At 37.6% G+C, this 144,179-nt stretch overlaps 1 protein-coding gene across 1 annotated transcript; it reads left to right on the plus strand.

Moving 5' to 3' along the window:
* The first annotated feature begins 2,901 nt into the window (after positions 1–2,901).
* On the plus strand, positions 2,902–83,001 carry COL21A1 (collagen type XXI alpha 1 chain). Its single transcript, XM_061354925.1, has 29 exons — positions 2,902–3,015; positions 4,329–4,880; positions 8,896–9,064; positions 9,193–9,409; positions 12,739–12,912; positions 15,389–15,466; positions 17,779–17,787; positions 19,228–19,311; positions 21,371–21,433; positions 30,234–30,287; positions 31,773–31,826; positions 34,884–34,937; positions 35,740–35,793; positions 36,939–36,992; positions 37,070–37,123; positions 40,788–40,841; positions 62,829–62,873; positions 63,248–63,301; positions 67,660–67,713; positions 69,035–69,088; positions 69,588–69,659; positions 70,538–70,573; positions 71,000–71,044; positions 73,063–73,095; positions 75,428–75,574; positions 75,663–75,717; positions 76,526–76,726; positions 79,655–79,732; positions 82,259–83,001. The coding sequence occupies exons 1-29, from the start codon at positions 2,928–2,930 to the stop codon at positions 82,444–82,446; spliced, it is 2,874 nt and encodes a 957-aa protein (XP_061210909.1). The 5' UTR covers positions 2,902–2,927; the 3' UTR covers positions 82,447–83,001.
* The last annotated feature ends 61,178 nt before the right edge of the window (positions 83,002–144,179 follow it).

Here is a 144,179-nt window from a genome sequence, read left to right on the forward strand (position 1 = left end):
CTGACCCGAATTGCCCTTGCTTGTGGCACGAAGCATGTACGAGTTTTGTGCTGTTCTTAAAATAATTTTATAGAGTCAGTGTGCTGCTTTATTTGCAAAAAAAAGCTGCAATATTAATGCTAGTAGTCCCTGTACTCTTCTAGGTGAAGACCGATGCTGTGAAGTCATTAAGTTGCTGTGGCTTTATTTTCCATTTACACAAATTCTATGAATGTTACATAAATAACCATTTAGACAGCCACAGAGATGTCAAACACCAACAATTAATTAATGTATTGTTGTGATATTTTCCACAGTCATCTTTTTCACAGCTACTCCTTACCAATTTGTTATCAATTTATTCTTTATCAGTGTGCGCTCGCAGCCCAGAAAGCCAACTGTATCCTGGGCTGCATTAAAAGGAGCGTGACCAGCAGGTCCAAGGAGGTGATCCTGCCCTTCTGCTCTGCTCTCATGAGACCTCACTTGGAGTATAGTGTGCAGTTCTGGTGTCCTCAACATAAGAAGGGCATGAAACTGTTGGAACAAGTCACGAGGATGATCAGGGGACTAGAGCACCTCCCATATGAAAACAGGCTGAGAAAGTTGGGGCTGTTCAGACTGGAGAAGAGAAGGCTGCGTGGAGACCTCATAGCATCCTTCCAGTATGTGAAGGTGGCCTATAGGGATGCTGGGGAGGGCCTCTTCATTAGGGACTGTGGTGATAGGACAAGGGGTAACAGGTTAAAACTTAAGCAGGGAAAGTTTAGATTGGATATAAGGAGGAAGTTCTTTACTGTGAGGGTGGTGAGGCACTGGAATGGGTTGCCCAGGGAAGTTGTGAATGCTCCATCCCTGTTGGTGTTCTAGGCCAGGTTGGACAGAGCCTTGGGTGACATGATTTAGTGTGAGGTGTCCCTGCCCATGGCAGGTGTGTGGGAACTTGATGATCTTAAGGTCCTTTCCAACCCTAACCATTCTATGATTCTATGATAATTCTTTCAGCCTTTTTGGAATCTTGTTGGTGGGAAGTATTTGTAGGTTTTCTAGTTTGTTTGGGCCAGAATTGTGGGTTTTTTGTTGTATGTCAGCTCTCTCTACAGTAGTCTGTCTTCTTTTTCTTTTGAGTTAGAGGCTGACATTTTTCTGAAATTCTCAAAAAATGCAGTTGTCCTTCATTAGTTGTCCTCTATTCAAATTCCCACATAGATTTAATTTCTTCCGTATTGCTCAATTTGGCATAGTGAGAGATGTGGTTTTTTTCTTCAGTAAACACTTGCCATAAAAAAGCCTGAAAGTGATTTTAAAATGATGACTCTTACAAACCATTAAGTTTGAAATAATCAATATAAATTTTCCACTTCTACTATGGTAAGTTTTTATCATGTATTACATGCCTATTACTCAATTTCATAGTTTAAACAGATCCTTTTTCAAGTAGCTGGGACAAGGAACTGTATCTTAATCACTTTAAATGAAGTTTAAAGTGCTTCATCTGGTTTCTCACCTGTTCAGATGCAAGGTATGTGAATAACGTAGTATCGTATTGCCTTGGTTACCTTGCAATTATCTGGAATCTGAAGGTGCTATTTAATAACATAATTATTATGATTTTGCCAGATTAATTTGGGGGATTACATTAGGTAGGAGTAGCATTTCCTGGAAATTGCGTTTTGTGAATTTCTTGAGGTTGTTTTAAGATCGAGTTTGTTTTTTTGGTGTTTTTTTTTTTTTTTTTTCTTAATGGAATGAGTGCTTTATAAATAGTGAAAAAAGCAAAGCAGCTGACTGAAAAGCTAGAGTAAATTAACTTCCTGGTTCTGTGGCACATTTTCTATTTGGCAAATACAGACCATGAACCTACCGGAAATGAACATGACATTGAAATTACTACCTCTCCTCTTGTTATTGTCTTGCCTCCACAAAAAAAAATCATGTCAGATATATACATCTTTAAAGAGAAAGGACTATATTTAATTGCTGTGGAATTTTGTTGCAGATAACAGCTTACTGCCTTCTTGATGGCTGCTCAGTATGTTATAGTGATTAAATGGCATTCTCTTCAGTTTGCTCACTTGACTAGTCCTGGAAAATAAATTCTTTACTGATTTCCATTTACCTATTTCTTCTCTTAGGTACTCACAATAGGCATGCTGAAATGTGTTTCGTTGTATTTTTAGAAGCTAACATTTTCCAGCACTACAAAATTTTCAGAACATCTGCCAGTGCCTCATCACTGTTAATGTGGTGAACACCTTTTCTACCATGAAGAGTTCAAAATTAAAGATTAGTGATATAAAAAGGAGAAACACACAGAGCTTTCCGTCACAGTTTAATTTGGTTGTGTGGTAAATATTTTCATTTGTATTTGACCTTTTTTAGGTGAGCATGTAAATCATTATGGTGCGGGCATAAGTAAAGTTTATGACTAGAAGAAAAAGATATGAAAAGGGAAGGAGTCTTGGCCTTATTCAAGGAAGGCATTTCAATTTTCAAGGACCTTAGTGATGTGTAGTAGCTGAAGACTAACATGACTGACAAAGCAAAGGTTGTAGAGAGAAGAGGAATATTTAGTCTTCTGGCTAAATGTAGAATACTTAAATTAGTGACCCTGACAGGTAGTTCTCTGTCCCTGGCTATATAACCTACTCATGTAAGTACCTCACAGGAGAAGTATGTAAATGTGCCCTGGTGAAAACTTACCTTCTGCAGAAAGATGAGTGTTGTTGAATTTGGAATCTCAGTTTTGGGCTTGCATGCCTGACTCACACTTTTTGGGGTCTTGGATCTATCGCAGGCTGGCCTTACATCTGGGCTTGCAGATTTGATGCGAAGTTGTTCGTCATGCACAGGTTTTAAAAACAGAAGGTTGGATTTGTTTTGCGATATGACAACACTGTATTTTCTTTTCCATCTAGTTTAATCTCAAGACTGAAGATACAGTACAAATGGCACAGATCGTGACATTTTTTCAGATGCTATTCATTCTGCTACTTCGTGATTACACCTCAGCTGAAGATGGGGAAACAAGAGCTAGTAAGTCTTGGTTTTTATATTTCACACGAGAGCAAATTCAAAGCATCCCTTAAAATGAGAGTTTCCATTTTCAGGCCCACATGTGCACTTCTGTTAATTGTGATTTCTTTTTTCCATTATAATTTTGCTGGTGAAAGTTGTGCAATATATGATAAGTAACTTAAGTATCTTATTTCTCCTTTACAAAGGAAATATCTTTATTTCACTATGTGTCTAGTAAATGCTCACAGGGGCAGATGGAACTGTAAAGCTCCAGTCTTGATTTAACCAGAAGTGTCTGTAGGCAGATGTCAGGGCAAGGCAAAGCTGTCCTTCCTGTGGTGGAGCTGCAGCCTTTCACAAAACAGAAAGCACAAATACACGGCAACCCTGATGATCCCGTGTGCCATGGGATCAAAATAGTCTCTCCTGGTTTCGGCCATCTCTTTGGCACCTCATGTAGTAGTTATCTAATCTCCTTCCGTATCTAATCTCCTTCCGTAGTCAATGGAAAGTGTTTCTTTCGCTTGAGAGTTATTCTCTCCATCTGACAATGTGTATGTTGAGATGGATAAGACTGTCTTATAGAAATGCTTGTGTCAGTCCATGGCCTGTAGTTGGCAATTTAGTCTAAAAGTTCCATTTATAAGTGACTGCATCTAGCAGAGCTGAATCCATGTCTGAATCATCATGCAGTTACATTATATTTGTTAAATTCTTGCATGATTTTATATTCTGGAGGTTGAGCTTTTTCACTGATCATTTTTCTTCTACTAAAATCAGAATATGCTAATAGCAACATTCTATCAAGACTCAGGATTTTATAATAGCTACTTCTGTAAGTGCCATGTGGCAGTGTCAGAAGTCAATTAAAATATATTTGTAAAAAGATTGGATATTACTGCTGAATTCTGGAGCATTCAGACTATAGTCTTCCTCTGCAGTGTACTTGGTTTGCTGACAAAAATGAGTTTTAATGTTTATCATCTCTGCAGACAAAGGGGTATGGAAAAAACCAAAAATGTATTCCCCTCTGCTGATTGCATGAAATACAATTGCCAGTTAAGGAACTGAATTCCAGAATTTTTCGTCACCATTTCTGGTGATAATGTAAAACCAGAAAATGGCTTGATTTTCAGATAACAAGTTGGATTTGTGTGGCTTGCAGAAGCAATCTTGTTTTCTTTGTTAAACTCTGCTGATTTTTTTTTTAATTGAATGTATTTGACAATTTTGATTCTAATCCAGACAATAATTGATATGAAAAATATTTCCTGTGGAAGAAGAAGGTGGAAGAATTCATTAAAGTATTTGTTTTGTTTCTTTTTTTAAAGGTTGCAGAACTGCTCCAGCAGATTTAGTTTTTATCTTAGATGGCTCTTACAGTGTTGGCCCAGAAAACTTTGAAATAATCAAAAGCTGGCTTGTCAATATTACAAGAAATTTTGACATAGGGCCAAAGTTTATTCAAGTTGGAGTCGTCCAGTACAGCGATTACCCTGTACTTGAAATTCCCCTTGGAACTCATGAATCCAATGAGAACCTTATCAGGGAAATGGAGTCAATACACTACTTGGGAGGAAATACAAGAACAGGAAGAGCTATTCAGTTTGCCTTTGACCATCTTTTTGCAAAATCTTCAAGATTTTTAACAAAAATAGCAGTTGTTCTCACTGATGGAAAGTCTCAAGACGAAGTCAAGGATGTAGCAGCAGAAGCAAGGAAAAATAAAATCACTTTGTTTGCTATTGGCGTTGGCTCAGAAATTGAGGAGGATGAACTTAAAGCTATTGCCAACAAGCCTTCATCGACTTATGTATTTTATGTTGAAGATTATATTGCAATATCAAGAATTAAAGAAGTTATAAAGCAGAAACTCTGTGAAGGTAAGTAATGGCTTATAAAATATTTTAGGTGTTCAGAATGTAGTCCTATACTCATATTTACTTATTTCATAAGCAGAATGTGTTATTAATGTAACCTAAGACACCTGTTAATCTTTGCTCCCATCTTTAATTTTGATCTTGTTTGCAGAAATCACTCCAAAATATTGTTTTATCCATGAAATCAAGAAGTATAGTTGGGAAAGATATGGTGCTTTAACACAGTGTGCATTCAATTACAGCATGTAGGTTTATGTTCTAAACCCCCAATCTTTTTGCATTGATAAAATTTAGAAACCCTAAAATAGTTGAGCAATTCTCGTAGTGCTGAGAATATAGGGCTTACGTTAGCCTTTTCCTGGGTGTGATTGATACTGATCCACAATCTAGCATTTCTTCTTGACAGTAGAGAGGACAGCCTATCATTACAAACAGGAGTTCTTCAGCTAGTATTTGTAAAAAAAAAATAAAATAAAAAAAGCTCTTGGCAAAAGTACTTGGATTTGTAACAATCTGTTATGATCTATTTTTAGAAGGATTTTATTGAAGAATTAGCCAAGACCAACATTGTAAAATTACTTTTTAGCTTCAGAATGCTAGCAGCATTACAGCATGGAGTTTTCTGATAACTTTGTGAAACAATGGCTTTCCATATATATGAAAAAGGTAGCAAATTGCTTCTAAAATATATCACTCAGAAGGACTCTGTGATACAGTGAATCTTTATTAGTGCTATTTTGTACATGTTTTATCACCAAGAATTGCTGCAAGTCATATTTCAGTCGTACCATATTTCTGCACTTAGTAAGAATGAAAAACAATTTTTGTTTTCTGTCACCTCGAGAATTGAGTTAATTGAAACAATATGGTGAAACTTAGGCTGAGGATAATAGTGTTTATTTCTTGCTACAATTAAGAAAATCATAATAATTCCTTGTGGCTGATGTAGCAAGGTGGTCAGTCCAAAAATTAAATCAGCTTGGTGCAGCTAAATTCCTTAACAGAACCACATGCAGGGAGAAACTTCCCAAGTACAATATTTTCTTTAAATAAAGTTTAGAAGAAGTGACATTACATTTCATCAAAATGGATTTTCTGCTTTCAGAATTAACTAATATCCTTTGAAATTCAGCTGTGGTATTTGACATGACTCTCACATCAGTAATCTGCAAATGTTGACTACATACACAAAAGTGTACTTACTGTTTAAGTGACCCTTTGCTTCCACTCTCTTCTGTTGTGCTCTTTACTCGTGTTGGCATTAAGGTGCCTCTCTCAAAGGGTGATCAAAGCCAGCTGACAGCTTCATTTCTATCCACAGTGTCTTTAGCAGGTGAACTGAAAAACTAGTAAACTGGAAATTTTATATTTGAGAGGTGTTTTATTCATGATGGTCTTAAGGTCCTTTCCAACCCTAATTATTCTATGATTCTATGATTCTATGTTGTTAAGATTCATATTGACTCTGGAAGAGGAAGTTCCATGAGGGCAAGGCACCAATGACTTGGCTGTGATCAACAACATGAAACTGCCTGAATATTTTGTAATTCTCTCTTGATTGTCTTTATTTTAATGTCTAAAAACTGCTAACCTTTACTCTGTGGTGTTTTTAACTTTTTTATTATATGAATATGGATATAAGAGCATAGGGGTGGTATTTCCTTTATGAAAAAATGATGCTGAGGTTTGGTGGATCGTGTAGTGAGTAGTGCTATTACAGCCTTGTAGATGGAGGGCGCTGTTATGCCTTTTGGGAGCTCTGGTGTTGGTTTTAAAGTATGGCAGGGGGAAAAATCCTGCTGAATCTGTCATCCAGAAAGGACAATATGAGTAAAGGAATTATTAAACATTCTGGAAGTCTAATGTTCCTGTGGTTTTAATATTCTCTAGAAAAAAAATATAGAAAGATTGTGTGTCAGGCATTTAAGAACATTACTCAATTCAGTCCTCAGAAGTATGTCTGGAGAATTCTAAGAAGAGTTCCTTTGTGCTAGATAATGGGAATTAACATGAAAAGGTTATTTCATGCTTCATGAAGGAAAAGTAAAGCATCTGAAAACTAGATAAAAAACACTAAAAGGGGAAAAAAATCAATGAACGCTAGAGAGCTGCTGTGACTGATATTTTTCATGGGAAACACATTTCTTACGAAAAATAGTTCTTAATTTTGCCATTGACTTCTGCATCGTGTATAATGGGTATGTATCAAAATAATCCAGCCTGAAGATGATCCAGAAGATCCCCAAAATATCTGTCTTACTGGGAATGTTTTAATTTTTCAGCGTGCCATTAGAAATAAAGAATAGTTTTTTAATATATAATTTTACACATGCTTAATTTGTAATGTATTGGTTTAGAATAGTTACTTTGTTGCTGATCCAAAGTAATGGCCCTCTCATATAAACTAATCCTAGTTCTGCAATTATTTTCTGCTTTTTGCATCAAATTTCTAATACTGCAACTGGTAGTAGGTCCTTCCATTAATTTTCTTGCCAGTGTATGTGATTATCTGTAATCTGTATTAATACTGGTAGTGTGACCATTGTTCAGCTTTCAAATAAATGAGTTTAGAAAATGTTTCCATGACAACAATTTGGGAGTCAGGTAGCATTTTGCTGTGAGGAGAAAAAGAAAACTAAGGGGAATGTATGGAGCTTCTTACTGCTGCCCCAAGTACATGTGGCATCTTCCCTTAGGATGAATTGTCCTTTCCTACCACAGGTACTTTATGCAGACACTTAGCTGGATTTTCTTAGAGTTTATATATCCTGCCTCCCCCACCAGAATGGGGTAGCTTCTGAGTGCCCTTGGATTGGTTAGGAAGGGAAGTCATGCAGTGTTGCTCATAGTGTAAAGAGAAGCCAGTACAGACCTGTTGAGATTATAATTCCCTGAAAAATGAGTTTTCCAGCCCATGGCTGGTAAGGATGGAGATGAGAGCACTCTTCACCCCTTTTTTGGAATGTATTCTTAACCTCTTCCCTTTCTATGAACTGATGCTCTTCTGAAGAAACAATGGGAAATGAATTAAGAAATTGTATTTATAGTAAACAGTTTAGCATAATTTTAATAAAAAGTTCTTCTTTTCATTGATTCATTACTCTAATACAGTGTTGGCTTTAGCATTAAATTTCACTCTGTTCTCACTTTTTGTTTTTAGAAAAATTACGTTCACTGTCTAGTATTGTTTGTGTAAAGAGAATTAAACGAAGATAACATTCAGCTAACTTTAGTTTTCAAAGAAAATACTTCACAAAATATTTGTCCAGTTAGAACAGCTTCAAGCAGATTTCAGTGTAACAGACAAAATAGATCAGAGTCCATTTTGAGCAAAATAAAATTAAAAAGGTAGTTGTAGATATGTCTACCTTTGTCTGTTTTCAACCCTGTTTTTTAATTTGGGGGGGATTTTGGATGAATTCAAATTGTTAGCGCATTGTGGAAAGTAAGTTCACAGAATCACAGAATCCCAAGGGTTGGAAGGGACCTCAAGAGATCATCTAGTCCAACCCCCCTGCAAGAGCAGGGTAACCTAGAGTACATCACACAGGAACTTGTCCAGGCGGGCCTTGAATATCTCCAATGTGGGAGACTCCACAACCCCTCTGGGCAACCTGTTCCAGTGCTCTGTCACTCTCACAGTAAAGAAGTTCTTCCTGATGTTAACGTGGAACCTTCTATGCTCCAGTTTACACCCATTGCCCCTTGTCCAAGTTCTGTAACTTTCTAGCTTAGAATTTTAGAAATTAAGTTCAATTTTTTATTAGTCAGATACAGTAATACCTTTTAACTACACTGAGTAACAATTCAAAGTAGTATGTGAACATAATTGCAGGAAAATATGACAACTCAGTGTTATTGTTTCATGTCTCAGAGGATTCTGCATGTCACTTCTCTCACACTTGAGAGAACTGGCAGTTCTCAATTCTCATTTTTTAAAAGGAAAAATATCGGTAAATGGGAGGTTACTTCTCTAAAGTAATATTTTTGTACTGTATTTGCATTTGTTACTTTGCAGAATCTGTTTGTCCGACAAGAATTCCAGTGGCAGCTCGAGATGAAAAAGGATTTGACATTCTTGTAGGATTAGGTGTGAAGAAAAAGGTTAAAAAGAGAATTCAAATACCAAGCACTAATGCAAAAGCTTTTGAAGTAACCTCACGTGTTGATCTGTCGGAATTGACAAGGTATTTATAAATACACTTGTAAATTTAGTATGATTTTTTCTTTTCGTTTACTTAAAGTGAGACTTATTTTAAGATTTATACTTATATTCAAGTGCTGTCTTTTTTTTTTCCCCTTCATCCTTATTTAGGAATGTGTTTCCAGAAGGTCTGCCTCCGTCCTATGTGTTTGTATCCACTCAACGATTTAAAGTAAAAAAGACATGGGATTTGTGGAGAATTCTCAGTCTGGATAAGAGACCACAAATAGCAGTCACTGTTAATGGCGAAGAGAAAACATTATCATTCACTACAACAAGTTTAATAAATGGCACACAAGTTATTACTTTTGCTGCTCCTCCTGTAAAGGTAAGGAGTAAGTCATTGTGCTGGAATACTCAAGTACACATTAGTCCTTTGCCCTTTATGTTTTTTTGAAAATGCATGGTCTTATTTTTGGCTGCTTAGGCATTTAAAAATAGATGGGAGGTGCTTTATCCATATTTCCAGAGTGTCCATGGTGATCATGACTGTAAATGCTTTGCAGGTGCTTTTTACTCAGTAGTTTCCGGCGGGTAACTATCAGAAGATCACAGAGTCGTTTTTTGACACAGCTCTTTGCTTACCATAGAAAACACTGGAAAGTGTTTTCTGCCTTTGATATGGAGACTAGGAAATGCCAATGAAAATAGTTCATTTATAGAGAGAAATTTCGTTAAGTGTCTAGATTTCTTGATAATTCACAATGACCAAAGTTACTTTCTTCTCCAGAAGAGTAAATGCACGTTTACAAAAAGACAGTTCAATCTGGATTTGTCTAGTTCTCCTGATAAAAAATTCCTTTTGTCTCTTATTTTTCTCATTCAAAGGATTCCCTTCTTTGTGCAAACCAATTTTATTGTCTTCTAGTGTAATCTGAAGGTTCTCGTTCAATCTTTCTTCAGTAAGAGTGGTGTCCCTCAGGGATTGGTGTTGGGACCAGTTTTGTTCAGCATCTCTGTTGTTGGCATGGACAGTGGGATTGAGTGCACCCTCAGCAAGTTTGCTGATGACACCAAGCTGTGGGGTTTGGTTGATACGCTGGAGGGAAGGAAGCCATCCAGAGGGACCTTGACACGCTTGTGAGGTGGGCTGATGCCAACCTCATGAAATTTAACCATGACAAGTGCAAGTTCCTACAGCTGGGTTGGAGCAATCCCAGACACAGCTACAGGTTGGGCAGAGAAGAGATTCAGAGCAGCCCTGCAGAGAAGGACTTGGGGGTGTTGGCTGATGAGAAAACAAACATGAGTCAGCTTCAATGTGTGCTCGCATCCCAGAAAGCCAACCATATCCTGGCTGCAGCAAAAGGAGAGTGACCAGCAGGTTGAAGGAGGTGATCCTGCCTCTTTATTCTGCTCTCGTGAGACCTCACTTGGAGTATTGTGTACAGTTCCGGTGTCCTCAACATAAAAAGGACGTGGAACTGTTGGAACAAGTCCAGAGAAGGGCTACAAGGATGATCAGGGGACTGGAGCACCTCCTGTATGAAGACAGGCTGAGAAAGTTGGGGCTGTTCAGCCTGGAGAAGAGAAGGCTGCGTGGAGACCTCATAGCAGCCGTCCAGTATCTGAAGGGGGCCTATAGGGATGGTGAGGAGGGACTCTTTGTTAGGGACTGTAGTGATAGGATAAGGGGTAATGGGTTCAAACTTAAACAGGGGAAGTTTGGATATAAGCAGGAAGTTATTTCCTGTGAGGGTGGTGAGGCACTGGAATGGGTTGCCCAGGGAAGTTGTGAATGCTCCATCCCTGTTGGTGTTCTAGGCCAGGTTGGACAGAGCCTTGGGTGACATGATTTAGTGTGAGGTGTCCCTGCCCATGGCAGGTGTGTGGGAACTTGATGATCTTAAGGTCCTTTCCAACCCTAAGTGTTCTATGATTCTATGTTTTTCCAGGGAAGCGTTCAGCTCTTGTAAGGAAGTGTCTCAGTTGCAGGTCAGACAGAAGGAAAGAGATTGAATGTCTCTACTCCTGCATTTGTAGCAGTATAGTTATGTGCAGTCCAGAAATTCCCATTCCTACTGCAGATAGTGTTGTTTAAGTGAACAGAGAGAGATGCTTCAGCAGACAAAAGAGTGGGAAAGATCTACCACTGGTGCGCTTCATAGCTAAGTGGGTTCAGTTTTTCTGAGAAGTGGTGGCCTGCATTTGAATCCCTACTCCAAATCAGGCTGAAGGATTTGAAATATAAATCCTCAGAGAAGGAAGGACTACTCTCCAAGAGAATGTCCTAACTGCTAAGCTTTTACTTAGGGAGAGCTATTTCACTGTGTTATTAGATGGAAAATCTTACTTTTTCTTCAAAATTTTCTCTGCCTTTTTATACTTTTTAGTAGATTATTATTTATTTATTTAACTAATTTTTAAGAAAGCACCATTAGCATTTTTGATTTACTGGAACTTGTTAGGAAATTCAGAAAATTTCAAATAAATTCAAAAATTTGTATTTGTCTGTTTCTTGCAGCTCCAGTGACAAATCAATCTTATTCTTGCAGTCCCATGTGCCCACTTCATTCACCATGAGAAGAAGACTTTTTCTTTCTCCCTTTCTTTCTGTTTTTGTTTTTGTGCTTCTCCATGCTTGCATTGTGGTTATGGATAACAATAATTTTATGCCCTTTTTAGAGCTGTGTGTCTGCAAGCACATTATAAATGTCACTATGCTTTTAATGAAACTTTTTATTTAATAAAGCTCCATGATAATTTATCTGTTTTAATCAGGAAAATTTGAAACGTTATCTGTTCTGACCAGTTGTTTATTTTATCTTGTAATGAGAGCCGTTGTAAATAAATAAACCCCCCATCTACAAATGAAAATAAAATAGGAACAGAGGTGCTATCTAAGGGTGTATGCTATTAAGTGATGTAATCTTTGTTTATGTCTGCAAAAGGTAACAAAGATATATAACACTGAAAGATGTATGTTTTAGTTTAATCTTATGTGTACCAGTTTAGTTTGGGATTAATCCCTATTAAATTTAGCCATATAAAAGACAAGCATCTAGTCTAGTCTAAGCTAAAGAGCTAGGTTGTATTTGAAATTAATAGATCAGCTCAAGAAGAAGGCATGTTGAATTTAATTTATAAGGTAGGTTGAGATATCTTTCATTTTCTAACACTTTTAGAACTATGCTATTTGTTTAAATCTTGAGCTGTAAAAATTTGTTGTTCGTGAGATGATGAATGTAATATTTAGTTTATTCATTTCAGTACTGTGATTCTTTCTGCCAATATCATGTCTGTCATCTCATTTTTTTCCATAAGAGATTAAGTAGAAAGACTTTTAAGTAACAATTTGTTTCACCATGATTTAAGATCTGAAGTGTTAAAGACATTATACCATTGCTGAAAAAAATTCCTGTAGCTTCTTTTTTTTAGCAAATACATGTTTGTGCATGTTCAAGATCATAAACTGAAAAAAATCTATGTGAGTTTAATTCCTATTTCAGAATTATTTTTTATGATTGCCAAATATTGTCTACTCAATTATGATATTACTTGGCAACTACTTTTTGCCTATACAGTTTACAAATTTTTGTATGATAAAACCTGGAACATTGATCATCTCAGCCACTAACAGTAGTTTAAGTGCTGAAATGCAGTTTTATCCTTCTTTAAATTGAAGATGTTTTAAACAATTCTGTTTTCTTTTCTTAGATATTGTTTGATGAAGGCTGGCACCAACTTCGTCTCTTAGTAACAGAAGACTCTGTAACTTTGTATATAGATGGCCAAGAAATTGAAACAAAGCCATTGCATCCTGTTTTAGGTATTTACATCAGTGGCCTAACCCAAATAGGAAAGTATTTGGGAAAGGAGGAAACTGTACAGGTAAGCATATCCTAAATTCTCAATAATAAAGAAATTCTACTGTAGGTTAACATTGCATTAGTGCCTTCTGTGTTCTTGAACTGAATTTGGGAAATACTGTCTCAAAGCAAGGATTTCTTCTGTGCTTGGCATTGCGTATTATTTCCTTCCATCAGGATATGGATTATGATGGAAAAGAGGGAGAGAACAAAATTTTGATGTTTTCATTCTCATCATTAGCTGTCAGAAAAGTACTATCAACTCTGTTTCTGTCACACTGCAAATATTTGATACTCAAACTGTCACTGATTCGGCTGTGCTGGAAACTCCCCCTGAAAACCCTTCACCAAGGATCTCCTCTATTCTGAGAAACATTAAAGTTCTTTTGCCTTCAGCTTTTTGCAGACACCAAAAAGCTGGTTAAAACTTCAGGCTGTATTGGTAAAGGCTGCATAGACCAGTAGTGAAAGCTGCATAGACCAGTAGTGAAGACTTCTATGTTGACAGTGTTCTAGATGTTGGTGAAATAGGTAATTTTCTTGTATTTATAGCAATGCAGTAATGACTAATTAAACTGATAGTAATAACTAATTAGACTGATAGTAATGGAAACAATACTAAGAAATACTGAATTACGTAAGTAGGTATCATTTTTAGTTATTTTGAAAGTATGCTTTTTTTTGTACACTCATTTCATGATCTTTACTGCTACTATTAAAATATATTAATGTTCTTTGTATCATCTTGAGCTCTCTTGAGATGTCTTTACTTAGTTACTCCTGAATTTTATGTATTTGTTGCCAGGCTTCAGTTTTATTATCATATTCTCAAAGTGTGCATGGTAACTTGAATGATGCACTGTGTGTGTGACTCAGCATTTCTGGTGGTGACATTGTCTGTATACTGAAGTACCCCTTTGTGAAAACTACTGAATGTTGGTCACAGATTTCTAATGGGACTTCAAGCACTTACTGCAAGAAAAGTAGAGATTTCAGAATTGTACTAGATTGTCTCATGAATTTTCTCTGTGCAGGGTAATCCCATTTTCATAGTTTTGTGCATTCCATGTGTATTTTCGCTTAAGTCACTGCAGAAATGGGACTTTTATAGATTCCCAGTAATATGGTTACTGAGTTGAAGAATGCTAGGAGCTAGACATGTTATCTAAAATAAAAGCATTTTAGGAATGTGGAATTGTATGAGAGGCGCATCTGATAGTGGCCTAGAAGAAAAGGAGAAAATCTGCCTCAGGTTGCAATTTTGTGTTTCCAGATGACTTTTATAATCTAAAAAACATATTTCTCCACTTTCTCAGTCTGTGATGTATTCTGCAAAGCATTAACATTTAAACATTGCCAGGATACTTCTATTCAAACTATGATTATAGAGAAATATTTTAATGAACCTGCATACCATTTTCATATGAAAATGCATACATACTTTCAATGAAAAGGTATTTGGAAACCCTTAAGGAAAGAAATACCTTGAAATTGGATGCAAAGTATGATACAAGAATGTATTTCAGAGATTCTTTGGTGAACATTCATTCTCCTTCTGTGCTCTGATTCAGATGTTTTCTGGTGATATTTTGCAAGTGTTCTTGATTTAATTAGGATCTTATTGGCTGCAGTGCTTGCCAGTATAGCAGTGATGAACTTGTGTACATACTGAAGTATTGTGGATTGTAAACAGTTTAAATTTGAAAACACATATCAGTAGGCATGGTATTAACAACTCCATTTTCTGTGCTTTCCCTGCTTCAGCTTGTAGCTATGATTTCATATGAGTGTCATGGCTTTTTTCTCTTTGGATTAAGGATATTTTATTCTAGAAAAGCTGTCTTCAGTGGTATATTTTTTTTAATATAGCTCTAGAGCACCATGGCACAAACTATTGCTTACCTGGTGCCAGTGTTTTTACTGGTTGCCTTTTAAAGCTTTGCATTATACAGCTGAACTCCAAATGAAACTCTTTCAAGCATCAGGGATGCCTTCTGATGCTTCACCAAAACATACTAATCTTACATCTAATAGAGACAGCTCAGTGTAGAAACATCTTCCAAGGACTCTTAAGGTAAAATGGGAAAGGTTGGTTTCGCCTGTGCTGTTGTAACTTGTTTCCCTGTTATATTGGCAGCCAGTGTAATTTGTGCTGTGTGTGTTTGGATTTATTGCCAAGGATTAGGGGGTGATTTCTATTATTTTAGAAACAAAAATCTTGGATTGACTGTACTTCTTTAAATAATGCTGTTACAGAACGTTCAATTGGTTGCATGTATTAATCATTGTAAGTAGTCTGACAAAAAAATATTTCTGCATTTTTGATTTTTAACTGTAGGGGGGACACAGAGCTTCCAATTTATCTTTCTTTTTAATGTTTTGCTCATTTGTTTTATACTTGTGGAAGATACAGTTTAAGAAGAGTATAGTTTAAACTAACTTAATGTCAGAAAATGTATGCTTTATCTAAAAAAAGTCTTTTATGTTTTGAATTATAGTTTGATATACAAAAACTGCGAATCTACTGTGACCCAGAGCAAAATAATCGCGAAACAATTTGTGAGATCCCAGGATTTGTGAGTATGATAAATGAACTTTTGAGGACTACTTGGCATTTTCTAGAAATCGGTTTAATGCTGACTCAGGGAATTCTTAAAATAAGTAATAGTACATTGATTCTGCTCATGCAAACAAATGCTTGTTGCATGTGCAATATCAACTGATGCGGAACTTGTGTGCTTTCAGCATTATTTTTGCACAAATATGTTTTAGAAGTTTTTTTAACTTAGATATTTGATGGTAGGAATTTGACTGCAGTATAGAAGAATCTTGGAATCTTCTGTTACAGTTTAAGATTTGAAACACTTTACATTAAGAAAACTGCTAGGTTACAGCAGGGTAAAAAACTTTAAATATTACTTTTTAACTTACCTGATACAGTTCTTGCTACTTGTCAGCTAATTTAATACCTGAATTTTTTTAATATAATTGACAAACCTATATTTTTGTCACTTTTTCCTATCAGAAGTATCTGTAAATATCCCATTAAAGTTGCCAGAATTTCGTGAAGTATATTGCAGATAGGACGAAAATAAAATCAGGATTTTATGATTCATGTACACAGTTAGGAGGCTTATGGGGATCCATTGACCCTTTGGTTGCCCTCTTATTTGCATTTAATTGTACAGTGAAATACATAACACATCTAAGCAGATTTGGAAACCATTCATGACACAGGATTTGGGCCAGATTTTCAAAAGTATTCAGCTCCCATCTCAAAATATAATCAAGAGGTTATTTTCTATATACAGTTTCATTCAAAATGTCCTCCTTTGTTCGGTATCTAAAACGTACTAGGCTAAAGATAATCAGACACCAGTGTCTTACTTTGTAAATCCGTATTCTTCATGTTGTGATTTGATTTATCCTTAGGTCCATTTAGCCAGTTTGACAGTAGAACCTGTAAATCTTCAACATCCACATGCATTTTTTTTTTTGGTCAGATTTGCCCAGATGCCCAGCTAGTCTGGTTTTCTTCTATTTATTTTGTCTGTTGCAGTCAGCACCCTTATTAGGGCTTTTCAAAAATTGCTGCTTTCATTTAAGTAACAAGTGGTTACTTGGCTGAATTATTAGCTGTTCTGAAATCTAACTGTGTGTGTCAAGAACTAATGGGTTCTGGAATGCTTTTGTGAAGTTAGCTTTAAATCCTGAAGTAAATTTAGTATTTGGCTATTTAACTGCACCACGTATCTTTTTATTCTTTACAAAATAAATGTAGGCTATAAAAGCAAACAGATGAAAGAAATTTTTGCACAAAGAAAGTAAACACTAAAAAGTCCATCCTGCCTTGCATTCTCTCTGATTTGGCAAGAAGTCCAAGCTTCATTTCACTTGCTGTTGTTGTGAATTAAGTTTGGACTTTACCCATGAAATTCTGGACTTCTTCAGAAAATAAAAATGTTGAACGATCTCTTAAAGAGGAATATGTGGTTTGTGCGTGTATTCTGTCAAAGTGCAGTTGTGTCAAAGCTTCTGAACTAAGCAGGGGCTTTATGTACTAAATACAGCCTGAATTCATCCCCTTTCCTGAAGATACATGGCTCCACATTAATTTTAAACTCCCTATATGATCTGTGGAGGAAGATAACCTTCTCTAGAGGTTGCCCAAGTTGAAAATTGAATACAGAGGAAGCTGTCTCTCTCCATAGGACTATGTATGAATTCTGTGGTGACTGTGAATTAGAAAGCTCCTGTACACGGTGCAGCTAATGGTGCCTACTAAACCATTAGGACAGACAATTTCATGGTTGGTATGCTGAAATATTTGGGGATGGATCGTTCAATGGCATTGCAGATACTGGAAAACTCAATTAGGCTAATAGCAGAGTCTAACACAGTCACACAGGAACGTGAGAAAAAGCCGGCCTTGCCTCTGTGCTGCTCTGTGGTTTCCCAGATGCTGATCAGAGATTTTAGAAATATTTTGGTACGTTCTCTGACATGAATGAGTAAGCAGAGGACATTATCTTTTTTATTTTTTATTTTTTTATGAGGTTACTCCTGGCAGAAAGTTTGACCCAAATCTAAGCATGTTGTGTGTAAATATTTACATGGTTCAGTATTCATTCTAGTTTTGTCATTGCCTTTTAAAAATTGCTACTGGTAGCTTCTGTTGAAAGACCCTTAAATTAAATGAAATAGAAATTCATATATATTGATAGCAGCTGCACTTAAGTCTGAGTCTAAAGTTATGAATTACAATTCCTTGACTGTTACAGCCCTAAATTTATGATTGGTTTTCTGCTTACAGCCCTAAATTGATGATTGGTTTTCTGCTTATTACAAATACTGCCATACTCTTAAACTGTGTTTCTTTTTGTTTCAGAATGGAGAGGTAGGCTCAATCATTAACTGCTCAAACTCAATTTAAGGTAGTATTTGACTTTATATAAACTTATTCTAGCGAATTTACACTTTGTTTTGAAAAGAGGACAGAGGTTTGCTAAGCTTCAAAGAGCTGGATTTTCATTAGTTGAACTCTAGTCAATAGACAAATTAAAAATCAGTTTTCTGAGGAAACCCACGTTTATTAGAATAAATGATCTAATCTTTTTTTCCAGTTCAATTCCGTTTCTCTAATTTGCAATGGTGGGTGTAGTTGCAAAATGAATGGGGATATGCACAGTCAGGCAGCTGCTACCTGCATCATGCTAAAGGGAGCTCTCTGAAGGGGAGATTGTTTGGAGGCTTGATATGATAGCTTCCCTAAACATCTTCTTGGTCCCCTAGCATCCACTTGGTTCAGTTTGCAAAGGAAACTTAGATTTGTGTTTTGATCTATCATTTGACCCTGAGAAAGAGCTACATTCAGAGAGCATTATAAAAAAATCTGCATTATTTCAGAAAATACGATTAAAATGTTCCAGAAAGTGCTTAGATAATACATAAAAAGTCTGCTTTTTGTATCTTGTGTCCTCAAATTTTGCCTTTCCATAGCTCTAAGAATTTGCTGGTGAAAAAAAAATTCATTTAGTACAGTTGCATGTAAATTTGGGTGCTTGACCTGGGGCTGATGGGATTTGATCTAATAGTTCTCCACTCACCTGCCTTGGCAAAACACTGAAGTTTCATGTGGTCTTAGTGGTGAGAAGTAAATACCTAAAAAAGTCATAAAAAGTATCTCTAGAGGGTGATTTGGTCTGCCAAGGTTTAAAGTTTACTGCTGTTTGTGTAGGGAGCATAGTTTGGAGAGGGTCATCTAGTGGTGGCTTGCAGGAGCTGGACATAGCAGCCATGCCCCACCTTTCCTTTGGTAGCTTCCTAGCTGGGACACATGCCCAGGAGGTAGGAGACTGGCTTTTAAGATATTTTCAAGCTTGCTACACATTATAGCATGCCCATCAGTTGTGATCATTATGCTCTACATAGTATTTATTTGATTCTTTTTACAAACTTCAATTAAATAGTTATATTTGATAACTGATCACACTTTAAGTGATTAATATCAATTACTTTAGGAGGAGAAGAGTCTTGCATGTTACCAGATTTAAAATTATCAAACTGTGTGACAAAATACTTGTGGAAAAGCAAATAGGGTTTCCGATATCAGCCCAGTATCAGTACTTAATTTTCTATTTGTTTTTCTTCTGGATAAAATGATGAATTCATGCATGCAAATGCAGGGCAATATTCAGGTAAGCAGAAGTTCCACTGGAACAATGGAGACAGAGGCAAGACCTGCGCAACTGAATTAAAATCAGCTTCATATAATGTTATGATACATTTGTCGAATGCTTTTGCCATGTGTATTGATGGCTGGTTTCACTCTTCGTAGTGCATGAATGGTCCTAGTGATGTAGGCTCAACGCCTGCCCCCTGCATATGCCCGCCAGGAAAACAAGGACCTCCAGGCCCCAAAGTAAGTTTCCATTCTGTCTAGTTGAGCATACATCGTTTGGGTTTTTTTTTAATCTCTTCTTTTCCAATCTATCTTGGCCAGTCACAGTCAGATTAAAAAAGTAGTGGACAAATTCTACTGCTTCTGGTTTCCAGGGCATGAATACAGTGATTAGAATCCTCAAGGCCGCACTGTAGTGCCATAAATCATAGTAACACAAATGTGTCTTTTTTTTTAAGCAAAATGGTCATGGATTTAAAATCTTTTGTTTCCATATACTTCAGCATGAAATGGTTTGCTAGTGAAAGTTTTAATGGAGTGGGGTCTTTTACTTCTTTAACAAAGAGTGGACTAGATGCTTACTGGGTGAGCTCCGCCTTAGCTTTCTGATGACTGCCTCGAATGTTGGTGGAGGACTGAGAAACAGACTTGAGTGTCTGATGTCTAATGTGGCAAACTGAAATCCCTAGGACTTTGCTGTATTATCTTTCTCAATACTGTACCAAGCAGTGCTTCCAGAGTGACTAGCTTGCCTTACAAGGGTGGACAAGAAATTGCCAAACTCATTAAACAAATTATTAAAAACCTCTACTCTCATTATCTAAAGGGTTAGCAGTCTGCTGCAGCAACATCCTCAGAGGGCATTTTGCTACAATGGTAAGGGTAACTATAACCAGGGAATTGGAATCTGCAAGATGGAGATTATTTCATATGATGGAATTTTTGTGTTTTTTTACCTTTTTTTCAAGAGAAGCATACTGGAAAAAAAAGAGAGAGAAGCAAGTACTTATCATTTAAAAAAAACCTTAAAGCCACATCCTGTAAAGTATAAAGTAGCATAAAATTTCAGAAAATTGTATAGGTTATTTTAACAGTATGTCTTAACTTCTGAATACCTGGCTTTGGAGCTGTATAAATTTCAACTTAATACTGTTTGTGTCACTCCATTGTGATTGTATCACTCCATTGTGATACTAATGGAGTACAATAAAATTAAATTAAAAAAAAACCCTGATATTTTAACATTTTCAAGTTAAAAGCATAATATTTCATAGTTTAGATAGTATATTTGAAAGCAATTTTATTTCTACTCTAATTTCAAACCTGGACTTCTTAATTTGGACAGTAATAATTCTGGATAACCTGTTATGCTTTTCTAAAGAGACATTATTCTATATCCCTTTTTCATTTAGTTCAGCATTACATTGCTGTGGTTTATAGGTGAAAGCATGTTTTTTCATAGTCACATTGAAAGCTAGTTTTGTATCTTGTTTATAACAATTCTGCAGCTCTAACTGACCTGCAGGTCTGTTGATGGTTCAGATTGAAGAACATAGCACCTGCTTAATGCTCCTGTAGAAGTAAAATGTTTCCATAGATCAACTCTTACTGGATTGTGCTGGGCTTAAATCAAGTCTGTTAGTAAAATAAACAGAGAACATTAATACATTCAGAGAATATATTGAGGTGGAAGTTAAGTTCCTGCTTTTTTACCATAAATACGAAGCCTGGGGAACTGATTTTTCTTTTCATTTAACATGGTCATAACAGAGGTTATCAAAATAATTGCAAATGGCTTATAAGAAGAAACCTAATGGATTATCTCTCTCTATATATATTTAGAGAGAAATAAGTATGTGGAGAGGAGTTTAGTATTTAGCAGGTTTTGGTCCTGGTTCCTGCCTTTCCAGTGCTTTTGCTTTAAGAGCCAAAGCAGATGAGAGTTTTCTTCAGAGTAGAACTACAAGATTAACAAGGGTTTAACAACTATTTTTTCATCTGTCTGGTCAAAAGTGATTTTATTTCCGTTCAGATGTTAAAAAGCTTGAAAGCATTTGAGGTGCTGGGCCATACTTGTGCTGTGACTGAGGGTGAGCTCATTTCTCCAAGTCCTGAGAAATTTTCCCAGGGAGGGGGTTACAAGATCAGTTCTTTTTGCTATAGGAAGTACTCCTCAATACCAGGTATCAGGGCGTGCAGCTACTGTTTTGTGGAATTTATCAGGGCAAAGGTCACTCTATGCTAATTTAAAAATGCTCTTTCATATATGTTGTGTGTTAACATATTTGCTTCTCCATAGGGTGAGCCTGGGCAGCCTGGGAATCATGGTTATCCTGGGCAGCCTGGTCCAGATGGTAAGCCTGTGAGTACTAAAACTTAGTCATATATTGTTAATGCAAAACTAACAGGAGAAAATACATGATACCTGATTTTCAAATTTAGATGATTTTGTCTCCGTTCTTTGAAACTGTGAATATCACTTGAGCACTATCTGAATGTAACAATTCTATGAAAATATTATTCATAGTGTTTTTGTTTCAAGCTAATATTGTAAATGTGACAGCATGAGTTAGGCACTGTTGTATAGCAGAGAACAGGCTATGAGTGCTCCTGTTAGTCTTTGCATCAGTTTGCAGCAGTTATCACCTGACCTTCAGTCTTTACTACTGAAGAATTTTTGCATTAGAAGGCACTTCTGTCTATTCCTGTCTGTTTTAGGGATTGCTTCTCATGTTTAGTATGGGTTTATTTAGTTTCTCTTTAGGCTGCCACAAGTAGTCCATCAAAGTATGTATATATGTATATACAATGTTAAAAACAAAAACATATTGCAGTTCTAGACATTATATGTTAAAACATACATAATAACAATACCTGTATTTTTCTCTTATTCTACGTTTTACTTTTTAACCTGGTATTTCATTATTAGGGATGGTAAAGACTGGAAGAAAGTAGATGAATAACCTATGTCCCTAAAATAAAAACTGCACATTTGGCAGTGGCTCACTGGTCTTCATGGTTACCATTTTTTATTGTAATAAAATTTTAATAAAAGCAAAGAAGTATATAAAAATAGCCTAAGTTTTCATTAAAAAGTATATTAGATCTCTGAATCTAATTGGAAGCCTCTAAGATATTGACAGCCAAGCTTCCCTGTTGAGTAAGGTTTTGTTAACAGGCTGCAGTTTGTATCACCAGTGGTGGTGTGTAGCTGTGTTAAGAGAAGGCAGGCCAAATGTTGTGAGACTTCACCACCCATATTTCTGAGAATGTCGCTTCTGATGTTGCTTAGTGTTCTTTAGAACCTATTTTAATTATATTAATTTATGTATATTTACTAAAAAAAAAAAAAAGGAAAATTTAAAAGACAATTGGGAGCGTTAACTTGCTTCTGAAAAGAGGATAATTTCTCTGCTTGGATACCAAAAGCAGGAAAACAGAAGTGCATGCATGTACTAGAAATTGGTAATTCATTGTAGCTTTTCATTCTCATTGTGAGGATTGAATTTTATGCTTGAGTCCTTAGGTTGTAGTGTTATTTTGAGATCTCCATGGTGAAGTAGAAGGGAAGGTAAGCATCATGTCCTGAAAACCACAGAAAATACAATTAGGAATGAGTCCCAAATACTGTCGAGAATGAAAACATAAGATGTTCCAAAACATTAGAAAATACAAGTGGATGAGTGCAGAGAAGACAAAGTAATTTATGAAAGAAACATTGTATTATAGACAGGGGAACTAAAGGTCTAAGGGTTTGGTTGAGACTTAGAAGGGATATTAAGTTTTTTTGGGGCATTTTGGTCCACACTTGAGAAACTAGAGAGACTTCAGAGAATGGCAAAACAGGCCTGGACTGGACATTTCAACTTCACTTTTAGTGATTTTTCTGTCCTGTGGAAAGATTCATGATGATACTGTAACTAATCACAAGTCTTTTCCAAATCTGCCCTTGCTTATCAATTTTAGTACCTCTAGCATGTTTTTCCTACTAGATATCTAACTAAGTTATTCTACTATGGTATTTTGAAAAATAAAGTGATACTGTAAAGCCAAGATGGGATGGATTTTGGTAAGGAACCATCAGTTTCTGTTCTGTCTTAAAAAGATTAAGGCTTTATTTCTGAAGTGTCCAGTCGGCTGCAACAGTATTGTTTTAGAAACAATTTATTATGACTTTTATTAACAGGTTCCTACTTCAATGCTATATATCTTCTTATAAGCACTTGTATTTTTAACAGTGTGAATCATGAAGGAGAAATAAGTTAGCCTTTCTGTAAATTTGTTATCTGGCAATTTTTTTTTAAATGATTTTTTGCCTGTGAGTGAGTCATAATGTGCATAGATGGGCATTCAGTGAACATAAAGGTTAACAAAAGCATCTCAGACAATTTGCAGAGAATCAGAAAGCCCCACTAATGGAGAAATGTTACTATTTTGCTGAAGTTCGTATGTTATTTGAAGTGCTTACAGTTCAATCGTATAGCTTTATTAACTAATTTCTTTGAAATATCAGCTGTAGCTTTTTGCACTTGTTCTTTTAAGGACATAATTGCAAACCTATTAGATCATGTGCAGCTCTGGCCAGTACATTACCGTTCCTTATAGTAGATTTTTGAGCGCTTTCCCAGCTAGCTTTTAGCCATGAACAACAGGACACCCTTTAGATTCACTGTGCAGGAAAACAGATTACTCTGTCTTCTTTCTGTTTTACTTATTTATTTGCTAATACAAACTTTCACATTTTATGTGCTATCAGTGATTTTCCTTCTTAGAGATAACTTTGCTTATATAAATCTTTTTAGCTGTGTCACCTGGGAACTCTGAAAAGCAAGATCTTCATTCAGACAGCACAATAGGCTTACAGGTAGTCATGTAGTCAGTGTTTAATCGAATGACTTTTGCATGAAAAGCTTTTCTTAGAAAGTCAGTCTTCTCTGGCCCCAAACACATTTTTATGTTCTCTAAAGTTATTCCAGTTTGCCTATCTGGTATTCATTTTCTTGGAACAGTATAACTGGTCAACAAAATGTTTCTTCCTCTGAGAAAGGTTTTAGGCATGCATTTATATTACTATATGTAACTGACTTTTAAAGTAAAACAGCAAAGACAATTTACTTTATTGTTTGTGGGCTGGCTAGATTGTTGTAAAACTTTGTTTCAGTCCAGAAAAAAATCAAAACAATTCCCATGAATATCTTCAATATTCCCAGAAAGCAATTGTTCACCTGCTGTTAGTAAAAGTGTTTGCTCTAATATTTGGGAAGGTGAACATAAACATGACTCATTTTCAATCATTCTTTAATTATTTTTCTTTTAATAGTTCTGTTTATAGATTCTTTGTTTTTTCTCATTAATTGCCAGCTGTTTATTTTCCATACTTTGATATATACAGAGAAGATTGATTGAAGTAACTGGAGAAAAGCATAAAAGTGAGAAGCTTTATGAGTAACTAAAATTTTTTTTTTTTTAATCAAAAATGTAATTCGGGATCTGAAATGATTACATTGTCATGTCAGGAGAAATCCTACTGGTAAATAAACACAGGGCTAAAAATAGTAAAATGGAACCGATTTTAATTGGCATTATTCAACAGAAAGAAGCAGCTGGAGTGATTGCTGGCCCTGGGAATGCTCAGCAGCCTGACTGCAGTCACAAAGCCATTTTTTTATTTCAAAGGATACTTTATATGTACTGGGGAAAAACTCAAGTTAAGGGGAAAAATAGATGAGCAGAGTCTATGCAGTGATCACTTGTGGTTTATAGAGGAGATAGGTTATTGGTCTGCTGAAAGCAGTTAAACAATACACTTATTTGACAATTTTGAACTTTGAAGCATGTGGCTAGCATATCTGGACAATTTTCCAGCATTCCAACTAGCTTCATTCAGGAAAGTTTGGAACCATTTGTTTTGTCTTTACAGTGTCCACAAACAATGAGTACTTTAAAAATAATCTGGTGAGACTGACTTTACTGATATACCCACGTACGTAGTTCATAAGGTTTCAAAACCCTCACATAATAAGTAATTTCCAATCAGTCCAATTATTCTTTTTTTAAAAAGCCCTATAGAACATTATTGCAGCTGTACTACCTAGAGTATACTAATACTTGGCGACCAACTGAAGACCGAATCTTTTATGATGGACTTAGTGTACTGGCAATAGCTGAGTATTTCAGAAGTACTTTTGGAATAAAAACGGGTAATATTTTAATGTATATATAGGATTACCTGTCCTATTGGATGGTTTGCCTGGGGATTTAAGTCCATATAAACTCTGCAGCTACTTTTCTCAGGAAACTTTTACAGACTTAGTTGCTAATTCAGTTGCTCTCAATTTCAGAAAAATAAATATTCCTCAGTAGCACACTGTGACATTGTTCCTCTGAAAGGAAATATGTTTACTCCAACCTAATTCAATCATGTAATGGCTTTACCAAGACCTCCTACTTTGAAATCAGGGTGAAGCCTGGTACTGACTTGAGTTGCATATAGCTATACATTTCAGACAAAAGACCATGGTTATCTTCATAAGATAATTATACGTAAGAAGCCAAAGGTAGATGGCAGGAAGTTATACTCCCTTGGTACATCATCACATCTTCCAGAAGTTTGAAGTTCAGGAACTTTTAAAGCTTGATTTATGACTTTTTATTTAATAAACTTGATAATTTTTTTTTCTTCCCTCTTGTGGTATTTGAGCCCAGAACATCATTCTCAGGTAAAGTATACTGCTAAGAGCTCTGAGCTATGAAAGCCTTGGCAGATGACAGAGTAGCCAATGGAAGGAAGTGCAAGCAAATGAATTAAACAGGCCCAAACAAAACAAAGCAAAAACAATTTTAAAATAAGGCAACATCCAAGGCAACAAAAACCGCTTTCTGTACTTCTCCCATAATAATGTTTATGTGATTTACAAATCTTTAAGTCACCCCTAAATTTGTGTTGGAAGGTAAATGTGGCATTTAGTTATCTTTGTGATCCAATACTAGGTCTACTCTTCATTTTCATATTTTGATATGTGTAGACAGAGGGGCTTCACTGCAGAGGCAGTTCTCATAGCTTGCAGAAGCACATGCCACAGGAAGCCCTTCTACAGGGCCATGCTGTTTAATGGAGGGATGAGAGAGGAGATGACACTTGTTCTGAGCTCCTGAGTTACCACTGCTTAAGAGAAAGGAGTAAGGTACAGGGTCTAAACAGACCTACTGGAGAGGGGTGCTCAACTGATCCACATGTTCAAAGAGGTGGGAAAAAAAAGGCAGTAGGAACATGAGTACAGGCATAGTGAGGTGTTAGAGAAGATTGTTTGGGGGTGAGAATGGAAAAAAGCACCTTGAGAAAAGGAGGAGGAAGGACCTGAGGCAAAAACATTAGATGATAAACAACTTCTCAGACAAAGGCTGAAACAAATCAAATACAGAAAGCCCATTTGAACATTTCTGTTGTATTGCAGGATTTTAATTACTGATATTGACTATGATGACTGCAAATTTGAGTGTAGGTGAGGATACATGTCTGAATAACAATAAGAATTTCTGTCCTTTAAGATGTAATGTATTTTTTAAAGGGGTTTGCAAACTTCTCTTTAATGCTTTAGATAATTGTGCTTCAAATTGACTTTAAAGAGGCTTCCACAAGAGGTCCACAGACCTCTCTGTCAGAATGTTTTCCTACCATCAAGTAAAATCTTTTCCAGTTGAATTCCATTATGCTTAGTTACATCACGCTAAATAGGTCTATTTACTCAGTGTTTAGAGTCCTTAAATATCTTTAGACCATTACAGTTGATCCCTGGTTACTTCCTAGCCAAGCTGAGCTTGTTTACTTCTCCCTTGGCTTTCCTGTTGTCATCCCTTTGTCATTTATGTTGTTCAGTGACTCCAAAAGCTTTTCAGTAAGGCAGCATGCAGTGCAGTTGTCATTGCCTTATCAATATGACCTCTATTTTTATTTGTATTTTATATTTTTCTGATATGATTCACCTGTGAATGCTGCCTGGGCTTTTTCTTTAGGTGTGTGCATTGAAGATACACCTGTAAGATTTACTCTGCTATTGCACCTAACAGTTCTTTGGAATTAATAATTGTCATATGTCCTTCTTGCTCAGCTCTTTCCTTTACAGCTAAACAAACTTTTGTTTTCCAGCAAGGCTCTTATTCACTGATGATAACAGCATTGCTAATTTGACTATGTCCTTTATGTAAGTTCTTTGGCCTAAGAAGTCTGTTCAACTTTTTACCTTATAATTACTTGTAAATTATCTCCATTTTCTTTAACATTCCAAAGTTACATTTTATCTGTGGTTTTTGGTTTTGTTTTTGTTTCTTGTTTTAAATAGCCAGTCATTTGGTACAAAACTAAAGTGTCTCAGTATCTTGCTGCTTATCACTTCACCTTTACAGATTTTTCAGGCACTAGAAATTTATCAGTATTGTTCCACCCACATCAAATTGAGAGGGAGATTTTATATAATCCTGATTTCAGTTGCATGGATGTGAAATAACGAATAAGAATATAAACAAAGCGCTGTGGAGTAATGCTGATTGACAACATTGATGAGACATTATAGCTGAGGTTGAGTTTGACACCTACATTTAGTGTTTATGTGTATACAGAGTTACTGGGTGTCTAAATTCCTGTATTAGTTAATGGATATTTAACTAATTTACACCGTGAGGTGTGGAATTCTGTAAAGTATTTTATCTTCCCACACTGCTGCTTCAAAAAGATGAATGCCCCCAAATATTTTGTGCCACTATCTGCTAACACTGGGTGTGTGTCTAAGGAACCTCAAAAGGCAGGAGCTGTCTGTGTTTAGGCAACTAGATTCAAAACTGAATGTCAAATTCAGGGTTACCTAGAATACTTTTCACACCATTTGTGTGTCTTCCAAAGAGTTCATGAGAAAAGACAAAGTCCCAATAAAAAGAATTCTTTCTTATTGGTGGTGAATTTAATGCTTTCACCTTACTTGAAAGTTTACCTTCAGTCCTGAACTCATCTGTGACAATTGAAAAGGCAGTTTTCACTTATGTCCCTTTTATGTAAAATGTCAGCTATGGCACAACTGTTCCCAAAGCGTATGTATGTACATCACATACATACTGCTATTGACAGCTTCGAGGTTAAGGGAAGAGGACTTGAGCTAACTGAACTGCAAAAAAATTGTAGGAGTTAGTATGTAGACTGATGGTCCCTGCTGGAGAAGGAGTAGTGAAGCAAAAGCGTGCTCAGTTTTTATGAAAGCTGATTTTCATAATTTATAGGGTTTTTAACTTGTCCAAGCAATTGCTGTGTTATTTGTACTGGACGGTGATTCTTGTTTTTGTGACTTTCTGCGGATTTCCTTTTGAACGTAGGCTGTTCCAGCTTTCCAGTAAACAGATACAGGGACAATGAGTTTGGTTTGCTTTAAAATTGCATTGCAAGATCTAGCTCTGAGCTAAATATGCAGTTTTGTAAGCCAGAAGTTCTTCCATCCTTCATTCATCTTGTGAATTTTGAAATTCAGTTCAGCCAGGAAACTGTCCTTCTCTACTTCTTCCCTTACTCAGGTAAAATGAAGGGAAATTGCATTTCAGAAATCTAGAATGTGAAATAAAGTTTTATTTATGTAGAATTACGTCCTACAGGAAGTCATACAAACTTTTTTACTTTCAATAAGTAAAAGGATAAACTTTTAAAAGTAATTTTTTGGCTTGGTGAATTGTTTCAGCTGCTGGGAAGGCCTGTTAATCAACCTGGGAATGCTGCACCATTTACAGTTAAAGCTGATTTCTCTAGAACTGCCTTGAGCACTAAAAATGAAATGCTTGATAAAGTATCTATGTATGACAGAGACCTAGAATTCTGTTTACTTCTATACTAACCATTACCAGCTGGCTCATTGGGCATCTGATCAAATGTGTTTTGGGAAGAGGGCACAGCAAATACTCTTATATCTAACCAAGCAAATAATTTTAGCTCTGTTTATTATCTCAGGAAGCTTTGACTGATTTAGAGAAGAGATGAGAGATATGCATTGCCTTCTTTGTACTAAAAAGGTTCTATTAACTCCTTTTTACCAGTTTGGAAATCCCCCATTAAGTTTTGTGCTACATTTTAAGACTGAAACACATTTAGAAATAGGATTATTATTTCTTCCAGTTCAAATCAAGATCAGATTCAGGGTATTTGAAATTGGATAGTCCATCTTATGGGATTTATCAAACTCAGTTTGGGCTCTCTGTTGAAAAGTCTGAGCCAAATAGTCTCAGAGATTTATAGGACAAGTTCCCCTCTTGTTCTCAAAAATATCCCTCTTTGTAGCTCATTTTGTCCATTGGAAAGACATGTTTTTTACAGAGCTCAGTAAAACTCCTATTCTTAAGTTACTTTCCTCTGTTAAAAGATTCTTCTAAAGCACTTGTTAATTTTGCATAAAAACTGGCTGTCTTAGCTGTGCTCATTGAAATCAGTCTACCAAACAGCTTAGCCATATATTTTGGGTTCTGTAAAGGTTCCCTTGTTCTGACAAAGTTGGTTTCTAGTAAAGCATTCCTGAAATTCTCTTTTCAAGTCACGAATTATTTGGTATTTCTTTCTGTAGGCCCAGTTATCACATTATGTTTTTTTTTTTTTTAACTTGCATAGCCTGTTGTATATCTTGAAGTTCATAGCTAAGTGCTTAGTACTGAGAATGGACTATTTTATTTAGAGGTATTATAAAACTAGCTGCATAATGTATTAGAACATGCATTATTTGTTAACACTTATGCCTGTAACTGGAAATAAGCCTTTAAAAGTCCTGTCATTTTTCAGCTGTGTTTCTTGAGAGACAGAGAGAGAGAAAAAAAGTGTCTACGTATGTGAGTCTTTTTTTTTTTTTTCCCCCAATTGGACATAAACCAGTCTGTTTGTCACATTCTCAGGTAGCAGTTCTAAAATAACAGGTTTTAGCATAAAGTTTGGAGTCTGCAGACTTCAGATGAAGAGATAAAAGCTGAAATCTGAATCTCAAATTTATAATTAGGATAGCATTTACTAAAATTCGTGACCCAAAATGACAGGGTTGTGCCAACAGTTCTTTAGTAACCAGGAAGATTTTTTTCCTTAAATAGGTGTTTGGAAATTTGTAAATATAACTTCCAAAAAGTTACAAGTCTTGGTTTCTTTTCCATAGGGATATCAAGGATCAGCAGGAACTCCAGGTATCCCAGGGACTCCAGGAGTTCAAGTAAGTTTTAGTTTCATGCTGTGAGTTTGGAAATCTGAGACAAATCCCACCAGCTCTTTCCCACTATCCTTTGCTTGTCATTGAGAGTTGAGAACGAAAAGGGCTCAAGGGATGACCTGAAATCAGGGGCTGTCCTTGAGGGAATTGCTTTGGAATTTGCATGGCTTGGGGGTTTGTAGGTAGAATGACAATTAGACTGTAGATCTAATCAGTGCTAGGTAAGGCCTGTAGGAGCAGGATTCAGCTGGAGCGTAGATGATCCTGAAGCCAAATCATAGAATCATAGAATAGTTAGGGTTAGAAAGGACCTTAAGATCATCTAGTTCCAACCCCCCTGCCATAGTAGTTCCTTCAATTTTTCTGAGAATCAGTAACAGTAATCTGAAGCCTTCTCAGTGTGATTGATTACCCACAGTTCAAACGAAGGTTTCAGATAATGCCCAGACTGATGGAGGAGAATTCTTTTTCATTCTTCAATGTATTAATTTAGTAGTCCTTACTGAGACAGTTATTGGATAATACTGTGCTGTATTTTACTTGTGGCATAATGCAGTCTGGCTGTGTAGTCTAGGATATATTACTTTGTTGAATTAAACATCTGAGAACATGCTGGAGCCAAGAACAAGCCTGTAACATGACATATGTGAAAGCTGTCCAATGGACATTTCAAAGGAAGGGGACATGCATCAAAAAAAGTGTGACCAGCAGGTTGAAGGAGGTGATTCTTCACCTCTATGCCACTGTCGTGAGACCCCACTTGCAGTACAGCATCCAGCTCTGGGGCCACCAAAATAAAGAAGGATGTAGACCTGTTGGAGTGAGTCCTGAGGAGGGCCATGAAGAAGATCAGAGGGCTGGGACACCTCTCCTGTGAAGAAAGGCTGAGAGAGTTAGAATGTTCAGCCTGGAGAAGAGAAGGCTCAGGGAAGAGCTTAGAGCAACATTCCAGTACCTAAAGGGGCCCTGCAAGAAAGCTGGAGAGGGACTTTTTACAAGTGACAGGACAAAGGGAAATGGATTTAAACTAAAAGAGGGTAGATTTGGATTCGATATTAAGAAGAAATTCTTTACTAAGAGATTGGTGAGACATTGGAACAGATTGCCACAAAAAGTTGTAGATGTTCCATCCCAGGCAGTGTTCAAGGCCAGGTTGAATGGGAAACATAGATCAGAACCCTGACCTAGTGGAAGGTGTCTGCTCGTGGCAGGGGGATGGAACTAGTTGAGCATTACAGTCCCTTCCAACCCAAACCATTCTATGATTCTATGACATCTCTGAACTAGTACAGGCTGTGTTTCCCTGCAGTGGGTTATGATAGTGTGCTGGATATATTTGGTGCTTGGTTCTGCTTTCATATCTGGTTACTGAAATGATGTGATCAACCTGTTGACACATCATTCTGGAGGTCATGCTGTATTACATTTCTGTGTCTCATTCTCTGTCTGAGTTAGTATTTGCGCTGGTTCTAATTTTTTCTCTCTTAGGGACCACGTGGCTTACCAGGTATCAAGGGAGAGCCAGGGAAAGATGGGGCTAAGGTAAAAAAAAAAAAAAAAAGGTGATAAATAAAAAATTAAATTTTACTCTTACCATTTATCATTTTTGGTTATACTGCTGAATATTGTTGGCTGAACAGTCTGAACAGTATCAATATTTTCACATGAGGCTTCTGTGAGAATTGTTTATTAAAAAAGCAATAAAGAAGGTATAAGAATTCTAAATTTAGAATGTGTCTTCAGTTCTGAACCTGGCCTGCTCCATTTATTAGAGTTTATATAGGCTTTAGCACTGCCAGTAACATCTTTATTCTACTGAATAATTTATGTTTAGAAACCGTATCTTAATATGGATACCTGTAAGCATGATACAGACACCTGTCAGAACAGTTTCTTTCTATCTCTTTGGACCCTTTTTCTCTTTAAGTGAACATCCAGATGAACTGGGTAGGAATTTTTGGATTGCACTTTTTATGAGAAAACACAGACTAATTGAAACCAAACCTTTTTATGGAAAATGCTACCTGAGGTGTGCCCAGTAGCTTGTGGCTGCAGACAGATGTGGAAGCTTATATATAACTCTCTTCTGGTAATCATGATGAAGTTGAATCTGGACCTCCTATATACACAGTGAATAAACTAGCCACTGGCTATAGGCAAGTCTCATTGCTGTGTAAATAGTTGTGTCCACCCTTCTCTCACACTTTTGCCCTGTGTTTAGAAATGTTCTAATTTCCCTATGATAAAAACATATTTTGTTTTTGGTTTATTAAAAAATAAAGCCTTTTTTGTAAAATACACACTTGTTTTCCAAACAGATTTTACTGTAAAATTTTCTTCTTCTAAAGTTCCTAATATTAAAAGCATATCCTTAAATTCTTCACCATGCAGCAGAGTTCTCAAATGTATAATTAGAGCTGAAAAATGTGCTTTTGTGATCTTTGATTTAGGCATCTTAATCTAATTGATCTTAGATGTTAATCTAATCAGTCATTCAGTATTGGGCCATGTGCAGAAAATAAGATACTGATGACGAAAAACTCTATTCTCATGGCAGTGCAGGTGTCGTGGTTTAAACCCAGGCACACAGCTTGTTCGCTCACTCCCCCCCTTCCTCCCTCTTTCTTTCCTTCCCCGCCCTCCCTCCCCATTCCCAGAGGGATGGGGAGGAGAATCGAAAGAATGTAACTCCCACGGATTGAGATAAGAACAGTCCAGTAACTAAGGTATAACGCAAACCACTGCTGCTACCACCAATAATAGTAATGATAAGAGAAAATAACAAGGGAAGAGGATACGATACCACCCGCCGAAAGGAATCTGACCCCAAAAGAGAGCCCGTGCCCTTCCGGGTAACTCCCAGTTACCTCCCCGGGCATGACGTGCTGTGGTATGGAATACCTCTTTGGTCAGTTTGGGTCAGGAGTCCTGTCTCTGCTTCCTCCTGGCTTCCCCTCCTCCCTGGCAGAGCATGAGACTCGCAAAGTCCTTGGTCAGAGTAAACATGATTGAGCAACAACTGAAAGCATCGGTGTTATCAGCTCTATTCCCAGACTGAAAGTCAAAAACACAGTGCTGCACCAGCTACTAGGAAGGAGAAAAAATTGACTGCTACTGCTGAACCCAGGACAGCAGGGTTGTGACAGATAGAATATTTCCTAATGCTCAGTGCAGCCTTGTTTAAAATGTGCCAAGAAATAGGGTTCCCACCACTGTTTTAGAAAACTTCTTCCACTGTAAAATATGTCCTGCCATTAGAATTTTTTTCCTGATGATTCATCCCAAATTTTCATCTTTTAATTTTATCCCATTACTTGTAAAGTTTCTGTAACAACTAATTTAAAACTTTCCAGTTTTGGTTTATCCAGTAATTGAATCACCACTTCTGAGCAGAAATTGAGGCTTCATTCTTCTTCATTAAGAAGCAACAGAAGCATGAAGTGTTTATTTTATAAGCTTTGCTGATTTTTTTGAACTCAATTCCATTGCCTGTTTTCAGTACTTTTTTATTGAGTGATATTTTGATACTAACACACGAGCTGTCATTCCTGTGGTCATGTTCCTGTCTTCTGTGGATATGTGACTTATACATGAATGGTTTTGATAAAACAGAGACATGATTTCTCTTATCCTTTGTATTAGAAGTTGAAATATTATACAATGTAACTTTCCGAGCATAATTTACTATTACTCCTTTATGATTGAAATATATTAAACAAATTGAAATCTGTTACTCCGTATAAAGTTAGGTATTAACAGAGATAAAACATTGTGATTATCCAAAAATGATTTGGTGATTGGGTCTTTGTTATGAGTGAAGCAAATCCTGTTTACTGAAACAAGTAACTAAGCTTGTTTTTATTATTTCAAGTCAAGTAGTGACAAATTATTATCAATTATTATAAAACCTGTGAGAACAATAAGAAGAACTGATGTTTTGGCTTGTATTTTCAATTACCAGCTGCTTTTACCAAGTGGATTCTTACCTGCACTGGAATGAGAACTCATTTGTCAAAGTGCCAAAGTTGTTTTCTCAGTGTATTTTGTTTTAGTGTTATTTTTTAGGAAGTATGTAATACCTTATTTTTTAATACTTGCTCGTCTCGAGTAAGTGCTGAGAAATTTGGTAAGGTCAATAGGACTTTAATATTTTCAGTAAGAGGTAAGAGCAAACCCATCTCAGATTTAGGGAATTTCCTTATTATTTGGGAATTAGGATTGGGTGGTGCAATTATCTCTACAAAATTGGATGGTACAATTATCTCTACAAAAAAATCTCTACAGAGATTTTTCAAAGCTCTTTTCAAGCTTTTTTTCCTTTTTGTCAGAGTTAAATTGCGGTTTTTGAACCTCCATAAATCTCATTGAAAGGTTATCGTAAAATTTATTCTAATAAATTCAGTGATTTTTTTTTTTCTTGTATGTATTGAATCTTGTTTAAAGATCAACAAACTCTCATCAGTGAGCATACCAGTGTTATGTAGTTGATATGGTGAAATATAACATCTTCTATTTGTTGATCATTGAGAATATGAGTGTTATTGTAGTATATTACTACTGTTTTAGATATAAGGATTCAAAGTGTGTTTACTCTTCTAGGGTGACCGTGGACTACCTGGTTTTCCTGGATTACATGGGATGCCAGCACCAAAGGTTGAAATTAAATATTTCTTGTTACAATATTCATGTATTTTAACTTACTCTATAGTTGAACATAAAGGAAAAATAAGTTTATATACAATACTAGGTAGGTGCATTTGATGACCTACATAAAATAATGTGATGCTGAAACTGAAGGAAGATACATGCCATGAGGCTTCATTATGTACATATCAAGCAATGGAAATTGCGTGGTGTTTTTTAATTTCTGTTCTGTTCCATGGGACTCTTTAGTAATCATTTTGGAGTTTGATTTGGTACTACTTAGAATCATTTTCATGACAAATGAAAGCCTTGAAGTCATTGAATTTGAGTGATAGCATTTTGAAGGATAGTTCTGGTCTAACACAGTGAGTTAATGAGTTCCCATCATCAACCGTATCTTTTGCTCTTCTGTGTTTGTACTCAACTGAATTTGCTAGTTTTCCCAAATTTGTGTTTTAAACTTTTCATACAAGGTTTTCAGAAGATTGCAGTGCTTTTAAAGAACTGAATTCTCACTTAGGTGTCTACCTATACTGAAGCAACCAAAAACTCAAAAGTGCCTTCTACTGAAAATGGAAGCATAGAGCCTGGGAGCTGTCAATAGTCTCACCAGCAGCACTGGACATTCTGGGCTTCTCCCTTAGGAGAGCTTGGAGAATTCAAAATTTGCATTTACTGTCTTGAGTACATTTTTTATATCAGATGGAGTTCTTTTCCTGCTTCATTTTACATATATGCATACTTTGGGTATATACGTATCTGTATATAACTACTTCTATTTTAAAAATTAACTTACACGCATTTCATCTAGGGAGAAAGGGGTCCTAAAGGAGATCAAGGAGTCCCGGGAATATATGGAAAAAAGGCAAGTAAGCAAAATGTTATTGGTATTTATGGTGGAGTGACGTTGGCTGGCTGCCTAGCGCTCCCCTAGCCACTCTCTCATTCCCCCTCCTCAACAGTACAGGGGGAGAAAATAAGATATAAGAGCTTGTGGGCTCAGATAAGAACAGGGAAATCACATACCAGTTACTGTCGTGGGCAAAACAGACTTGTCTTGGGGAAACTTAATTTAATTTATTGACAAGTAAGATAGGTTTGGATAGTGAGAAACAGAAACAAAAATTAAAACACCTTGCTTATGTCTAGTAATATTAAACTCATGTTCTGCTTGAGTATTTTGAGAACTCTCTAACTTCTGTTAGTGGATTGATATAATTTATTTTAATATAACTCAAAATGGAACAGGTTCCCCAGAGAAGCTGTGGCTGCACCATCCCTGGCAGTGTTCAAGGCCAGGTTGGACGGGGCTTTGAGCAACCTGGTCTAATGGAAGGTGTCCCTGCCCATGGCAGGGTGTTTGGAACTAGATTATCTTGAAGGTCCCTTCCAACCCAAAACATTTTGTGATTCTGTGATTTTATGATGAAAATGCTTATAAATATGTTTTAAATATATATGTCTTCAATATGGGGTATAAGTAATAATTATATCTTAAAGAAGGCTGTGCTTTTTAATACACAGAAATGAACATTAACAATACAATCAAACAGGGGAGAGGGAGAGGAGTAAGGAGAGAGAAGAACACATGAACGGAATGAGGCTGATAGTGGCCTGGAAGAGAGATATTGGTTTAATCCATAATTCATATAAAACAGTGTGTGCTTGTATATAAATATTTATAATTCAGAGAGCATATTTTTGTCATCCAGTTAGATTTTCACCTGTCCCTATATTTTCTTCATGTATTAATTTAGAGATTTAAGCAATTTGAAAGAGGCTTCTTATTCACATTTCTGTATTTTAGATCATATGTATGTTTCTGTAATGGAGGTTAGTTATTAATTGACCACTGGCTGTTAAGAAAGAAACAGATCTTCCATACATTTTCAAAATTAGAAATAACGTACATGAATGATAGGTTAAATATACTGAGTTTACAGCAGTAGTTACTTTGTTGTTGTTGTTTTTTTTTTTTTTTTTTCTGTTTTTATTTTTTTTGATTCTCAGGGTTCAAAAGGAGAGAAAGGTGATACGGGGTTTCCAGGAATGCCTGGGCGATCTGTAAGTTATGTGAAGACAGTTTGCCTTTACTTTTGCTTGTTAAGTCACCTGCTGATGACTGTTAACTGTTTCCACAGGGAGATCCTGGCAGAAGTGGGAAAGATGGGTTACCAGGAAGTCCCGGTTTCAAGGTATGTACAAATGCATATTTGTACCTTGCCAAAGTCTTCAATTGCTTTGCTGTTGGTCTAAATACACCCAGGTTATTCTGTGGAGAATTACTGGAAATTAAGATAATGTGAGTTACTGGGAAATGTCAAAATTTACTGCGGTCAGTGGGCAGACTTCATTAATTTCAGTTGGCTTGTGAGCAGGGGCAAAGCTTTTATTAAGAGTGTATTAATGATCATCAGAGATCGTTTATACTTTGTCTCCCTTACCCTGTTTGTGTTTCTCTAACTCTGTAAATCTGTTAATGAGATTTATATATAAGCATTCCCTTCAGAACATAACTGTTGTGTACAGTTAAGAAGGAAGTAATCAAATATTATTATTACTTTTAAAGGGAGCTGGGTGAAAGCTAGGAGAAAATACCTTCAGGATTGGATTCGTGTTTATGTTTGTATTCTCTTCAGTGTGCAGTGCCTTTTGTATTTAATTTAGAACAGTTTTGCAAGTGAACTAAGTATATGTCTACTGCAAAAAAGACTACAGTATCTATTATTTGCATTATGTATTGCAGTCTGTGAGCTCACTGGATGTTTTGTTTACCCAGTTGTTGTGTGCACTGTTTTAATTGGTGAAAAGATGGATTTTAGCAGTACCAGTTTAAGTTCACAGGAAAAAGATTATTAATATGTGATGCAAATGTTAGGTTGAATTGATCTAAAGAAGCTTTTGAACAGCTGCTTTGTTCCTGTAATATTTTTCTTAATAATAAAAATGTAGTGATCTGGGGCTGCTCAAGAGTAATGTTCCTTTGATGTATAAAACTGCAAGTGCATTTGTCTAAATTCCTATTTATTGTAGTTGGAGATCTGGGTCTTCCATTTTGTGACCATGCTCATCTAGAGCAGTTGGGAATACAATGGGTTATCTGTGACACCTGCTGCAGCAGGGAGATGTGACACAAGACCTGTGAGAGACCTAAACCCTTCCAGGCAGCAGCTGCCAACAAGGTGGATCTAGCAGGATCCCAGACTTGCTCAGGCTGGAGGGGATCTTGTCTGGGACATCTCCTGCACCAGCCTCGTGCTCACAAACGGGACAGTGCTGAATCCATACGAGGTTGCTCAGCTGTTTCTGGAGAACGTCCAAGGATGAAGACTAAACAGCTGGGCAGTCCTTGACTGTCTTCATGGTGAAAAATATTTCATCCTTATTTGCAGCAGGAAATGGATGTACATGTCTGTGTTGACAACTGAATCAAGCTCTTAGAAATACAATAAAAAGAGCCTCTGAAGTAAATTATAGAATTAGTAAGATCATTAGTAAAAGTAATTCAGCTACTGATTGTTACCTGTTATAACTTTTATGAGATCAACTCAGAAGTTTGCAGTCCTATTCGCTGGTTTTGGGTACCCCAGGTGACCTGTAAGTTTTATTTCAGGAAGACACATGTCTCCTGTAGGTGGCACCTACAGACCAGATGTAGAAGCCTTGGCTGCCTTAGAGCACCTACACAGGACCAGGTATTTGTGATTAGGTAACTAGATCAAGCCCCTGTTCACTGTAGTAGGTTCTTAGATCCCTAATGTATCTCTAAACAACTTCAGGTAGAAAAGTACGTGTAGTCTTCTTAATTTTAAGTTAAATGGGGGAGTTGTCACACACAACGCTACAGCACTGTTATCCTAAAAGTTGCCTAACTTCAATGTATAGCTAAGCATCCTGCAATTCAAAAATGTATTATTTAGGAGAATATATCTAAAATAATAGATTTTTAAAAGAGCATATGAAACAACTTTAATGGTAGGTAAACTCAGTATTTCCTATTTGTTCTCTTTGGAAGGCCTAATGACACTGTAATAATAGATAATGGAATAAATCTATTTTATGACAAGTTTTAGATACTTCTACATTTGTTTCATTTTGATCTTCAAATCCCATTAATACATGCCTACAATTTGTCATTATTAATACATATCTGCAAAAGCATGTATCTCTGCTACTTGCAGATATGTCAGGCAAATACAATTTAACAGACATTCTTAAAACACTCATCTAAGTTTATGTCTGTGGTTGTAGTAGTCACCTGTGTTGCCACTAAAGTCAATGCTGGCCTAACCAGTAATGCCAGTGGAGTCTTGAGAGCAATTCAGCTCAAAGAAGGCAGACTTGTAGGTACCAGTTTAGTTGCCTACAGAAAAGCATTCAGTGCATTTGAGATGCATCAGTATCCAAAGCATTGTAAAGGTGCTGACAAATGCAGTGTAAGTCCCATGGAAGTCCAGTGCCTCACACTCACACAAGACAACCTTATGTATCTCAAATGTGGTCAAATGCCTATGTCCAGGCAATGAAACTGAGCTCCTGCTGGCTGGTCAGCTGAAAAGTTTCCATCAATTGTCTTAACTAGACTTGTCTCTGATAGGAACTTAGTTATCTATCTGAATTTATTTTAGATGAATGCAGCCTTATTTAAAAAAAAAATATATATATATAAATACACACAGATATCTCTGTGAAGTTCACAGAGAAATTCATTTTCTGGTGTTATAGAAAGTATAAAATAATAGTTACACATTACATTTCTTTCCTCTCTGGTGTTTGGTAACATGGATAGGTAATAGTTGCAGTTGTTTAACATCATTTTTTATCTGTCACTGGTGGCCCTTTAGAGTGAAGTATTATATTGACAAAGCATGAATTCAGAAAATATTTTGATTTGGTTTTTATGTTTGTAAAGAATATGCAGATAATTCAGTATATTAGTTGTGTGAACCCATGTACATTTAAACTGAAAGATATTTTCTTGACTATTCCCTTAATTACTGTATTACAAAAATATGACATACTCATTAGTTTTTATTCGTTTTATAATACAATAGTTAACAAAAGCCATATTCTTTATTCAAACATTTTGTCAGCTTGACTTCAACATCTGCTTGCTATAAAACATTGCTTCATACTGGGTCTGTAATCAAATTCAAAGCAGTAACAAACAGGCTCTCTTTGAAGGAAATTTCTGCTGGAGCTTTCCTGTTTCTTACAATATTCATTCTGGGAAAGAATATGGGAAAAAAGCATGGCTTGAAACCCAGATGCTACCCATTGTTACGTCAAGTCCGTTTTTTGTAATTTTAAGTTAATTATTACCAGATTGTATTTTATTTGCATTTGTTTTATGTTATTTTATTACTGAAATTATTCTTCAATTTTTCAAGGTATTTTTGATGTCATACATCTTTTGTATCATACGTATTTTGAGTAAGGGCATAAAGATTTGATCATATCTGGTACTGCTGGATTCTGAAGTGCTTTGAAATAATTTTCAAACCATTAGTTCTACTAACAATTAGAAATAACAGTTTATTACTATTTTATATGCTTCTTCAACCAGTAGTTGCTGCTCTGGTTAAAAAAACAATTAATTGTCTAATTTCTTTTTGCAAACTGTTTGAGAGCTGTCTGGACACAGCATGAGGGAATATGAGATTGACACTTCTTACTGTGTTTGAAACTGTTTTTAAGAGATGTTTGTTGATGAAGCCTTCATCATGTGTATTGCTTTTGCATTTTACTAATATTGAAAATAATAATTTGCTATTTGAAATAATTATTTTTGTTATGCAAATTAAGCGTGATGTTGTTTTGTTGTTTTTATTGTATTTAATAGTCTCTTTTATTTCAAAGGGAGAAGTTGGACAGCCTGGATCTCCAGGCCTAGAAGGACATCGGGGAGAGCCCGTAAGTGATTAAATTGCTGTCATGTCCTGATGTACTGATTGGTTTGGTTTGGGTTTTTTTTAGTTAATGGATGTTATACTTCATGTTTTATCCATGTTGATTTGAACTGTTTGGTATGTCCATTTTTGTAAACCTGTTTTTTTGTTTTCTGGAGCTCATCTTTAAATTTGGATTTAATAAAAGAAATAAACAAGCTTTAAAGTAAAAAATGCCTTAAAAGAAAAGATATTTCACTATATTGCTATTATGTACCTCTTGCAGTTTAAGCCCAGCTGGTAACTTAGAACCATGCAGCCGCTCACTCCCTCCCTCTATTCTTCCCCCCTGCTCCCAGAGGGATGGTGAGGAGAATCAAAAGAAGTTGTGTATATGTTATAAGATTGTCTCATTATTGACTTCTTTCCTATTGACAGGATTTTATGGTAGGATATTGATAGTTACACAAGGAAAGATTCTGGGTGTTTGCAGCTTTCATTTCTGCAACACTATATGTGCTTTCATATAATTGTTAATTGCAGTTTTAAAGTTTATTTTTTTCCCTGTCTACATTCCCCTCTCCATTGTCCAGTTTTATTGGCTTTTTACTTCTTGGCATCTTGTTACACTGTTCATGTTATCTGTATCTCTGTTCTTGCTTAGCTGGGGGAACATGCTGATGCATTTTAGTTTTGCTTGTTTCCAAAGACATTGTTCCCCTACTGGTTTGGGCAACTCCTCAGGGCAGCTCATTTTTCCTCCTGTTTATATGTGATAACTAGACTTTGTCCTCCTTACCTCCTTGTTTGGCTCTGTAAGACCACCAGACTACTTGAAGCAGGAGACCCAAGGTATCTGTAGAAATAGCTGGGGAATCCAAATATCTGTAGAAATAGCTGAAAGATTTGAGTGTTGAAGGAGAGCCAGCTGTCTTCAAACCATCAGTAATTCTTCTGTGGGCCAAGAGCAGTAAATGAAGCTCAGTTAGTAGAACACTGCCTTGCAGATGAATTATGTTCTGAATTACGTTTTAATTTGGAAGATAAGGAGATACAGCTTTATACATTCAGATTTTTTTGTGGTATTGAATGTAAAGAGAGGCAGTATGTGTTATATGGTACTGAAATCCAGTAGAGACTTTTGATAACTAAGAGATGGAAATAACACTTCCAGCGAAAAATTCCCAAGCTCTTTAATTTAATTTTTTTGTGTATTCCCCAAAATCTCATAAAGCACTCTGAGTAGACTGCAAAACACTGGGCAATCATTCCCAAGAGACTTTCTTTCCACTTGGCTGGCTTAAGTGAAGAACACACATAATTGCTCAGTTAGCTTTGTTTTTTCTTCTTTTGCTGCCACAAATGAGAGATGTATTAACCTTTTACAGTCTATGGTATCTTCAGATGTAAGACAAACTGAAAATGAATTTTCCTTAAGCCCCATGAAATACAAGGCAATAGGATTTTGTATATCAGTCAGCTGATCGGAGCTAGCCCAGCTAGAGCTGCAGCTGGCATGCTTCAGCAACCGTGAAGTTCAACAGAGATTAGGAAAATCAAAGGAGATAGTGCAGAGGCATCATGATTCCCGACATCTCCCAATCCCCGAAGTCCCAGCAGCCCTTGCGAGAGAGCGGCTGACGTGAGGGGGGGTGTTCCCATGGTGACGGCGACCACCCCCCTGCCCCTTGCCTTGAGAGAGCCTCTAAGAGGGCAGCAGCGTGTGGCTGCCCACTAGGCGCAGGGAGGAACAAGCAGGTCGTGTTGCTGACTTAAGGAGGAGGTTGAGACGCTGAGGACCATCAGGGAGTGTGAAAGGGAGATCAACTGGTGGAGTAACTCCCTGGCAGGCCAGTTGGAACGGTTCCAGGGAGATACCCCCCAAAAGGGGATGGACCCCCTGCCCTCTCAGACAGAGGGGGATGGCCTGAGACTGCCCCTGCCCTGGAGCTGTCGCGCGGAGGTAGGGGACCAAAAAGATGATGAGGGTTGAAAGCGAGTTCCAGTTCGGCATCGTGGGCAACCCTTCTCCCTTCCTGCCCTGCTTCCCCAGGTGTCCCTCCGTAATAGGGTTGAGGCCCTGGATCTTGAAGGAGAGGTAGGTGAGGATGTGGTGCAGGGCCCGCCTACAAGGCCACATAGGAAAAGGCGGTCGACTTCGCACATCAAGACTGCCTCTGGTAAGAAAGAAAGAAAGAAGGGGCATTGTAGTAGGTGATTCCCTTCTGAGAGGAACAGAGGGCCCAATATGCAGAGTTGACCCTCATCATAGGGAAGTGTGTAGTCTGCCTGGAGCCCGGATCAGGGATATTACCGGGGCGCTCCCCAACCTGGTGCACCCAACAGACTACTACCCGCTGCTGGTCTTCCAGATAGGTGAGGGGGAAGATGCTTTCTGTAGTCTGAGGGGGATGAAGAAAGGCTACAGGGCCTTGGGGTGGATGGTGAAAGAGTCTGGTGCTCAAGTGATCTTCTACTCACTCCTTCCATCTTCCATTTATGATGTGGGACGGAATGGGAAAATTCAGTCCATAAACGATTGGCTTCGAGGCTGGTGCTGCAGGCAGGGCTTTGGATTCTTTGATAACAGCTGGTTTTATAGGGCACCAGTCTGGACATTGGCATGTGGGAAAGTTTTATCTCACAGAGGCAAAAGGATGCTGGGGCACGAATTAGCAGGGCTCATTTGGAGAGCTTTAAACTAGATTTGAAGGGGGGTGGGGTTGTAGCTGGGCTTGCCTCAGTGGGGCAGCACTCCAGAACTGATGAAGACTGGGAGGCCTCCTGTAATCCTAGGGTGAAATCGGTGTGCTCGGCTCGCTCCCTGAAATGTCTGTACGCCAATGCGTGCAGCATGGGAAATAAGCAGGAGGAGTTAGAAACCTGTGTTAAGTCAGGAGATTATGATCTGGTGGCAATTACAGAGACGTGGTGGGACAGCTCACATGACTGGAATATAGTCATGGAGGGCTGTGTCCTTTTCAGGAAAGACAGGCCAGCCAGGCAGGGTGGTGGGGTTGCTCTTTATGTGCGAGAGCAGCTACAATGCGTTGAGTTCTGTCCAGGGACAGATGACGAGCGAGTTGAGAGTCTGTGGGTGAGAATTAAGGGGCAGGCTGGCAGGGGCGATACTGTTGTGGGGGTCTGTTACAGGCCACCGGATCAGGGTGAGGAAGTTGACGAGGCCTTCTACAGGCAGCTGAGAGCGGCCTCACAGTCACAGGCCGTGGTCGTCGTGGGGGATTTTAACTTCCCTGATTTTGCTGGAAGGACTACTCGGCAACCCAGCCACAGTCCAGGAGGTTCCTCCAGTGTATGGATGATAACTTCCTCATGCAAATGGTGGATGAGCCAACCAGGAGAGGTGCGCTGCTGGATCTCATCCTCACTAACAAGGAGGGTCTGGTTGAAGCAGTGAAGGTTGAGGGCTGCCTTGGTTGCAGCGACCACGAGATGGTAGAATTCAGGATCTTGTGTGGTAGGGTCAGTAGAATAGCAAGTAGAATTGCAACACTGGACTTTAGCAGGGCAAACTTTGGCCTTTTCAAGGAATTGCTAGGGGAAATCCCATGGGCTAGGCTGCTTGAAGGTAAAGGGGCCCAAGATAGTTTGTTGACGTTCAAGGACTGCTTTTTCCCAGCTCAAGATCAGAGCATCCCGACACGTAGGAAATCAAGGAAGAGGGCCAGGAGACCTGAGTGGCTAAATAGGGAATTGCTGGGTATGCTCAAGTGGAAGAGAAGAGTTTACAGGTCATGGAAGGAGGGGCTTGCCACTTGGGAGGATTATAAGGCTGCTGCTAGAGGATGTAGGAAGGCAGCTAGGAAGACTAAAGCCTCCTAGGAATGAGCCAACACTGTGCCCTTATGGCCAAGAAGGCCAATGGCATCCTGGGGTGTATTAGAAGGGGGGTAGTTAGTAGGTCAAGAGAGGGCCTCCTTCCCCTCTACTCTGCCCTGGTGACACCTCATCTGGAATATTGTGTCCAGTTCTGGGCCCCTCAGTTCAAGAAGGACAGGGACCTGCTGGAGAGAGTCCAGCGCAGGGCAACTAAGATGATTAAGGGAGTGGAGCATCTCCCTTATGAGGAAAGACTGAGGGAGCTGGGTCTCTATAGTTTGGAGAAGAGGAGATTGAGGGGTGACCTTATTAGGGTATATAAATATATAAAGGGGAGTGTCACGAGGATGGAGCCAGGCTCTTCTCAGTGGCAAACAATGATAGGACAAGGGGTAATGGGTACAAACTGGAGCACAAGAGGTTCCCCTTAAACTTGAGAAGAAACTTCTTCTCAGTGAGGGTGACAGAACACTGGAACAGGCTGCCCAGGGAGGTTGTGGAGTCTCCTTCTCTGGAGACATTCAAAACCCGTCTGGACACGTTCCTGTGTAACCTTATCTAGGTGTTCCTGCTCCGGCAGGGGGATTGGACTAGATGATCTTTTGAGGTCCCTTCCAATCTCTAGTATACTATGATACTGTGATATAGTTAGGTAGTACACCAAAGAAATGTGTTGAGATAATAACAGGACTTCTGTTATTATCCCTAGCCTTGTTTTGTCTGTTTTCATTTTTTAGAAAAAAATGTTATCTAGTCACAGTGATTTTAATTTTTTAATTTTTTATTTTTCCTAGAAAACAGAAAGAAGTAATTCCTGACGTAGGCAATGCTAAGTATTTGATACTTTAAAAGCTCTCTTTCTGATGTAGAAGCTTTGGTGAAGTCTGACCTATAGCTACTAAAGAAATATATTTTTATTTAAAATTAGTATAAATGCTTCACAATATGACATTTGTAACAGCAAAGTAAACTCATCACTTAAGTCCCATACTTTTGCTTTAGAGCCAAATGAAGTGGCAGACTTAAGACATTAAAATCAGTAAGAAGTCTTTTAAAATAACCATAAAATAATATAGAGGAAAACTTCCAATATGTAATATAGCACCAAACAATTTACATAATCCTAACATGGCAAACCATATGGCACTATATGATTCATTTGTAATCAGTGGAATTTCTTTTGAAGAGAAGGAAGTCTACACGTGCTGATCAGGACATTGCATTAAGGTAACCAGTAGGAAATGTAAGAAATCTAGTTAGACCTGCTCATCTGCCTGTCTTGCTGGTGTCGCGCTAGACTGTATGTGCAAAAGTGGTGCTTCCATCTATTTAGGACCTGGAGGAGGAGCAAAGGGCATTTCTGTGCAGCAGTTGTGTTAAAGTGTGTGCTTGGGTTGTGTATAATCAAAGCTGTCCTCAGCCATGGGATAAGTGGGTACCCTGTTCAAGTAGAGGGTAGTTCACTTTCATCCAGTGGAAAGTGAGCTGGATGTGGGGGCTTTGAGGGAATCTCTTGTGCACTTTATTGCTGTTGTTGTTTCTGTTGTTCCTCCAATGTTTATTTGATGTAGGGCACCCTCTCTGCTCCTCCTCTGTGCAGTTCAGTGTGATTTTCTCTGCTGCCATACCCGAGTAGTCAGGGCACTGATTTGGGAAAGAAGGGCTAAACTCTGCTGAGCCCTACCTGTGATAGCCAAATAGGTTGCCTAAGCCCAAGAAAGGCCTTGAACTGTATGATTCCATATAGTTAACCAGCCAGATGCAGCTGTGTCCCTAGGACAGCTCAGCAGGTTGCATGGATACCCCACCTAGACAAACGTATGTGCAAACAGTTTTTATTTCTTCCATTCAGCCACATTAGTGTTAATAAATTAGACTATGTCTAACTTGGTCTTTATAAAACTAGCCATCTTACAATCGCTCTTGCGTTAGCAAATAAAAAGAGTGTGCTTGCAAAATGAATGCATCTTGAGACAACATCTAAGAGGCAACTGCCTAGGCTGGAGAGTGCAGCTGAGCTGAACCCCCGTTGCCTTTGGCCTCTTGAGAGGTGTGGTTATTTTCTGGACAACATACTTGCTGGTATATTATTACTCTTATTAATCCCCAGATTTATGAACAGGAAAAAGTAGGTTGTAAAGCTTAAGTAAATAATTCCAAGTGATGTGGTTATTTTCCCTCAATAGTTCTATTTGGAACTGAAGTTAGCCAGACCATCCCAATCCTACCCACTCTGTGTAAGAATAATGTTTGACAGCATGGGCAGAATAATTTAGATAGTATTTAGTATAACTAGTAATCAAGCTCATTTTAGTGATGGCAAAAATAGGTGATGCTGTTACTTGAGTAGTTTAATGGCTAATCATCTATCTTACTGATGACAGGCTGCTTTGATAAAGACTTTTTTTTTGAGGGGACAACTATCTAAATGATAGAATCAGTCAAGATTTATTTAGCTTAATTTTAGACTGGCTGTCCTTTTTAATGTAATTAGAATTTTGTCAGTGGTTGGTTTCACTGAAAGCTGTGTTTGACTTCTTGTGTTTACAATCATGCAGATGGGAACTTTGCAGTCAGTGCTTGTGGGTGAAGCTGGCAGGACATTAATAGCACTCTTCTAGGCCTAGCAGATGCTGTCTTGCCACAAGTAATATATATGAACATTTGCAACTGCTCGTGTTCTCTCTCCAGGAATCATATTTTTTAGAAACACAGCTGTAAACATTTTACATGGTAGAGTTTGCCCTTAGTATTTAGGTCACATCACAAGACCTCATGTGGCCTTGTTTCTGCCAGTGATAGCAGCATAGCATGGCTTCCGGCTTCTGACCTGACTCCTGCTGTTATACCTGTACTCCTGGTTTGTCTTTTGATATTATATAACTACATAACGAATGCTAGATCTAGATCAATGCATTCTGTAAAATATATGTGTTTTATGCTAGGTTAATATGGCAGAATTATTTTTGAAATGTGTTCAAAGTATGCTAAGGGTATAGAAATCTCAGCAGAAGTTGCTGTGTTTTTCTTCATAAAGCGGAAATCTTTAGAATAGAACATAAAACTGGTATAGCCAGGAACCCTGTATGTTTGGAAAGCAAACCTAAAGCTAATGTAATTCTACCATACCCAAGGCCATGCTGAGATTAATAGAAACAGAAACCAAGGAAAGAACATTCTTGACTTAGTTATATGGTAATATACAGAGCAAAATTTTTTGTTTGGTTGGTATTTTTTCCCTATGAGCCATGTAGTATTCCTCTCTCTTCATTATTATACAGTTTCCCAGAACTCTTCTCTATGAAAAAAAATGGCTTTAGTGGAACCCTTAGAGTGCAACATGTTGAGGCAAGATGGCTTGTTAAATAGTCTGGAGTTCACTGTTGCCCTCTTGTCTTTCTCTGTATAGACAGACAATGAAAAAACCAGACACAAAACACAGAGCTACTAGCAACTCTGTTATCTGTATAATGGCAACGTTCCTTAGAGATGTTCTCAGAACAAATGCCTGGCAGCCAGTCATAATAATGATATAGGAAAGAATTATTAAAATGAAAGTGTAGCTAATTCTAATGAACTTTCTTCTTCTTCACTGCAGCTTTATACATATCACTGTCATTTCATAAACTGATATGTAAATGAGAAAATATTTTGAGAATGAAAGAAATTTTGAAAAATTCTACTTTGCCTCTATTTACCTGCTGCAAAACCATTTCTGTCACATTAGTTACCTCCTTTCATGCCTCTAGGCATGTGTATATTCTCATGAAAATCGCCAAGGAGAGAAATAACACCACAACCACTCATATTTGAGTGAAAAATTTGAAATGAATGAATGGTGTGGAAGATTAACATCTTTGATAAGATTATCTAATACAGTTAGATGAGATGAGCAAATTTTAAGGTGTTTTAAGTACCACTTAGAGTCTACAGCAGAATGGGAAAGTAATTTTAACATAACTTCTGTATATTTAACTTGGTTAAGTAGGCCATATGAGAGGAAAAGTAGTCAGCTACCTGTGGAATAGGGTGGGACTGTAAATAAGGGAAAAATTCATAACTGTTTTGAACAATTCATGAAAGGAAAGTCACAGTCAAAATCTTTGCAATAGACTGTGGAGTGTCAGAGCTGTGCTAGCCTGTTTAGGAGGAAAGCTGCTATTCAGCTTTAAAAAAAATCATGCTTTTCCACTAATCTGAGATGCCTCAGTAGTAGCAGCTGAACTGGGAACTCTGATGGCCTGCTTTTCAAAGGTGTCAACGTTACAATCATAAGAGAAGTAAGAGATAGTATTTGCTTTGCAAGTAATGTCTTGTGGGTCTCAAAAGAATACCTTATTTCTTTGTTGAAAAGTCAGACTTCGACTTTTAAATACATTTATGTGTAAAGTAAAATGGTTGTTCAGATGAGGTGTTTTTCCCTACCTAAGCACACGATGCAGTAAGACTTTGATAGGCATATGCCATACATCATTATTTCTTTACAAATAGGTTAGCTTAGTTGAATTAGTTTTTTAGTGATAGTTTCTCTATTTCTCATTCTAATTATTGAGTTGTTGGAATAGACAGGGCAGAGTCTTGTTAATGACTTTCTAATTGCCAGAGATACTGTAACAGATGTTGTTAGTCTTGTTCCCACTTGAGGAAGGGGGAGATGACAGTTTTGACAACACAATGCTTTCAATAATTTTTACACAGTACTTCCTTTAAGCTCAACCACATTTTTTTAGACTGAATCCAGGTTTTCCTGTGAATTATAACTTTTAGGTCCACTTTAGGTGCATGCATTTTTAACAGACTTTGCTTGCAACCTAGGTTATCTTCTTTGTTCTGACAAGTTATTTCAGCTAAATTCATTCTGTACTACATTTTCAGCAGTTAATTGCTATTAAGAAGAAAAATATGAGAATGGTGCTGTAAAAGAACAAGTAATTACAACTTCTGAAACTTCAGGCAGACTAGTCTGAACTACTTGGTTATTCCCAGTTGACAAAAATGATATAAGACATGACAGCATAGTTGTTGATCCAAAGTGTATTGAAGTCAATGGAAAGATTCCCATAGAGCTCAGTCTGGACTGGGGCCACAATAAATGCTGTAATAAACTTGGACCCACTGACCTAAAGGAACTTGGAAAATAATGCTTGCTTTTCTAAGTTGTAAAACTAACAGCTCTCTCCCACCTAGTTCTTATTTTCTGCCTGTTCCTCATGATTTTTGATTTTTAAATTTTTGTCTTCACACACTATGCAATTTAATTAATTTTCTATTATTATGTATCTTTGTGTCTTGTATCTTTGTCTTCTATGTATAATTCTGTACATCTTTATTTTGTCTACAGAGACTTAAGAAACTTAGTTTTGCTTTTTTTTCAGTTAGTGCTAATTCAAATCTGTTAACTTTGGAAAATCAAGTGGAGAAAAGATGGCATACCTTGCTGCCATTTCTTTAAGACTATTTTATAGATGCAGTGTTAACAGAGGCAATTTCTTAAAAAATGTAAGGAAGAACTAAAGGAGCTGTAGTTGTAAGCCGATTATGAATGAATGGCATGTGCCATAGAATCATAAACAGTACTCAGTCTCTTTTATGCTTGTATGCTGCAGTGACCTTTTTATATGGCTATGCTGGCAGTTCTCTCACTAAATCATGCGCTGATAAAAGTTACATACCAGCATTCCTCCTCCATTATACCTTGTTTGAAAACATAGTGGTAGAAATACCTCTGACCAATACGTTGTAGAACTTAAAGCCTCCCTGCTGACTACCTCAGCTGTGTTACAATAAACAGATGCTTGTTGTTTGTTAAAATGTCTCTCAGTAGTTTTTAAATCTTGTATAAATTAAAAAATACATGAAATCAGTGTGATTCTGAAAGAATTCGCCTGCCACAAACATTTGATGGTGCAGCTTTTTAAAAGAGTGCAGTAACTAAGAACAAAATTAGTGGCAGTGCTTATTTAATCAGATTCCATTAGTGATTCCAATAAACTAGTCGTGTTTCTATACAAAACCACAAACTCTTCTGAAGAGTGTAATTTCTTCTGTGCATTCAAATAATTGGGACTTTTATCGGAAATTTTAATGAAGAGACTTTAAACTTGATATTATAGTTATTAGTTATATGTACTAGAAAGTGAGCTTTAATTCCCAGAATAAGTGCTTTGGCATAAGTTTATACTGTCTGCAGAGCAAGAGCAGTAACACACATTGTTCCACCTCTGTTTTTTCCAATTGAGAAACTTATTATATTCACTTCAAACTGCAGCTTCAACCTTCAGCTGTCATGTCCTCAGCTTGCCTAAGATGGAGTCTACACAACCAGCATGAAGCTGAGTGAATTAAGTTAGCAGTACGGATGTATACAGTACACATCAGATAGCCCCTCTTGTGCTAATGTTAAGCAAAAATGCATGAAAATGTTTGTTCATTTAAATGCTGTTGCATTTGGGAAACTGGAGACCTTCACATCAGTTGCAGAGAGCACAATATGCATATGCTTACAAATATCACTACCTTTTTTTCTAGCAAAACCTGAGATTTTCTTACTATTAATATGGCAGTGGACCTTTCTGTAGAGATGTTTTATTAGTATTTTAACATTATAGCTACACAATTTGACTTTTAATGTATTTTTAAGTGGGAAAAAAATCAGTTTACTGTAACTCATTATCATCCAAATGCATTTCCAATGAATTTTGTATTATTTTGAGCAAATGATGTACAGATACATTTCAAGCGTATTAACTAATATGCTACTGCTTGGATGAAAAAAAAAATGTTCTAAAAAATCACTGGACTTTCTGAGGTGGTTATTTTTGAGGAGCTGAGTGGACAAATCCACACAACTGTGTTCTTTATCAGGAATTTCTTTACTCCCAAGGCACTTGATCTTGAAAGTTACGTAGTAAAACTGGTATGAAGTAGGTATGCCTTAACTGATTAACATTCACTTCCTTTAACATGTGATATTTGAAAAAAGGACTCATTTGCATTCTTTTGGATCCACCTGATGTCAGTAATAACCTAAAGGCATTCCTGAACTCATGTTCTGACTTCATACATGCAGAAAAGGCTTTTCTGAAGTAGGAGGTTCTTGAAGAGAATGTTCTGACTGCTATATGTTGTGTTGGGCTGAAATCTGCCATTTTAGTGCCAGGAAAGTTGGTGTTCATACTTTCAGTAAACAAATGTTTCACATGTGCTGATAAATCTTGAAACAGCGACATCTCTCCATTATTCTTACAGTTTTCTTCTTAACTCCCACAATTTTCAAGGAACACTTCAAGACACTGTCAAATCCTTCAGTAATATAAATAACACATTGGAAATAAGATTTAATAAAATGGATTTTGTATATTCCTCAGCAGAAACATTATGTATAGGATCACTATGCATAATGAAATACTTGTGAATTTAAATTAAGTTCTGGAAGCCAAAGTACCCGCCCAATAGTACTGCCAACTCTTGGGTGGTGGTATCATCATTTCGCCTGATTTAGTCATATATGCATCACTTTTTAACCGAAGTATGATATAACAGAGTATTTGAAATCATTGGAGTACCATCTTTGTAGTCTATTGGGAAGAGAGACCAAAAAATTGAAAAAAAGTTCTTTTGTAAAAAAAGAAAATATTTGACAACCAGTGGAGTAAACTTCAAATCTGTGCCTGTAGCAGAGGAGTTACAAGTAAGTAATATGCAAGATATTTTTATCTCTCTGTGTTTAAATATCTTCTCAGCAATACCAGCTTTATTAGTTGTGTATTTGGCTATGCTAGTATCTCCTTTCACACATATTAGAGGTAGGATATAAAATATATATAAAATATAAATAAAATAGTTTCTACTATCTCTACTGATAGAATTAAAATTATTTTTATTAATTATAAGTAACCAGGCAGTAGATTTTATGCAAAAATACAATGCATAGAATATATAATTTAGTTTACAAGATTATAGGTATGTAATTTTTGTATTGCTTTCATCTGTAATTCACAGCGATTGTATTCAAGGTTATTGCTCAGCAGCTGTGTTCAATCACACAAAAAGTGTCATTTATGTTGGAGTGTGTTAGACTAAAAAAAAGAATGAATATGTAATTAATATGTGCCGGTCCTAAGGGGCAAGTCCCTAAACACTGTGCTTGCTGTGGTCTTTCATTATGTCAGGTCTCAGAAGCAAGCTATGAAAAATCAAGTTAGATTTTTTTGGTGTTGTTTAGCATATGATGCAAAATGGAAATGTTTTCAATCTGTAAATATTTGACAGACAATAAAGTTTCAGATCTAAAATTATCATTTGTGGTAAATAGAAGCAGAGTGTGTGTAGGGTTTCTCTCCCCTCATTTATGGTGTACAAGTACAAAAGTCAGACTAAGCTTTTTGAAACTGTACATTGGTAACTGCACGTAGTCATGGGCTATGCTATAGGATCTAATGCTTCACAGTGTGATTTCTGTTTAGATACACACATTATTGATTGTCACAAATTTGTATCTTTACATTTTAACAGTAATACGAAGTGTTTGATTTGTATCTTAGTAGTATGGCTCAAAGCAAAATTCCTAGGTGCATTTAATTGTTGCTCCATAGAATCATAGAATAGTTAGGGTCAGAAAGGACCTTAAGATCATCTAGTTCCAACCCCCCTGACATGGGCAGGGACACCTCACACTAAACCATGTCACCCAAGGCTTTGTCCAACCTAGCCTTAAACACCAACAGGGATGGAGCATTCACAACCTCCCTGGGCAATCCATTCCAGTGCCTCACCACCCTCACAGTAAAGAATTTCCTCCTTATACCCAATCTAAACTTCCCCTGTTTAAGTTTGAACCTGTTACCCCTTGTCCTGTCACTACAGTCCCCAATGAAGAGTCCCTCCCCAGCATCCCTGTAGCCCCCCTTCAGATACTGAAAGGCTTCTATGGGGTCTCCATGCAGCCTTCTCCAGCCCCAACTTTCTTAGCCTGTCTTCATACAGGAGGTGCTCCAGTCCCCTATCATTCTTGTGGCCCTCCTCTGGAGCACAGGTACATGGTATTTCAGGTTCTTAGGGAAAGTGCCCTCTTTTTGGTATGAATTGTGTCTCTATTAGTGTTCATGCTTGAAAATAATAAAAAGAAGAGACATCTGAATGCCTTTAACACATCGTTTCCTAATACACTATTAAGTGTAGGATTTTGATTTACAGCTTAGGTAAATATCCGCTGGAGTTTCCAGTGTCAATGGAGACCGAACAGAAACTTTGCTCAGCTGATTGATATACTTAGAAACCAAACATACGCAGTAGGCTATGACACTCAGTTAAAACGTAGCAACCATAAATATTTATTGGTTTAGTTGATTCATTTACATTGCTGTTCTATTCTGTGCTTCTCAACACAGTTATGGTGAGTTACTTAACTACAAATAGAGGATTACCAAAAGGATGTTTGACTTTCCTTCTTCTGATACAATTTCAAGAGGGTAGTAATAGGGTAGTCAGTTTTCTTGCTTTTCATGATTCTTCTTCAACATATGGAACAACCCAGGGAAAAAATTTACCTGTGTAACATATGGTTATTCTCTGATATGAAACTAATACCTGGATAGGATTATTCATCTGATCCTGAAATACTTGTCTCAAATAGAAGAGGTCATTTCCTTCTGAAGTTGCCTGTTTATTTTAACTGGCTAAGACAGTTTAGATTTTCAGATCAGTTAAAGATAGTTGAATTTGAACCCTTCCAGAAAATGAGGAAGAGAAAAACAAGCAAACAACTTAAAGCAGGGCTTCTATGTTGTTTTGTGTTCAAGTGCTAGCTGGGCTTTCAAAGTAACTACCTTCTTGTCATGCTTCTTCCATGTGCTCTTCACAATCAGTAGCATTGCATTATTCTTGTGCTATATACTCAGGGTTATGTCAATTAGTCAAGATAGACTGTCACATACTAGGTAGTGTAAAAATGGGAAAAGTGAAGATAAGTGAGGGAGATCTGCAGTATTTGTGAGCCTTAAAAATCCTTTCATCAGAGAAAACACATTAGCATTGCTTATACTCAATATTCTTGCTGTAAAGATGATAGATAGTTTTGTAACTGAGATCAACTGGTTCACCTCTGTTCAGGAAGCAATGAGACAGTTCCTGCCCACAAAGATCTTTAAGACTGAAATTGAGAAGTTAAAGTCTCAGGCACTCAAGTAGATACAGTGCTAGCAAATTTGGGGAAATTTGGTGCAGTTAATGTTTTCATTTTAGTAATCTTTATGTATTTAAAATAGAGTTAATCAAATTTTTGTCTGAATGCAAGCTGGCTTCCCATCTAGAAGGAAACAAGCAGTCTTTTATCAGAGTGAGTTTAAATCTGTTTGCAAGGTTTAATTGATGTTCCTGCTAAAATTAAAATGTCATGATGATGTAAGACCTCTCCTCCTCAAACTGAGCTCCCCCCACCATGAAAAAAATACATGTTTTTTCATTTGTAGTGCATGTTGCTGTATTGGAAATCTTCATGATTCTGTATGTTCTGACAAGCTTTTTTTTTTTTTTTCCCCCTTTTTTTTTTTTAAGGTAGATAATTAAAAAAAGGAATTGTATAATTTTTGTACAGCCATTGTTCTAAAAAGCTTACATATCACAAAAGAAATAGTACCCTGGGCTAATGAAGCTCAAGCAATACAGTGCTTATGGGATCTTGTTCTTAGATGAAGCTCAAAAAAATTGACTTTAGGATTTTGACACAGTCACGTTGGACCATTATGGAATTACTACAGGACCAGAAAAATTAATGTTATTAGATCCACTAAGACCAAGAATAAAGACATGGACTACAAAAATATTAATTAAAGAAACAACCTTTGACTTTTATTGTGCAAATTAATTTCTGCTTTAGTAATTAGTGTTAGTAATTAAATTTAGTCTTAGTGATTCTTATGTGACTCAAGGTGTGATTTTCCTCTTTGTCCTCTGGAAGGTTTTGATCTCAGTCTCTGCACAACTTTTCTCATCTATTTTTTAAATAGATAAGAACTACCAAGCAGACTTGGACTAAGGGAATGATCACAGAACTTCTTCTCTGACAAGGATAGGAGTATGTAGAAAATGTTTTGAATTTTTTTCATCTGTTACTTACTGACAGATTCTGTCAGAGCTTCTGGGATTTCCTTAGACAAAAATGCGTGCTGGCCATCGTACTTTATAGGCAGCAGTGGAACAATTTTCTAGCAATTTTACAGTCCTTTCTGGAACACATTTTTACCATTTTCATTTGCTACAATCCGTGACAAATTTCACAGTATGCACCACATGGAAAAAAATGCGTGATTTGTTGTTAAACATGCTCACTGCTAATATAACTGAGTGGCTTCTTACTACAGGAAGTGGAGATGGATGAAAACCATGTTCTTCCACATCCGTGTGACCTGTGTGAATAGAACTCTGACTCTTGCAGTGTCAGACAGCCCTGTGTTTTGTGTGCAAGTTGTAGGGCAGCAGTCAGTGCCTTTTGAGGAGGCCCTGCCATCCTCAGCCTGACCTCTCTTCTGTGTTGAAGGTGCTGGAATTGTGTGACCCATCATGAGCTTTTCTTCATAATTTAAGTAGCAGAGAACTTATAAAACATTTTGAAGGCATGTAACTGCTTGAATATCAGTGTTTATGTGTGAGTGTTAAATATGGGTCAGTTTGTCAGCTGTTAGAAATCAGTGCAAACTTTTTTAGACAGGTTGGATCTTGGTTTCCAGTGTCTGTATGGCTAATGCCTGGTATGGCAGTCAGAGACAGGGCATTGTGGTGTCACTTCCAGGACTAGGGGCTCCAGTTTTTGTCTGGATCCACAAAGACTTAACAAGTACGATACTCATATTATTTTGCAGGATATTTACAAGAAACAGTGACACCAGTTTCAGCCTGTGACAGGATATGCACACTCTTCATTTTCTATTAGTATTTCCAGCTTTCAAATTGCAGTTTTCCCAAGGTCTGTGTTGTTGGCAATGCAACAGGGGTCACTGTGTTCCACATTTAACTTGTGTGAGTTTTATTTTTAATAACTGATTTGCCAGAAAATATGTTTGCAAACTCTGGTCTTGTGACTGTAAAGATCTTGGTAATGCTTTTTCCTTTTCTGCATTGAATTTAAAGCTGCTATGCTAGTCCGATGGATGCTTGTTATGTCTGTGGGAATGCTTCTTTGTGTTTAGCCCATTGTTCTTTGTTATCAGTTCCAACTACTCAGTAGTAGGAGATGCAGCTTCATTGAATTTCTTTTACATATATTTTGCTACTTTCTCCCATAGAATGTTTTATGCATTATCAAAATCAGGGTTGTTTCTTTCATTCTGTTAGGATTACCAAGTATTTGCTGTAATCTTTTAAGAAGTATCTTGACTCGTACTTTCATCCAAATTATGGCTTGACTTGTACTTTCATACATACCTTCAGTAAATCTCTCATGTATCATCAAGTATGCTTTTTCAAGTAAGAATCAGTAATACGTAAACAGTCATATTTTTCAGGCATTTAAAGGGATCATGGGAGCATCTAGATATCTTCTGTGAGTCTTGTTCTGTTGCTGTTGGTCATGTAACATGCTGTAGTGTCTTCCAAGAGTCAAAATTGCAGATTATTCAGAATGGAAGGAGCTGTTTGAAACATAATTCAAAGAACGTGTATACACTAGAAAAAAAAACATATTTTTATCAGTAATCTTGACTTTTATTTGTTTTAAACCTGATCCTTCAGCTGACCCTGATTAATAGCTGTACTGTTGAAGGAAAGAGTAGGATCAAAATTAGCACCTGTGGAGTTTTTAAGACTAAAACTCTGATTGCAGTTTCTCAGTGCGTTATTTAGAAGTCTTTTGTAAGGGTTGGGTTACTGCCTGAATTATGAATGATCATTAGGGAAACAGTTTGAAGTTTTGTTGTGTACATGGACAGCAGCCTAGAATGTGACCATCTTTTAATGAAAGCTTCTAAATGTTAACCAATGGATCCACTTTTTTAAAAAGAATATAACTTAAATGAGATAATCCTCAAAATGACCTCACTGACCATGCTCAAAAAAAAGATACTATTTTAAGCATAAAATAAATAATAATATTTACCCATATTCAACAGTAACAGTAGAGAAGATTGTAGATTTTTTCTCCCAGGTAATGACCTCTGAAATAAAGGGTCTGTGCATACCTTGCATTTTATTGCTGTTGCATTGTTTTGAGAGGGTGTCACTGTTTAAACAGGAAGTATTGTTTTATTATAAATTTTTAAATCATGATAATTTTTAATAAAGAAAACCTATATAATTTCAGTTATTTTTATCTTAATGTTGAAATAATGGATAGTTTGAAAAACTGTTCCATAGTGATTTGTCCTAGACAGTATTTATCAAATGTTTGACATGTTACAAAATAAGTCCAGATGTACTGTTTTCAGTGAGGAGTTTAAAGCAGTATGTTGAAAGAGTACAGTTTTGTATGCCTACTCCAAGAAAATAAAGCATTAGTAAGATAATTATGCTTATGTTCTCTCCATATTTTGGGGGAATTGATTGTAAAACAGTTTGTTCATAGCAAAGAAGCTTTTGTGGATACTCTATAATTTTGCATCTTCCAGAGATAGAATTTTTATGATAATGAGTATGTTATCTTTAGTCTAGAAACTTGTATTTGCCATATAGGGCTATCTGCCAGTACGGAAGAATGAAGTCCTACCAGGCACCATTCCAGAGAAGGGTAATATTATAGACAGTAGCAGAAATCATAGAATAGGGCAATAAATATTCTTTTTAGGAGTAAAATAATTTTTGTTTTGTTTCTGGAAAAGGTTTTTATGCATGGTTTCCTCTGCTGCTTGCAGGCATAAAGTTAAGCATGAGGGAGATACAAATAATCCATAACACTAGAAAAATTGGAAAAATTTTTGAGGAAAGTAGCTTATGTCTCAAGTAAAAATGCTTATACCTAGTTGATCTGTATATAAGACCTCAGGCAATTTACTTAATGGATTTATTGTGGGGCTGCATGGAAAAAAATCCAGCTGTTTAATATTATCCAAAACAAAAATAGACATTTCACGATTAATGAAAGCTACAAGAAAAATTTTCCAGGGATTGTGAAACCATGTTCCTTTTACAGTTAAATCCATTGTATCTGCCAGGTATTATCAAAGAATGGAAGATTTATTTAAATTGCTAAAACTGGGATAAAATAGAATATTTATACAGAGTTGTATAAATATATAAATGTTTAAGTGTCGCTAGTGAAGCTCATCATCGCAATAGAAACAAATTCATGGCTTTGGGTGTTCTGAAGTCCTAGCTGTGGGGCCTGCCGTTGAGGAAGACTCTGTCAGGGGACTTTATTGCCTACTCAGATGAGCTTCATTCTGCAGTGAAGCTGTGAGACCCATGGCTAAGCGTTGCAATTTCTTGCAAGTAAAGCATACCTATAGCTCCTTTAACCTTTAGATATTCTTGTTTACATTTATATGCCTTGTGACTCCTAGCCAATGTAAAGACTTTGTCAGAAGCTTTTGCTGTCTCAGCCTATAGAGACCTATCACAGCAGGCATATACAAACAAGCAAAGAAAAAGAAAGGTGGGAGTGAAAGAGGTAAATTTTGCTTCAGAGAATAAATTATCAAGGTGTGTGGGATTTGGTCACCTAGGCATTGCCACTGAGAGCCATTTGAGATGTATGAGGGAGACTGCAGCATCTGTTTCAGAGGGTAAGAAGTTAGATCGGGTATCCCACAGCACATTCAGTAACACCAGAGGTGGTTTCAGTTACCTACTTAGCATTCAAGTGTCACTTTTAGGTGTTGGGGCTCCCCTGCAAAAGCCTTCCCAGGTCTGTAACGAGTTTAGAAAGCTGATGGGCTTCTAGGTGCACACAGGATGGAAGACAGAAGATTAAACAGGCAAAGAGACTGAATAAAGACAGCAGTGTCTCAATAAATGAAAAATCTTGGTTAATTGCCAGACTGATACATGATCACATCAGTTCTTAGGCACAAACTCAGCTGTGTGTGATAAAACTGCAATTGATAGTCTTTAGAATCCACACATTTTTTTAACCAACAAATTAGGCTCACTTGCTCATCTTGCTGGCTCTAAATTTCATCTGGTTATAGTACTTGCTGATTAAAGATAAAATAATGAATAATGTTACATGCTTCTGCAGGGTAAGGGAAGACTTTCCATTTAAGGGAAAAATTGAAAGAAAGGAGAAAGGCATTTGAATTAGATGAAGATAATTGAGAAAGATGCCGAAAGAACCAAGGCAGTGTTAAGGCTTGCAATAAAAAAGGGGAACAAATTAACTGATTCAGAAGTATAAGATGGCCCAACTCATATAAGGACAGAAATCACTACAGTGCAGCAGATGCTTTGATTTTTAGCTGTTCTGTCTAGAAATGTAATGCTGTGCTTTATTGGTATTATAACCAATATGCATATGTGATAAATACAAACAATTTAAAATAAGTTTTCTGGAAAGACAAAGGAAAGAAGATTTCAAATCACAAGCCCTTTTTCTTATTTTGTATGGACAAAATGTTGCTTGATAGTTTTGCAGAGGACATCCCCATAGGCAATTTTTTTTCCATAGGCCAGTGAATCATGAATTATTCCACAGCATTGATTCTGTTACTCCCAGTGGGTGGCAGTTTTCCCATCTGTAGTAGTTCCAAACATTGTGTTTCCCTTAGTGGCAGAAACCTTGCATGATGAATCTGTTTCATATTAAGTTTTGATTAAACACAGGCGTTTGTGATAATATTAGTTGCAATATACTCTTCACAAAATGGAGTAAAACTAGTTGTTTTGCCTCATGCTTTAAAGTAAGAATACATTTTTTGATAGAGTAAGGTTTCCTTGACAGTATAGGTGGTGTTATGTCACCAGTTAAATATAACTTCATAATAAAAGTGCCTTAGTACTTATGATAGAGAAAAAAATACTCAGATTCTGAGGATTTGTACTACACGTGAAGTCCCTGTTTAGGAACAAGACACATTTCCAAAGCTTGGTTTGGCTTTTGAACTACAAGCTAGGAAAGAAACTCAGGATATCTAAACTACTTTTTAACCTTGTCTTATGGGAAAGTACAAATAATTCCAATTGTTGTAACCAAATTATCCATGTAAAAGGAAATAATAGATTGGGAATAGATAATAAGAAGGAAACCAAATTTAATTTTTTAGGCATGCTGGAGCTAATCCTACAGACTTTGTAATTTCTGAACCATAGAAGCTATAGAGAAAAATAACTCTCATGGGAAAAAGTCATTCTTTATGACCAAATTAGCCACTTCATTCTCCTCCTTTTGTGCCAATTGACATGTGGAGAATAACTGAAAATCTCCACCCCATGTACTCTGGGAATCACTCACATTAACGTAAGTGATAGATTCATTCTTAGCTCAGTGAATGTCACTGAGCCGTAAGAGAATTTTAAGGGTCTGGACCAGCTCCCAGTGAAATAAGAGCAGACGTTCCATGTGCTTCAATAGTGCAGAGTCAGTCAGAAGGGCACAAAGGGAAAAAAAAGCCCACACAGGAAATACGATGTAGGTTTATAGTTGTTCTTTGAGCGTTATGCTTTGCTGCTGATAAAAAGGTGAAGTTAAATGTCTTTTCTCAGCAATTTCTTATAGCCAAGGAAGTTCAACACAGCTCAGCAGAACATTGTGTTTCTTCTTTTAGGTATGCTTATATAGTGGTAAATTGTTCACTGCGTTGGATAAGTATGTGGAACCGTCTTGTCTGAGTCCTGCAAATAGGATAGAAATGTAACCATGGAAAGCTTTGGTAGATCCTTCCAGTATGAGAAGGTTGCTGCCTAGTGGGAGTTTTTTCCAGGATATCTGAAATTGTGTTTTGTGTTACAGGTACAGATATTTGTAATTTAGTTTTATGTTTTACAGCTCCAGAAATTCACTGTTAAATAATTATACTGAGAACTTGGGGACAGGTCTTGAATTTCCTAAAGGGAGTGATAAATATGTCCTATTTTCCATCTCTTTATTTGTGCAAAAGATCTAAGGTGTTTTTGGACAAATGTTTAGCAAGAAGTTATGATGTACAATATGAGTAGAAGTCTCAGAATGAGGCATTGTTTTCCAAATCTTTTTATTATATTCTTTGATCTCTTGATGATAGGTACATTGGAATTTTGATGACCTGTAAGTGCTCAGGATGTCTTTATTAACTCATATGCCATTAACCAATGAACTATTTCTGCTTGATATGGTCATTATTAACTAGAAGCTGTGTGTAAACTGCAAAACAGTTAACTGTCTTTTCCAATCCAGCACTACACAGATGTAATCCATATGGAAACTATCAGATTATTCCTGGTTGTTACAATCATTTTTTCTATTTCTCCACACAATGCATTTATTTTGGTGGTGTCTTTTTCACCACCAGTGTATTCATTTCAATATTAGATTAAATTGTAAAGTCTGTAAGCCAAATTCTTGTGGTACAAATAGCAATATCTGTCCAATAAATTTGAATAATGCTACTTGAGAGAAAAAAATAATTGAATGTAGACTACAGTTTTAAATAAAAATGGAGTTTTGTTTTCAATCTGAATTATGTTCAAGTAAATGAACCCTGTGAGAAAACTGTGAGAGCTAAATGAGCAGTGATGTGAAGAAATGGCAGAATATTTATGTTCAAGTATTTATGGAGGTGGAAGCTAGCTTACATCTTTTGTTGTTTTGTGAAAATCATGTATGTTCTATAGGAAAATTGGATTTCTTTTACTTGTGGTTCTGTTGACCAGAACTTTTGCTCTGTCTTGTGTGGGAAATCTCATGGATAATGAAAAGTGTTCTCTTTCCTTGTGCCAGTCAAGGATTTCACTAAAGCATTGCAGCTTTGATGGGCAGCCAAGAACATGCGAGCCTGCCCAGGGGCAGATATGGACTCCTGGCATGACAGAACTGGGAAATGACTGAACTATTAGTGTTTCATGGTATCCCCAGATGAAATAGTTAGCACGTTGCTAACTGAAGCTCTTCTTTCTTATGTGTTTTCTGAATTTTCTATTTCCTGCCTGAATTTTGAACCTCAATCATATGACAGTGTTACACTTATGAAGACATGAAGGGGTAGTGGTGTTAAATATTATTTTCTGGATAAACTATTCTATATATTGAAAAGGTTTTATTTTGTCCCCTCAGGGAATTCCCGGAATTCCTGGAAATCAAGGAGCAAAAGGACAAAAGGTATTATTAATAGTTCAAAACACAGTTAAAACCTGTGCATACATGTACCATTTCCAAAGTAAGGGTTTAGTCTGTGCTCAGAGGAGGGTTTTCCTAGTGGAGATTCAGGACATCAAATCAAGCTGCAAATGAATGGAGACATGTTCCAAATTCTTTGTGGCATGTTTGAAGATCTCTCATTAGGTTTTATTTCAACTGTTGCAGAAAGAATGAATAATTCAGAAACAAAGAATGAATAATTTAAAAGTAAGTTTATAATACTTTGAGAAATAATCCTAAGTAAATAAATCTTCATAATTAAGGAGTATTAAAGAAACTTGTCAACTATACATATATTAATCACAGAATTCTCCTCCTTATGTGAAAACATTTAGGGTGAAATTGGACCACCAGGTCAACCAGGATCAAAAGGGTCACCAGGAGATACTGTAAGTATGTATGTGTGTATATATGGCATGTAAAATGGTGTTATGAACAAATTATTTTGATGCTGTCATTATCTATTTTTCATATGCAAACAAGCAATGACAAGTACAGTAGCAACCCATTATTTTCAGGTTGGCAAATATGATCAGACTAAATCTAATCTCTGAATTCCCCCCCAAGTGTTATATACCTACTTTTCTTTTAAAATTGATGATTTTCTGACTCCACATTTGATAAACAAGTTCAGCAAACACGTTAGCCTGAATTTAGTCTCTTAATTAGCTAACTTTTAATTGACTTTGAAAGTACTCAGTCTATCTTATTTGAAAGGTAAGACTGACTTAAATGTTGTCACAGTATGCAATAGATTTCTGAAGATGAATTTCAGGATACTTTAGTGATAGTGCTATTTTGACAAAGACTGTGAGAATGTCAAAGCCCACTGAATTTTCAAACCGCTTAAAGAGAGATTTTGATTTTGGAAGGTAGGAAACAGAAAATAAACATTCTTTTTAGCCATTCCAGCTTACTGCATCTTTGTTACTGTCTGAGTAGGGTGATTTCTGTGTCCTTTAGAAAGCATAGTAGTAAAATAATTGTTCTGGAGGTTGGTGCAAGTACACATAGACTTTGCAAAATCGAAATTTTAAAGGCAAAAGGGACAGCTGCATAAAACTAGTTAGAGATCTTGCATTAATTAGCAGGAACATCCTAATTGTTTGAACATATGGTGCCTTCAAAATAATTATCTTTTTCAATATGGAAGTTCAACAATGCTTACATGGTTCCTTTATTAAGCATCCTCACTCTTAACATGACTTTTTTCTTCTTTTCTGGGAAGATATTTCAATTGTTTTGTCAGATACTTGAGCCGCATATAAGTCCCGAACATGTTGTCATTCTCTTTCACTTTAAAATATTGAATCAGTAATAGCAAACTTGTTCTTGACGTACTTTTAAGGAATGGGGTTTTCAAAACATTTTTCTTGTTTTCTTTAACTGTAAATACGGTCTGCTCTCTGTTAGAGTTCTACACTTCTGGAGCTGAAGTCACAGTAAGAAAGTGGTCTTTTGGTTTCAGTTGTGTGTTTTTCAGAATGATGCTGAGATGGATTCTACAAAGGACTCTTAAATTTTTAGCGTGCTCTGATTGTGCTGAGTACTGCTTAGTCATGTGTAATCCAAATGCATGTGTGGATTATCACTTGAAGAAGCTGGGGAAGTTGTTAAAGTGTAAATAGACTTTTCAGAGTTGTACAGTCCACATATCTGATAATTTTTCCTGTTTATTTTCTTGATTTTCACTTTGCTTTATTGTTTTTTATTTAAAAACATTCAGAACTAAAATATGGTTTGTGCTTTCTCCTCCATCTCTGAAGATAACCACAAAGGAGAGACCCCTAAACTTGCTCTCTAAATAATGCTAGGTTATACAAAGACCATAAACAGGCATATGAATGTCTGTACATGTATTGAAGAGCTCTCTTTTGCAATGCTCAAAGTTCCTTAATAAAATATAAGATCAATTAAAACCAGTGCAGCCCTGGTTGGAGAGAAAGATTTAAACCAGTTTGGACTTTGCAAATTCTGGGCTACTCTCACTCTGGGTTACCTTGCATCCATGCAGCAGCTGTTGGTTTCCTGACTGCACCGGGCATGACCACTACGTTATGGCTGTCAGAAGCCCTTTTGTATAAAGTTGAGTACATTGGTTAATTTTTCTTTCATGAACTTAAAGGACTTTTCAGCCACCTAAGGATCTTCTCTGGAAAGAATAAATTTCCTTGACAACCAGTAATTGCAGTTGTTTAAACCAAATTTGAACAAAAGATTCCCTGAACTAGAAGTTCAAATTTCCATGCTTCTAAGTAACATATGCACATTTAATCTCTCACCTGTGCCTCTAACCATTTTTATTTCCTATTGCTGGAAAATTTTTCTCCATTTCTTTCTGAGCAAAGTTAAACAAAATGCCTGAGGCATCAGCTATAATAAAGCCTTGTGGGATTCCAAAGTGTATGTATTTATTCAAGTAACTCCTCTAACATGTTTTCTTCAAATTCTATTTAGAGAAATAACATCTGGTTCTTGAAAATAATTTATTCATGCTTCCTGTCAACTCATTTAATGTATCTTTTGTCACCTGATAAAATAAGTAGGAAATTGATGCATGGAATATTTGAACATGTTTTATGACATTGGGGAATTTCAACCAGAAAAGATAGTAGGATTTTCCTTGTATTAGTCAGGCTGAATATGTTTGTTCCAGAAAAAACAGATGGAAAGCTTGTGGATGGTCTATTAATACCTTGGGAAAATTCTTGAGTAACAAGTTCTTCTTCTGTAATAATTGCCAACATCGATAATTTATTCATCTGCCACATAAATAGTATCAGCTCTGGAAAATGGGGGTGTACTGCTACATTTTATGTCCCTGAATTGTTATTTATTTTTATTCAGAACATGTTTTCTTTTAATTTTACATGTCTTAATGTTCAGATAAAGTTCTCAAGCTTTTTCTGTATTGCATCTCAGAGTTTTCTTCTTGCAGTGTATTGATTTCATGTAGTTGTCTTCCTGTAGTCTTAAAAGTTAAATATGGCCTAGTAATGAAAGGGCAGGAAAGGAAGCCAGGACAACCGGCGTTTATTTCTCCCATTTCTGCAGGTGTATGCCCGATGCTTAATTATACTAAGTATATTTTCTGATTTGCCATCTCCAGCGTGTATTTGCAGGTTAATGTGGATGTAAAAAAAAGGTATTTCTACTTTATATAAGTGAATGAGGGACATTTGTGATGAACATTTATCACTTTTGTAATCCAAGGGCTGGTGTGTGCATAAAGTGAAAGTGATCTAGTGTGGAGCTGTTAGAGGGTGGGCTCTCAGTGTATTACATAGCTTGAAACACAAAGCAACACTGACATGGCAATGAGAAAGGAACCAGAAATCCCCTAATTGCATTTCTCATCCCTTCCCACTGTCCCTCCCCAAACTTGTGCTTGTCACAATGGTTTTTGCAAAAGGAAGGTAGCATTCAAGGAATGCAGAAAAGACCACACAATGAAGACATCTGTATTTCAGAAGTGAGGAGGTCAATAGATAACTTGAGAATTGATTTAAAACAGCCAAATTGAATTAAGCCTTACAGAGAAATGAAAATTAATAAAACATTATTTTGTTATGCAAATAAAAAGAGAACAAGCGAAGAAGCAGGTCTGATGTGCAAGTGCATTCAGACATTCTTAATATAATCAAGGTTTGGTTCCAAACAAAATAAATATTTTCTTATGCTTGCTGTAACAAAGCTGGTGCTGAACGTAGGCCACATGCAAATGATTCATGGAAATATGCTGTCTCTTAGGGCATGAGTGGAAGCAGACCTCAGAAACTTCATGGAACTGAATAGTTCCTAACATTTAGTACTATACAGAAGGTGATTGGTTTTCTCTGTATGAAAGCAAAGAGTAAATAACACTAAGAACAGTAGGTTTTGAAAATACTATCAATTAGAATCATTACCAAAATTCTCCGAGAAGTTAGATTTCCAGGGCTTATTTACTTGTTTGACTTTCTGTGTTATTATGCTTTTCTTTTATGCTGTGTCTTAAGTACATTCTTATAGCTGATTATTTTTTGGAGTGTACCTCTTATATTATGCGTGGAACAAAGACAACTAAATATGCCTTTATCACCATGTTTCCATGAGAAGAGTTCAAGGGACTGTTGTGGCAGTGCACTAGCTTTTTGCGTGTGTCAAAGTGTCAAGCTATTGGGTTCTTGAATGAACAATTCAATCCTGAAGATTCTGCAGAAGTTACAAAGGTGTGGCCCCCAAGTGAACTGCTCCAATAAATCTCTATGAAGTTTGCTAAAGCAGTCAAAGCATGGCAGCCTTTGAGGCACACGCAGTCGGAAAAAAGGAAGAGAATTACGGAATGCCACATATACTTTTGCTGGTTGTGGGAACCCTAAATGGAAACTAAGGAACTCTTCTGTCACTTTCAATTATAGCTAAGGACATATTAAGGATATGTTAAAGATTAGATCACACAGACAGGGTTTTGAGTTTCAGAATTCTTTCTCTCAGGAGTATTTCACGGCAGTGCTGTGCTTTTCTCCTGCATGGTTTTTTTCCATTACACAGTAGCCCTTCCTTAGGCCATAGAAGGTCTAAATAATCCACTGTGCTGTATCAGCTACAGCCTGCATTGCGATATGATGAGACATTATGTTTCCTGGTCTACTTATTTCACTATGGTAATATAATGCTAATATGAATTGTACTAATACACTATACTGAAGACATTATTCCTCTAGATTAGTACAGAAATGTCATTGTCTTTTTCACAAATACATAGGGTTTGATGGGACCAGAAGGCTCATTTGGTCTACCTGGAGCTCCTGGGCCTAAGGTAAATGTTTGCATTAATTTGCTTGTGATTTGATGAATGACTGCTTTAGACTGCTTTACAGATGACAAAACACCAGGATTTTGCAGCCCATTTTTTTGCATATTAAATATTGGTGACTTGCTGTATGATTTTCCCTTTATTACCTTATATGATAGTTCAGTCCCAAGACAGCTTAATATAGCTCAATATATGGTGCCTGTCATCCCATGAGGTTTGGAACAATTGCAGAAATGGTCATGAGACATCGTTTCAGTTTTGAGTCCTGGAAAATGTTCTGTAATATTGGGAGCCAGATAATTCTCAGTATACATCAGAACTTTCTGCCTATGTTACATTTATTTATATTTTAATTGTGCAAAAAAATATTACGTGCTGCTTTTTCCACCCAAGGAGCCAAATTTATTTCAGATGTAACTTTTCTGATTGCACTGCAGCTACAGCAAGAATTAATTTGACCCATGTTCTCAGAAACCAAAAGAGATACTATAAATCCAGACCTGTTAGTGTAACCTTTTAATTTGCTCCAAGATGAGTTTTGGTTAGTAAACACCAAATTTTATGTCCTAGAGAAAATTTAGGAATCTAGAATCCATTTCCTGAATTTTATATTTACATTTAGCTCAACTTCCACACATGCATAATGTTATATCCAAAAGTACGTATGTATTTAAAATTGTGTATTGAAGCTAACATTTCTGAAAGTGGTCAGTGTTTGCTATGCTAAAGAAGATTGAATACCTATGAAACGACTAAAATTAATTAGCTTTATTTTCATTTGTGAAGAATGTTTTTGCTTTGTATCTCTCATTCAGAATACAGGCTGATTCTCTCTGAATCATTCTTAATAACCTCATTCTTATGCAACAGCATTGTGAAGTAACCAATAATTCTTAGATTTTAATGAAAATTCTTGTACTGAGTATGTTCCTAATTCCATAGACTATAATAAAAAAAGAAACTTAAATAGATATTTTGGCTCAGACAGGTCTGAGGATTCTCAGAGTTTTATTAAATAAGATGGTGGAAATATGAAGTCAATACACAAACATGGTATGACCAAGCAAAGGAAATTAGGCAAGTAGAGAAGGGACAGGTAAGCGGAGGCTGGCAGATTACATGTTGTCATCTGCATCTCATCTTTCCTGTGAGAAAGTTGAAACTTCAGTTTTCATGTAAGAGAGTAGAACTTTAGCCTTTCAGTCACTACTTGTGCCTATTTTTAAATGCAAATATCCCAGCAGTGTCTCGTTTTGTTTGCTAGTCATACCACATGTGACAAAACATACCAATGTATCAGCCACACTCTTATATTGTTATATAGGGTGACAAAGGAGAACCTGGAATGCAGGGGAAACCAGGATCACCAGGAGCCAAGGTAAATATGAATCTGTAAGTACTGTAGTTAAAGAAGGGATTAATTTACTTCTCCATGATATACCGATTTTCCATGATTTTCCATGATTTTATTTCAATATAAAACAGTATTTAAAATAAAATTGCATCAGAATGCATTTGATTCTTACGAATTTTATACTAGATTTTAGGCAATGTAAGTCAGCTATTTGTGAAGTTCAAACCTGCAAACATTGCCATTACTTCAGATAGTTTTATTTGTGTAATTTTGAAAAACCAATATTAACTGTGCTAAAAGGCAATTAAAAAAGACAGATGCTGGAAACTGAAGCTTAGAGTTAAGGGTCCTTTTTGTGGCTTCTCTGTATTCAACTTCCCTTCATGAATTCTTCAGACATTTCAATCGGCTTCAGTTACAAAATTTCAAAATATCATAGCCAAAGTATGTAGTGTAATGAGAATACATGAAATACATGTTTTTACAGAGCGCATCACTGACACAGAGTTATTGTATTATTCAGGGAGAACTAGGAATACCAGGGGCTCCAGGTGAACCAGGCTACCCAGGTATTCCTGGTACCCAGGGTATAAAGGTAAGGTTTCTTTGCAGTTTTACAATAATTTCATCTTTTCTTGGAAGTGTTTTTCTTACAAGTGATCATTATTAAGGGAACTCCTTTTCCTAAACATGCCGTTATTATTAGAGAATAGTTGGTGTATTTTGGAAAGCCCATTCTGTGGGAAAACAGTTATTTTTCATAGAGAGTGGCCTAAGTGAAGAATCTGTTCACATGAAATGCCATGACATGGGTATTAATGAAATTTCCATTATGAATTGTAGTACATAATTGTATGATCCATGGTTCTATATTTACTTTTATATCTTCTATCAAGTGCAACATCTCTAAAGTCTATTGTACAGTCTTTTGTGGAGGCTTCCATCAGACCTGGAGCAAAATATAATTTCATTTTTTTTTCTGATGAAAAAGATATTTTTCCTTTGGCATGTCATGTGTAACTTCTGCATTCAATGGGCTTATAATAAGTATTACAGAAATTATTTATACTCAGTTCTGTATGGGTGAAGGGAAGCATACTGAGTGTTATCTTTCAGATGAAATTTAATCCCTCAGCAATACTGCTCCTCTTCCATGCCTACATCCTTTCCATTCCCATACACTGAGTGGATAAAATCATGTTGGATTTTCAACCTCATTCTGTTGTATTTTTTTAATTTGAACCTGGTATATGAGTATCCACTTTTTTGTTTGATAGTTCTGTGACAGATTCCCTTCTTAGTATAACTTTCTGTACTTTTGTCAGTGTTTGAGTACATGGGGACAAACTGATTTATTTTCACTTGTATAAATAAAAGCTATTAGATGCTTCTCTTGTATTTACTATGTTAAAATACGGACAACATGTCTCTGAGGTGGATCAAGTTACAATGGAGACTTCTAATATTTTACAGGGGGACAAAGGAAACCAAGGTGAAAATGGTGTGCAGGTACTCAAATTTGTTTCTAATGAAACCATCTGGCAATACTTGTATTACAAGTCTGAGGTGTTCATTCAGGAGCTTTTTCTTTTTTAAGATTAAGGTCCACAGCAGGTTTGCTTGAGCAGTAACAGCTGCCTACCTGCTATATTCTCGCGAGTTACGTTGTTATCTAAAAGTCATGGAAATACCTGAAACAAACACAAAAAAATCATGTTACAACCCAGATCCTAATTTGGCTCCTCTGTGTTCAGAGCAGAAATCTTATCCTTCTGCAATTTCTGGTCTGAACTCTTAAAGAGTAACTTTACACATTGATTTGGCCTGGTTTAGGATGAGATTTTAGAGATTTTACCTTTTTGTGTTATTTTTGATAGTTTAATTATGTCTCCCAGATAAATATGTATTTTAAGAACATGTGCTTCTTTCATGAAGGGACTGAAAGGAGAAAAGGGAAGACAAGGAAATCCAGGCTTACAGGTACTGTTCTAATAGCAATCCTCATTCAAGAGAGCCATGATTCATATTTGTTTCTTAAGGTTATTTCCATTAACAAGGATACATCTTTGCATCAGGTGATATATAGTTATGCATAAAGTGATTACATAGTTATATAAATTTCTTCTTAAATAACCTTAATATGTTTAAAATAAACACAGAGAAGATAGAGCCATACTTTTTTCAGCTGTGCACAGTGGAAGGACGAGAGGAAATGGGCACGAGTTGGAAAGCAGGAAATCCCAGCCTGATATACAGGTGGAGCATTTTGCTTTTGGAGAAGGCTGCTTACAGCGGCTGGGACAAAACCTGTCTGGACAGGGTGTTGAGCAGCCTGCTGTAGCTGGATCTTTTCTGAAAAAGAAGTTGAACTCATGGAGGTCTCCCTTCCAGCCTGCATGTTTCTGTGGTTCTGGGATATATATTGAGAAACAGACCAGAAGTACATTTTTCTGGATTATTTTATGAAGTCCTTAAACATTAAAAATTTTCATGAAACAACTATAAATATAAAATGCAGATAATAGCATGAAGTGGCTTCTGTGTAAAGGCTGTAAGAGTGATGTTTGAGTTGTTAAGATTTTGCATGTACCATGCTATACTTTCATGTAGTTTATTACCTCCTAGACTATACTGGGAGCATTATTGACATCTTCTGCACTCATAAATTACAGATGTTTCCTGTTTCAGCTGAAAATCAGTGAGATCCAGTTGTTTCTCTTTAACTCTGGGCCAATGTATTCTAATTGTGTCATAGTTGGCTATCTTGTTACACCACAGCAAATAACTGTTAATATTTATAAATAGTTGTTAACTCCATCGTCTATGTCACGTCTAAACAGAGAAGTATTTGTCAGAGGTACATATCTAAAATGAGACTTGGAAGGAAGTCATGGTTGCTTTTTTCAGAATTACAACATGGATACAGCTTCCTGTCTAGCCAGAAGGAGCTGGTTCCACTGAGGCACGGGCAGGAGATCCACACAGTATGTGGATTAGTTTTATCACTCTCAGGGGTATGTAAGTTGACAGGAATCCAGTAGTAAAGCTGAGCAGATATTTTTTTAAAGAAATAGCTTAAACTAAAAGGCTGATCACTGATTTTAACCAAATGTAGTGTCCAGCTCTAACATTTTAGAAATTACACTTTGTTTTATCATTTTTGCAAATAATGGAGAAATTTTTCATATATTTATTATTTTAATCATAGCATAAAACAAAATGAAAGAAAACATTAAATATTTTTTTCAGATAGAATGGTGAAACTGAATTGCTTTCCTTTTTTTTTTTTTTCTGGAGAAAGCTGAAAAAATAATACATGCTCGGTCTAATTTGTTTCCCATGCTTATCTGGTTTGGTTGGCAACCAGAAAAACAGTCATTCAGATACTTCTGGTAGACAGCATTAGGTTTTTCCAAGGTTTCTCAGACCTTCAGGACTTCTCAAAGGTGCATTCCCTTGTCCATAACATTATATCAGAAAAGTGAAAAAGCCTGCGCTGAACTACCATCTTACCTTGGAACTTAATCAATAACAACAGTGAACCATGTGGCAGAAATGACACTAAAATAATTTGCCAACATGCAAAATCTGGCTTTCAAACTGAGTTTGCATTTCAAATAAACTGAATTTGATTTCTGCCAAATGAGATGGTATTAAACAGGTAAACTCAAGTGTTTCCTTTTGCTAGAACACAATTTTATTTATTTTGTCTATATGCCTATATTATGTCTATTTGTTTATAATATGTATGATATATTCCCAAATTATCCTTTTGATATATGATATTGAAAGTATTATTAAAGTGTTAAATCACCGTGATATAGATTTTCCATCCTTCTATACAGTTTGGGTTTTTTTGTATAAATAGTAATCACAGAATCTTTAAAAATTGACAATGGTGATTACTTCTTGAAAACAAAAACCAAAAATACTAACTTTTTAATTTCAAGTAATTTGGCTCAACTTTGTTTTTTTTTTCTTCCTGTTAATTCCTAAAGGGACTAGAAGGATTGAGTGGAGAACGAGGAGAGGTAAGTGTTTTGTATTAACAAATATAGTATTACAAAATTATTCCATTTCTTTGCAGATTATGTGTAAATCTGTAAAATGTATGTTTGCAATCCTATTTCCATACTATAGAACTAGCCTTTTTAAGCATCAGAAATCATAGTAATAATAATTGCTTCTGAAAAGTCCTTTTAACACTACTAATTTCTATAATAAATAAATAAATAATAAATAATTCTTACTCTACACTAAGATACAATGATGCCGTGGTATTTACTTATCAGACCTATAAAACAAGTTTATACTTTTATAAAATATGTTGTCTTCTGTCGGACTCTTGACTCCTCAATAAAACATTTCTTCAGTCTGTAATTCTCAGCACTTACTGAGCGTTTTTCCTTTTTTTTTTTTTTTTTTTTTTTTGCTAATAACAATGGTCAAAAAACAGTGCCACACATGTGATGTGGCTGAGTGTTACAAGACCAAGGTATACTGCAGAAAACATTCCTCAACAGTTTAATTCGCTTTCTGGCAAGTTCTGCAGGCAGTTGTGCTGAGGATTCCAGCATTTTGCCCTGCTGATTCTATACTGGTTTCTTGCCCATAATGTTTTTACACGATTGGTGCTACTTTTACAATATTTCACTGGTTCTTAATGCTTTCTAGGCCTTTTAACATTTAGTCCAAATAAATCAGCTTGCAAGTCAGATGTCTTTTATGTAAACATAGTCCATAGCTGTAAAAGTAATTAAAATTAAAACAAACAACTTCTAACTACAAGAACAGCATGATTTTCAGATCCCAGCACATTCAGTCTCTAGTATAGCTCTAGGCATCTGCATCTGCTCCATATGTTTATCTCTGAGCCTTGCTGACCTTGTTAAATGAAAAAAACATTTCTAATTATGTAATAGAAACTAACAAGTACAAATCTGCATGGTGTAACTAAGAGTATAAATTCTGTGACTACAACATTCAGATGGACTGTATCCAGGAAATAAACTACATATACATCTTTGGAAAAAGTCAGTTCTGAATTAGTGTAGAACTTCTGAAGTGGGAAGAGGGTATGGATTGCTGTTGAGTTCATGCATGCCATCTTACTGATAGAACATCTTTCCAGCACTACTCTTAGTCACTTGACTGACATCTGTCACATTTTGTATAACTTCTCTTTTTTCTCAAGAGGAAAAAATACCTGCCTTACTTTAGTGGCTGGCTGTCTGCATAAGACTGAGTAATCCAATAGTGAATTTGAAGCTTGCAACCCTGTCATGTGGACAGCCCTGGGCATGGCTACTCATTCAGATCAAGCCAGAAAGCTTCAAATTTTTCCTGATGTAAATAATTTTGATAAGTACTATATAGAATAATACAAAATAATATAAATACCATAACTTAAAATTCAGTGTAAGTTTATGGAGACTTCCTGAGTGCTTAAATTTGTATTATTTGCTCCAGTAAGTTTTGCCATATTGCTGCCTTATTTCCGTAATTCCATCTTTGATGGTTGGAAAGGGTGAAAGAAAAGCAACTGCTAACATTATGCAGAAGCTGTGCAAAAATGGAAAGAAAAAACTCAACAGGGAGCAAACATAGTATGCTAACTTTAGTCTTGATCCTGTATCGGATTACATTGTACTGATGGTTTGTTGGCTTCAGCACAGGAAGGAGTTCCACTTGACCTATTGCAATAGCTAATTCCATGCATAGAAAAACCATTACTTTGATGAAGATAATAAAAATATTTTCCAATAGTATTTTAACCTTTACCAGTGAAGCAAATGATCTACAGTTGCTATTAGTCTTGTGTATATATAAGTACTCTAACTAAAATAAAAACTGCTTCTTTCCTTTGTCTTATATGCTAATAACATGGGGTAAAAATCTTGATTATTACAGGAAGTCTGCCAAGAACTTCAGTGATGCCAGAATTTCAATTCTAATTTTCCAACCTTCTAAGGATGTTAATGTACTGTAACAAATGATCTAATTCTCATGAAAAAATGAGTAAAGCCTTTCTTTCTATATGTTAATTAGGAAGACTATTTTAGTTTGTATTATTTACTAAGTAAAATGGGTCCTTAAAGTAAAAAACAAACAAACAAAAACTAGTTTGTTTCTAGTTATATTTGGTAAATAATTGTATCAGACACAGTTATTAAAGAAGCTGAAAACTTCCATAAATTTAAGTTAAATAATCTCAGCAGTATCAAGTTAATTTTCAGTGACAACTTATATTAATTTTATGAGGATAATCAGTGAAGATTTCCTCAGAATTTGTGTGCTTGGTGCTACCTAGCTTCCCAATGGTCTGTGAAGATATGATTGGCTTTTCATTGGTTTGCATTCTAGAAGGGTGAGAAAGGAGATCCAGGCATTCGAGGCATCAATGGTCAAAAAGGAGAATCTGGTCTGCCAGGTTTGGTTGGACCTCCTGGTCTCAGAGGTCAGCCAGGAGATAGAGGACCCCCAGGACCACCTGGATCAGATGGAAAACCTGTATGTATAGGACCTCAGACTCGTCATTTTAAAGCCCCCTAACAAATGCATATTGTCTGTTTTTTTAACTGTTCTCTGTTCAATTCAGGCACGAGAATTTTCAGAAGAATTTATTCGACAGGTGTGCTCAGATGTGCTGAGAAGTAAGTTTGAAAGCCTCTTTATTCTTCTTCCCTTGTTTAAAGTGCTAAAGAAGTTTTCTGATGATTATAATACAAATATAATTATAATAAATAAATATACATTTAGGGCCACGAGGATGATCAGGGGGCTGGAGCATCTCCCATATGAAGACAAGCCAAGAAAATTGGGGCTGTTCAGCCTGGAGAAGAGAAGGCTGCATGGAGACCTCACAGCAGCCTGCCAGTATCAAAAGGGGCCTACAAGGATGATGGAGAGGGCCTCTTCATTAGGGACTGTAGTGATAGGACAAAGGGCAGTGGGTTAAAACTTAAACAGGAGAAGATTAGATTAAAGGAAGAATTTCTTTACTGTGAGGATGATGAGGCACTGGAACAGGTTGCCCAAGGAAGTTGCGAATCATAGAATCGTAGAATAGTTAGGGTTGGAAATGACCTTAAGATCATCTAATGCTTAATCCCTGGAGGTGTTCAAGGCCAGGTTGGACAGAGCCTCGGGCAACATGGTCTAGTGTGAGGCATTCCTGCCCATGGCAGGTGTGTTGGAAGTTGATGATCATAAGATCCTGTCCAACCCTAACCATTCTATGATTCTATAGATACTTTCTTGAAAGCAAAATTGACATTGCTGATTGATAGTTTTCCTACAGGTGTGGAAATGTATTCCACAGGTTCCATACTTTACCATCTTGTTCCCTAAGGATATCATATTCTCTAAAGAGAAGCTGGTCTTGTAGGAGTGACTAGGGGGAAATATTTTTATATCTTATTGTTCCAACACTCTTAGCAATTTTTTTTTTAATTCTTCCAGCCCAGTTGCCTGCCATCCTCCAGAGTGGAAGGGTGCCAAACTGTAACCACTGTCAGTCCCAAAGCACTTCCCAAGGACTTCCAGGACCACCAGGTCCAAGAGGACCTGAAGGTCCTAGAGGGTTTCCCGGTTTACCAGGAAATGATGGCATTCCAGGGCTGATGGGCATCCCGGGTCGCCCTGGAGCTCGTGGGACAAGAGGTACTGTGTGCATGTGTCATGGTGCTAATGGACTTCATGACTTTGTTTTCTGCTTTGAGTTTTGCATGGCATTAGTGCAGCGTGAACTAAGGGAAGAGGTAAGTTGGTATCACAAAGTGTAACTGAGGACATGGTGCAGTGTGAATGTTTCACCGCTTACAAAGAATGCAAGTCAGAAGAAGATAAAATACAAGAATGCAACGAGATAGCTGGTGTTCAGTTCTGCTATAGTCAAACTTTGTTTTGGTCATTTTAGAGAGTTCTTAGTCTCACATAAATATTTTTAACTGTATTTAGATTATTTTCTATAGATCAAATGGATTTCAACATTTCCACTTTTTCTGGTTTCTTCTAAATGTCTGTTTCTGCTGTTTTAATATTTATTCACTGGCTATTCACTATCTGCTACGCTATAGGCTTGTTTTTGGCATGCAACAAACTTTATGCTCACTCTGGTTTCCTGGGGTTTTCTACTTTTGCTCTTTTTATTTGACAAAGATTTTTACTCCTTCCTTTGTGCTCTTCTTAAATATTCTGATTTCTTTTTAGGAAAGCTAACATTTACACTTTCAGGTAAATCATCCACCTGAGCATTCCAGCTGATTTCTGTGATGTGTTTGCAGACTTTAAGCATGCATATATAGTCTGCAACTAGACCAAGAGACTTCGTGAAGACCATAACTTGGTAACTGGTCTCAGCATCACTTCTGTTTCCTACGTTATCAAAATAATCAGGAAAACTGTATGAAATACAGTTAACTAGTAATGTGCCAAGGGTAAGCAGGCAAATGCTTAAATGTTTGGTTTCTTTGTGGCTTATTAACTATGACCTAGCACATCAAATTAATTTTGGATGTAATGATTTTTCTGCAGTGCTTTTATAATTTCATCTGCAATAGGAGAATGTGCAGATTTCCTCTGGAGCTGGCACTTACAGTTCTGGCTATTCTGTTAGAGTTGGGAAACGAGATATCTGTTTCTACGAAGAAACTGATTTTTTTTTTGCTATTGTAAGAGAGTACATATTTTGCCCCTCTCAGTGTTTCTTTAGTGGAGATTGAATTCTGCCATATGTCGTAGGAGATGATTGTCTATATATTCCGCATTCTACAGGAACTGTGGTGAATACCTTAAACTTCCTTCATAGAACTTCTTAAAAACTTTCCCAATGGACAGGCAATAACAGCAAATTTCTTAATTGCCCTTCATCTATTCCTTCAAATCACAGAGGCTGTGTGTGTAACAGGTGCTACATCACCTCTTAATTCAGTAGAAATGAAGATAATTTAGAACCCAGTTACGCTGTGCAGGTTAACAAAGAAATGCTTATTTTACATCCCACATTTTGCTTTTGAATTATTACCTCTTTTTATTTAAGAGGTATTATCAAATGCTGACTTCCAAATTCATTGGGTGAAAATATTCTTAGTGTGCAAAGAATCATAGAATAGTTAGAGTTGGAAAGGACCTTAAGATCATCTAGTTCCAAACCCCTGACATAGGCAGGGACACCTCACACTAAACCATGCCACCCAAGGCTTCACCGAACCTGCCCTTGAACACCAACAGGGCTGAAGCATTTACAATTTCCCTGGGCAACCCATTCCAGTGCCTCACCACCCTCACAGTAAAAACTTTCTTCTTCATCTCCAATCTAAACTTCCCCTGTTTAAGTTGGAACCCGTTACCCCTTGTCCTGTCACTACAGTCCCTAATGAAGAGTCCATCCCCAGAATCCCTATAAGCCCCCTTCAGATACTGAAAGGCTTCTACGAGGTCTCCATGCAGCCTTCTCTTCTCTAGGCTGAACAGCCGCAACTTTCTCAGCCTATCTTCATACGGGAGGTGCTCCAGTCCCCTGATCATCCTCGTGGCCCTCCTCTGGACTTGTTCCAACAGTTCCATGTCCTTTTTATGTTGAGGACACAGGAACTGCACACAATACTCCAAGTGAGGTCTCCCCAGTGCAGAGTAGAGGGGGAGGATCACCTCTTTGGACCTGCTGGTCACGCCCCTTTTGATGCAGCCCAGGATATGGCTGGCTTTCTGGGCTGCAAGCGCATTCTGAAGCCGACTCATGTTCATTTTCTCATTGACCAGCACCCCCAAGTCCTTCTCTGCAGGGCTGCTCTGAATCTCTTCTCTGCCCAACCTGTAGCTGTGCCTGTGATTGCTCCGACCCAGCAGTAGGACCTTGCACTTGGCATGGTTAAACTTCATGAGCTTGGCATCAGCCCACCTCACGAGCGTGTCAGGGTCCCTCTGGATGAGATTCCTTCCCTCCAGCGTATCAACCGAACCACACAGCTTGGTGTCATCAGCAAACTTGCTGAGGGCGCACTCAATCCCACTGTCCATGTCAGTGTCAAAGATGTTGAGCAAGACCAGTCCCAACACCAATCCCTGAGGGACACCACTCGTTACTGGTCTCCAGCTGGACATTGAGCGATTGACCACAGTTGTTTGTGTGCGGCCATCCAGCCAATTCTTTATCCACCAAGTGGTCCATCTATCCAATTGATGTCTTTCCAGTTTAGAGACAAGGATGTCATGTGGGCCAGTGTTGAATGCTTTGCACAAGTCCAGGTAGATGATGTCAACTGCTCTACCCCTCTCCATCAGTTCCTTAGCCCCATCATAGAAGGCCACCAAATTGGTCAGGCAGGCTTTCCCCTTAGTAAAACCATGCTGGCTGTCACCAAGCACCTTGTTGATTTTCATGTGCCTTAGCATGCCTTCCAGGAGAATCTGCTCCAAGATTTTGCCAGGCACAGAGGTGAGACTGACTGGTCTGTAGTTCCCGGGTCATCCATTTTCCCGTTCTTGAAAATTTGGGTTATATTTCCCTTTTTCCAGTTGTCAGGAACTTCACCTGACTGTCATGATTTTTCAAATATGATGGATACACATGTGTTTGCTAATTCACAGGACTGCCAGGGAAAAATGGTGCAAAAGGAAATCAAGGAATTGGGGCTCCTGGGATCCAAGGCCCCCCAGGACCTCCAGGTGAGGGATGGTTCATATGTGCAGATTCAGTGCATGTTAATAATAATAAAAAAAAAGGTTTTGAAAAAGTGTTATGTTTTTTTAAAAAATGTAGATAATTATTGCACATCTTAATTACCATATATGTTTTATGGCTAATTTCTGTCTCTTACATGCCCTTTAAACTGTCATAAAACACATTATTTAATATAAGATAGGTCTCGTAGAGATTGGTATCCAAGACTGCTGTTTCTTCATCTTGAAGCCAGCCATTGTCTGAAAACTGAGCCCTGATATAATCATGTGACTTGTAAACATTGCTTAGTGAAGGAAAATGTTCTTTCTAACAACAGCATACTCATGCAAAATGCAAAGTTGAGCTTTTTGAATATATATTAGGGCCTGATCCAAAGCCAGAGAAATGAATAGAAATAGAAAGACTCTGCTTAATGCCATGGTGGTTCCCAATTGTATGATAAAATATAAGAGTGTGCTAAAGTAGATGTTTATATCACAGTATCACAGTATGTTAGAGATTGGAAGGGACCTCAAAAGATCATCTAGTCCAATCCCCCTGCCGGAGCAGGAACACCTAGATAAGGTTACACAGGAACGTGTCCAGGCGGGTTTTGAATGTCTCCAAAGAAGGAGATTCCACAACCTCCCTGGGCAGCCTGTTCCAGTGTTCCGTCACCCTCACTGAGAAGAAGTTTCTTCTCAGGTTTAAGTGGAACCTCTTGTGCTCCAATTTGTACCCATTACCCCTTGTCCTTTCATTGTTTGCCACTGAGAAGAGCCTGGCTCCATCCTCGTGACACTCCCCCTTTATATATTTATATACACTAATAAGGTCACCCCTTAATCTCCTCTTCTCCAAACTATAGAGACCCAGCTCCCTCAGTCTTTCCTCATAAGGGAGATGCTCCACTCCCTTAATCATCTTAGTTGCCCTGCGCTGGACTCTCTCCAGCAGGTCCCTGTCCTTTTTAAACTGAGGGGCCCAGAACTGGACACAATATTCCAGATGAGGTCTCACCAGGGCAGAGTAGAGGGGAAGGAGGACCTCTCTTGACCTACTAACCACCCCCCTTCTAATACACCCCAGGATGCCATTGGCCTTCTTGGCCACAAGGGCACAGTGTCGGCTCATGGTCACCCTGTCATCCACCAGGACCCCCAGGTCCCTCTCCCCTACACTGCTCTCTAACAGGTCGTTCCCCAGCCTATACTGGAACCTGGGGTTGTTCCTGCCCAGATGCAGGACTCTACACTTTCCCTTGTTATATTTCATCAAGTTATTCCCCGCCCAGCTCTCCAGCCTGTCCAGGTCTCTCTGGATGGCAGCACAGCCTTCTGGCGTGTCAGCCACCCCTCCCAGCTTAGTGTCATCAGCAAACTTGCTGATAGTACACTCAATTCCCTCATCTAAGTCGTTGATGAATATATTAAATAATACTGGTCCCAGTACCGACCCTTGAGGCACTCCACTAGATACAGGCCTCCAGCTAGACTCCGCCCCATAGACTACAACTCTCTGGCTTCTCTCCTTCAGCCAGTTCACAGTCCACCTCACTACCCGATCATCCAGACCACACTTCCTCAATTTAGCCGCAAGGATGCTGTGGGAGACTGTGTCAAACGCTTTGCTGAAGTCAAGGTAGACCACATCCACCGCTCTGCCATCATCCATCCACCGTGTTATTTCCTCATAAAAGGCTACGAGATTGGTCAAGCACGACTTCCCCTTGGTGAAGCCATGTTGACTGCCCCTCATAACCCTCTTATCCTTGATATGCCTTAAGATGGCACCAAGGATAAGGTGTTCCATCACTTTCCCAGGAATGGAGGTGAGGCTGACCGGTCTATAGTTACCCGGGTCCTCCTTCTTGCCCTTTTTGAAGACAGGAGTGACATTTGCTTTCCTCCAGTCCTCAGGCACCTCTCCCGTTTCCCAAGACTTGGTAAAGATGATGGAGAGCGGTCTAGCAATGACCTCAGCCAGTTCCCTCAGCACCCGCGGGTGCATCCCATCTGGACCCATGGATTTATGGATGTCCAGATTGCTCAACTGGTCTTTAACCCATTCCTCATCAACTAAGGCAGACTGCTCCGTTGACCTATCTTCATCCGAGGTCTCAGGGGTACAGGGCTCTTCAGGACTGCCTCCGGCAGAGTAGACAGAGACAAAGAAGTCATTCAGTAACTCTGCCATCTCTGTATCTTCTGTCACCAGGGCACCCGTCCCGTTCATCAGTGGGCCTACATTGCCTCTGGTGTTGGTTTAGGGTTATTATTTCCTTTTAAAAGCTATTTTTATTTAAAATATTTTCCATGTGCTTTAAGTAAAAAAGTCTTAATAAGGTATCATGTTGTTTATGTAAATATATAAGCAATTTGTGACAAGAATTATCTTTTTTAGAACATGAAGCTTTCTTTATCTACATACTTTGCAAAGTGCTGGGGGGGGTTGGGTCCATGGTTGCTCTTGTTTTCATTTTAATATAAATACTGTATAATGTATTTGTTTATTGCATGTGTGTCATTAAGGTCCTGAAGGTCCACCAGGTATGAGTAAAGAAGGACGTCCTGGAGAGCGTGGGCAACCTGGTAAAGATGGAGATCATGGCAGTCCGGGAATTCCAGGACCAGTTGGACCCCCTGGAATGTGTGACCCATCACTGTGTTTTAGTGTAATTGTGGGGAGAGATCCATTCAGAAAGGGACCAAATTATTAATTTGTGATACAATGATTTAGAGGAATAGGTATGGTGCTTGTCTTTTATGGTCTTTCAAGTCTCAGGAAGGTGACCAGCAATAATCCCATAAGCCAGAACAAAAGTACCTCTGACATTCTAAACATTAAAAATGAAGATCCCAAAGGTTATACATTCCTTTAGAAAAGGAACTCCAGGAATTTTTTACAACTTGCATCAACTGTATGTCTATTGGTTTTAAAGAGATCCGTAGTTTTAATAGGAGTAAAATTAACTATAGTATTTGATATTTACTATTTAAGTGTCCTATTGTACTCCTTTTACCACTGAAGTCCTTTGCAAAATTGCTGGAGACACCACTGGGAGCAGGATTAGGCCTTGATTGGTATTGGTCAGGTATAAATTACTGTGAATTTTTTTCACATGCAGCCAACATAAACAGTATTTGAAAGAATGTGGCTGGCTTTGACTTCATGTGTGTGTGAATCTTATTGGCTTGTGTACAGTTCCTATGTGATAGCTCAGAGTGTTCTGTGAGCAAAAGCATATATCACAGTTTTATAAATTAAGATAAATATTTGGGAAGCAATATCACCTGCTTGCCATGCAACTCTGCTTTAAAACCAAGGTGAAATGCAAGGGTAGAACTACTGGTTCAGTAGGGCCAAGTTTTGATTGAAAATGGTACTGTCAGCTGCAAAAGGTCAAAACGGTTTCATGTGGGTGATTCAATTTATATGAAAACAGCATTAAAACATGATAATCCCCCCAAAACCTGTTATAGCTGGCTTGTAGCTATGAATTGACCAAGATAAATATTTAAAAATGTTTGCATAACCCCGATGTAATGGTTCTGTGTAATTAAGTTATACACCCTTTGCTGTTTCTCCCCAAGGACTGCAGTTGCCAGACTGGGGAAGCAGGTTTACAAGAAAGGCCTAACTGCTGCCTGATGCAGTGTTTGTTATGCTGATTCCTTTTGCATTTTAAACGAGCTATGTGTAATTTTCATTGTATGCTTTGCTAATGAGGCGTATTGCTTGCTTTTACATAAAGAGCAAAGGCACAATTCCCATGAGAATTTAAAATATGTTTCTTAAATTAAGGCAGAGTTTTGTATTGATCTTAACAGATGCTTTATAAGTGGCTTTTTCTAATGAGTTGTTTTTCTGTTGTCCTGCTATCAGAGATTGGTAATATGCTTGACATTCAAGGTAAAATAAAATTTTATAAAGAACTGATGGTAGATTGATAAGCGATTGCAAGAGTTGCTTGTGTCCTGTGTCACAGAAAAGAGTGTTGTCTTGCATCCCTCCACTATGCATCTTTCTACCTTACAGCTGTGGGGTTTTTTCTCCAGTGTTCTTCCATTTCCTCTGGAGAAAACACCCTGGGAGCAGCACCTTTCTGCTTCGTTCATGTGACCAAGAATTGATTGAATTTGTGGAAGAAAAAATCTAGGAACCTCTTATTTTGTTGTGTTCAGTCTCACACTGTTTTTTTTTTTTTTTGGGGAGCTGGAAGTGAAACACGTTGCTAGATCAGGAAAGTATAAGGATTCCAACATGTTTGTAGAACTTTTCGAAGCTGTTCACACTGCATGCTAATTTGAATCCACATTAAGATGCCTTTTCCAGTAAGATGTATCATGTGACTGGCAAGCCTGGGAGGCAAGTTTTGTTTTTTTTGCCCTGAAAAAAAAGAGCAAGTCAGAAGTGCAGTAAATAAAAACAGAAAACCAGGACTCCTTCATGTAGAAAATAACAGATTTTTTTTTTTTTTTACTGTTCTGATTCCAAACTAATTCCTGTGTTCTGATCTTGCTTTCTTTTGATTCAGTCTTTGTTAGCATGGGCAAGGTAGCATGGGCAAGGTCACTACAGAAGAGAATGCTGTCGATCTAAAAACCTATTCTCAAACCAATCCACTTTTAACCTGTGCCAGTATTTCCCTTTGAATACCTTTCATCTACCTTTTTTTTTTTAATTAATTTTATTGTTCCCTTAGTTGGAAACCTGTATCTTCATGGAATCACAGAATTGTAGAATACCAGTTTGGAAGGGACCTCAATGATCTTGTGGTTCAAACTATTTTGGCAAAACTGTGGTCTAGACAAAATGGCCCAGCACCCTGTCCAGCTGAATCTTAAATGCGTAGGGGATTCCATCATGTCCCTGGGGAGATTACTCCACAGGCTGATTGTTCTCATTGTGAAAAATTTTCCTCTTCTGTCCAACTGGAATCTCCGTAGGAGTAATGTGCCCATTACACCTCATCTTTTCCATGTGATTCCTTGTAAAATGGAGTCTTCATCTTTGTCGCCATCCTTAAATACTGGAATGTGGTGTACACTTGATCCTACCTTCCAGATCACCTATTAAGGTAGTAATTAGTGTTGGGCCCATTATTGATCCTTGGGGGACCCCACTAGTGACAGGTTGCCAGTTTGAAAAGGAGCTGGAACCTGTGATTTAGATTATTGCTCCTTATTAGATTTTATCAATTCAGAATTTAGCTGATTTCTCAATCATTTAATTTTTTGACTTCATTTGATATAGTGGGATTATAGAGTAAATGCACATGATGAGACCATGTCTTAATTGGATTCTTTAATTGAGCATATGAGTATTTTTCCCAGATACTCAACTAATTCTAAAAAGGTTAAGCAAATGGTATAAATTTCAGTATTATCTGAGTAATGATCCACAGGAGAAAAACCCTTATTTACTATTCATGAAAACTATATCAAGTTATTGTGGGTGTTGATCAGAAGCTGTCAATAAAAATCCCCAAAACAACACTGTGAAACATGTCACCATCTAATTACCAGATATTGTCTGGAAACAGTTATGACAAACTCTGTTATTTTAAATTAAAATTAAATGTTAACTCACATTTACTTACTCATCTGATGATAAGGCTTTAAAATTAGATCTTGGGCTTGTTTTTAAGCAGAGGGCAAAATGCAAAAAGAATTTCTGGACTTATTTTTAGTAGCATCTTGCTGTCCAATCTTCAGTTAAAAAATACACTGCCTGGTTGGTCTGGTGCCTGTTGGTGTCAGTCGAGTACATGTTGGTGTTAGTACACTAAATTTTAATATGGCTTCAACTCATAGTATCTGTGTGTTTGTTAAATGGATTTAAAATTTACCATTTAACTATGCTTATTGATTACTATTGCCTCTTAGATACTGAGGCATGTACTTGGACATAAAGGTACAGCATTGCAAACTACTACTGTAGGAACTGAAATTCTTAATGAAAGGTTACTGATGTATGGAGCTCAGACATTTGCACCTCTGAGAATCATGATCTTCTTAAGGAATTTTGAAGTAAATACATAGGGAGTGGTGTGTCTTTATACATATATATGTATAATTTAGTAAAGGCCAGATGTCACAGATGGCTTCCACATGTGAAGTTTTATTTGGTGAATATATATATATACATGCATATATGGTTCGTATGTGTGTATATGTGTATATGTATGCACATATACACAGGTACATATATTGTTCTCAGTTCTTCATCAGTTTAACTGAAAGATACAATAGTCTTCCAATTAAAAAAGAAAAAGTTAAATAAAATTTAGTCGTCTTGTAAGAAGAACTGAATTATCACAGCCCTACTACTGCTTCAGAGCCAAGGTGTCAGTGTCAGCTTCAGGTGTAGACAGTGTATTTCAAGGTTGGTTGGCCTCTTAGAGATGGAGCTGAATCAGTGGCTATGCACCTTTCAGAACTAGAGAATCTCATTTCACAGAAAACTCAAGGTATGTTAATTCCCCAAGGAGTGTGAAATTCCTTATCAGTACATCTGACTGTCCGTTTTTACAATGGGAAGATCATTACTATGTGATTCCTGATTTTTTTTTAATGAGCATCTTCCCCCTCCCAGTATTTGCATGTTTTACATAATGTGCTTTTTTGGTAACAAAGAAATATTTTGGTGATGTTCCAATATACTGTATTATTCTGTGTTATCCTTTACTTTTTTAGCAAAAGACACAAGCATTAAATGATGGTCTCCCAGAAATGGTGTCTGGCCAGTCAGCTAGCCCTCCGGAAGGTATACTGGACAGGTTGGAGGCTCCTTGGTTATCTGCTGTAGAGTTGAAGAACTATTTAAGTGTTCTGTATTGGTTTTATGACACTTTTTTGACAAATTTCCTCTTGTCCCTGGTAAAAGTACATAGTATTCATCCACTTAAGAAAAAGAAGGTGAGAATTCATCAAAAAATTTAGCCATGTGAGTGTTATGGCATCATATGTCCATATTGCCTGCAAAAAGTATCTTTCCAATGTTGTAACCTTGTAAACTCGATAGAGTATTCCATTTGTTGTTTTCAGTTTTTCCTTTTTTTTTTTTTAAGCATGAAAAAAAATGAATGGTATCTCTATGACATTCAAATTACATATGAACTGTCAGGTAAAAAAGGCAATAATGCCTAGAAACTCTCAAAAAAACTCGAGCTGTTGAAAAATATAATGATAGCTGAGAGAGGAAGGGGACAATAAAAAGCTCTCTTCTAACTGGAGCATGACTCTTCAAGGTATGTGAAGCTCTTATTGACATGGGAGTGTATGCTACCTTTAATATAGACAAGAGAGAGCCTGAAGAAAAACTGGCTTAAGCAGTACAGTGGCCTGGGTAGTAAATCAAGAAGAAAGAAAAGGTCATTCACTTTATTCCTACATTCTAATATAATAAATTTTGAATGAACTGTGTTTCTCCCTGTCCTCAGAGAAAATTATGAGAAAGTACCCTGTGGGTATAACACCCCCCTTGATATGAAGTGATAGACCTCCCAGAAGTGAAAGCTCAAGGCAAATGTGTCGGTTCCAAGCACCAGGGATCTTGGGCAGCTGGGACCAAAGTTCTGGATGAAAATTCAAAAGATCATAACAATTGTTCCGTCTAACTCCTACTTTGGAAATTGATAGGCAAATGAAAGCACTTAACTAAATCTTTGTGTTATGGAAGTTTAAAGAGATATTTTTTATATACACAGTAAGTGCTTTTACAATGCTTCTTAGAAAAAAAACTCCAAACCTAGAACTTAGGAAAAAGAATCTGGCTTTGTGTTTTGTGGTCACATAAATCTTGTACTGAATATCCAAAGCCATCTGTGCTGGGTTAGTTTGCCTTCAAAAGGAAGGGGCTGAACTGGCATTCATAAAATCCTCAATGCTTTCTTTTTTGCCCCTACACCAGAGCATTTCTTATACCCAGGAATCCAGCAGCCAAGAGCATTCTCAAGGGCAGTTCATTCTTACTCAAGCTAAAGGAAGCACACAGAATTCAATATTCATTTACAGTATTCACTGAAACAGATTGCTGCAAAACTGTGAATCAAACCTTTGCCACACGAGTGTTTGTTGAAATGGCTGCCATATACCAGATAAGCTGATACACTGGCAGTTACCGGTGGTACCCCTAAAGTACTGAAAGTAAATAGCTATTAGAAGTTACTATTAATGCTCCTTTGACAGGTAGATATAGTAGGTAATAAGTAGGAAAACTCACTTGTTTGGTGGTTAAACTCAAGCAGGGTCTGCCATGGGAAGGTAAATTTTATAAAGCTCACCATAGAAGTAGATCACTATCATACAATAGAATCATAGAATAGTTAGGGTTGGAAAGGACCTTAAGATCATCAAGTTCCAACCCCCTGCCATGGGCAGGGACACCTCAAACTAAACCATGCCACCCAAGACTTCGTCCAACCTGGCCTTGAACACCACCAGGGCTGAAGCATTCACAACCTCTCTGGGCAACCCATTCCAGTGCCTCATCACCCTCACAGTGAAAACTTTCTTCCTCATCTCCAATCTAAACTTCCCCCATTTAAGTTTGAACCCATTACCCCTTGTCCTATCACTACAGTCCCTAACAAAGAGTCCATCCTCACCATCCCTATAGGCCCCCTTCAGATACTGGAAGGCTGCTATGAGGTCTCCATGCAGCCTTCTCTTCTCCAGGCTGAACAGCCCCAACTTTCTCAGCCTATCTTCATACGGCAGGTACTCCAGTTCCCTGATCATCCTCGTGGCCCTCCTCTGGACTTGTTTCAACAGATCCATGTCCTTTTCATGTTGAGGACACCAGAACTGCACACAGTACTCCAGGTGAGGTCCTACAAGAGCAGAGTAGAGGGGCAGGATCACCTCCTTCGACCTGCTGGTCACACTCCTTTTGATGCAGCCCAGGATATGGCTGGCTTTCTGGGCTGCAAGCACACACTGAAGCTGGCTCATGTTCATTTTCTCATCAACCAACACCCCCAAGTCCTTCTCCACAGGGCTGCTCTTCCCTGCCCAACCTGTAGCTGTGCCTGGGATTGCTCCGACCCAGGTGTAGGACCTCACACTTGTCATGGTTTAACTTCATAAGGTTGACATCAGCCCACCTCACAAGCGTGTCAAGGTCCCTCTGGATGACATTCCTTCCCTCCAGCGTGTCAACCGAACCACACAGCTTGGTGTCATCGGCAAACTTGCTGAGGGCGTGCTTAATCCCACTGTCCATGTCAGTGTCAAAGATGTTGAACAAGACCAGTCCCAACATCGATACCTGAGGGGCACCAGTGGTCTCCAGCTGGACATTGAGCGATTGACCACAGTTGTTTGTGTGAGGCCATCCAGCCAGTTCTTTATCCACCAAGTGGTCCATCTATCCAATTGATGTCTCTCCAATTTAGAGACAAGGATGTCATGAGAGACAGTGTCGAATGCTTTGCACAAGTCCAGGTAGATGATGTCAGCTGCTCTACGCCTGTCCATCAATTCTGTAGCCCCATCATAGAAGGCCACCAAATCGGTGAAGCAGGATTTCCCCATAGTGAAGCCATGCTGGCTGTCACCAAGCACCTTGTTGTTTTTCATGTGCCTTAGCATGCCTTCCAGGAGACTCTGCTCCAAGATTTTGCCAGGCACAGAGGTGAGACTGACTGGTCTGTAATTCCCCAGGTCATCCATTTTCTCCTTCTTGAAAATGGGGGTTATATTTCCCTTTTTCCAGTCATCGGGAACTTCACCTGAGTGCCATGATTTTTCAAATATGATGGCCAGCGGCTTAGCAACTTCATTCACCAGCTCCTTCAGGACGCGGGGATTGATTTCATCAGGTCACATGGACTTGTGTACATTCAGATTTTTAAGATGGTCTCAAACCAGTTCCTCTGCTACAGTGGGCCCAAGGTCTTCATTCTCACAGTCCCTGAGTGTGCCTTCCAAGACTTGGGTGTTGTGGGTCAGAGCCTTTGCCAATGAAGACCAAGGCAAATAAGTCTTTCAGACCCTCAGCCTTCTCCAAATCCTGTGTAGCTAGTTCTCCCGATAGCTTCCGGAGGGGGCCTACATTGCCCCTAGTCTGTTTTTTATTCGCTATATACCTATGGAATCATATTTCCTTACAATGACACCGTTGCCTTAAGTGTGCCTTCACATTATGTGAATATTGACAAAGGCTTGAGAAGCCTTGAAATAATACTTTGATAATAACTTATTAGTGTATCATTATGATAGGTCGAGAAGTTGGTAGCATGGTCCTGACCACTGTAACATCAGTAATTAAAAATTGGAAAAAGAGTGAGTACCCCAATAGTTAATGTATATATTCTCAAAAAGGGAGTGTGATAATGGCTGTGGACATTCTGGTGACTCCTAGAGGGGAGATTTCAGCTCCTGACTGTCATGAGCTGGAGCTCTTGCTGAGCCTGCACATGATAAGAAGCATGAGAAAATAATTCCCAGCAGGCTTGGGGGTGTTGCTGCTGAATGTACTACAGCTGAACTAAGTTCCCAGTTATAATGGAAAACAGTGAAAGCAGTAAAGTGGAAAACAGGAATTAGAACTAAGCGTTTTGGGATGCTAAAAGTTTCTGACAACAAAGAATGGCTCTGTGGCAAGACTACATGTGGAGAATTTTGGTGCATATTCGGCTTATGGCAGGTTTGCCTTCAATAAGTGTTCCATTTTTGGAAGAGTTAGTTTTCTACTAAGTTGATAGCAAACTAGTTGGCCTTACAGATCACTTGAGAAAATGGATAACAGCTAATAAATAGTGGCTATCTTTCTGCCCGTGGACTCTGTATGAATATTTTATATTCATATATTACATATGTAGCTGGAACAGTGTAGGCTGTCTATCTCTGGGAGTGCTGTGCAGCCATCTAGCCAGGAACAAAATACCTGCTGTAGAAATGTATGTTCTGCTGCCCAAAGTCAGCTGGAGAAAAACATAACTGAAACCTTCTTGTCTCCTCTTCTAGTTATATGTGGCATAGGAAGGTGATTAGAGAGGCAACATTCATGTTATTAAAGAGAAAAGAACTGCTACCTAGCTAATTTCTTTTGGAGATTAACTCTTAGCCTTTAAGTAGAGTAGAAGACAATAAGGACAACGTTAATATGAGGCAAATTCCACCAAAAAGATGAATTTTATGCAGTTAATACTGTTACAGTATGAAGTCCAAGAAAATGGATATACGGTTTTGCATTTTGGGATGGATTTTTTTTTTTTTCATTTTACCATTTAAAGGCTAGGTTATATCTATCTGGTGATCTCCTGCAAAGTGCAGCCTATGGAAGTTTCATGATTTTATTGGCTTCTTCTCTCTTTCCTTCTGCTCTCCTCTCCCACATCACCCATGGCCTATCTACTTTGGCACACAGATGTAAATTGTCCATTCACATTGCCCCTACAGTATATTCTTTAATTTCACATGATAGATACTTTATTTGTTCTGTGTTTTTTTCCCTCTTCATGTAAATTACTTTTTTTTTTAATTTCACTTTAATTTTCTTTTTTTTTAAAATTACATTTCAGCTTTCTTTAACCTGTGTCACAATGTACTGAGTGTGTGTGTCTATCCACGTCTTCCTTCTACTTCGGTCTCTCCTGCCATTGTTACAATGCTCTTGTAAATAGGAGGTGCAAAAGCCAAGTATTTCCTTGGGTTTTGAGGTATAAAGCAAGTTACTGGAAGAGGCACAGGCTGTGGCCTGGCTGTCGAGAGCATTGCACATATACCATTACCACTATGTTATCATCCTCCCATGACTTACCTGGTTGCTGAGCTGTGTGACAGGGAGAGGAATGCTTGCAAGAAGTGCAGATAACTCAACAGATCTGCTCCAGTGTCGCTCTGAGATATCAACAGGGGAAACCTTCACCTTTCTGGGAGCACTGCTCTTTTCTACTTTGCAGAATGTAGAAAAGTTACCAGAGCTGGGAGAATCTGGTAGTAAAAAGAGTTACTCTCAGGAATAAACTTCTTGCCTGTTTGAATTCTGTTTTTTACAATGTGGATATAGAAAATACAGCTCAAAACCTTTATTTATATCCCTTCCTGCTTAAAAATTGAAGCTGAATTTTTTTTTTTTTTATTAAACGAGCTAGAGTTGGATAGAGCTGTAACTAGATGCACATTAATGAATTGCAATATATTTGTGCAATATAAGTTATATTGTGCAATATAATACAGTTACGATAAATGTGCAGTAGAAGTCCTGAGGCACTGGAACAGGTTGCCCAATGTAGAATTTCTTCTACTATTTGTTACCTGAGCTGTACCCAAGTAAATGCCCGAGCAGAGGTAGGTAAATATTTTCAAATTAAAGGTTTTGATTTGTTCAAGCAAGATCTTTTCTCAAAATGGAAACTGAATACGGTCTTCAGTAGTTGAATAAAGAATGGTATTGCTCCTCTGTGGGTGTGAGAGAATGCCAATAGCTCCCAGCTGTGTGAGAACTGAGTTCTCATGTGAGTTGTTGAAATCACTAAAGATAATCAATTGATGCAAGGTCCTCTCTGCTTCTCCATGCCAGTTCCTGGAGTACCGATGGGAATGCAGTAGGAAAAGGCTGGTGTGTTCAGTTTGTAAACTCTTAACTTCGACTTGAAAATGAAACAGTTTGGTCTTGAAATATTACATCTCTGTGAAATTAAAAACATTTCCCACGCAATTCTAAACTTAGGTTCTAAAGCTTTTCGATAAATCTTTAGGAATGTAGTCCTAAAATGCTGTCATTTCTAGTAATGCAGATGCCTTTCATATAATGTGGATTACCTGAGACATAATGGAGTAGTTGTTCCTTTTCTCATCCTCAAATTAAAAAGACACTCTATCAAGATATTCAGAAAGAGATTTTATTACCTTGAGAGTAATAGATAACCTGAGTAGAGAGCTCAGGTTAGAGAACAATAAAGTCAAACTCAGTAGTTAATTCTAATACTGAAATGCCTGTGAAGAAGAAACTTTCATTAGGTCTGGAGAGTGCTCTGTTATATATCAATGAAAATGATATAAACATTTATTCCTTGCAAAATTATGCAATGTAAACGTTAATGATATTATGTACCATTGACTTCAAGGAAGTCAAGTAGAAAAATCTTTAACATCAGCTACAAATTTTCCAGAATTGAGAAGAACCTTTTCTCAGCCATTTCTTATATTTACTCCATCTGTTGTGTCCATATGTGAGGTAGAGAAATACTGCATTTGGAAGAAGTGAAATTTCAGTTCCCAGTAAAAATATTTTGATTCTGCAGAGCTTTATATATACATAACAAAATACTCCTCCATCTTAAATGTGTAAAACAAATGTTTAAACAAATTGTCATCTGTTAAAGTGCCCTGAGAGCCCTGGGCACTGGGTGTTGACAAATGGAAATTAATTTTTATAGCAAGTATACTAATGGGAACTCTTTTGCGGTCATGGGAGTTGTTCCAATGTATCCATGATGCTCAACAACTTGTTTGCCATGCTGGATCATCAAAAGACACATGCTTGTGCACTTTGGCATGTTGATTTCAGACCTCATCTGCTCATTTTTCTTGTACATATATTTTTTCCACTTCCCCTCTGTCCCTGCTCTTCAGAGTCTTTCTGGAATCATTTGCCTAAGACTGGGGGAGAAATTTCAAGTTAAATGAAGGATTTGGAGTAGATGATCTTAAGGTCCTTTCCAACCCTAACTATTCTATGATTCTATGATTTCTCTACTTTGATATCTGCATTACGAGTGAGGTCAGTGTATCTCTTCTCTGTCAGTCTTAACTTCTGTTCTGCTGTTCTTGTGTATGTGGAGTGCACCTGCCTGGCCTCCAGGAGATGTTTCACATCTGTTTAGATTCAGAAGGCCATCCATGACTCACCTGGGACTCAATTCACTTGCCCACATGCAATGTTTGTATGTATGTGGTATATGATTGGCTTGGAGATACCTGAATTTTGGCCAGTGTGCAGCTTGTGCAAGAGGCTGGAATGAGGTCTTCTCGCATATCTGATAGCTTGGTAGCAGCCCACAGGAATTACTTCCTTTCCTTATTTTCATTATTGCTCATCCTTCAGATCACTGAATTGAAGGATTACATCTGTACATGCAAGTGTATGAGTAAATTTCTTGGGGCTAATAGTCCTGGAAGTACTTGTAGGCTCCAAACTGGACATGTATAAGTACTTTCCTTACTTGTGGCCATCTAAAGAGCAGAATAAATATTGCCAGGAGCTGTATGTAGGAAACAATGTTTATAACAGCTTTGTCGAACTTGCAAACTTCTCTGCTGGGATAAAATTCTCATGTGGTTTTCACTAAGAAATTATATTTGACTCATGCAGAGGCCTTTCTTTATGTGAAAATGTTTAATTACAGATATAGCTGAGACATCGCGTTTTGTATTAAAGATATTTTTCTTTTTAAATACCAATTTAGACAATGCATCTGAGTCCCAGCCCCTTTTCTACAGAAAACAAACAAACCAGCAAACCACCAACTAACAAAGCTAAACCCTGAACTTCTGGTCAACACAGAGATATTATTGAGATCAGTAACAAAAAAAACAGCCAACAACTTACGAAACTGAAAGTAACATTTTCAAATGCTTCCAGCTTTTACAGATATAATAATTGTGATCTAGAACACGAGGAGCCAATCTCATATGCTTGTATAACTGTTAATGCAAATTTTTAATTGGTTTTTGTTTGTTTTTTGCAGATTTTGCTCTGAAACAAAAACTAGGACAAAGTTATTCAAACTTTTTTGCAGAATCGTCAGTGAATGAGTTCACATGGTGCTCAGTAACAGGATTTCAGTGCTGAAAAAAACTCAGTTACAGATTTGTCAGACTTCAGTGGGCTCCAGACAAGGTTTCTGAAACAAGTATTGGAATCGAAGAATACAAAGAAATAATTAGTTTTATGAATGACTTCACCTTTAACCACCTTTTACTTCTTACTGTATTTACATTCTAATTTTTAAAGAAAGCTGTCACCCTGTATAGAATCATAGAATCATTGAATAGTTAGGTATAGAACCATGGCATAGTGGAAAGGACACACTGAAGCTAGCTCATGTTCATTTTCTCATCAACCAACACCCCCAAGTTCTTCTCCACAGGGCTGCTCTTCCCTGCTCAACCTGTAGCTGTGCCTGTGATTGCTCTGACCCAGGTGTAGGACCCTGTACTTGTCATGGTTAAACTCCATAAGGTTGGCATCAGCCCACCTCACAAGCGTGTCAAGGTCCCTCTGGATGGCATTCCTTCCCTCCAGCATATCAACCGAACCACACAGCTTGGTGTCATCAGCAAACTTGCTGAAGGCGCACTCAATCCCACTGTCCATGTCAGCGACAAAGATGTTAAACAAGACCAGTCCCAACACCGATCCCTGAGGGACACCACTCGTTACTGGTCTCCAGCTGGACATTGAGCCATTGACCACAACTCTTTGCATGCTGCCATCCAGCCAGGTCTTTATCCACCCTATGATAGAACTGACAATCAAAATGTTTAGAAACAGTGAGTTGGAAATACATTGTCTGGCTGGATGCACTGGTTTTGTGAAAAATTTGGTTCATAAATACTGACATCTGCCTTTGACAAGCTACTTGAAACTAAAGGAGTGAGTTTGCTTTAATGCAACATTTCTAAAACAAAGGCAACTATCCCAATGCAGCTATTAGTACTATAATGCTATTTTTCTTACTTTCTCACTCTGCCTTATGCTTAATGTTGCAGGCCAACAGTCACACACAAAAAAAAAATGGGGTGGATAAGCAAAAGTGTAATTAGTGATTTACATGCCTGAAGGAGCTGCACAGTTGTTTTATGATAGATAAAGCTAGGAACAACTTTCTAATGAGCAATACTCCATGTAGTAGAGATGCAAGTTCTTTCCCCTTCTTCCAGTAGTGGTCATAATTTACCTGATTGTGGGAGAAATTCCTTTGTGATTTAAAACATAATATTACATTTAAAACTATATTCAGACAAAATATAATTCAAGAGACTTTGGTACCATGAGAAGCACTTTTCCACATTGCCTGAAATGATGAGGTGGAACTGATCTCTGCCTCCTTTTTATTGTGATCAAGGTAGTGAATGAACTTCAGCTCTATTAAAATTTCACCTTTCTGTAAATAATCAGTAAATTATGTACTTTGCCATGAAACTAGCTTCCAAACTGCTGAAGATTATTGAAGTTCTGTCTGTACAGAAGACAAAGACAGTATCTTGTGTTTGTACTTTATCTAAGTGTTCATTTCATTCAGAAAACAGATGCAGCTCGTTAATTTGATGTGCAAGCATTTCTAAGCAGTTCAGAAATGTTCATTTAACTCAAAAAAGTATATTAGTTCTAATATGTATGATCAAGTTACCTCTGCAATACCTTCCTCATCTGAAAGCTCATTTAACGTAAGATGTGCCCGAATCAATGCACACGAAGTTATGTTGGCTGTAAGACAGTGGCAATTTAACATTTCAAGTTGTTTAGGACTGAATGTATGCTTTTGTTGTGAAAAATAATGCAGAATTTGGAGAGGAAAAGCATGTACAGAAAGCTATCCTGGAACCACAGAACTTCAAATGTTGCTAGAGTTACAGCTGAAGGAATACTGCAGGCATAGTACCCCTGCTTCTCATTAGAGCAAGTGTCTGTCCTGTAAGGAAAGGGTAAATTCCAGGTCTGAAGGGATATTTACTTTTCTAGATGTAATGATTATGCTGGTTTTCTAACATGTTTCTTTAAATTAGGGAAGGATACAAATCAATAACCAAGTATTTCCTACTTCTTTGGAATATGAATTAGTCTTCTCATACTACGAATAAATGTGTAAGCCTGAGTCCCTGATACCATGAATCAGATGGTATAACTAAAAGAAAGCAGGGGTTGGATTAAAATTGGAAGAAAGATTTCTTCCACACTGATCAAAGACAAAACTTGAGGTGCACACCGAGCAGTCAGGAAAACAGCTCATCCAAAGAAGTGAAAATTCTCTGAGCTCACAGCCCATGCCACTCTGAGAGTGTGTATAATCACTCAGAGAGATGACATGAATGGGATTTAAGGGGTGGGAGGGAATTGAGCCAGATACAGTACAGACAGTCACCTCTAAAGCTGCCTTCAGAGCCAGTACCTGGATTTCCTGAACTAGTAAATAGCTGTTGAGAGTGTGCTGAAAGGGAAAGTTTTAGGAAGAGATCAGCCTTGGATTCTGCCCTGGTTGCAACTCTTTTGGTGGAAAGGAGCAGGGCAAAGCATTCATCCAGTTAGCCACATCTGAAGTTGGGCACGTGAAGGTTTTCTCTTGATACATACAAATAGGACTGCCATTTCCCTTTCCTATAAAGTGGGCTGGTTTTTTAAGCACTCCTCCAAAATACAGGTGTGAGCATTTGATTCCTGCTTGAGACTGAAGGGTTTGATTGAGCTGCAAGGAGCAGGAGGAAGAGAATGACTGTACAGCCCAGACTATGGGGCATCTACCCAGAAGTTGTCTAAGGGACAGTAGAAATCCTACTCCTGCTCCCACAGAAGTTTACATATGTTTGAATGTCCACTGCCTACAGAAGCAGGTTTTGAAAAGAGAAGTGACTGTAGTACTTGCAGTTAAACGTCTTAAAAGTCAGAGCTCTGTGCTGTGCTTCTTCCCTGATGCAGATATTAACATTGTGGCATGAGTTAAACAAGAGTGACAGCACTCATTAATAGTTTTTAAGCTGGTGTTTTGGCTGGGAACTGAGTGCTTTCAAGCCAAGGAATTAAAAACTCCTTCCTGATTTCTAGATGTTACTCCTGTTGTCTGGACCATGGTGAATGCTGATGGGCTTTGAAGAAGATAGATTGTGAATAGCAGACCTGGTTGTAGTGGGGTCCTGGAATAAGGGTTGGGACAGGATTTCTGCAAAGGACAACCTAGCCCAGGAATCCTTCATAGCTGAGAAATAAGCAATGTGCTGATTTTCTACTTTGTTGGTGTCAGAGGGCTCCTTGCATATCCTCTGCTGCTACTGCTCTGCATCCTGGAGACTGAGTCCTTAGGTTGAGCCTGCTGCCTTTATGCCCCCTCTCACACAACCAGAATTGGAACTGACAGCACATGCAGCCAAGTAGGGGAGAGACGGGAGTTTCTGTCCCCCGCCCGGGGCAGGGTGGGGAGGTCTGAAAGCATGGTACTCCCCTCAGGGGCACTTGAGATGTCTGTAGATAGCTGGGCCAGGTGCAGACCCCACTGTGCGGCCAGCAAAACTGTTTTGTGCCAAAACCACCTTCTTGTGCCCACACATAGATGGTGAAGTGTCCTGGGTTCAGCAGTAGCAGTCATTTTTCTCCTTCTTAGTAGCTGATGCAGTGCTGTGTTTTTGACTTTCAGCCTGGGAACAGTGCTGGTAGCACTGGTGTTTGTAGTTGGTGCTCAGTAATGTTTACTCTGACCAAGGACTTTCTGAGTCTCATGCTCTGCCAGGGAGGAGGGGAAGCCAGGAGGAAGCAGAGACAGGACACCTGACCCAAACTAGCCAAAGAGGTATTCCATACCACAGCACGTCATACCCAGTATATAAACTGGGATCAGTTACCCAGAAGGGCTAGATCGCTGCTCGGGTCGGGCTGGGTATCGGTCGGTGGGTGGTGAGCGGTTGTATTCTCTCCCCTTGTTATTCCTCTTATCATTATTATTATTGGTGGTAGCAGCAGTGGTTTGTGTTATACCTTAGTTACTGGACTGTTCTTATCTCAACCCGTGGGAGCTACATTCTTTGGATTCTTCTCCCCATCCCTCCGGAAGTGGGGGTAGGAAAGTGAGGGAGTGAGTAAGCAGCTGCATGGTGCTGGGTTGCCAGCTGGGCTTAAACCATGACATGAAGATAAGGCTTGAATTTGGGCACCAGATCAACTACACATCTGCTTTTAAGAAGCAGTGTCACTACTGTCTAAATGCTTGGGTAACTTCAAAGGAGAAGGTGCGGCAGTGCTGAGGCTGGGCTGCTCTCAGCATGGGCTGGCTAAGGGGGATTTCAGTATTGCAGATTTTGTTTTTTTTGAATGTTTGACTGAAACATTCAATTAGTTGTTTTGTGGGTTTGGCCAGTTCCAGTCCTGGGCCTGGGCCCAAATGAGCTAAATTGTTCTATGCATAAAAGACAAAAATCATCACCCTGTGGTTTATAATTGTCCTCCTATAAAATTCCTCCTACAATTCCATCCTGAAGGACTATTAAATTGTTTCCTTTGGTTCACAACCTGGTATGTTTTTCATTCCTGAAAAATCAAACACAGCTTTTGGAGAAGAAAAAAGTACAAAAGAAAAGGGGGTAAGGGGAAGCCAACAAAGCAGATAAACTCATTACAGTCAATCCAATAAAATGCATATGTATATACAAATGGGAGATATTACAAAAGGCAGTCAGAAGGCCCAAAGCCTTCTCTGCTTCAGCCAAAACTTTTTATTAAATAATACAAAAAACCCAAACACCTAGCCCAGAAGTTGCAGAGATAAATAATTACTACTTATAATTTAATTATGAGACAGAATCTACATGAAATGAAAAACAGTTGGGTTTAGTAATTGGAGTATTTTCTTCCTCCCCTCTCCTCCTTCTTTTTTTCTTCATTTTTTTTTGACAAAACAAGAGATGTATGACAATGAAAGGCATAATTTCTGTGATGGAAACTGAAGAGTGTTTTTGCTTGTGTCTGGTTTCTCACTCAGCTGTTTCATTTTCTAATCCAGCCCCCCAAATTGTCTTCAAACTGGATATGGTTTCCTCACTGAACTTCTAAAATCTGTGAGTTAAACTGCTCAACTTTTCCATGCTCTTCATGATTTTGTAGGGCACTACTGTATCTTTCCTCAAATATCTCTTTTTCAGGTCCTAAACTTCTTAATGGTCTTTTGTAGAGGAGTCTTCCACATCATCCTCATTCCCTCTTTCCCTGGGGTTTTACTAGTTTTCCTAAAAGGCATGATGTCATGGCATGATGTATGTTTTAGGTTTTCTATATTATGTTTACTGTTACCTCATGTGTTTTCTTCTTTTATTTTAGTAATTCCAAATCGTATTTGACTTTTGACTGTGGCTGAGCTTGGAGTTAATGTTTTCACAAATATACTCCAAGTGACTGAGGTCTTTGAGAAGAAGAAATTCAGACACACATTTCTATATCTGGGTTTAGGATTAGTTTTTCACTTATTGGATAATGGGTTTCATGTTCAGGCAGCTTAATTGCCTGATAACTCTTTCTAGTGAAAATGTTTTATTGCTCTAGTCAGACAGTTTTAGGTTTGATGATCCTGAGTACATCTGTGTCATTTGTGAATTTGGCAACATTTGTGAACTCATTATTTATTCATTTTCCACATAACTTCTGTAATTGTGGAGCAGCAGAAAAGGCCTGAGAGCAGATTGTCCCCACCTTGGTGTATTTATCTATTACTATCTAGCTTTCTCTCTTTTAACCAATTGCTTATCTGTTAGAAGAGGTTTTCTCTTAGTGCATGATAGTTTCTTTTCTTCAGTGTGGCAAGGAATTTTGCTGAGAAGCTTTGAAAAATCAGGCATGCTACATTCCAATGATCATCCTTATCTACATTCTTATTAATGATTTTTGGTTGTCTTGATCTGGTTTTACATTTATGATTTTAATATTTTTCCTCTGATTGGATATTCATTTAATTATTTAACTCATTTTGTTACTTTGAACATCTGTATTTTTTCCTTTTCTGGTAATTATCTATACTTATTTTTCTTTCTTTGCTAAGAAAGCTGTTTAAAATGTCTGTGTCATACCTGAAAACTTTTTTTAGCCTTTTATTTCATTTTTTTAATGAGTCCTATTTAAATGTTCTCCTCAGTGAAGCTGAAGTAGCAGGAGATCTGTGTGAAGAGGAGAGGGATTTTTCAATTCGATTCCATTCTGAATATACACTGTTCTTGTTACATTTTTTGTAGCTGCATTTTGATTTTTGTCCTATTAAACACTCAGGAAACTCCATAGTTACTCTTTATGGATTTTCTGCCAATATTTTGGCAGTCACATAGTCATATCCTGTTTTGCTTGAAGGTTCATATTTTTTTCTATTTCTTCCCAAGAGCATGCTTTTAATTATACAAACTTTATGAAAGCATGAATATAATAAACATGATGGAGTACTTTGTGACTTCTGTGTTACACAGTCCAAATGTGCTATAAAGTATTAATGTTATCATCCAAGTCAAATGCCTTTTGAGTATCTTGGAGAGCATCTTTAAACAAGAAACCCTTCATATTTCTTCTGTATTTCAATGTACAGCATAAAATACCTTAAATGATATACTTAAGATATGTCAATTTTATCTTTAAGTATAAGAAGTATACTCTGTGCTTTGAAGATATGCCTGATGATGCTCTGATGCAGATTAAAAAGGGAAATATAGTAAGATGCAGGAAATATAAAGTATCCTTCAATGACTGGAAAACAGAAGAAATCCCACTGAAAGTGGGAAATGGCATATTTCTATGCTCTAAAAAGGGGAATAAGTGTGAGGCATAAGTGTGCAGGTGTAAAATCAGAAAGGTGAAGATTCAAAGACCATTATCAAGAGACAAATAAGAAAATCAGTTTAATAGAAGGTTCAGTCAAAATTAAATGTTTTATTGCACTTATTATCAATGTTAATAAGAATATGGGACAAAGGAGAAAAGTCAGTGAATAGTCAGATAAATTAATATAGCATGTTATGACTCTAAAGATTGTACTTAGGGAGCAAGATGAAGCAATATTTGAATCACTGTACTCTTCTTGGGGAACTCATGGAGCGTTAGGGAGTGCTTGAGAACTGGCAGTTACATTTAACATAGAAGGAAAGGTAGCTTTGAGTGGGACCTGTTTTCTGAGAAAATAGTAAATCACAAAAATGTAAATCGTTGCTTGTCAATAAGACATCTTCTCAGACAAATTTAATATCATTCCTTCATAAAACAACTATTCAAATGAACAAAAGGAAGCAGCATTTATGGTACAACTTATCTTATGTAGGCTACTAGTCTGCCCAACATGGGACTGTCATGAAGAAATTAGGAAGTATGGTTGATTGTGAAGTGGATACAGAACTTGTACAGAAACCTAGAATCAGTGAAGTATTTCTGGGAGCTGGCTCTTAAGGTGATGTGTTAGTGAGGTGAAACCAGCTTCCTCTGGCGCTGGCCGTTCTAACCTTTCATGTGTGACCTGTACTTGGCACTGGAGAAAAACAAGATATTTGCAGAAGACGGGCAACTGGCAGAGGTTAGAAAAATCATGACTGTAATTCAAAATGGCATTGCTAAATTGCAGGAATGGTCTGAAATCAATACGGGGAGTAATGACTTGATATCTTCATGGTCACCCTAACAACAATTTCTTTCTAGATTCTCATCCTTGACTTACTTATGCCTTAAGTTTTGGGAATCCAATATAAAAGTCAGTCTCCATGGTATCTAAGATTTGCTCATCACACTTAGATTGTTTTTCATGTGAAATTCATCTGACCATATGCAGACATAAACATTGCAAACATTTGTAGCTGAACTTGTAATCATCTCTAGTTAGGAGAGAGAAATAGGCTGTGATTATTTCTCATTTTAAAGTAAATAACCAAATTATGTTAGATTAAATCCTTTCTAAAAGTGCCTAGTTTTGTTTATTGAGTACTAAGGATTACTGTTGCTGGGAGTAGCATCTACACTAGAGGTATATTAAAAGCAGGAAAGATGAATCCTTCTCTCCAGCTGAATCTGCACTGGAAAGTTAAGCACTGTTAGTGAATGTTTTTGTGTCAGTGAATTGCTGGAAAATTCCCCGGCATGACTAGTGATGTTCTTCCAAATAATTGCCAGGTACAGTTCAGAAGGAAAAACACTCCCAGAGACCTTCAGCAACTTGACAAGTGACCTTTTTTCTTTCTTTCCTTCTGATTTTCATGCCACCTTAATCAATAACAAGCAATGGCTGAAATTTCTTCAAGAATTTCAGATGGCTGTATCAAAAGAGTTTCTTTCCTTTGCTTTTGGGTGTCACACTATCTCTATGTAGCAGTTTCTTTGCAGCATAGAGAATGAAGCCAGAGTACTATCAGAATAGGTACACACATAAACAGGGTATATTTTCTCTTCTCTCTGCCAAGTCCTCTTATTTTGTCCTATCCCTGAAAGCATGTGTATATATCATATTATCCAAAAGAGGTCAGTCATTGTCTAGGTTTTTTCATAGATATCAAAGAGTTGAGGAGATTGTAATCTGAGCCTCTGGCACTAGTAACTTCTGATCTACTCACTTTTAGACCCAGAGGAACCATCAGTGCCTGTGTGGGTTAATAATGTGTTGGAGTAGTCTGTGATTCAGATGAGTCTTGGCAGCTTTTCCATAGTGGATTTGGGGCCCTTTGATACTTCACAAGTCAGCAGATCCATTCTTCCAGCTTCCTCAGCACTGAGTCCCAGCAGCGATGCTCTTTGAAATGTATAAGCACCACCACAAAGAAGCAGCAGTCCTTAAGGCATTTTGGTGTGAGTTTTTGTTGCTTTTTTTTTTAATCAGTAGGGTAGATTCCTTATCAGTCACCAAGATAGCAATCAGTTACTGGCACTGGCTGATGGGGCTAAGCAAGCAGTATTTCCTGCCCAAGGAGCAGACACATTCCTTCTCTCCTGATAGAGTTGCTTCAGATTCCCCAGATAACCTAGAGCCTTCACATTTCCAGATCTTTTCTGCTTCATGCAAATGTATACTTCTCATGTTTCAGTCTGCCCCCTTCTTTCTCAAGCTTTGAGGGTATACAAGTAGCAGCTCTTGTAATGGATGTTTTTATTTCCCTTTCCTTCCTGAACTTCAGTGGATAGAAGACCCAGTCTTTAAAATACCCTGATCAGTACATGCTTATATTTATTGGAATACTTGTTTGCACACAGCTTTCATAAAAGTAGTGGAAGATTTGCCAAAGAGGTGCCTTCTTCACTTTCTTTCTTTTCACTTTCTTTCACTTCTTCACTTTCTTCACTTTCTTTCTTTTTCCATGGCTTTCTTTAGGTGGTTTCAGAGAGGAAAATGCTCATTGGAACCTACAGTATGTTCCTAAAAAATAGTGATTATGGAAATATGTACAAACAAGTGGTTAATATAAACGGATCTCTCCTTCAGGAGTTTTAGTGAATGTTAGTAGCCACGATCTCTTTACAGGACAGAGAAACATAGAATAATTTAGTTTAGAAAGGACCTCTGGAAGTCATCTGGTCTCTCTAGTCAAAGGAAGTCCAACTTTGAAGTTAGATCAAAATCATTATTAGGGCCATTTAGTTATGGATAGTATCTCACGTGATGGCAGAAGCTATTATTTTCTATTAATCTGTACCTAAAAAGTATATTTCTATAGACGTTTTATAGATTCTTATAATTTGATGAAGAGGCTGCAATATTGGCTATGTTAAAAGCATGATGTAGAGGGGACAAGAAACCAAAGCAGGGAAGATGCCCAGGAGCAACAGACAAGGGTAGGAACAGAAATCTGAGTTATTGCTATAAACCCACTCATCACAAGTGCATTAATCAAGGCAGAGGTAATGGAGTTGATAGGTTAGAAACACTTCCCTTTATTGACCTTTTACATTGTTGGAGGGCACAGTTCCTTCACACAAATCTAATTTTCTAGTTGTGGCATTCTTGAGGGAGGGGAGGGGAGGGGAGAGAAGAGGAAAATAGACTAAGCCTAGCCCTGGGCAGCTAATAGACATACTGGAAGGGTTCCATAGACACCACACATTCCTGTACAAAATGTGCCTAGGGGTATGCAGTCTGCTTCAAATATCTGTGTTTTGTGAGCTTGTACAAACCCATTTTAGAACATGTTCAGGTTTGATGCTGGTTGAACCAGTTGTGCTTTAGGTTGCATTGAATTCTCTACATTTAGTGCCCTTCTACTTTAGCTTTGCTGCTTCCAGATCATGTCATCAAGTGAAAATATCATGAATACTCAGATCTACTTGTGACACTAATAGCTACTGTTTTCCAAAGCAATAGCTATTATCCTAATAGTAAAACTATTTGCAGGTGACAAAGAAGCAAAAAAGATTGGTTTCTGGTTTGGGTTTTGATACCTTTAATTATTAACCAAAATGTATCCTACCTAATATGCAAGAATTTACATCATAGTGTAGTTTCATCTTAGAATATTCCAGATTAACCATGAAGGAACAAAGAAATGTCATCAGTCTATCAAAATCAAAAGGTGATCTCAGAACACCATTATACTCATTGAAGTCCTCAGAACTTGCAAATAGCTTTATTAATCAGACTTGGTTATTAGCTATTACACTGAAAATTATTTTATTGTAATGTACTCTAATATTTGCTATTTTTTATCTTTTTTTTCCTCTTTTTGGTTTATTTTTCCATTTAAATGTTCAAATACGTTAGGGGCAAAACAAACTAAAAAGTTACTTAGCATATATCCTTCCAAGCACTTAAAATTGCCAGGAACCATCTAATTTCTAGCCAAATTATTTGCACAGTTTGCTGAATTGGAAAAAAGTACATGTAACACAAAATTAAGCAGCTCCTGTGTGCAGCTGATCTCTGGGGATTCTTATTTGAAAATTCCGAGCTAATAGAACTACCACATGTGTTGGCTACCAAAATGCATCTTGTTACTTGTTGCTATAGTCATTGCCTATGGAAACTTACTTTTCCACCTAATACTAAAACATAGCACTTCTTTCTGTAAACATGGTAAGGAGGACTGGAAATTTCCTTACAAAGACACTTTATTATAGCCTTGGGCTGTATTTTAACATTATGTGCTCTAAATTCATTTATAATGTCTATTTTAAACATGTAATTATAATGCTTTGCTCCTTGCAATAATGGCAATATGCAGCATAGTCTGTTTCTTTGGCACTCTCCAACATGTGTCAGTATTTCAGACATGTCATTGGGTTCTTTGAGGAAAACCTGCTTTTGAAGAAAATTATTTAGATGCTGCAATCCACAATGATATAGATAACTAGTCAAATCCTTACTACTAGAGTGAAAAACACAAAAATTACTTTTGGAAGCTGATTATGTGAATTAGGCAGAGAAATACATAGCTCATTCAAAATGTGCTGCTTTCAGTAAGGCATTTGATACTGTCTCCCACAGCATTCTCATAGATAAGCTAAGGAAGTGTGGGTTTGACGATCAGGTAGTGAGGTGGATCAAGAACTGGTTGGAAGGAAGAAGGCAGAGAATTGTGGTCAATGGTGCAGAGTCTAGCTGGAGGTCTGTGACTAGTGGAGTCCCTCAGGGGTCGGTGCTGGGACCAGTGCTGTTTAATATTTTCATCAACGACCTGGACGAGGGAACTGAGTGTATTCTCAGCAAGTTCGCTGATGACACTAAACTGGGAGGAATGGCTGACACACCAGAAGGCTGTGCTGCCATTCAGCGAGACCTGGACAGGCTGGAGAGTTGGGTGGGGAGAAATTTGATGAAATTCAACAAGGGCAAGTGTAGAGTCTTGCATCTGGGGAAGAACAACCCCATGTACCAGTACAGTCTGGGGACTGACCTGCTGGAAAGTAGCGAAGGGGAAAGGGACCTGGGGGTCCTGGTGGATAGGAGGATGAACATGAGCCAGCAATGTGCCCCTGTGGCCAAGAGGGCAAATGGCATCCTGGGGTGCATTAGAAAGGGTGTGGTTAGTAGGTCAAGAGAGGTTCTCCTCCCCCTCTATTCTGCCTTGGTTAGGCCAAATCTGGAATATTGCATCCAGTTCTGGGCTCCTCAGTTCAAGAAGGGCAGGGAACTGCTTGAAAGAGTCCAGCGCAGAGCCACAAAGATGATTAAGGGAGTGGAACACCTCCCTTATGAGGAGAGGCTGAAGGAGCTGGGTCTCTTCAGCTTGGAGAAGAGGAGACTGAGGGGTGACCTCATCAGTGTTTACAAACATGTAACGGGTGGGAGTCAGGAGGGTGGAGCTAGGCTTTTTTCAGTGATATCCAGTGATAGGACAAGGGGCAGTGGGTGTAAACTGGAGCATAGAAGGTTCCACGTTAACATCAGGAAGAACTTCTTTACTGTGAGAGTGACAGAGCACTGGAACAGGTTGCCCAGGGGGGTTGTGGAGTCTCCCACATTGGAGATATTCAAGGCCCGCCTGGACAAGTTCCTGTGTGATGTACTCTAAGTTACCCTGCTCTTGCAGGGGGGTTGGACCAGATGATCTCTTGAGGTCCCTTCCAACCCTTGGGATTCTGTGATTCTGTGATAGCTTTTTCCTTGAGTTCTTAACCAAGAAGAAACTTGTAACCAAGACGAAAAAGGGAACTATTCACTTTTCAGGCCTTGGTGCTCCAGAGAGAATCTGATCATTATTGAGCATCTTGTATGGCTTTTTATCCAATTCATTTTTAAGATTCTGTCAAGTCAAAATGGCAATTACTCAGTATTTACTTTTCATTCATATAAATAACAAGCAGAAAAGAGCATAAGTAATGCCACACTGAATTAGATCATCTGTCCATCATGCCTCTCACTTTGTGCCTTTCAGTGACCAGTAGCAGATTCTTTATAGTTTTATAGAAAAAGAGTATGCTTAACCTGTTCAGTGCCCTGTAACAAATTCTTCATTTATGACAACCAGTGGTTGTAAGCATTTCCTGAACTGTGGGTCTCCTCTGGACTATCATGCTGTGTAACCTCTGATGGATCTATTCTACATGAGAATTTTTTAATGCCTTTTGTAACATTCCGGACTTTTGACCTCCACAGCATCCTGTGATAATGGGTTCCACAATTTAATTTTGCATGAGATTTAATTATGTGTTAAAAATTACTTCCTTTGTTTGCTTTAAACTTTCTGGCTGGTAAATAAATTGGGTACTCCCTGATTATTATACTAAGAAAAACAGTGAATAGTGCTTCTCTATTCAACTTCTCCACATATTTCGTGTTTCTCTGGACCTTTAACACATCTCCCTTTTGTTATCCCTGTCCAAACTGAAGAGACCATGTAATCTCTTTTTTTTCATTAAAATTACTGCATATCTTTTTTGGAAGGGTACTTAATGATAGAACAGTGAAAGTGATGATGCTCTTTATGGTAATAACTCACACTAAAATGACTGTGTCTCCATTCCTTTTCCAAATTAGTGGGACTTGTCAGCCAGTCCTGACCACTGCCCTATTTTAAGTGAATCTTTGCTTATATGTGTTTTCTCAGCGTGTCCCTAACTAAGCAATTCCCATGACTAGTGCATTATGAGCTTCGAAGGTTAAATTTCCACTCTGGAATTACTTCACTTTCCTCTCTACAGTCTAAAATCAGTGTATTTATGTATGATTTTTTTCTAACCTAAGAATTAAAAAGTGCTGTCTAATTGCTAGATACTCTAGACATTGTCTGACTTCGGGAGTGTTAAAGCTACAGTATGTCTTAATGACCTGCTTAGATATTAATACCTCAGTAATGCAAGTACCTGATTAACAGAGTTTACACCAATGGTTGTACACATCCAGCTACTTTGTATCACACAGCAAAGCTGCTTGAATCACCTGATGTGCAGCAGGTAGCCTCTTTGCACATCACTGTCAGTCAGGCATGCGTAGAAGGAGTTGTGGGAAATCATGGAATAAGAACTATTAAAAGTGCTGTGCACAGAGAATAAACTCAGATCCCAGATGTGCTGTGTTTTCTGGTATTTCTAAACATGACACTTTCATTTGTAACAAAAATAATCATAATTGCAACAAGCCCTATTTTTGTCATATGAAGGCTTTTACCCTATTTTGATGATACCATTTTCCACTAATGAGGAATGAAGAAGCAAGTACTTTGGGAGGCGGTCATTCTTGGTAATATTAAAATGCACTGACACCTTGTCAGTGTGAACCGCCCTGGACTTTGGCTTTTCCTATATTCTCAGGCCAGACTCTCTAGGTTTTGCCAATCTTTTGGTGATTCTTGGTCATATTCCACTAAGTTGGGGCCAAGTTTTAAGTACTCTGGAAACTAGAGTTGGCTCAAGCTTTAGAATAATTTATAGTTTGGGACAATATTTATATAAAACTTACTTTGATTCAGCCAGAATTTGGTGGACTTGTGTGAGGGGTTTTTCCTAGTTTTATATCCTATTTGAACGGATCTATGTAACTGGAATCTGAAGCTGATGAATGCATTTTTATGGGGAAAAAAAAAAAGATTAAAAAAATGCTTATCTTAACTAAAGAGCTGGTTTTGCGTATTTCTGTGAAGCAAAGAGTTTGAAGAGTAATTTTCTTCCATTCTACATTATTAGATTAACAAGGTTCAGGGAAGGCTGCATGGAGACCTCATAGCAGCCTTCCAGTATCTGAAGGGGGCAGATAGGGATGCTGGGGATGGACTCTTCATTAGGGACTGTAGTGGTAGGACAAGGGGTAACGGGTTAAAACTTAAACAGGGGAAGTTTAGATTGGATATAAAGAGGAAATTCTTTCCTGTTAGGGTGGTGAGGCACTGGAATAGGTTGTCCAGGGAGGCTGTGGATGCTTCATCCCTGGCAGTGTTCAAGTCCAGGTTGGATGAGGCCTTGGGTAATGTGGTTTAGAGCGAGGTGTCCCTTCCCATGGCAGGGGGGTTGGAACTTGATGATCTTAAGGTCCTTTCCAACCCTAACTATTCTATGATTTTACGATTCTGTGATTCATTGAGACATAATAGTTTTCTGGCAAACTGAGATGATGTGCTAATAAGATCTCACTGTGATCTGAAATTGTCCTGTGCCTATATGGGCAAGCATATATATTGTACACCTACCCTGTCAGTATGAACTTATCCATGATCCTCCTACATTAGCTAGAAATAATGTAGCACAGCACACATGCTAGAAAACATCTGAGATCTATTTTGGAGTGGAACATGCAGTTCTCTCGTACACAGCATTTGGAATGGTTTACCTCTGGCATGTTAAAATGTTTCTCGCTCAGAGAGTGGTCACATAAACCAGCAAAAGAAAGTTTGACTGAAGACCTACATCTGAGGCATCATGTGCAATTGAGAAGTCCACAATAATGTCCCCACGGATATGTTGCTGGGTGGCTTCTCACTGGAGACTTTCAGCTCGGCCTGAAAACACTTCCTGAAATGCAAAATAAACCCCAGAAGTCTAAAATGTAGTCTGTGTAAAAGTCCATGATGTGTCTAGTGTGAGTGAGTAGAAAGGTTTGCATGTGAGCAGGCACAAGGACCTGTGGAACTGGGGCAAGTATGCAGTAGAGGGTGCTGCTAGTGTAGAGGGAAGACATTAGCTGGTCCAAAGGACACATAAAGGATCATGAAGGTAGCAGACATACAGATCATGAAGGTACTATAGATGTAAGTGATAATTCTTGTCTGCCAGTTTAAGTCAGTTAAGATGAGGCATCTTTGACTTGGCACAGTTTAATTCAGAAACAGAAGACAATGGATATTTCTCAAGTTTTTTAACGTGAACGTTATCTCTCAGTTTGCTTTGTGAGTTGCTTGCGAAAAACTGTTCTTGAACAGTTGTTGAAATTTCCTTACAAGTGGGACATAGGTTTTTAGAAGCCTGAAATCCAACGGCATTTCGTCTTATTAGAACAGATTTTGAGAGGTTTACAGATGCATATAGGGATGTATACATACATGCTTGAATATTTGTATGAAATCCTATTAGGCTGAAAAGCTCATAATTTGCAATTTTTTCCCCACTGGGGGAGTTGACTTTACCTTGTTATTCACACATTCACACCCAAACTGTACATTTGGTCATACAAATAAGCCCTCTGTAATTAATGGAAGATTTCTCGAGGGTGCAATTAAAATGTAATTGTTGAAGGTCCTGCCTGATCTGCTGATTTATGTGAATACAGAGATTACTTGAGTAAAATTAACACTTGAACAGATAAGCCCAATGGGAGAAAACATAGTTTACAAAATCACCTCTGCTAATATTCTGGAATAAGTGGCCAGTACTTCAGTTTTTATACAGCATGTGACTCAGGAATGTCAGTACTAAATTAATAGTGCTTATGATGAGATTACTTATTCTGATAATATTACTTACTTAAACTTTATTCTGGCATTTGTTCCTTGTAGTTCAGAATTTCACTATCTTAAATGCATTATTTATTCCAAAAGAAAGAATTCTCTGCTTCCAAGACCATGCAGTGATTTCTGCATATGCACTAGATGCCTGTGAAGACAAATTAATTGACCTATTCGTATTAGTGAAAAGAATTAAAATATTTTCCTTTATTTAGAGACATGTCTTATTTAAGAAACAGAATAACGTAAACCACATTTGTTTTTTGACTTAAATATTTTAATCCCGTATTCCATAACATAAGCCCCTGGAAAATAATTAAGCTGCTATCCTTCAAACACTTATCAAAACAAAGCCTTCAACTTGCAGTGTATGCACAGTAGTCACAGCCTTATTGCCTTTTACAAAGTCAGCAGAGTATAGCTGTTGCTGTTTCCTAATCAGAGAGCTGTCCGGGGAGAAGAGTTGTGGGAAACTGACAGGAAGCTCATCTGGAGTCATAGGCAATCTGCTCTAGCATTACTACCTAGTCAGTTCAGCTGATATATTTCATCCCCAGACATATTAAAGCAGTTGGAAAGACTCCAGTAGACTACAGTGGGCTTACATCAGGCAATTATATGATTGCTGGAGAACTGGAAATTGATGGACTTTAAGTAGAAATTCTTTTGAAATCAATGTAAAATGATATGGGAGTATCTTAGCAGATATTCATCTTAGTGACATATTTGTGGTTTCCCCTAGGTACTGCTATTGCTGAATATTAAGGACTCGAGTCTTAATCAGACACTTCCTTCTGAGTTGGAGTGGGATGTAAGCTTTCTAGTGTAGAAGTGCAAGAAAATTGGTACTGGCATGAAACTGCAGCTGTCTGTCTTGTGCACATATAGTGACACACTCACAGAACCCTCCAGGCACTGGAATGGTTATATTCCTAAAACGGCTTCAGTATTACATTTCCACTAAGAAAGCTTTCTTTGTATTGACAAATTGATTGTCTGACAGACAATTGTACATGTAATTTTTATTATTTTGTTAAAAAAAAAAAGTTTACTATCTCAAGTCTTGTCATTCTCTATTCCCTGAATGTCAGGTTAGCATCCAGAGTCCTCACCTCCTTTGTGTCTGAAGCCATGAATTAGTGCAGACTTCAGTATGGCCAGTGGGGAATAGCTCACAACATGTAAATGATATGTTAGAAACTATTATCCATTCCTCATTTCCCCTTGAGTGTTCAGAGTCTTCACACTTGAACATATGAATTGCTTTACTCAACTCTTGTAGTGAGACTACAAGAAAAAGCTTTAAGATTGAGCCATTTTTAATAAGTTTTAGTCTTCAGGCTTTCTCATTGATTAATTTCCATTTCTAAGGTACTGTATGTTGGGTGGATATAAGACACTTCTGATGCAATATTAAAAGATGAACTTGTGGGTTTGGACTATTACTGGCTAGAAATTTTCACATTCAGAAATAAATGTACTGAAGTCAAAGTCAATCCAAAAAGTGACCCCATAGGCTTGGTAGTTTCCTGGCCAAGTATTGTAGTCTTTCTATACTGATTCTTTGTGTTCAGGTTTAGAGGTTCCCCAACAGGCAATAACATTTAACAAGGCAGATTTTTATTTCTGTTGTTTATAGACTCTCCAGCTCTCTCGTGAATGCCATGAGGATATTTTGCTGGATAAAAGGTGAAGTTGTGAACCAGCATTGACTTTTTCAAATGATTTTGTCTATAGTGGTCTGCCATGTATACTGTACCACACACAAAGAGTTACAATTTCACATCATATGTGCTGACTACAAGGAATCAGTGTTGACATTCATGCATGCTTATTTCTATAAGGAAGTAATTCAGTTATTGCCTTTGTCTCCTATTAGTTTCCCTTCCTTTTTGCCAAGAAGCATGTTTTTTTACATGAATCATTTTTTTTCTCAACACTTATTATTTTGTTTAGCTAAATTCTGAGGCCCTCTTAATAATCTGGAAGGCAATCTTGGCAAGAAACAAAACAGATCTTGAACTGGTTGTCTTGAGTCCACTTTTACACTCCTTTAAAAAGACAAAGGAAACATTTCAAAAGAGTTCAAAGAGAAGGAATAGAACATTTGGTGCAGATGTGACTTTATGGCATGTGACTGCAAATGAATGGTAATGCAAAATGTATATTTTGACTTTCAAATATAAACAGTTTTTTTTCTTACTGTTTTAAAGAGTGGGTTTTTTCCTTGGTTTTTTTCATGGCATATATTGATTGCACTTCAGCAGCTGGATTGACTCTGGGTTTTAGATTATTTAGGGGTTTTATGTGATCTTAAATCTGCATTGAGTGTTGAGTAGTTGTTATATGCTTCGCTACTATTTTAATAGGTTATGCAGTATTTAAAAATTATAATTGCACATAGCTCCGTGAAGAGCTTCAATGCAGCTGGATCTCCTACATGTCTGTGTCTTGGGTAGATATTTAACAAAAGCTGCACTGATGCTGCAGCTTTGAGGCATTTAAAAAATCTGTCTTCTGTTGATCTGCCTGTTTCCACCAACTCAATGAGATCTTTGTCAAATTTGCTTAACTTTGGATACCTCCCAATCGAAAGTCTCTGAGTAGGACTGATAGTATACTGTGTTAGACGGATTTTTTTTCCATCCACAAATACCCAGACAAAAGAATAACACACCAGTACTGAGCCTTATCTGGCTGTTATATGTCCCTTCCTCTCTCTTCAGCTTTTGGCAATCAATGGCTTAGGGATTTCCTGAGATAGAGGCAGCATCTGGACCATCGTATTTTAATAGCCACTGGTGGACCCTTTCTCTATGAATTTGTCTAATCTTTTCTTTAACTCCATTTATGCTTTTGGCCATAACAACATCCTGTGGCAATGAGTTCCAAAGCGTAATTACGTGTTGTGTGAAAAAGTACTTCCTTTTGTTGGTTCTTAAATACTTGTTATGGGCAAAACACATTCTCTGCTGAGTGATAACACTAATTTCTTTACTGCCCTGGGAAGCGATCATACCCTGGACAATAGGTATTCCCAGCAGTAGGCCTGTGTTATATGTGAACATCAGTGAGAAGAGTGACAGGAGACAAAAGTGTGTAGTGGCCCCTAGTTTATTTGACTTGTTCTGTCATGAGACTATATGTTAGAACATTATACTCTTAAATAGGAACTGTACTGCTAGGTCATTTATTGATGATGTTCAACAAAGTGGACAAGTGTTTATTGTAGGCTCTTCCTCTTCCCTTACTTTGCAAATGAACTGCAAGTTTCCATTGCTCTGTGTTTAACAATGTATAGTTAATGTATTATACACTAAACACTTGCGTTTGCAGCATAGAAACATTGTCTGACCCACGTGATGTACTTAATGTGACAGATTTCAGGATCACTTTTTCTGGCCAAGAGCTCAGAACTAACAGCTGTGTCGTGGGGTGTCATTAGCAAACCATGCCCCTGAGCATCAGGATCAATACTTTTGTTGCTATGAATGTTTTATTTGGTAATAAAAGTTTTACCAGGTAAGCTGACTTCAGTGGAATTGTTGATTGCTTAGAACTTCGGCTTTTTACTTATGCAGCACAATAAGGATATAGGGAACTCTAACCCCACATTAATAAAGAAATCAATGCCTGATAGGTGGGAAAAATTTTGATGAGCTAGATCCTCTTATTCATGTCAGGAACATCCCAAAAGATTTGGACAAATACAGGTTCTTGATTATTTTTCCCCCCTGTACCACCATAAGTTGATTTGAATTCTATCAAGTCGTTTGTTGTTTGAACTTATATCTGCAGAGCAATCCTACACATTTTTTACAGAAAGATTCGAGAACTAGTGTTATTGTAGCAGTAGAAAAAGGTCATTCTTTTCACCTGGGTTTTGAAGACTAGAATGAAATTGGCTGCATTATAATGTGATACCCTCTTTCAATTTTCATTATATTGAACATTTATTTAACAATCAATGTAAAAAAAAAAGGTGCCTAAAGAAACACCTTATTTTATTTGTAAAGAAAAATGAGATATTGTTTTACATGCTGGTGACAAAGACTGTTATAATACCACTCAACAGTGAAAGTATCTTGACCTGAAGCCATGAAAATGCAATATGATCTGTATTACTAGAATATCCTTTGAGAGGTGACATATGGCTCATTCTGTCAACTGCAGGCATATTCCTAAGTTAGAGGGCTGTCTCCCATATCTAGGAAACCATAAGAGAAAGAAAAGTATTCAAAGAGAAGTTTAAATTTGACTCCTGTGCCAAAGAGAGACACTACTATAGGAGATAATCCATTGCTCCTATTCAGAATTGCTCTTTGGGGGTGCCTGTTTCTCTCTATTTGCTGTATACAGATGTTAGCAAAACAAAGCCATTTGCTTGAATTTTGGTGATGTGAATTTCCTCCCTGCAGGTCTCAGTTCAGGGAAGCATTATGAACTATTTTGCAGGTGCTAAGGGAACTCAGAATAGGGTAGAAATGAATAGAGGGGAAATTACAGCATACACATGGACTGTGAGATTCAGATAATAAGAAATTGCACTTCCTTCTAGAAGTTTTTCAAGCATTTGAACTTACTGCCATGATTTACTGCAAACTTAAGAGGTGAGAGTGCAATAACTAGTCAGTACCATTTAACTTAAATTTCACATATAAAATAATTTCCAGTTATTTTTTTTTCTTCTTTTGCTTCAAAGAATACTAGCAAAGAAGACTACTCTTCTATAAAATCAGTTTATAGAATAAACAGTTGTTTACAGCCTGGCTTTCAGATCTTCTCAAAAACACAGTGGTCAGAGGAATCAGGATAGATGAACTACAATACACAGTGTAGTATAGTCCTTAAATCATTTCCTAAAGTCTACTGGGAAAGAAACAGGCTTTTTTTTAGTGTTAAATACATCACATCATCTCTCTTGAACATCTGCTTTCTGAAATAAAGAAAACCTTGTCCCTTAGTTAGGAAATGTTACATTGTTTTATCTAAATGGAAATCGCTGAATATCATATTCCAGAACTGTCATTGCATGCTTGGGTCTATCCATTTACCTCACGATAAACAGTTTCACTACACTATTAAAATAATGTATTTCAGTAGTACACAGTTTTCTCTTTCTACCACATGCACCTGATCACCATAAGGTGAAGTTAATTACAGATGATGGTAATTTCTTTGTTACAGACTAATTACCATGTGCTATAAAATAAAAATATAGGCAGGTTATGAAGGTGCAGGTTCTACATCTTCTACAGAGTCTCCATTTGGGAGGACCTGATACAAAAGGCCCACATTCTCAACAGTGAGTTATAATCTTTCATAACCAATTTCAGACCCTTGAAAAGATGGACTTGCAATAGGAGGACTGGGTGACTGCATGACATTTCTAAAAATAGGGTCACTTTATGATACTCCGCTTTGGTTATTCTGAATGGATGTTACCTGAGCCATGATCCACTATAATAATGGGAGCACAAAAGTTTTTTGCCAGATCATTTTCCTTTTTTCTGGCAAAGTCTGCTTACTGAGAAGAGTTACCTGGAGGAGGCCTGAGGGTAAAAAAATGAAATGCAAAATACAAGTATAAACCTGTCACTCTTAGCTTTCTAAATTTCATTCAGAAATAGATTCAGTTATTCCCCAGTACTTTCCAAATAGATGATCAAACTATTAAAAATCCTCATGCAAGTAAGATGTAACCTTGCCTGTGCAGGCACAGCTGAGCTTGCTTAGACTAATTGTCTTGAGTACCAGTAACAGCCTTAGCCACAGTGAATGCAGTATTAACCAGCCGCCAACAGTTTTAAGCAGGTTTCCAGCTAGGTGTTGCCATCTAAGTTAAGCTCTCTTGTCATTATAGTTGGAATGTAATGAGTACCTGAGTGGATTAGATTAAGATTCAGAAATACCCTTCCTACAGCTGCACAGGTAGCTGTAATGAAAATACACTGTGTTATACAGTATTTTCATCTTAACAGACCTGTAGCATTGGTTATGCTTGTTAGGGCTTTATGAAGCAAGTTATGGGGTCAGAAATGTTGCAGAACAGGAGGAAAATATTGGTTTGGACTCTGGCCCTTTTATGTAAGTAGTCAGATTTTATTTTGGACTGCTATAAGTATACAAGGACAAAGTAGTAAGAGTTGGGTTAAAAAAAGGCTCAGCTTTTATTTCTTTGACCTAGACTCTTTGTATGTCCTTCACAATCAGTGGAATTGCATTGAATTTGCACACAATGTTTATTGCATGTATCTTGGTTTTCTTCAATTTCTGTTAATAGATGTGTATTTCCCTATTTGAAAAATAACCTAGAAGATAAATAAATCTTACAATGCACATTGTTCAATTAAAATCAAATATATGAACAATTTAATTTGTTATTCTCTGAAAACAGAAGTTGGAGTCCCCTTGAGGCTTGGTAGGTTTTTGATTGCACATCTAAAGACAAAAATATATCCAATATATCCAAAAAGATTATTGTAGCACAGAGGGAACGGTATGTATAACTGACACTTTAAAAATATTTAACTTTTAAATAAAAATCAAGAAATCCCAGTATTTGGGAGAGTAGAGATGGTGAATAATGTGGAGGATTTATGGAAAAATATTCATAAGTGTCCAGGACAGGTTTAAAACTTCTAGCCATATGGACAACATATGAATAAATTAGTTGAAAACAATACGTAGTTTCCACTATTGAGGCACATAGAATTTATTCTTTAAATTCATTTTTGGGCCAATAGTTGTGAGACATAATTCCTCATGCCAATGAAACCCAAAGTTATTTGTTTATTGACTGAAATAAGCAGGAAGAATTAGCATTTGTGTTAACAAAACTGAGGTGGCATCCCATACAATTCACTTTCTGGGCCCAATTTTTAAATAACTGTGAGTGATACATTGAGGAAGAAACAGGAAAAAAAAAAAGTTTGTTAATATATGCTAAAAATGGAGGAAAATGTGCATGTTTTTGAAATCATAAAGTTTTATTTGGGTATGGTTTTTTTTTGGTTTGATTTCTTTAAAAAAAAAAAAAAAAAAAGGATTATCTTTGTGTGTACCTGTGGTTCCTGCATGTCTGCATGTGTGCCATGACTTGAGAGAGGTAATTCATGACCTTAAGAATAGTTCCTGATATATGCCTCCTGGATTGCACTAATTCTGAAAGGAAGATGAGTTTAAAGAGATAATCACTCCTAACTTAGTCTCAGGATTATTACATTTGGAGGGTGCCTGACATATTCTGAAAGTTACATTGTCATTCTTAGCAGATTTTTTTACAATTATTTGCTGTAGTTTCACATGACCTGGAACTAGAATACATAGAGAGAGAAAGAGCTGCTGAGATCCTACCCATGCAGTCTGCTGCAGCATCCCTAGAATGACTTTCACTCTGCCAAAAGGATCTGGAGGAGCAAGGGGGTCTGGTTGGTCGGCACCTAAGGGCATGTCAGGAGCAAGATAACTTGTAAACTGTGTGGGCAACATGGAGAAAACCCCATAACAAAATGGGGAGTTAACCAAAACAGGTGGTGTACACATCTGTATGTTATCGCTGTGGGGAAGAGTTCAACTACTGAATCAAAACCACTGGTTACTCATATAGCTTGTCTTTTAGATGGCTAGACACTTTCAAACTAACTGTAAATAGCTGAGCACTTCAGTTGCTGGTGAGATTTCAATTTTCTAGACTTGCAGGAGGGAGTTGTTCACCATCTGGTCTTCCCAAATGAGTGAAAGGTTCACAGTTCTTTGCCTGGTTTATTTTTTCCCTTATAGCCATTACTATTTACTTTCAGTTTATACATATTTCTCAGGAATTTTGGAAAAGAGGTAAATATACACTCTTAGATTGTCCTGGCTTCTGCTGGGATAAAGTTAATTTTCTTTCCAGTAGCTGGTGCAGTGCTGTGTTTTGGCTTTAGTCTGAGAGCAACACTGATTAACCCACCTATGTTTTAGTTGTTGCTGAGTAGCACTTACCCTGATCAAGGACTGAGACTGATGCTCTGCAGTGAGGAGGAGCACAAGAAGCCAGGAGGAAGCAGAGAGAGGACACCTGACCCAAAATATCCAAAGGGGTATTCCATAACACAGCATGTCATGCCAAGTATATAAACTGGGGGGAGTTAGCCGGAAGGGACCAATCACTCCTCAGGTCAGGCTGGGTATTGGTGGGTGGTGAGTAATTGTATTGTGCATCACTTGTTGTTGGTTTATTGGTTTGTTTGCTTGTTTTATTCCTCTCTCTCTCTTTCTCTTGTTAAGATTGTTACTGTTGTTATTATATTTTACATTATTTCAATTATTAAACTGTTCCTATCTCAACCCATGGGTTTTACCTTTTCTGTATTTTTTTGTTTTTGACTCCTCCCCATCCCCCCTGAGGCAGGGAGGCAGTGAGCAAGCAGCTGTGTGGTACTCAGGTGCTGACAGGGCTTAAACTGCAGCACATATAAAAGAGACACTGATTACTAGTAAAGCAGTTTCAGAAGCAAATCATGTCACCTAAAATCCTTCGAGAGCTTCAGGTGGCCTTTCCTATCTTGTCCATAGAGTATAGAGAGATGCTCTCCTCCTAACTTCAAGCACGCAACCATGATTTTTGTTTCAAAAGTTAAGATAAATGAATGTGGCCTACAATTGTCCATTACATTCCCTAGTGTATGAAAGATTTTTGGACATAGTGCCCTGCAAAGGCTTTCTTGTAGAAAATATTTTTATGTGAAGCTGAAATAACTTGAAAGCAATGCGTCCCTGAAGAAGCAGAAGCAGCAATAAATCCCATACTTGTTGTGTATAAATTAGGAAGAAAATGAGACCTGCAGCTCTTCAATGAAAGAGTGGAATGTGCTGTGACTCAGGATAACACTGGGGACACAGGACACTCTGAGCAGCAATACCCTAAGGAAAAAGCAGGGTTTATGATTTCTCCTGGAATGAGACCCAGATATGTGTCAGGTTACAAATCTGTAGCAAGTGGGTCTATGATCTAGCTGGGTGGAGCTGATGAAAGGTGAAAAACAGGAACTCACACACTCAACAGAGCTGTTGCGATAAGCTGAATTAATACTGGCTTCCAGCAAGGTGACTAAGATGGGACCTTTGGAAGAGGCAATCAGAAAGTTTCCCAGACATTACTGTTGAAAGCTTATATCTGTTCAAGGCCTTGGAAAAAAATCTTGGATTCATGCTGAATGTCTGATGACACATATGTCCCTGCTACTGAGAGACAAAGATCATGTGAGCTGTAAGGAAATGTTTGTGTCTGGAGACGGTGAAATTTCAGTTGCTGGAACACATTTGTTTGGATTTCTCTCCATGGGGAATGGCATAGTTCTCATTAATATGTTTGAAGACTCATTTCAGTTTTCTTCCCCATTGAAGGAACAAAATTAAAAACAATTCACTGCATAGAGATGGAGAAAGGAATTTCTGTGAGATAAAGTTTTAATCATTATGCTAGTATGTTAAATACTTATACAAATTTAGGTTAAAGCCACTATTTCTAGGGCTATGGAACACAGTTACCATGCAAAGTTTGTGCCAGTGTAGCTTAGCTGTCAGCTATGTTACTGCTAAGAAGAAAAATCTAAGAAATACATGTAAGTTTTATTTTTCTTATTTTACATAGAAGGAGATTTTTAGGCTTTTACCTTCCTTTCACAGCTTTTTGGAGATAACAGGGTTTCATGCAAGGTTGAATGTTGTCAGACGGACCCCTGTAGACTTGCTGGCTTGCATCTGAACACTAATGCTGTTTTACTACAGGTTTTTGTTCTGAGCATCCCTTTTCATTGGACTGTGCTAAAAATTCTCAAAAAAAAAGTGCCTGTAATACAATGTCTCATATACATCCAAAATCTCACTCTAAGCAATTGGAGTATATAATACTAAAATTGCCCTTTAGAAAAAGGAAGTTGAATTCTACCCTGTTGGAAAAAAAGGTCTCTGCTGAGAGTTTCAGGTGGAGAGTCAAATCTGTTCAACAAGGAATTTGGATCAATGTCTTCTTGGTTGGTCTCTTTTCCCAATGACAGGTTAATCAGTATAGTACTGGAAAAAGGCAGCAATGATCTAATGATCTACATGAAAAAGTTTATTCAGCCATTTTTAAGAATACATTGCCATCTGGTGTACAAAATTTTGAATTTTTTTGTCTTTACTATTTAAAATCTAACGTCCTTAAGCAGAAAATCTTCCATCATTTGAAACTAACTTCCTGGAATCAACTTGGTGATCTAAACAAACTAAAACCTATTGTATCTTTCAGTGCAGGTGTGTTGTAAAGGTTTTCTGAACATTTGTGGGTTCATGCAATGGAAATAATTTCCATGTAAGTAATTTTTTAAGTTATTCTAATGAAGTTTTTAAAAGATGCCATTTTTAACAGATAATTTCTAGTTTGGGTAAATTTTGGGTGAACTAGTAGAGTGGCTTTCTGACAATGACAGTATACTTGTTGCTCTCTGGCTTTACAATGTCTACTATGATGGGGTCCAACACTCCTTGGTCATGAAGGACTGCCATACTAATAAACATATTTAATACTAATCTTTCTTATCTTGGATTTCTGAGGACCTCTTTTTCTCTTCTCATGGAATCTGAGGAACAAACACAGGAGGTTACTAGGTCAGGCTCTAGTCCTTCTAACAATGAACTTTGATTTGTTTAATTCATCTGTCAGGATTTGTTTGGCTTTACATAATTACTTCCAGGCTTATCTGTGATAACTTAATGGTTTACTTTTGTTGTGACCTTTTTGGTAAAGTTGTATATATAAAAAAGTGCAGTGATTGCCTAAGAGGATGTGGGCAGCATTATAAAAGACATTTGTTTGATTAAATGGTAATTAAAAAGGGAATGTAATTAAAAATACAGTTATGAACAGCTCTTGTTCAGTATGACTCTTGTGAATCTTAAAGGTCAGCCTATGCCATTGCTTATAGTGGTTTATTACGTATGTATGCTAGAGTAAGCACTGCGTAAATAAAAACCCCTACAAAACAGCTTTGCAGTCCTTTTACAAAAAATACTGTCTAAAGTAAACTTCTAATGAATTGCATTTAAAAACTCTTCGATTTTTCATCTTGAAGTAGCTTGCTACAGTCAGATTGAAACTTGCAGAAGAAAACTGACCCTTACAGAGACAGTAATTTTCAACCCAGGGAAATATTTTGGCACATGCTGAAGAAAGGTAGAGCTGCTTTGATTTTTCTGCTTTCTGTTTTGAGATAATTAATACTTCAAGGCAAGCTGGTGTCTGTTGTGCATAAAGATATAGTTGCACAGGTGTGGGAAGACACTGAATGTTTGCACCTCCTAATGAAAAAAGTCCCTAGATCCCCACTATGACAGCTTTATCTTATCCCTAATATACTATGCTTTGCATGTGAGTCCTGGTGAGTAAGAAAAATAAGGAAAATACCATGCTGCAAATTACAGAGTTGTTAATTATAAATCTACATAGGAAAGAGCTAAAGCTATCTGACTAGAATAAAAGAATCAAGAAAGTGTCAGGTTTAAAATCAAATGTAGACCTTCATTTCTTCTTCATCAGGATGATTTGCAGCATTATCTCTAATTCAGTGATCACATTATAATTTTTAAATAAGACAGCAATCTGTGTTTTTCCAATATACTCACGCAATCATAGAGAGTTAATCAAGGGATAAACTGATGCATTTTGTTTTCTCACTGAACTGCCTTTTCATCTGGGACAGAGGCTAAGACTGGAAGCCATGAAGTCTTGATTTCTGTTTGCACACTTCCGTCTTGTTGCATAAATTGAAAAACCTTCCAGATCTTGGAATAAACTAGGCTTTTTGCCTTTTTTTTTTTTTTTGTTGTTGTTATTTTGTTATAATTTTGTTCCTACATAGGATTTTTTGCTGGGAGAAATATGTTTCTAATCTACTTGCTTTGTTATGTTATCTGTGAATAGCAGCTATCTGTGCTTCCCTGACAAAGATTTTTGCCAAGGTAGTTCGGTTCATTTGTGTTTGGATTTTCAACCAAATAAAAGGCTTAATTAGTCCGACAAAAGGAACAGTAATTTTTCTGCAGGCTAAATGATAAACATGGATTCCCCTTTGTGCTTTGCTAGTAGAGTTAGCTGCTGCAAATTCATCTTGGTCTGTCTTTTTAAAGAACTGTAATATTACAGTGCTGTTCCTAATCTGACGTGCTTGTGCCAGATCTAGATCTCCCCTCCTCTATATTTCTTCTGCTGGAGTTAAAAACCTAATTCAGGCCAGCTGCTTAGGTAGCTAATGTCTAGGGTTTCTTTCAGCCAGTGAAAAATAGCAAATAGTAGTAAACACTCACTGTGGATGTGGAAGACGGGCAGTTGAGTCTCTGCTCTAAATCAAGCATGAGCTGTACCAGCTGTAGCAGGTATTCACACGCCAGAAGAATCTCCTAAATATTTCTGTGCTGACCTTTGGCTGTAAGTATGCTCTGAACAAGTCTGTAGGTTTGAGCTCCTCTAACAAATTGGGTGTTTTCTATAACGTTACATCTGTAAATGACAGTAACTGTAAATTGCCTGAGAAGCTCCATAGTGGAAAGTGTACCTTCCTGTGTGACTCAAGAGGACTGCAGCTTTGAGACCTAAGCTAATGCAACTTTGGCTGTCCCCTCCTTTCTCTTCTGCTCTCTTTCTGTTGGAAGAAATATATGATGTGAAGTTCAAATGTGAATATAGAACAGTTTGTTTCATCTCTTTTTTTCCATTTGGCATGCAGGGCAGTTGGCTAATCCTCATCTGAATGTTAACTGCTAGTTTTGATGCTAACCAAAGCCAACTTCAGTGAATCTGCTTGCCTTGCAGCCCTATTTGGCCACCTTAAACAGGATTGCTCCTGGAAGGAACAGCTGTGGCTTATACAGGGATGTAAAGAAAAAAGTTCAGAAATGGGAGTTTCAGGTGTTTTTCTTGTCTGTGTTTCAGGATTACAGAGAGTTCACAGCATGACAGCAGAGGAGAAGGCTGAATACTGCTTTCGTATCCAAAGCAGAGATACTTTATCACGGAGCAAGAATTAGTTCAGTGAGTGTATATGATTTTGTTGTTGTTTTCACATTAGTTTGCTAGATTTAGTGCAAATATTTAGACCATTTTGTCACTTGAGAAAAGGTGGGATTGAGCAAGACAGGAACACTAAATAAATATTTCCCTTGTGCTTTCAGTTACTAAGGACCCTTTGGAACGAAAACAAATAATGCAACAAAGACATGCATGGTTAACCTTAGAATCATAGAATCATAGAATACTTAGGGTTGAAATGGACCTGATGATCATCTAGTTCCAATCCCCTGACATGGGCAGGGACACCTCACACTAAACCATGTCACCCAAGGCTCTGTCCAACCTGGTCTTGAACACCACCAGGGATGGAGCATTCACAACTTCCCTGGGCAACCCATTCCAGTGCCTCACCACCCTCACAGGAAAGAACTTCCTCCTCATATCTAACCTAAACTTCTCCTATTTAAGTTTGAACATGTTACCCCTTGTCCTGTCACTACAGCCCGTAATGAAGAGTCCATAGTGGTGGAACCACTATGTATAGACCCCCTTCCCATGTGCCACTCATCACCTCACGAAAGGAACTGAGTGTGACCTGTGACAAGAACAAGGAGGGAGGAGAAGTAAGTGGCAGGAAAGGAGTAGAGACCAGATGTGAGGAGGAGAGGTGTCTGAAGTGAAGTTGAGCCTGGGAAAGGAAGAGGAGTTTTTTTTTCCTCCAAGTGCTTTGATGTTTGTCTTTTTTGTTTCTGAACACCTGGATAAGTAATTAAATGTTTATTTTAATTGTCAATAAATTAAATTCCTCACATTCAGTCTTTTTTTGCTGATGACAGTGCTCAGTAATAGATCTCCCTGTCTTCATCTCAACACACTCCTCTTCGTGCTATATTCTCCCTGGTCCCACTGGCAGATCGAGGGTGTGTGAATGAATGAATAAGTGGCTGTGTGGGTGCTGGGGACAATCCACCACACAAACCCTTTCCTAATGGCTATTATTATGAGGCTTTAAAGGTCTCTTACACCTTGATCCTGAAGATGAAACCTCATGGCCAGAATTTGACCCTGTTCTCTTGTCAGTGAGATATTTCAGAGGAATGATGCCTACCTAGACAGTGGTACATAGTGAAAAAAAAAAATGTCCAATTTGGATAGGCCTGCACTGTGATTTTTTGTATTCAGATGTGGATCAGAATGACATCCTCCCTGCTGAATTCAGGGCTCCTGAATCGACAGTTGGCCTTTCTCTGTGCACAGTCTTTGTGGATTTTTACTGTAATTGTACTGCTTGACTGTGGGAATGTGGAGGTATGTTGCAGGAGCTCTCTTGGATCCCTGTCACTTTCCTTCAGCAAAAGTCCCAGCACAACTTTCCCAGATACACTTCAAGGTGAGGACTGTGACTGTGTCTGTAAATACAGTACTGTATTGCATTTTAGGACTGACAGTTCTGATTTGCTTATATTAGGTATTAAATTCCTTTGAAACCCCTAAGGGGAAAACTAATGATCAGCTATGGTCCTCTTATGACGTCTTCTGGTTTTATTTGCACTAAATATTGTAAAATCGTCATCTCATTATACACCGGAGTAAATACCCTTTAAGTGGGGCATGCTGAATGTAATAGTATACAAGTAACTGGGAGGATTTCTTGAGAGCACTATATTAGTATTTAAAAGAGGTTTTAGCCAGTATATAGGTGCACTGTCTTTTAGTCCTTTGCATTTTGACAGCAAACCGTCTTGGGCTTTTCCTTGAAACTGAAACTACTGCTTCAGATTCCTCGTTCAGATTGCATGATACGGCACTTCTGTCTTTCGTATGTACCTGATATACTTTGAGTATATCAGCAGTAGTTCAAGAGATTAACAGTATTAAACAAACCTGATGTTTAAAGAGTTTATCCATAGAATCCAGTATTAATGAAAACAATTTCTGGAAACGTATATATATATATATATATTAACAAAGACGTTTAGAAGTGAACCTATTTTGTTGCTAATTTCATAACAGCCACAATTGTTCTTCCAATCAGTGCAAGTATTTTTTATCTTCTGCTTCACAGAGCAGCATGGAAGAGCCTTGCCTGAAGGCAGCCTATGAGACATTTTGCCCACTAGATGGCAGAAGATACTTTGGACCAGAATATTCAGCAATTTATACTAAAATTACAATTACAGGATTTAAATCCTGGGGTTTGCCCACAGCTGCAGAGATTTTACTTATTAAATGTATCTCTAGTCATGCATTATCTGGATTCCTCTGAGTACATAGGCCCACTCCCTCTGCAGATAAATGTTAAAATTAAATTGCAAAGTTTTGATTACAAAATTCTCTTGTACTTACGTGGCATTAAAATCAGAAATGGGTTATAGAAATTTCTATATGACGTAAATACATAGAAAATTTACTTATCCAAGACAGCTGAAACAGTGCAATGAAACTGATGGTCTTAAGGTCCTTTCCAACCCTAACTATTCTATGATTCTATTCTATGATTTTATGATGCAAGTATTATCTTGATAATGTTTCCATTATAATATGTATCATGATTTGAGAGTGTACGTATAATATACCATATGTATTTTAACTGCTTTATATTATGTAGCATTTTGAGTTGCTATACATCAAGCCTTTTACCCAGTAACGATTTTCACTAGCATTTTCACAGATGTTCAATTTAATGTGGTTTTAGTACTTTAGTACTAGGACAAAGCAGTCATCCTTGTTTTGCCAGTCTTCGTAAAGCATTTGCAGTTGCAGCAGCTGGAATCTTCATTGAATAATACAGCAAATATGCACTGCACATATACACACAAGTCCCTTTCTCTCTAGTAGTCATGCATGTATGTAAGTATGTATTTATGCTTTTACTTATTTTTCCCTAAGTGCTTCTCTGACCATCAGGCAAACATCGCAGTTGCTAATGCCATTGTTTATCATGAATGCTTTCCGTACAAGTTTGGCTTCAATAACATCTGCAGGCTGGAAATACTGAAAAAAACACAGCTACCTGGGTTTTTTTCAGTGGAAAGCAAAAGGGTGTCAAAGACCTTAACTCCAGCAAAACTTACCCTATTGTTTTATAACCACAGAACAGATGAACTGCTGAATATCAGTAAAAGCTTTCAAACAGAAAAACACTTGGACCTCAGTTTGCTTTAATTAGTTGATACTTAGTTAATTTGTCCTAGTGAATAAAAGCATTTCCTAGATATTATGTAAATAGTATATTATTGAGATTAATATAATCACCCATACATTTGATATTGCTGGTTCCAACACCCATTTTTCAGCCTCTTATAATTTTCTGAACTGTAACACTTCTTCAGGGTAGTATTTTATATCCTGGCTGTGCCTCAGGCTGAACTTTTGGGAAATTTTTGGCTAAGAAGCTTCAGCCATTTCCAAGAAAGCCTAGGGAAAATGAGTTATTTATTCCATGTTTAAAAAAATAATCTGGGATCTTTTCTTTGAATGACTCTTACTGTCTGGTGTTCTGAAGTTAGGATTTGAAGTTACACTGAGGAGAAAGGGTAAGAGAAGGTGGTTTAGAGACTGAATATGACCTTTGTTACTCATGAGAAAATCTGTTACATGCCTTTGTAAAATCACTCCTTCTAAACAGGTTGCATAATCTCCCTTGGTTTTCACAGTGAACGTCTCTACAAAGCATACTTACGCAGTGCAGGTCTGTCAGAGAGGGCAAGCAGCTTGCATGAGAACACTGTTCTTCATCACCACTTCTGTGTGTGTCAGGTTGGTCCATGTAATGTGTCACAGGCAACCAGTCCACAGGACTGTAGCCAGAGATGGGAAAGAAGCAGGCTGGATTCATCACTCCCCATTTCAGATATTTGGATCTCTGTCAGCCTCTGCATACCGCTTCCTGTATGCTTTCTTAGGCACAATCCACATTATCTCTTTCAAACTCTGCTGCCATTGGGTGGGATAGCCTATCTCAACATGTATATTTCTAGCCTGGATGAAACTGATCTGAAGATTCCAGTGGGAGAATCAGATATGCAGTTCTGGAGAAGGAAACGGGCTGGCTGAGCATAAAAAGGGTGCATATTTTCAGCATCAATTCGTTTCAGGTACTTTGTTTTGTATGACAAAGGAGATTTTTTAACAGTACACAAAAGCATTGTCTGTACTTTTGGCATCAGTCCCAGCCCCCAGAATAGCTCCCGCAGTTTTGTGACAGTTGTGTCCCCAGTTCCTGAAAAAGGCAGTTTGCTTGGAGAGTGCTGGTCCTTCAATGAGAATTTGGTGTTAAGAGCTCAAGCTGCCACAAATGTTTGAGAATGGAAGAAATCTCTTTTATTCTGTTAAGGATTAAACATTCATTTGGATGAAAAAAAAAAACTGTTACCAAAAGACAAGACAGTGATATGTTACTGGAATTTAACTAAGCTGTTTTCTTCTCCAGCTTGTTGCGATACTTGAGAAGGAGAATGTGTTCTTGCAAGAATTGTCTCATGCAGAGTGAAGCCTGAGAAAGCTACCCTAGCACTACCCCAAAACTTCTAAATTCTTACCTTGCTTAAGGAGGAACAAAACACAAATGTTTTTTCAAAGGACACCTTTCCATCTACTCTCTAGTTTGAAGAAGTCCATTGCATTACTCTAAACTACTAAAACAATTTGCTGATACAAATTATTTTGTAACTTCTTAGAAGTCACCCTTTGTTTTGGATCTTACTTTTTATGCTCTCATTTCTTTATCCTTTTATAAGGCAGAAAATATAAACATTGTCAAACTGTTTCCCCCTTGTTTTAATTGATGTCTTTTCTCTTGTGTAGAAGCAATATGCTGTCTGTTCTTAAGTGAGCTCAACCTTGCCTTCTCAGCTAGCATTTTCAGGTTTACTGTTTCACAAACCATGCATCTCAAGATATTATATCAGTATCTTAATAGCACAGTAGAAATTGACTTGTCATCAGTATTTCATAGAGACAAATTAGGCTAAATAAACCTATTTTATTCCAAAGCTGGAAGAAGATTCTCTGGACAATATTATACTGCTTTTCTCTAGACTGCTTTAGAGAAGTATTGCACAGGGGTCTGTCACACGTAATGATCTAGAAATAGCCTGTATGAGAAGCTGTTTTAAGACATATAAAGAGTTTTCTTGAAATGATTGCCTAGATGATTTTTTCTATAGCTAAACATAAAGCAGAAGGGAAGTATTAAACAAAGAGATGTTCCTTCTGTGAAACAGCTTCTTTTGATGACATTTCCAACTGATCTGAAACCTGCTGGAGTTTTGGGCAGGTTAGGGTAGCTGGTAGTGCTCCTTTGTGGTTGTGGTTCTAAGCAGGTTTTAAGGCTTTCACTGATACCATATAAATATTCCAAGAAGACTTACGCTTGAAATCAGTTAGAAAATCAACTATGTCATTTGGGTGTATATTTGGGTCTATATTCCCTTTGTTGTTGCTGTAAAAGATAACACAGCACTCCTTTAAATATATGTTTCCTGTCTCCCATAAAAATCTTGGCTCTTACATTGCTTTTATGTTAGCAGAAGAGATTAGTTCCAAGTGACATTAAGAATCAAAGAAGCTCAACAAATTAAGATGCCTTGAAAAATCTGTCAAATTCAATATAATGGATTGTTTGGTCTTGATAGTGAAACAAAACAAACAAAAACAACATACCATGTCTGCTAAAATTTCAGTACAGTGCTGGAATGGCGGTCAGAGCTTCCTCGATATGAAAAGGAATCCTGTTACGGGGATAAGTAATCAACCACCTGGGAGAATATAAAACTAAAATGAGAGGTGTCCACGGAGACGCAGCAGTGCTGCCAAGTTAAAGATTTAAATCCAAATAAAATATTACAGTAGTCTCAGGTGATAGCATCCATAGAATTTTGGACCTCATTAGGGGAATTGAAAAGCTTAGAGCTGTTTCCAGTAATAACACTCAATTTAGTTGGTTAAATTAAAGCCAAGCTAATCTCCTTCCCATGAAGTGTTTGAGCAAGTTGTAGAAAACTTCCCCCATCAGTTTTCTTGTAAGAGTCTCATATAAATAGCAGCAGAAGACTAAACTCAAAGTCTTTGCACCAACCTGGCAATTCCCATTTACACTTTGGTGTGGTCATATCTCTACACCTATTAAACAAATCTAGACCTCACTGTTTCATCCTTCATCAGATCTTATAAAATGAAACTTCTGGAGAGTGTTTGGGTTCATGAGTGTCAGCTTTACTCTCATAAAGAAAGTGGTGAGTTCATGATTTCAACACAAGCTGATGGAATTTGGTTTGAAAGAACTGAAGTAGAGTTTTTCTTTTCATGTGGCGTCCTCACTGTTTTTACATGTAGTCCTCAATCACTTATAAAGATTCTTAGGAAACATTTAACTAGCCAGAGTTAAAACGAAGAGATGACTTTAAAGGAACTGTTGAAGTAAGGAACAAAACATGTTCCATACATTAAAAATCAGTATTAAACTGAAAATGAACCAAACTAAGCAAAAGCTATACTTCATAAGTCAGGGAACACCAAATACAGAAAATGACTTTGCAGTGTATGTGAATATCCTTCAGCAAAGATTTCTATGAACTATGCGAGCAACATGTCAGTCAAATTCCAAAATTCAAGAATTTCAGAGTTTATTGGTGACTAAATTTAATCAGTGCCCATCTCAGTGTTGGTCTAGCTGGCCTTAAAAAAGTACTATTTCCTCTCACCTTTTGTAGTTTTCCATGACACCTCTGAAACCAATGTCATTGGTACAGCAAATATGTTTTTCCAATTTTCCTTGGCATTTTTGAATACATATGTAGACAGATTGTATAAATTGCCTATGTTTAGATTTACCAAGAATTTTACTCTGACTAAAATTATAGAGCTACAGCAAATGTGAGTTTGATATTATAATAAATTTAAAGTTGTGGACACCATGAAGGCAAAAGTACCTTATTTTGTATACAGTTTTGGTAAATGTGTAGAAATAAATCTTGACAAATATGACATGCCTGTTGGTCTTTTTTGTTACTTACTGTATTCTACAACTTATCCTGGATCCAATAAAGTACTTAAGAGGAATTGGCTTCAGTGAATTTCAGCATGTGTTTAAAGGTTAGCATATGCTGGAGGGCTTTGCTGAGCTAGACATCTTGCTTATGTTTTGTGATTTATCATGCTTTTATTACACTAAGTTTCTCATGCTGGTCACCTTTGCTTTCACAGTTTAGATAATTTCTTACTTTAAAAATTCTCTTTCCTCTTGATATGTAGTAAAATTTCACTTTCAAAGCAAAAACGTTCCATGGAAGCTGTGTACATCAGGGTCAAGAAAAAAAGATGAGAAAAACAATCAGAACTATTGAGTCAACAGGACCAAAATAAAAAAAATGCTTTCTTATCTTCTGAGATAAGGGGACATTTTGCAAGAAACTGTCTTCCTCCTTCAGTAGGCTGCCACCATCATGTAAAAAACTCTCCAGCATCATCTATCTGAAGGTTATTTGATGATTTTGGATGTGCTCAGGGGTGAGGATAGAGTCCCAAGGATATGCAGAAATGAAGACATTGAGCCATGAGAGATCCAAACCCTTACAGAACTCTTCTTGGGCAAGTTATAGCTGCTTGTCATAGGAGAAATAGAAGTTTTCACAAACAGCCGATTCAGACTGATCTGTCTCTGCTGCCCTGCATGTCTACAGGATTCACAAGTTAGCTGGACTATGCTGTTTATGGGGGCAATACTGTTGACTTTAGGTTGCAAAACTTCAGCTTGACATGTCACTCTTGCAGGTGTGGTCATGTAGTCACTGATGACATTACAGTGGCTTCTTAAAAAAAATACCAAACCCAAAAACCCCAGTTTCTGTTTCAGCCACAGATGGGCAATTGAACCATGGGATTGTGCTGTACGGGTGCAGCCTGAGATGTGAAAGGAGCAGAAAGCTTATTCCTGTGCCATGAATATTTCCTTGCTGACCTACACAGGCAGAACATGACCAAGACACTGCTAGTAGTATCTGAAGTCCTGAGAAACTTACATGCATCTAAAATATATGATTATAAATGCCTTAATAACTTGAAAAATTGTAGTGAATAAACAGCCTCATTTGAAAATAACAAGAAAAAAAAAGCTAGAAAATACAAAGGTTAAGCTGATGTTCCATGTCATATATGCTCTACTGTTTTGCAGTAGTTCAGGTCATTTATGCTCTTCAACGTATATTGTATTAAAGTAATCTTGAAGAGCCTTGAAGACACAATACTTACCTCACAATATGTTGTTGATTTAGTGAGGTGTTGTTTACTCAGTACTCCCTTCCCGCAACTTTTTCCTTCTCCTTTTTAAAGTCTCTTTTTGCCCTTTACAAAGTGTACTGGTCTACACAAATTGATCTTTTCTAAAAAGCAGTTGATCCAAAGTCTTCTTCAACATTTATTTTAGAAAATGCATATTACAATTAAGCTGTACTTATTTAAAAACTACCCTAGCAAGACCAATTCTTGTTGAGACAAGATCCAGTAGAAGCTGTGCTGTTGAAAGGAGTGCACGCTTGGACTCCAAGCAATCACAAAATTGTAATGCGATTTCATTTTATTCAGTGCTCCTGAAATTGCTAGTTGAAGAAATTAGATTATAAGAATGAATCATACACTTACTGATTCAGCACATTTGTGAAGCTAATTTCTCATTTATGTTTTATTCCTGTTGTACAGAAAGTCTTGAGAGTTTGTTGGGTTACTTATTTTTTTTCTTAATATCTGTATATAGCTCTCTCAGACTGTGACAGTCTCTTTGGAATATAACCCTGTTTATTTTATTGTGCTCTGTTTAGTTATTTAAAAAAAAAAAAGTTACAGACACATAATTGTAGCCATCTGTTGTGTTTTAAGTCCAATGTAGCCCAAAAGTCAAAAAAGTCATAGCAACAACTTATAAAAACAATGGCAATAATATGAGCTCACTATGGTTACTGGTGAACCTTTATTTCTCCCTTCAAATGAAGTAAGTTTCCTCAGAGAATTATTTTAATGTTTGATATATTTCTTTATTAAATTTGCCCACAGTATGACCAGTTTCTCTATCAAGATTGTCATATAGCTGTCTCCTTGATAGTAAATCTCTGGTTCTCCCAAAAAGTTGAGTCCTGTTATTATACAAAACCGAGCTCTAAGGGAAACCCCAGTGCTTGCAATATATTACTCTAGCATAAACCAGCAAGCAGGATTAAGATTGTTTAAGAAAATTTATTAGTGGAACTGAAAAATATTTATCATGTCATATATTTAACCTATACTCTGACAGATTTAAAATTCCTTATTTATAGATTTTAGATACTCAATGTATGTTTAATAATTCACTGAGATATTTAGTAAATAGTTTCCTCAATTAGTTTCATCAAAATGTCAGTGACTTTTATGAGAGATTGTTAATTTTCAGTATGATTCTGCCTTCTAGACATATCCAGTTTGTAAGTGTACCAGTTATTTTAACTAAGAGTGATGTATTGATACTTGTACTGTGAGCAATAAATAGCACATTTGTGTTGAAAATGACCTCTAGATGTATTGGATAAAGTCAGATAGATAGATGCTTTTTGCTACTGCAGATTGTTGGCATGGTATTTTTCTGTAGCTCCCTTTTATTTCTATTTATGGATGAATTACATGATAGAAATCCATGCACAACTGTTTTAAATGTAATCATACACACACTTACCTCCTGTTAAGCAAAAAAGCTGAAGAGTGTTTGGGGGGCAGTGCTGATTTTTGTAAGAGAATTACAAAGCACAGAATTCTTGTGGCTTGTAATTTCTTGAGAAAGGTGAGGGTGCCCAACATATGAAATGTATCCTGGCTTGACCCATTTTTCTCTTTTGAATATGAAGAGCCTAGCCTTGTGATGACCAGGATTTGGAGCCTCATGCAGTGCTTGCCATTAGGCAGGATGGATATGACCCCATGACCCCTCCAGAGAGGTGGTTGCCCAGTGACAAGAATCACCCTTCCCTCGGGTGATCAAGCAGTGGGCATTGCTGTCTGTCCTACAAAGTTCCCTAAATAGTCACCAACAGGGAACTGGGTTGTTTCTGTCAAACCAAATCAGGCACTGTAACAGCGAAGTTAGGGCAAAGAATAACAGAGATCAGTTTCCAGTTCTTTAGGCCACCTCCATGGGAAATAGGAGGAGATACATTTAAAGGAAGACATCTGTAGATTGTTTCGTTTAGCTAGTAAAAATCTAAATAAAATGGCAGGTAATTGTCATTGCTGTAACTGGGAGGTGAAATAAGAAAGATAAATGATGGTGTCTGTGCAAGCTTCATTCACAAGTACAAATGTCATGTAATAGTCAGCTGCTACTTTTTCACTTCTCATTTGTTTTGTTAATTAGGATTGTGTGTGGACATCTGCTTTTACTCTTGGTTCTTTTGATAAATACATCTAGTGAGCATGGGAGTGAACACTCTCATTAGTCTCTGCCTCATAAGATGATTAAAAGTGATGGGGACTTGAATTTACAGGTTATTGCTAACTTGCTTTCAAGGGTGTAAAAAAAAGTCAGTTTGTAACCCAAAGATGATATATTTACAGAGTATTAGAAACTACAAAGTTTTGGACCAAAATATCAACTGTATTTTTTTTTTAATTTTATTTTTTTCTGAAAAATTTACACTGTACAATTATTTACACAGACTTCCTGTGTATCTTCTTGAGCTACAATGAAAAGCTTTTTATACAATGCCATCTTCTTGTTAAGGTGTCCTTGGAGTCCCCCTCCTTTTTTGCTTTATTACTTTTGCTTTCAACAGACTTCTGATTCTCTCCCATTTAATGTAATTTTCCAAGTAGTTATCATTATTTCTTGTTTGTGTGTTTGTGCAACAGGAACTGTCTGTAGCCACTGCCTTTTAACTCTTAATGTCTGAAGCTATCTGGTTTGCTATATTACTTTTATTACCTTTTATCAAATGACACAGTAACTAAAATCAACTTATTTTTTATCATCCATTCAAAGCACTCATTTCTCTGCTGCTTTATCATTAATATCTTTCTCAGCTTTTTTATATTGCTTCATTAGAAGCAGGCCAGTGTGTAAAAGCAGGGCAAGCCAGTGGCTCATAGGTGCACGTGGCTGCAAAAAAGCAGCTGTGTCAAACTGGAGTTTGATCAGTACTGTTATTGGTAACCTCACTTGGTCGTCAGCCCCAGACAGCTGTGACTGTGTTATGCAACCATGGGAGCTTCTCATTTTTTGGATATTGTGTCATCCACAGAAATATTTCTAAGAAAAGGAAAGACCTCAGGACATTCTCAGTATGCAGCTCCGGAGGCTGGAATACCCATGACACCAAATTAAAAACAAGTGGGATGATTTAAGATGACTTAAAACCAAGGTTATTTTTCTTTAAATTAGTACTCCTGAAGATCAGAGACTTAAGTTTCTAATCAGAGATCTCATCTGTTAAGCAGGTGGTTGTACAAGCCATTTGAAAAGTATTTGCAGGATCAAAATATCACAGTTGTGTGTTGCAGTGCTTGAAATGTCAGTTCACTCTAAACCTCTCTCTCATTTCATCTTTTTCAGTCTGGCTAATATTAATCTGGGCTAATGGTGCAAACATTCTGGATGTGATGCAACAAGGCATAAAAGGATGTTCATAATTTGAAGTATTTGAGTCATCCTTTTAGCTGATAAGCACATGATTAAGTGCTTTGCTGGAATGGGTCCAGAGTACATTTTCCTGCTAGCTAGAATGAGTTTGCTCACGCACTGTAACAGACACCTTCAAATCTGACTCCATCCCTACATGGGATGGAGTTGGTACATGATGGACTGTTATTGTTATTGCATTAAACAGCCTGATATAGTTTAAATCATCCTCCAGTGCCTCACAAAATAAATTAAAACGTATTAACAATCATGATCTGCAAATGAATAAAGGAACCAGGCCCATTTCCACAGTTTCCATGAAAGAAAAATCTCCCACTGACTTAATTAGGTGCACTGCCTGACTAAAACCTGCATGATTTGGCCAACATTTCCTATCATTCCAGTGTTATGACAGAAGTTACCAGAACAATTCCAGCTGAGAAGCAGTCATGCTTCACACTTTGTTCGGAGGAAAAAGGGAGGAGGACTGCAGAACCTGCACACGGATTGACAATATCTAATAATAATACATAATCCTGTTGCTCAGCTCCTGTTGAGCTCTCAAATCTAATGACCCTTCTGTTTATACAGTGACATAAGACAAAACAGGTTTCCTGTCAGGAAAACAAAATGAAGTTTTGCTCTTAGCTCTTGTACATTTTGTATAGGAAGTATAGAAAGTTACAAATCCTGTAAAAATACTATTTTATTTCTAATAAAAGCCTGTAATCTTTATTCTACTTTTTTATATATATTATTGATAACTGGTGGCAAAGTTTTAGTTTCATTAATTTCCTACTTGTGTATCATTGTGAGACTGATAACTAATTCTGGTTTCTAGAAGTTTTTTTGTTATCTCTCTTTTCTTACTCAATAGCCTAAACCTTGACAATAACTCAGATTCACATTACAAATGCTTCAAAGAAAAGCTGCTGGTTTTCAAGGACTTCTGTGTCTGCAGCTCTCCTCCTTTTGAGTATAGAAGGCGGAAATATCCTCATTAATTTGCTTTTGCTGTCACACCTTCTTTTTCATAGATTTTATTTCCATAATGCATCTTCCTTTTCACATATTTTGCTGCTTTTAAAAGGCCTATTAATTTTCCTTCTATAGCACAAAATAACAAAGTACTGCAGTCAAATGCATGCTCCTAGGAGATGGACTCTACTGGTTTCTACTTTCGCCTTTGTAAGCATCCTTTTCTGGGAATTAGAAAATGGCCCAAAAGACCCATGTGGAATCGATAAACATGATGTCAAGGCAATCAATCTAGTCAGTTTGGATAAAGGAGTCATATAATGGGCTGGTGTTTTCTTTCTTTTTCATTGTCACACAGTCTGTTTGTTGGTCCCTCATTTCCTGTGTGATGAAATATTGCTTGAGCTGTATTTAGAGGATCAGATAAAGAGGTGTTTTAACAATAGCCAAGTGAAGAAAAAAATATGGAACACAACCTAGAGTAGCAGTTACTGCAATAATTCTTCCTTATAGGTCCTCAAAGCTACTGGCTTTTCTAAATCCCCATGGTCTCATCCCACCCTGCTTCCTTGCTCTAACCTCCACAACCCTGCTCAGGTGGCAATGGGAGCCTCTCCCAGGACAATCAATCCAAAGGTGTATAGGTGGGCGTCACATAGCATAGCACCAGCTGATTGAAATGTGCTTGAAATCTCACCTTGAAAGCTTCCTTCTTTCTCATGATTGCAAGCACAGTATCAGTCCATGGCCAGAAAATGATCCACCACTGTATTAGTCGGATTTCACCGCTGTTCCCAGGGACCTCACTGGACCGTGGCTAGATGTGGGCATACTGGGCTCAGACTCCAGCCTTTCCAGTCACCCCACAGATTATTGCTTATTCACCAGTTTTTCTGTCTATTTTCCATCTTTTTTCCATCACACAGTTGAAAACAATGCTGCCTAATAAACAGTTGGTGAAGAGTGATATTTGAGACTTTTGAAACCTCAAATATGGATATTTGAGAAAGGCCTGTGGCGTAATTTCTGTGCATTTTCTATCAGTTTTCTTGATGTATATTTCTCCCTTAAATTTCTTTTCACTTTGCATTTGTTCTCTAAGGACACAAAATGTAAACAAATAATGTATTTCCATTTTCGTTCAACTGTTTGGCCATCATAATAATTCTTTGGTAATGTAATACCAGTAGCTGTTTCAGGACACAAAAGAAAATTACAAGACAATGCCATAATTTTCTTGATTTTTGTTGTTGTTGTAGTTTTTTTTCCCCAACTATGTAATGGTATATTATCTCCTGTGCTCTTTTCCCTGTGCTCCGCTTGGAAGATCCAAAGGCAGCACGAACTTGTTATAAGGTCCTCTTGGCAGGAGGAACTGGGGAGAGATCGGCTGGTAAGGCTGACTCCTTTATCTCTTTTCATAGCCTGGGAGTGTGCTGGAGGAAAGAAAGGAAGTGACATAATTAGCTTTGATAATCTCTCTGGTTGGTAGATAGTCCTGGGGGAAAACGACTTAATAATGTTCATTAGAACAGCATCGTTCTGGGGCCAGACAGAGAGAAAGGGGATGTGAAGAAAGTTTTTAGTCAAATCTTTGCTATACCCAGTGCCAGTCAGGCACAGAAAAAATAAAAATTAAAAAAATAATTGTAAAACATATCTATTCCTGGAGCCCTTTATTTATTTTTTTTTGTTTTGTTTTGTTTTTCAGATATAAATGTTAACCATTTCTCTCAGTCTCGTTTGTATATGTGCCTGTGTGGTACTACTATTACAGCACATTAAATTACAGACATGCTGGTGTGACCTACTTAATTTTGTGCATATCAAGGTCCTTCTTTTTTGAATACCTCCTCAGTTTTCATGTCAAAACCAGGTACCGAGAGCTAGTGGACTGTGTAGGCGATGCCATTTGTCACTGCTGGCTATGGGAGGACACATACTCCAGCGATATGAAGAAGAGCTGAAAAAAACAAGGAACAAAGGCAAATCCCGAAACCCGAAGGAGAATGTTTGCAATAGCAGTAGCTGCTGCTGCGGAGGAAAGGGCGAGGGCAAGGCGGTGCCGGGAGGTGGCAGCATCCCATGCGGCATCGCTCGCCTCTCGTCCGGTTCCCAGCCCCGCCTGTGCTTCTAAGGCTGCTGGCTGCCCTGGTTGTCATTCCAACGGCATCTAACAAAAAGAGCTTGTATGCAAAATGTAAACACGGCTCGGTGTTCAGGAACTGAAATGTTCTGTAGTGGCTCAGCAGAGATGCCACACGTCTCGAGCTGGGGGGATGCCCTTGGCAGGGCAGCATGGAGAAGGTCCAAGTGTTTCTGTGTCACTGGGTGAGAATCTCAAGTTCCTGCCAAGGGCATTAGGAGAGCATAGCCAAAGAACATGCTTTCTTATGGAAGGCCCGCCTGGTACGGATTAAGGCAGATAACAGAGATGCTATAGTATCTTCCCACCCCTGGAAGTGTTCAAGGCCAGGTTAGACGGGCCTTTAAGCAACCTGGTCTAGTGGAATGTATCCCTGGCCGTGGCAAGGGAGTTGGAACTAGGTGACCCTTAAGGCCCTTTCCAACCCAAACCATACTATGATTTTGCCATTCTATTACACTTCTGAAAGCCCTAAACTGTAAACCTTTTCTGGTCGCTGATGAGAGGACAAAAATTTCCATTAAAAACTATAGAATGACTGAAGTCACCAGAAGACAGTTAATAATGACCTATAAAATGTATGCAATCTTCCAGTCAATAATATAACATGTATTTAAAATATTTAACAAAGAAAGACTACTAGAGGCAAGAGTCTCTTTTACAAGAGTGTCCTGGCAAAAGGGGCAGCATAACAGTCAATTATTACAAACAAAATCCAGGTTTCTTAATTAAAATACAAAATACTGGCTCTGCAGTGTAGCCTGTAATAAGTTATGTCTTAAGAGGACTGTAATTACACTGGCGCCTGCTAGTGCCGCCATAGTTAAGTCTGTCACCATTTCCATTATAAACTCCATTTTTAAGCAATTTATAATGTAGCCATAAAAAATAATTTTAGATTGAAACTTGGCAAAGAAATTATTAGACTGAAAAGATTTGTTCCTTTTTTTTTTTTTTTTGGTACAAATAATCTGTTTGGTCATCTTTATATTTTTTAGGAAAGCACTAAACAAGCCAGAAGTTTTATGGTTTTGAAGCTTTCTGGCCATCCTTTAGTATAAACATAGTTCCTTTTCTCATTTGCATAAAAAGGATCCTTCATTGATTGGAAGCAGAGGATTTTAGTTCTTCGAAGGTCCATAAGTACAGGAAAACAAACTTCACAATTCTTTACAGAAATAGTGAAGACTGATTAACTTTGGATTACAAAGAAGAAATAAGAACAAATGGAAATTAGTTAACCCTGGGCCTCAGAATAAATCATTGCAAAATGTTTCTGCCATGAGACTGAACTCTCCTTTCCAGCCCCCTTCTCATGCCAGAGGAAGATGTGGCCAGAGCTGGAAGCAACAGCATCTCAAAGATGAGGCTGAAGCTTTCCCAGCAGCCCATTGTGTCCGCTTCTAGTGATGCTCACAGGAGCATGCAGAAAAAGTCTGCCAGAAAGTCACAGAATTCTTATTAATTTGTCCCAGTGCACATTTTATTGCCAAAGTGTGATGAAGAGGAGAAAATTAGCACAGAAAATATTGGGCATCTGCTCTGAGAAATCACCATGAGAAGATATACCTGTGTGCTTAGGCTGTGTGGAAGGAAGCCATACCTACTGACCACTACTGATGTAACAACTGAGTAAAATAAAGAGGTTCCCCATATGTCATCCTAATCTAAGCTATGAATGAATAAAATCCAGTTTCTTTTTATCATTCAATACTGAGTTTCTAGATTGGAAGTGCTACTCATCAAAAAAATGAACTGAAAAAGCACTGAACAACAAATAGCAACACTTATGAAAATATAATTGTGAATCCACTTCCCAGAGGAAATGACTGTTCTGCATTTGTAGCTGTTTTGTAATTTTCATGGCTTAACTAGAATTCCTCTAGGAAATTTGCTCCAAATTAAATGTCTGCATGCTAAGGAAGGAGCACTGAAGGTAGTAAAGCTAAAGAAGCAGAAATGAAGGACTGCTTATGTGTCTGTATCATGTTTAGATTACAGTGCAGTTTCAGATGCAAAGGTTGCAATATAAATCATGCTTCTCTTGCCTAAGTCTGGCTCATGAGGGACATGGATTACTCAAATTAACATGATGCAAATCATGTTTTCAGGCCTCTGGCTACAGAAAGTAAAGTTTAGCAGCTAAAGTGATCTTTCAACTCTAATGTACAGATATTAGTGCAAAGTGGGTATATATCTTCTCCAGCATTTCAGTTTATCACAACCACTGTAATAAAGCTCTGAGGAAAACAAGTGGGTTTTCTAGGCCAGCAGCACAAACAGGTGTTCTGCTTTATTCCTTTGCTTTGCCAGCTTAAAAAGTTCTGGCTTAAACAGACTGTTGTAGTAAATTTTTGCAATGATTAGTCATTGTTGATTAAATAAATTCCATCAACTGTGGCCAATGGTAATCATTTTGCAAGATAAAAGTGCTACTTCCTAGAAGGGAGTATGGTCTAATGAGAGAAATTCACAAAACTAATATTTCATTTTAAAGACTTCCTGGACCTGTGTTATGGCCATTGCCATCACACTGCTACTGCACACTGGCTAATGAAATAGACCCAACTTGGAGAATTTAAATAGTTTCTCCCTTGTGTTCAGACACTTGCTTGTCTCAGGGCAGCTTGGTTGCTACCATCTCTAGGGTTCTTACAATGATAATTTAGTATAAACACACAGGATACAAATAATGTCCTTTTTGACTGAGCTAGTATGGAAAAAGTGCCAGCAGAACCCAATTTGATAATATTACTGGGCAATTCACAAAATCTCTGATATTGTACTGATGATTCTTACCTGACTCTGATGATGTCTGTTTTCATGAAAATGCCATTGTTATGAAAACCTTACAACATTTTGTAACTGGGTTCTTGCCAGTCCCTCAGCTGGGTCTGGCCTGCCTCCCTGATGGACCCCCACACCTGAAAAAGCTTGTGTATGGGGGGTTCAGCAGAACTGCTACCTAGGACTTCCAGAGGGCAGACTTTAGTCTGTTTAGGGGCCTGGCTGACAGAATCATTTAGGAAACAGTCTTGAAGGACAAAGGAGTCCAGGAAGGTTGGGTATTCTTCAAGAAGGAAATCTTCAAAGAGCAGCAGCAGGCCATTCCCATGAGCTGAAAGATGACCCAGCAGGAAAGAAGATTGGCCTGGCTGAACAGAAAGTTTTGGCTGGCTGGAACTGAGGAAAGAAAAAACAAGAGAGTTTATGACCTTTGGAAAAAGGGGCAGGCAACTCAGGAGGAGTACAAGGAGGTTGTGAGGTTATGCAGGGAGAAAATTAGAAAGGTCAAAGCCCAACTAGAACTTAATCTGCCAGACAAGACAATAAAAATGTTTTCTATAAATAAGCTAGCAACAAAAGGAGGGCTAAGGAGAATCTCCATCCTTTATTGGATGTGGGGGGAAACATAGTGACAAAAGATAATGAAAAGGCTGAGGTACTTAATGCCTTCTTGCCTCAGTTTTTAAAAGTAACACCAGTTGTTTTCTGTGTACCACCACCCTGAACTGGAAGACAAGGATAGGGAGCAGAATGAAGCCCCCACAATCCAAGGGGAGCAACCTGCTGCACCACTTAAACACTCTCAAGAGTCTGGCTGGATGGGATCTACCCAAGAGTACTGAGGGAGCTGGCAGTAGTGTTGACTGAGCCGATTTCCATCATTTATCAGCAGTCCTGCTTAACTGGGGAGGGACTAGTTGACTGGAGGTTAACATATGTGATGCCCATCTACAAGAAGGGCCAGAAGGAGAATCGGAGGAATTACAGACCTGTCAGCCTGACCTTGGTGCTTGGGAAACTCTCTCACTACAAGAAAGGCATTGAGGTGCTGGTGTGTGTCCAAAGAAGGGCAACAAAGCTGGTGAAGGGTCTGGAGCACAAGTCTGATGAGGAATGGCTGAGGGAATGGGGGTTGTTTAGCCTGGGGAAAAGGAGGCTCAGGGGGGACCTTATCAGTCTCTACAGATACCTGAAAGGTTGTAGTGAGCTGGGGGTCAGTCTCTTTTCACAGGTAATAAGTGATAAGGTAAGAGGAAATGGCCTCAAGTGGTGCCAGGTTTAGGTTAGATATTAGGAAAAAATTCTTCATGGAAAGGGTTTTCCAGCATTGGAACAGGCTGCCCAGGTAAGGGGTTGAATGACCATCCCTGGAGGTATTTAAAAGGTGTATTGATATGGTACTTAGGTATGTGATTTAGTGGTGGCCTTGACAGCACTAGGTTAACGGTTGGGTATCAATGATCTTCAAGGTCTTTTCCAACCTAAACCATTGTATGATTATATGTACAAAGATCAGTCAACACACATCAAACATTTTAGTGTGTGAGTAGTCTAGCAGTGGTCCCATGATGCATATCTTTTTCTTTTGCAATCCTCCTCCAACAACAGATGACTGGTCTCTCAAGGACTGCATGATTCATAAGTGCTCACTTAATTGAAAGTACTAGTGCAGCAGCAACTCTTCTACTGCCTGAAGAGGCCACCTAATCTCTCACAAAAGGGGAAACTGCTAAATAAGGGAAGTAATTTTAAAAGAAAAATTAACATCTGTCTACAAATACTTGGGGAGGGAAAGAAGAAACGTGAAAATGGAGACAGTAGGGGAAGAATCCTTTAAAGTTTAAAAAGCTGAAAAGAAAATACATGTGGGTAGCATATCCAAGTGGTAATTTAAATGTAGAGAGACATAATGGGAAGTATAGGAAAGAGAAAGAGAGTAAATTTAAAACAAAGCACAAGAAAAAGATATAACCCCTATCAACTAACTTAGAGATTGAGAGACTGCTGCATCATCCAACTGCCAGTAGAGGAGCTAAAGTCATGGCTATAGAACTTGGTAGCAAAATGCTCCAGGGAAGAAATAACTCCAGTATTTAGACAGGTAGAATACTTCATGACATGAACAATAATGCAGTGTGAGTACCTAGAGAGCAACCATTTAGGAATGAATTCCTATACATATCTGTAGTTCAAAACAAAAAGACCACCAGCAAGAGGCAGAAGAGATTCCCTGAAAAAGTGGTGGGGCCAGCCTGGAAACACCACAAAATATTTATGGCTGTGCTGCAGCCAGAGAACAAGGAGACCAGCAGGTACCATTCTGCAGCTGGGGCACAATAAAACCCTTCTACAAACTGAGCCAAGAATAATCTTCTTAAAAAGTGCTATGCTTTGCTACTTCCAAATGTTGCTCTTGTCCAAGTGTTTTGTGTTTGCCTCAGTGCAGTTCCTTTTTTGCTTTAAAAAAACACAAACAACACAAACTAATTAGAGGCTTATTGTAAACCAAAGGGGATTTCTGGGAGCTATTTGGGTTTGAAAATTATGCAAATGACAGCACTCTGATGTTGGATCATAGTATTAATTATATTTTTGTGGTTCACATATTCTGAGGAGTGTTGTGTGTGAAACAAGTTTCTCTTTGTTTTTCCAGTCTTTGAACGCAGTAATTCGAAAAAAATTCTTCAGGCAGATTACAAAATAATTTTTCTCCATTTTCTTGATGTTGAACAAAAGTATATTTTCAGTGCTGCAGATTATTCTGTCCTGATAGCTTTACAATATTATACATGTACTATGAACACAGATGATTATACTTAAAGCTGGAAGTCTTTCTGTAAATTTT

The sequence above is a fragment of the Neopsephotus bourkii genome, unplaced genomic scaffold (genome assembly GCF_033783945.1).
Source record: "Neopsephotus bourkii isolate Nb327-2 ecotype Australia unplaced genomic scaffold, CSIRO-AGI_Nbou_v1 NB_756, whole genome shotgun sequence".
NCBI classification, from domain to species: Eukaryota; Metazoa; Chordata; class Aves; order Psittaciformes; family Psittacidae; genus Neopsephotus; species Neopsephotus bourkii.

What these genes read in the sequence shown, in the direction of transcription:
- COL21A1 (XM_061354925.1), top strand. Translation starts at nt 2,928, where the DNA reads ATGGCACAGATCGTGACATTTTTTCAGATGCTATTCATTCTGCTACTT. An exon ending in CAGGATCACCAGGAGCCAAG is followed by an intron (nt 69,089 to 69,587) that starts GTAAATATGAAT and finishes TGTATTATTCAG; the next exon opens with GGAGAACTAGGAATACCAGG. An exon ending in GTGCTCAGATGTGCTGAGAA is followed by an intron (nt 75,718 to 76,525) that starts GTAAGTTTGAAA and finishes TAATTCTTCCAG; the next exon opens with CCCAGTTGCCTGCCATCCTC.